This window comes from Camelus bactrianus, chromosome 18 (assembly GCF_048773025.1).
Source record: "Camelus bactrianus isolate YW-2024 breed Bactrian camel chromosome 18, ASM4877302v1, whole genome shotgun sequence".
Classification (NCBI taxonomy): Eukaryota; Metazoa; Chordata; class Mammalia; order Artiodactyla; family Camelidae; genus Camelus; species Camelus bactrianus.
Genome location: NC_133556.1, coordinates 8,224,667 through 8,329,637, shown reverse-complemented (window position 1 = coordinate 8,329,637; position 104,971 = coordinate 8,224,667). Strand labels below are relative to the sequence as shown.

The window sequence follows — 104,971 nt, the reverse complement described above, 5'->3', positions numbered from 1 at the left end:
GGTGGGGGAGGTAATTAGGTTTATTTATTTATATTTGGGGTGGGGAGAGGTAATGAGGTTTTAACGGAAGTATTGGGGATTGAACCCAGGATCTTGTGCATGCTAACTACCACTAAGCTATACCCTCCCCTCTGATTTTTGTGTATTTTGAAGGTGGGGCCCAATTTCATTTTTTTCAATGTAAGCATGCATTTGTCCCACCACTTAAGAAAACTGTTCTTTTCCTCCTGCTCTGTAGAACCACCTTTGTCATAATTCAAGTGTCTGCATATGGGTCTATTTGTGACTGTGTGTGCCTCTAGCTTTTTTGGTAGCACAGGTGACTGGTGGACATCCCTTAAGCCATTCTCCTTGAGGACTTATGGGAGGTTTTCTGTGGATTAGATGCCCAGGAGTGAGATTGCTCTGTTATCTGCATAGCTGTTTTTACTACACGCTGCCAGATCTCTCTCCTGAACAGCTGTGTTGTATAGTTAGTACACTTCCCCAGTGCTGGGGGGTTCCCGTTTTCCACATCTTCATCGACATTCAATGTTATCTAACTCCTGATTCCTAAATCCTGCCAGTCTAAGAGATGTAAAGTAGTAGCTCTGTTTATTTGTATCTCTCTGATTACTGATGAGGTTGATCATTTTTGTGTGTTCAGATTTCCTTTTTATCCATTTAGATTTCCTCTTCTCTGATTTCTTATATTTTCCTTATTCTTGTATTGGGTTTCCTGTCTTTAGTTTTCTGATTTGCATGATGCCTTTGATTAGCATTCTAGATACAGAAAACTCTAGTCACTTTTATATTTTATTTTCGGGGTTTTGTTTCAAAACTGTTCTCCATTCCATGGTCATAGAGAACTTCTTCATCTTCTATTAGCTTTTTAGTTTTTGACTTTGACATTTAGAGCTTTAATCCTTGTAGGTTTTTTGTTTTTATTTAAATGGTGAATATATGGATCTAATTTTAATTTTCCTTCATGCAGTGAGCCATTTCCTGTAATACGGTTCACTGCATAGTCTGTCCTTTCCCACTGGTTTGTGATGTTATCTCGATTGTATGCCATATTCATATGCTTTGTTGTTTTTGAGTTCTTTTTTTTTTTTGTGTTGTTTTATCTGTTTTAGATAGATTTATTTGCTCTCAGTTCTTAGTGTGTCTTAATGTTAAGTAGGATGGGTTTTCTCTCTTGCTGTAGGTTTTGGAAAGATAGTCTTTACCAAAATGAATAATTCCCTTCTCTCTTTTCTTTTTTTTTTGGGGGGTGGTGGTTTATAAATATTTATAAAAATTGAAAGTTTGTTCTTCTATCCCATGAGCATCCATTCAGCTGCCTCTCAGCTGGTAAGCAGCATGACTGCTGCTGTCATAACTGCCTGTGAAATCTTAGGGTAACTGAAGGTCTGCCTTTACTTAAAACTCCTTCCATGCCTTGTAGCAACCCATCTCTTCACACCTTTATACAAAGGGTTTCCAAAATCTGCATGCCAAGCAAGCCATCCACAGATAAAAACATACAACTGGTAGCAAAAAAGTTGGTCCGGGTACATCAGAAACTCAGTCTACCTGTTCAGCTTCCAGCTAATTCTGCTTAGTGCCTGTCTGCCCACGGATACTATGCAAAGCCTGTGCTGTAGGATCTGGGAAGAAAGTTTCACGTGAACAGGTGCAATCTCAGTGTTCTCTCAGTCACTATTTTGTGTGCCTCAGCCCTTCTCTTTTTACTTTTCTAAGACTTATTAAAATTACGAATAGATGTTGGGCTTTATCTAGCTGCTTTTCCTCCATTTACTTAAATGTTCATGTGACTTCTCTAATCTATAATCTATTAAAATGAAGAATTATATTAATGGAGTTTCTGATGTTGAACCATTCTTTCATTCTTAAGACAAATTCTACTTGCACGTGCCTTTTTTCCCCCATATAATATTACATTCATTTTGCAAATATTTCTTTTAAAACATTTCATCTGGTTCATAAGTAAAATTGGTCTATAATTTTCTTTTCTTAATGCTGTCTTGACCTTGTTTTGGTATTAAGATTACACCAGCCTCTTAAAATAAGTTAGGCAATTTCCCCTCTTTTGATTTCTAGAACAACTTGTTCAAAATGAGAAAATTTGATGGAACTTATATTTAGTACTTTCTGGGCCTTTGGGTGAAGGTGAGGAGTGTTGATTTTCATTACAGTGGCTTTAATGGTGATGTATTTACGTTTTCTCTCTCTCTTTTTTTTGTACTTATTTTGCTCTTTTATATATTTTACAGAAGTGTATCCATTCCAGGTAGGCCATTGGTTCTTTAATAGGGGACAGTGCTGGGTCTTCCTCTTTCCCCACCTCCCCAGGAGAGCTTGGAAATGAGGCAGGGCATTTTTTGGTTGGCCAGTGATGCTAAACGTTTGGCAATGCATGATTCAGTCCTGTGCAGTAAGAATTAATTGGCCTGTCCTGAATGCCAGCAGTACGTACGCCTGCTGAAGAACACTCATCAGAGTTTTCAGGTGTACTGCTATGTAGTTATTTATAATATTCTTTTGTACTTTAAAGTCTCTGTTACATTGGTAATTATTTTGCCTCTTTCACATTTGTTATTTGCATTTTTTCCATAGTATGATCCTAAAATCTTCATAAAAAAGTCATTTTGTAATTTTTGTTAATCTTTTCTTTTGTTTGCTTTGTTCTCTATTTCATTAGTTTCTGCCATTATTTCCTTTGTTTTATTGAGTTAACTCTGTTCTTTGTCCAGCTTTTTGTATTGAACACTTAGCTTTTTTTCCCTAATTTTTCTTTTCTTTTTAAATACATTTCTCTTCTTTGTTTCCCACAAATTTTGACATATCTGAATGTCAGAATGTTATTGATGATGTAAGTTTTCCATAAGTTTCTCTTTGGTTTCCTCTTTACCAAAGGTTATTTAATAGAATGATTTTTAGTTTCCACATAGATTTTTTTTTTGAGCTATCCTTTTAAAATTGGTGTTTAATTTCATTGAATTGGTAGGATATTAGTTCTTTGGGATTATTGGGACTTTTTGTGACTTGGTACATGATTGATTTTTGGACAGTTCAGTTATGATTAAAACACATATACTGTCTAAATAGGAAATTAAAACAGTTGAATTTATGTTATCCAAATCTTCTGTATCTTTGCTTGCTTTTGTATGTTTATATGTTTCTGAGAGGGGTATGTGAAATTGTTGGTTTGTTTGCTTCTTCATGGCTGTTGGGTCGGTTGTCACTTTTGTAGTCTGAAGCTCTGTTTTTGAAACATGTTTGGTTATTTCATGGTTGGGGTTTTTTTTTTTCAGTTTTCAGTTTTATTAGGTAGAATTGTTACAATTTGCGCATATACAGTGTATTGCATATAAATGCATATACACAATATACTGCACATTTAAAAAATTTTACATATATGTACTGCTCATTGTTTCTAAGAACGTTTAGAGCTTTAGCTTTTTAAACTTACATAGTTAATCAAAGGAATAAAGCCAACCACAAAGTAAGAATTTATTTCATGATTGTTATCTCTTCTTGACCTGTTCTTCCCTCTACCTGTGTGTAATATCCCTCTTTGTCCATTATGTCCAGCCCTTTTTCACCTCAAATTCTGTTCTACCTGATACTACAATTTCTGCTGTGTCATCTTTTGTATTTGTATTCTAGCATGTCTTACAGTTCTCTTTTGCCTCTCTTTTGCCTTTGACGGTTTCTGCTTATTGGGCATATTAGGTTAAACTTTAGCTGTGGGTGACAGAGAACTCCAAATAGCAATGGTTTAAGAAGGAAGTTTTATTCTTAGAGGAAAAGACTAAGCAGTCCAGGGCTGGTGTGGTACTACTTCTGCTCTAAGAGTCCTCAGGGACCCAGCATTTCTACTGGTTTTTTTTTGTTTTTTGTTTTTTTTTAGGGAGTAATGGTTCTATTCGTTTTACTTTATTTCTATTGTGGTAAAATACACGTAACAATTAACTTTACCATGTTAGCCATTTTTAAGTGTACAGGTCAGTAGTGTTGAGTACATTCACCTTGTTGTGTGATCCATCTCCAGAACTCTTCATCCTGCAAAGGTAAAACTCTATACCTGTTAAACAATTCTCCACACCTCTGTTCCGAGCTTGACCTGGTATTCCAGCCATCATTCATCATACTCAAGTGCGAAATTCTAGGTTCAAAATAATTTTCTTTCAACATTTTGAATTAGTTAATTGTGCTTCTGGTTTGCCGTTGAGAAATCTAATGTCAGTCTAATTCTTCATTCTTTGTCGGTGCTTCTCTTACACTCCTGGAAACTTAGAGTTTCTTCTCTTTGATCTCCTGGAACTTTTCTAAGAATATCCTGTAATGTTCACATCTAGCTTCATTTCTTAACTGTTTGTTTTATCTCTTTATTTTTTCTTCATATATTCTGACTTCTCAGCCTAGTTTTTAGTCATTAATTTTTTTTCTTCAGCTGTTACTTGTTTCTGCTAATAAACTCATTCACTTAATTTTTATTTTGAACAATTTTACTACTCATACCAAATTTCCTCAGTTGGTGGTTGTTTAAAACAACTTTCTAGTATCTATCTTTCTGAGGAGATTTACTATGTTTTAAATTTTTTTGTCCTATTGGTCTGCTTCTTCTGGTTTAGCTTGTTCTGTTTGTTGCCTTTCATGGTGCTTGTTTACCTCCAGTGTCTAATTAGTTTTTTTCTGTGTATTCATCTTTTATTTCTTTTGACTCTGAGCTGCTTTGGCTAGAAATGTGTAAACGAAGGGAGGATGTAGCCTAAACTCTGTGTTCCCTCCTCTAAATGAATTTAGGGGATTGGGTTAGCCTCCAGGTTCAGCCCTTCCCACCCACTCCCATCTTCCCCTGACTCCCAGGGAACTCCCTAGTACCAGTCTTCTGCTTGCTGCCTTTATCTGGAAGCAGCCATCATCGCCAAGCTCAAGGAGCTGGTGGGTGAAAGTTAGGGGGACTCTGGAGTCACCTTTTATTTTTCCTCTAACCCTGGTTCTGGTGATGCCATTACCCATGAGGGCCAAAGATCAGGCTGCTAGATCTCTCTGGTGTGTGCATATGAGGGGGAAGGACACTGCTAACCCCCTACCCCACCCGTTTCTCACGTATAAGCCATTGGCCCTTTCCTATTTCAAGTTCTCCCTGTTCAGGACTCCTCTCTGGAGGGCTTCTCACAGTGTTTGTGTTGGTTTCTGAGCTGGAACCTGAGGGCCATCAGTTTATCTATGTTCCAGTGGTCCATGGTAAAGTCCCATCTTCTAAGGTATTAGCGTAGACCTGTTAGGTTAGGAAAAAGTGAAAAATAGTGATCAAATTGGTAAAGAAAAACATGTGAAGGATACCAGGGAGTGGGACACTGCTGATGGGAGAGGAAATTGGCACAAACTTTTATACATACTTAAAAGCTTAATTAACTAGATGGTGGGAACCCTTTCACAATGTATACCTTTATCAGATCACCACAGTGTACAGTTTAAATATCTTATAATTTTATTTGTCAGTTATACCTCAGTAAAGTTGAGATCGGAGATGCTTTCACAATGTTTATGCCTTTGATCTAGAAATTTACTCTCTAGGAATTTATCCTCAGGAGATAACCATGATGCCTACACAGTACATCTTCAGTGTTGAGCATTACAGTACTGTTTGCAGTATTTTTAAGTTGCAAGCAAAATAAAGATCTTATTGTAGAGAATTCATTAAGTTATCATGCACCCATATGTTATAAAGCTTTGTAACTATTTTAAAAGGTAGTGTAGATTACTCAATGGCATAGGAAAATGTTTTTAATATGGTGAATGACGGAGGGGAAGCAAATTATAATACTGAATCATGATCCATTTTCATACAAATATAAGTATAGGTTGTCTCTGGTTGTACAGGTGATTTTCATTTCTTTCTCTGTATTTTCAGAATTTCCTATAGTGAATGCATATTATATAGGGGCACAGAATCATTGAAATAAAGATAAATGAGAGATCAGAAAAAAAATAATGATAAATTCAAAGGTTGGCATGAGTGTTGTGATGCTCGTACACCAAATATATTGCCATCCGCCTTGTAGAGAGTGGTGGGAGACAGTGTATTTCAAGAAAAATTGTATATTTATACTTTCTGATCTAGAAAGTATTTTTTGAGGATTTATCCAAATAAAGATAATCCAGGAAAAAGTGAAAGTTGAGCATAGTAGCAAGAAATAAACATAATCCTAAATAAGGTACAGCTGAATGTCCACTAGTTAAGTAGTGATTAAGTGGTTGTGGTACACAGGATGTTATGCAGCTAGTAAAAATCATGTTCATATAGCCCGTATAGTAAAACGATAAAGTGTAATTACATTAAAATTTTGCCTGAATATGAAAAAATGAAGGGAAGGACACATATAAATGTGTACAGTTGATTTACTTGCGAGATAGGTTTGAGAGTATTAACAAGAACTAAGTTGTATTACTAGAACAATGTATGTACAATAAATAGACATGTCTAAAAATTATGGATTAGTAAATTTGAGATTATCCAGATTTGAACTTTTGGCTGTTGGGATGCTCTTATTTGCAAATGCTTGGATTGACTATTTGCCTTCCTGTGGGCTTGTTTGTTGCAAGCTAGTGCTTACCTTCCCGCTGCAGTTCCCCCACACGTGTAGCTGCGTCCTGCTTGAAGGAGAGAATGTTACAGGCAGAGGTGGACATCAGGTGATCGTTTTGAATGGATGGGGTTGATTGGTCAGGAACAGAGACAGCAGGGGCCCTTGTCCTGTCCCTGCTTGCAGTATATGTCAAGTGACTCCTTCCTTTGTCCAGCTAGGGATCCTTTCTTTCACTTTTATTTTCCTGCTGTGCTACTAAAACAGGACTCTCTCAAATGAGTATTTTGTGTTTCTCACCCATCCACACAGGGAAGAATTGGATAGAGCGTTCTGATCAGGGCAGAAAAGCACTGCAGGGAGCTCTAGGGGAACCATACATACCGCCTCTCACTTGTGATTCATGATGTTAGCGCTGGAAGGGTCCGTTTTACTAATAGAGACACCGAGGCTTGGGGCCACCTTGTCCAGGATTCCACTGTTCTTTGGGTCCTGGGTTCTGAAACTGCTGTCGCTCCTCCTGTTCCTAATCCAGATCTCTGAGGTGTCTCAGCACCTTCTCTCTCTCTGTGAGTCTTGGCTCTGTCATATTCCTCTTTTTTTCCTTTTCTAGAAAGAAAAGTCAAAATCGAACAGTTCAGCAGCCCGGGAACCTAATGGCTTTCCCTCTGATGCCTCAGCCAATTCCTCTCTCCTTCTTGAATTCCAGGGTGAGTTGCATCCATATGTCTTCCTTGCAGGAAAATGAAAACTTGGATGACCCACTAATAAGAAGAAGAATAGTCTGTGTGTCATTTCAGTGCCTACTGTTTTTCTGGTATCTTGCTAGGCACTTTGCATAAGTCTTTTCATTTAAACCTCGCAATAACCCTGCAAGATAGACAATAGTATCCTCATTTTCCAGTTAAGGAAACTGAGGCTCAGAGAGATGAAGTCATGTATCTAAAGTCACATCACTCCTAAGTGACAGACTCCGTGTTAGGTCCTGGTTTTCTGAGTCAAAAGCTCTTTTCTTTAGACTGTGTATTTTATGAGACTGTCTGGGAGGAGGCTACCCACAGCCAGGTTGTCTGCCTGTCCACTGTTAGTGCAAGTTCTGCCCCCTAAACCAGTCTTCAGGAAACATCCCGCCTGAGTCAGCACTGCACTCATAATGGCAGTGGCATTACTGCCACTGTGTGGCAGTTACTGTTTATGAAGCACTTTCTCTTCAGTTTCTCGTATTTATCCTTGCATCAGCCTGTGATAGAAGCCAGGCAGTTAGCATCGGCCCTGTTTAAGGAAACTGATATTTGGAGAAGGAAAGTGTTTGTCTAAGTTCACAAGTGACAGAGCTTTATTCTTTTTATAATAAAATGCTGCTCCCATTTTAGTGTAGAAGGTAGCCGTCTCTGTGGGATAAAGGTTGGAAAGGGCTTATGATTTTCTCTTTGGAACTAGACTGGGAGCGTGCAGGTCTCCCTTCCTCACCTCTTCCCCAGCCCCCGCAAGGTCAGCGTGATACAGGAAGAGAATACAACGGGAAAGGTCTCTGGCTCTGTGCGAGGTGTTCAGTCATCATAAAGCTCTGGGAGACAGAGGAGGTTGCGTTTCCTCAGTTTGGCCACCATCTCATCCTTTTCATTCAGTGAACATTTAATGAGCTCCAACTTTGCGCCAGGTACTGTGTACTGTGCTGGAGATTGAAGGGCCGGTAAGCCACAAAGCCTGCCTGCCCAGAGTGTAATGGAAGGAGACTGGTGTGTTAAGTAGTAAATGCAGGTGTGCGCAGGATACAGCAGGAGCGTAAAAAAGAGGGTGGTCATTTCCACCCAGAGTAGGCTGGGGCACGGCTCTGGGAAGGAAGTTACGCCTGAGCTGAACGTTGGCATGTACAGGGGCTCTCCAGGAAGATGGAAAGAGCACGTCGTACCAGACACCAGCACACAAAGCCGCTCTTAGGTTCGGGTTCAGCTTGGCCGGAGCCGCAGGTGTGTATGGAATAGCAGCAGGCAGTGAGCCTGGAGTTTTTAGGTTGTGATAGGTGTGTCATCTCGTGCCTGCTCAGAGAAACATTAGAGTTTGAAATTTATCTTTTGGGCAGCAGGGATAGTGTTGAAGGGTTTAGAAAGATCACTCTGGCAGTGATGTGAGGTGCAGTGGTAAGACATGAGACCGGAGGAAGGGCAGTGAGGTGGCTGTTGCAGGAGGCCAGGCCTGAGATAATGAGGCCTGAACTATGGCTGTAGGAGAAGGAATGAACACACACAGGTAATACCAGAGCAGTAAGACGGATCAGATTTGGTGACTGGCTGCGGGAGGTGAGGGAGAGAGTAAGGAATTGTTGACTCCTACGTTTTGAACTTGGGAGGTGACTTTAAGCCTTCAGACAGCACTTCCCAGGTGGGATCCCTTGATCCTTGAGGCAGTCAGGTGGAGCCTGGGCAGCCGAGAGGGCCTGAGCTGACCGTCTCTAGACACTATCACCTTCCTTCAGACAGCCAAGGATGGCAGACAGATCTGATCACCTCTTTTCTGCACCTCTTGTGTTATGAGAAAGGTTGAGAGGCATAACTACGTCCCATCCTTCCTTGGACACTGAGAAAATACCAGGTCCCAGCTATAATTGATGGGTAATAAAGAAGTGATTAATAAGCATATCTTGACCTTCCTGAAATATAAATGGACTGTACCTGGTGCTTAAAATATATGCTGTAACATAGAAAATGGTTAAATTAATCAGCTTAGACTCTGTTGATAATTTGCAGTGCACAGAGGCCCCATGAGTGTCTGCCTTTGGTTCAGGGGCCATTTGCAGCCATGACCAATGTGAACCCGACTGTGTCCACACTGCCTGTGGAGACACCAGGCCTTTGGCTCTGTACTGAATTAGTGTTGAAGAGTACCACCCTCAGCTGTTGGCCTTTGTCATGTTTGGTTTTCAGATGAAAACAGCAACCAGAGTTCTGTGTCTGATGTCTATCAACTTAAGGTGGACAGCAGTACTAACTCGAGCCCCAGCCCCCAGCAGAGCGAGTCCCTGAGCCCAGCGCACACCTCTGACTTCCGCACAGATGACTCCCAGCCTCCCACTCTGGGCCAGGAGATCCTTGAGGGTGAGTCTCCGTTGACCCAAGGTGAGCACCTTGGAGGGGCATTGCCTCTTGCTCTTGGTGTTTCTCTTCTTTCGAGTAACAGGTTGGAGAAGCTGCCTCAGGGCCAGGCAGCTTTAAGCCATTTGTTAATCGTTGGGCCGTTTGGGGGAATGGTTGTATTTTCCCCTTTCACAGAATGAAGAAAAAAGCAACACAGCTGAGTGCCAGGCTCTGTGTAAGGCATTTTTCATATTTGATGCCTCATATATTCTCTCAAAAATCCTATGAAACAGCAGCTGTGACCTCCATTTTACAGATGAGGAAGTAGTCTTTGAAGGGTGAAGTTGCTTGGCCATGATCACACAGTTCGTAACTGGTGGAACCGGATGTTTCCAACTTCATTCCTTCTAACTTTAGAGTTCACGCTCTTTTTGCTATACCCTGTGAATTTCTTCTTACGATCTATAGTGATTCTGCAGCCAGTGTTGCGTCTTCCCCAAGGTTCCTCCACACACCTCCCAGGAAAGCTCTCCCAGCTTGAGGCAGATTCCACAAGAGTCTCTTGCCTTGGGAAACCCTGCAGTCACCCTGCCCTTGCTTTTGCAGAGCCATCTCTTCCTGCCTCGGAGGTTGCTGATGAACCTCCCACCCTCACGAAGGAAGAACCAGTTCCACTAGAGACACAGGTAAGGAGGCACTTGGGTTTCCCAATTTCTAAGAAAAAGTAAGGACTCTGTTGATGTGCATTGAATCTGTAGCATCTCGTGTGCTGTAGTGGGGTGGGGAGGCAGCAGGGGAAACTGGGCTTCCAGGTTATAAGGTAGGGGAGGAAGTTGGGTTATCTGTGAGATGGTTGCAGGTGGGCTTCTGGGCTGTAACTAGGGTGGTTGGGGAAGTCTGGTTCAGAGGGATGGTCCTGTAATTCATGATCTGGCTGCTTCTAGGTTGCTGAGGAAGAGGAAGACTCAGGTGCCCCACCCCTGAAACGCTTCTGTGTGGACCAGCCCGCCGTGCCGCAGGCAGCGTCAGAAAGCTAGCACCACCCTGGCGCCCTTGGCCTCCTGGCCCCACGCCTCTATTTATTGCATTCTGGTTCTGGCTGTGCTGTGTTGGTGGGGTAAGGGCAAGCTCTGGGGTCCAGAGCCTGCACATAGGTGCATTCCGAGCTGGAAGGCTGACATAGGGCTTGGGGTCGCAGCATCATCTTCCCATCCCTGGCACCTTGTCTGCTTGCTCCTGAGAAGAGGAGCACTCATGTCTTTTTTGCACCCCAAGTAGGCTGGAGCATCAGCCACCCCAAGGTTCATCTGTCACCTCCAGGTAGCAGTCTCTGCTCCAGAGCCTCTGGATGGAGCTGCTGGCGCTTCTGCAAGAGGAAAGAGTTGTAGAAGGCAACCTCTAGAGAAGAGGGTGCCTAGGGCTACTTGAACTTGAATGGAGACTGTAGATTCACGGACTTTCCTATAGGGCGAGGGGCCCTGTAGGCTGCTGTTGGAGAATGCCTGAGTGGACTTTGGAGGGAAAGGGAAGGGCTTTTCTCTGCACGAGGGCAGAAAAGTCCATATAGATTTCTTGCCGTCCTGACGCTTCTGCCCATTCCTGAGGTTATCCTGCCTCATGGGCTTTCTAGCTGCTGACAGTCCTTTGTCCCCCACCATAACCATGCCCTTCCCTCAACACACACACGCAGCTTTCCTGTTTTCACCTGGACATTTCATTCCAGCATCCCCTGCCCCCTACCACGGTCCCCAGCACCCCTGCCACAAACTGCCCTAGCAAGAATTTAAGGTTCTGACAACAGTACCCATCCCCACTGTACTCCTTCAGCTCAGACTTTCTAGAAAGTTCCCTTTTCTTTGAAATCTGCATGTTTCGTTGAACTTTGTGATTTTATTTTTTGTTTCAAAAAAGTTTAAGAAAATGGGCAACAGTGAGTGAAGACATATTTTAGCACTGAATAGAATATTTTTAAAATTAAACTATTTGAAATATGTCTTGTTGGTATCTGAGTGCTTCATTCTTGAATGTTGTGGGGACAGGGGCTGGGGTGGTGGTGGCTGAGTGCTTGTGTAGACACCCTGGGCTGGGTCCTGCCCATTGTCTCAACTTTCACAGCGTGACTGTCTGATGAAAATGATTTGAAGGCTCTCTGAAGTTGTCGTGTAGTTCAAATTATACTTCTGTCCCTGTGGACACTGCAGCCAGTGGCCGTGCTTCCGACAGCTTCAGGTCCTTAGGAGGCTGAGTTCTTTTGTTCTTTTTTTTTACTTTTTAAAAATTACAATAAAATACACATACCCTAAAATTTACCATTTTAGCTATTTTTAAGTGGCATTAAGTACATTCACAGTATTGTGCAGTCACCACCACTACCTAGGTCCAAGCGTTTTCATTACCTCGTATCCCTTAAGCAGTCGCTCCCCATTTGTACCCCAACACCAGGGTCCTGGCTATCACAAGTCTGCTTTCTGTCCATGAGTTCTTTTTTGCTCCTGATTCCAAAGGAAAACAATAGAGTCATGGTTGAAAAGAATTCTACCTTCTGTATAGTAAAGAATTTCATTTCTGTATTTCCTAAACAATTCCTCACAGTTCTCTTGGGGGCTCCAGGTATCATGGGTGAGACTAGAATCCCTGTCCATTCTGCTGCCCTGTTTTGTTATCTCTAGTTTGTTTTTTCTTAAAAATTTAACAGAGCGGCGACTAAAATATTGTCAAGTTAAATGTCACCAATACTAGAATTCCCTGTGGTACATAAAGCAAGTATTTCTTAATGTGTTTAAACAAAGGAAGTTTTTCCTTTTGGGGGGCAGGTAATTTGGTTTATTTATTTATTTATTTTAATGAAAGTACTGGGGATTGAACCCAGGACTTCATGCATGCTAAGCGTTCACTCCACCACTGAGCTATACCCTCCCCCTGATAATGTACTTTATAGTAGTTACCCTCCCATCCCAGGTCTAGGATCTAAGCTTGGGTCACATACTGCATTTAATTCTTATGTCTCTTTAATCTCATTTTATTTTATTTTATTTATTTTTAATTGAAGTATAGTCAGTTACAGTGTGTCAATTTCTGGTGTATAGCACAACATCCCAGTAATGCAGATACATACATATATTCATTTTCATATTTTTTATTAAAGATTACTATAAGATTGAATATAGTTCCCTGTGCTATACAGAAGAAACTTGGTGGTTTTTTTTTTTATCTATTTTTATATATAGTGGCTAACATTTGCAAATCTGGAACTCCCAAATTTATCCCCTTTCCTTGGTAACCATAAGATTGTTTACTATGTCTGCAAGTCTGTTTCTGTTTTGTAGATGAGTTCATAGTGTCCGTTTTTTTCTTTTTGTTTTAGATTCCGCATATGAGTGATACCATATGGTATTTTTCTTTCTCTTTCTGGCTTACTTAGAATCTAACAGTCTCTAGGTCCATCCATGTTGCTGCAAATGGCATTATTTTATTCTTTTTTATGGCCGAGTAGTATTCCATTGTATAAATATACCACAACTTCTTTATCCAGTCATCTGTTGATGGACCTTTAGGTTGCTTCCACAATGGCTATTGTATATTGTGTTGCTATTAGTCTCCTTTTAGGACTAATTTTTGGAAGGTGGGTTGATAGGATCTTTCATGTCACTGATATTTCTGAAGGGTCCAGGCAATTATTTATAGAATGTTCCACAATCTGAATTTGTCTATTTTCTTTCCTTCTTTCCTTACCCTCCCTCCCTTCCTCCCTCCCTCCCTTCCTTCCTTCCTTTCTTCCTTCCATCCATCCTTCCTTCCTTCCATCCATCCTTCCTTCCTTCCTCTTTCCTTCCTTCCATTTGTTGTTGTTCTTTTTGTTAGATTTGTTTATTTCTTTTAAGGGTTTCAGGTTAACATTTTTGGTTAGACTACTACAGAGGAGATGTGTACTTCTCAGTTGCCCGACGTCACACAGCACATGTCAGTTTGTCCTATTATCAGTTTTGCCAAGTTTGATCACTTGGCTAGAGATGGTGTCTGCCGGACTCTTCCACCTTTAGGATGCGTTTGCATAAGTCATCTGTGGGGCAGTGATGATTTTTGTTTGTTTGTTTGTTTGTTTTTTTGCTTTTTGTGGGGGGTGGTGATTTTAAACTGTTCCCCAAAAGTGTTTTGCTCAGTGATTTTCACATCCATTGATAATCTATTTCTGAATCAATTATAAAGCTCATTCTTCCTCTATTCATTCACTGGCAGCCTTCTGTAAATAACAGATCTCCCTTCTCTCTCCACTTCAGCTTCTTTTTTTCCTCTGAAGAAACTACGGGCTCATGGATTCCCTTTATATTCAGGGTGTTATCATCCAATAGTGTTATTTTTTTCTGTTTTTAATGTTCAAATTGTCCCAGATTCAGCCAGGTGGAATCCCTTCATGCTGGCTCATGGTCCTTTCAACATGTCCCCAATATTATCTGGGCAACTCCTTAGTTTCAGGCACAAGCTGTTCCTGACTCACCTTGAACTTCACCAGCCCCAGTCACTTTTCCAAAGAGCCCTGGATCCTTTTAGTGGGGAATGGGATTTAGAAACCTAGATAAATCTAGTTTTACCAAAGAGGAAGGAATTTGAGGGAAGTAGTAGAAGGATGGAAGGATAGATTGTGGAGGGCTTTGAAGGTCAGGCCAAAGTGTTTGGTTTTACTCTCGGCTTTAGGGAGCCAACCATTGGAAGCCAAGAACAAGGGAGTGACATGGTGAGCAAGAGGCCACGGGGAGGGAAGAGAGGGAGGCAGGGGACAAACTGGAAAGACATTGCCCACCTTATCAAGGTATGTCTGGAATTACTGAGAGGAGACATAGTCCTGTGAGTTTGAGGATAGAGCAGTGACAGGTACATAGGAAAAAAGGAAAAATACACTAACGCAAATGAGAAACAAAAAGGAATTGTGGTCAGTTCACCATGTGGATCACTTGTGAATAATACATAATAAGTTATACACTGAATATTGATTTAAATGATGGCAGTATATATATGCTTGTACATATGTGTGGTTTTTGTGGGGCATATAAGAGGGCTAAGTCCTCATCTTCCACTGACGAAAGTCAACAGCTAACACTGAAACTGAAAAACTGAAAAATAGAAATGTATATGTTATTTAGAAATAGGTAGGTAAATACCAGAGGAAACAGCATAAATTGAAAATGGATGCCTGAGGTAGGCAGGAAGTGGATGGGGGAGTGTGCCAAAGGACTGCTTTTTGTAGAGCTATTTTTTAAAACTATGTTTATATGATTCCTCGTTGGAACTATGTTCATTTTACCATGAAAAATACATTTTAATGTTTAAACCGTTTTAAAAGAAGAAAGTCATTATTGTAGTTTTGACTAGAAATAAGAAATAAATAATAATAAAAGCCTGAAGTAGGATGCTGTGGGGATGGCAGGAAGGAGACAGTTCAAGACTTTAGGCAGGCAGAACTGATGTCATCTGGTTGAGCCTATGGCTGTGGAGCTCAAGAGAGGTCAAGGCTGAGCCTGTGAAGTTGTGAGGGAGGTGGGCCATTAATAGAAACAAATACCCCGACAGAGCAGATGATGGAGCGAAGAGAGATAACAGATTGTGGATGTGGGATGTTTTGAGGTTGAGGGACCAACAGGGCAGGCAGGAAAAGAGCAGCCAAAAGCGGAAATGATCTAAGCAAGGGTTTAGGTCTGCATCAGGGAGAGATGGGTGCATGGCAGGGCACAGTTCCACACGACACAGACCACAGAAACAGACCCTGCTGACTGAGCTCACGTCATCAAATGACCCAGTGGGGATGTGTGTAGGGAGATGTGCTTCTCTAGAGGGTGTCATTCCTGCAGCAAAGCAGCCACAGCTGAGTTTGAGCAGCAGACGCACTGGTACAGATCCTTGGTCAGTACACATTTTATCTGCCTTTTATTATTGATTTGTTTGTTCAAATGTTGGGAAGATAAACACAGTGAGTAACGAATTTTACTAGTGAAAACGGATGTAGACTGGAACAATTGGGAAAAGGCATTAGGAAGAGAGTGTGGGATTCAGATGCACAGAGAAGGAAGAACATGTCTTACAGTGGGTAGGAATAAGCATAGTGAATTCTGGGAATCAGGAAGAAGTGGACCCCTTGGGGTTTGCTGGGAGTTAGGAGCTTGAAGACTGGACCGGAAGAGTAAATTCAGAAGGGTTTTTTATCAGCAACAGGAGTCAAAGTATCAGAGCAGGAAACTGACAGACTCTCCTCCCTCCTTTTTTTTTTGACATCTTCAGAAAATAGTGTTAAAAATCTTGTGTTAATTAGCGCCATTGTTTATAAATTGGAGCTACAGAAATGGAGGATAACCACCAAGCAATAGTCACATTAAAGTTTATTATTTTTTCTATTGTAAAATGAATATATAATCACTATAGAAAAACAAACTGAAAAATACACAGAAATATAATTAACAAAATAAAACCAACCATAATTCCACCCCTCCAAGGTAAGCACCATTCTTTATTTGGAGAGACCCTTATCAGCTCCTTATGGTGGGACTCCAGCTGTTGGGCTGCATTCACAAAGCTCCACCTCTAGCTTCCATTTCCTTCTACAGGATTTCCAACTGTGTTCTGGATGGCTCTCCAGGGTACCTCTGGTTCTTACAGCAGAAACTGAATCCATCCAGCTGAGTCTACTAAGGCTGGATTCCAGTCCACAGCTGCCCCATGCACTGACATGATTATGGTGTCCATGGTCATGTGCAATTCGATGCTTTTTTGGAAATAACAAAAATTTCCAAAAATGTGTTTCTTGATCTGGAGTTCTTATTCCATGTATAGTCTGCAGTTGGGTATCTCAGCCTGCAAATGTCAGTCCCATCAGTCACCTAGTCTGTGCCTCTCAAATCTGGCCACCTGTCTCCACTGACCTTATTAAACATTTGAGGCCCTTGCCTTCACTGCCACAGATTACTGCAGTTTTCTTTCTTTCTTTCTTAATGTTAAAATATTTTATTTATTTATTATTTTTGGGGGGGAAGGAGGAGGTAATTGGGCTTTTATTTATTTTTGATGGAGGTACTAGGGATTGAACCCAGGGCCCTGTGAATGCTAGGCATGCACTCTTACCACCTGCACCCCCCCACACCTGCAATTCCCTTCTTTTTTTTTTTTTTTTTTTTTTTTTGCAATTTCCTTCTAAGTGTTCACTCTAATTCCACCCTTATGCTGTGGCAGGGATGACCTCCTTTGCCACTTTCATCTCTTGATAACTTCTGCATCAAAATTCCTACGTTTTAGGCACATTGTCCTGAATTTACCAAGTCTGCTTGCTGCTCCCTCTGCCTAGAACATTTGTCCATTTCTTTGCCTAATGAAGTGCTACTTATCTCTTCACTATCAACTCAAATGCCACATCCTCTGAGAAGGTTTCTCCTAATCCTCTTAGAAGAAATAGCTGCTGAAAGAAGATGAGCTCCCTTCTCTGCTAGGTGATCAGATGAAGTTGCACAGAGGTGGGGTCTGACCTAGAACTTACCATTTACTGGGCTGTATCTCACTTCAAGATAAGAAAAGGAGAAAAGGGTCCAGTATTGGCATGCTGCCATTCAGGGACACCTAGCAGTCTAGCCCTGTCGCTGTGTTGGAAGACCAGAGGGTGGGAAGATATATTCTGTGGATGATGAAGATTTCTGAACCAAGGGAACCAATATAATAGGGATGGATGATTAATGAGTGTGTTTCTGGTTGTACTGGATAGCCAAAAAGATTTTGGACTATGTGGGTGTACTCTGCTTGGAGAAGAAGCTCGAATGTTCTCACTCTCCAGGCACTGTTACTGCCGTTTCCTTAATGCGCACTTTGAACAGCATTCATCACACGGAACTGTGATTATTTGCCTCTTATTTTTTAGGGGCTGTCTGTCTTATGTTTTCCCCCTATAGCACCCAACGCAAGGTGAGAGCTATTTTGTAAGTGCTAGTAAAGACTATCTGAATGAATGGATGTATCTTTAATAGACATGTCCCTTAATATATTTAATATATTTTTCCAATAAGATATAGCTTCTATATTACCCTTTGCAACAAGCCCCGAGAAACAAGCGTCATATTAATATCCAGATCTCAACCACACTCTCGTCCAGAAGAAGTTGACTTTGGGGTAAGCAAGGCAGGGGCTCAAGTCATCCCTTAGTAGAACCTTTGCTGGGGGCAAGGTCTTGAGGTTACTTCCCGCCAACCCCTCCTCCCATCCGCCCAACCGCGCATCCCCGGGCGTGGCCGAGAGCGGCTCCTTTAAGGAGGGGGCGGAGCACGAGTGGAAAGACAAAGCCCCTGGCCGTGCGCTTCCCCTCCCCCCTCCGGCGCACCACACGGACAGTGGTGCCCGGATGTCAGTGTCTGCTTCGGTGACAGATGGCGTAGTGTCTGTATATGTTAGAGGGCTTCTCTGGCCTGACCTCTTTGAATTCCTGGCCTTTCGGTCTCCCGCTGTCCCCCATTTTCAACTCCACCGCTGGAGGCCCGCACGTCTGTCACCGGCTCTTACATAACGTGACCTTTCACCTCTTCATACTGCCCTCTAGTGCGCTGCAACCCAACTAGGCGGCCCAGGAAGGGGGCGGGACCCAAACGCAGAGCGGCAGCTCCTCTGAGCCAATGGGCTGTGGGAGCTGACCAGCTCTCCGCCTATTGGAGCATTCGCCACCGGCGCCACAGGGGAGCAAGTTAGTGTGTGCGCTGGCCGGGCCAGGGGGAGGAGGGGAATCTCCCGCCATTTTTCAATAATTTCCTCCTGTGCAGCTGAAGACGAGTCGTGACTGCCGAACGCAGGGATCTGTACCGAAGGTTGGCCGGAGGCTTCGGGACGTTGTGGCGGTGTGCGTGGGAGTTCTGTGCCCTGGCGTCCCGTTCCATGGCTCTCGCGCGGCGGCGCCAGCAGTGAGGGAGCCGAGTTCGCGCCGCCCTCTCACCCCTCCCCTCCCCCACCCCACCCCCGGGAGCCAGGCGCTCGCTCCGGGCCGCGGGGCCTAGTGTTGCGCTGCGGGCTTCCCGAGGAGCCGCCGCCTTCCCCGCCGCCGCCGCGATGGCGCCGCTCCTGGGCCGCAAGCCCTTCCCGCTGGTCAAGCCGCTTCCCGGCGAGGAGCCGCTCTTCACCATCGCTCACACTCAGGAGGCCTTCCGCACCCGGGAGTATCCTTTTCCAGCCGCGCCGGCCAGGCCGCCGGTGGGGTGGGGCGGGGTGGGCCGCGCAGCCCTGCGCCTGTGGCAGCTGTCAGTGCGCCCGGCGCCGGCGGGCCTGCACCCTGAGCCCGCCGTTCCGGGGGATGGGCGGGCGGGCCGGCCCGGCTTCGGCCGCCCGGCAGCCCTACGCTCTGCATCCTTCCCTCGGCTCCGCACTTTGTCCCTGGGCCTCGCTGTGGATGAGCGATCCTCCATCCCACCCCCCGAGGGTTGGCTTTAGGCCCTAAGTACCTGGAGGAGTGGGGTTTCCTTTGCTGCTGCTTTTTTCTTTTCAAATTAAACCTTCCATTTAAGTTTTGGAAATTGTACTTGCGCGGCCTCGTGATCCGGGTCGTACAAGTCGCGACTGCGTTTTACCCCTATCTCTGCGGGAGATTTGTGTTTTGCTTCTTCCAAGTGGACTTGAGGCTGGTGATGAACTGACAGGATCGTGAGGCACAAAACCAAGAATGAATTACCAGACTTAGAGGAGAGGGAAGAAAAAAGTTACCTTGGAGGAGCGGATGCCTTCCTTCCCTGGGCATGCACAGGTTTGGAATTTTGACGATGTACAAGGAGATCGATATTTGTCTTTTAACAAAAATTTAAAAAATACCAAAGACATGCTTAAAGTTTTTGTTTTAGGAACACGAGGCAGATGTTTTAAATAAGAAGCATCCTCTCTTTTAATCATTGTTTAAGTTTTCTTGCGCAAGATTGTTCGTCTTTAGTTGAGAGTTGTACGACTCTTTATGGATGCCGAATGAATCCTTTTTTGAAGCTTAAATGTACAGGTTTCTGAATCAAGCTTTCTTTAGTGTACCGAAAGCTTTAAGAGTGAAGGCTGATGTATTACTTAGTTTTATCAGCCCTTTCCCTGTGGAAGGACTTGATTTCTTAGTTTCAGTTTGCTTGTTTCTGTATAGGAGGAAGTGTCCCTGTGAACCATATCATTTGATTTCATTTCTGTTTGATCCTTCCTTTAATGTAATGCTTTATGGGATAACCTCATAATTTGAGAGTAGTTTGTGGATGTTAGGTGTTTACACGCAGAGACTTGGAAAGTTAGTCCATGCTGTAGGAAGGCTCTTGAAGAAATAGAACTATAGCATCTCAGGGCTGAAATGGATCTTGGAGAAGGTCGTGTTCTCCTGTCAGGTATGCCAGGTAGGCGCAGGCAGTTGAGACTGACTTTGTTAAAGATCCCACACTCTGTAAATGGTGAGAGTCAGGAGTAGAATCCATTGCTCTTCGTATGTCATCCCTGTGAGTAAATCAAGAAAGGAACGTGGAATACTATTCCTTCGCTTTTATTAATGTTAGTCCACTGTTTGTGTCAGTTGTGGTATAAGATAAGGTGCATTTAATGGAGAGATAGGAGTGATAATCTGGTTCTTTTTCTTGTCCTGTTAGGACTTGGGGATTGTTTTGGAGACATACTCTGGTTCTACTAAATACAGCATTCTGAAAGTGCCCTACCTTTTTTGTTTGTTTGTTTTAAATAACATTACAGCACGTCAGTGGAGTAAAAAATTAATTGTGGGAATCTGCCATATCCTTCTCATGTCATTTTTTGAGCAGTTGATAATTACACTAATATTAGTGGCGTAAAAGGATCTGCGATAGGGAAGAGATAAATTCTAAGTCTGTAATTGGTACTGAACTATGTAAAAAAATGGCTATAGAGAGCTAATTTACAACTGGCAGCATAGGATTTTTCATATTATTTACTGGAATCATTGAAGTGTAGTGATATGTATGAGGAGTTTCTTTTAATGATGACAGTTGAAAACTGAAATGTATAACTTTTTGAGTAGTATATATTTAATAAAAATTCTTCATTTAAAAAATTTTCCATTACCAGTGTTTAGAACACCTTTAACAAAGGAGTTTTTAAATTGTGTTACATATTGGGGGATTTCTCCCTTGGGAGTTTCTACAAGTGGAAGCACTTTGAAGATGATTTTTAAACAGTTGTACTGTGTGATTGGCAGATTGGCTTATTTCTTTATTAGACCATTAGTAATTTCATAGAGGAGAGCCAGTATGTGGTTAGGTAGCTGCTGCATTATTTCTAGTTCTTAATTTAGTTACAGTTATGTTTTTAATAGGATTTCATACTTTAATTTTCTCCTAATACCTACCTTTTGATTGCATGTATATTCTAAAGCAAATTTGTATGGTATTTTATTGACTTAAAGCTGAGAGCACTGAAGGTATTATTGTACATCTTCATTAAACTTATGTTGGTAGTTGTGAATGATGCACACATTTAATGACTGGGTTGTATATTGATGATTATGTTTATTTTACTGTAGCATTGGTTCTGTGGTACATTGCTTCCTAGTCTGGTGCTACAGGCAAAACATTAAATCTTTGTTGGAAAAATTCTCTATCAGAATCACTTCTTTAAAAAAAATTTTTTTATGGAGGTACTGGGGATTGAATCCAAGACCTCCTGCATACTAAACGTGTACTCTACCACTGAGCTATACCCTCAAAATCACTTCTTGATGTGATTATTTGACAATAGAATTCTACATTGACTGTATTTAACTCAAGATGGATTTTTAAGGAGGAACTGGACCTACAAGCAAGCAGCCTACTGTAGATTGATTTTTTGTTGTTGTATTGCTTTAACTTTCCTAGTTTCTAAAGCCTAGAAACTATTTCATAACCTTTGTGGCATTAATATATGAGAACTTTTAGGTGGTGTGATAAGGAGGGGCTGTTAGAATATACAGTTATTCTGGCCTTAGGCCCGAGAAACTCGATTTACCTAGAAAAATAACGACAAGAGCATTTTAAGAGCTAGAGTTAAGTTGTAGTTGCAAGACAGGACTTTATTGGACAGTTGGAATACTGAACTCTTACATTGATTTTTATAATTTAATGTCTTTAAAGTAAAAAGTTATACCAAGTTAGAGTTATTTTTAACTTAATCACAGACTGGTCCAAAGAGAGAAAATAGGCTAGAAAGCAGACCTTGAGTTGGTGCTTTGTCATCTCACTTAGAACTCTTAGGGTTATAGTTATGCTTATTTAACCTCCATACTTTTCTGAGCCACTTCTTTTCAGGCTATCAAATACTTTATTGAAAGAAACAGTCCTTACAAGGCTAAAGAGAACAAAGGCAGCATGTTGTGGTAAGGCTCTTGAACTCTTGAAAAAGTAGATGCATGATGAGATAGTCTAGGATTTGAAAATATCTTATCATTTATAGCTTACACAACCTTTGGAGAATTGCTTTGACATTTTGTCTGCAATTATAAGTGCAGGTAGTCACTGGAACATAAAAACCTCAATTGGCATTTGCTCTGAGTGTTTATTTGAGAGTGAGTGACTTAATTTTGGTAACCTTAAATCTGAAATAGGATTTAGAGGCAGCTGACTCAATAGCTTTCTAATGGGCTTTTTTTTTCTCCTTTCATTTTCATTTTTAGCTTTTCTCTTAACATAAATCAAAGTAACAACCAGAATAGAGTTAAATTAACTTAAAAATACCTAATGTTAGGGGTTGTTTTAGGAATTTCAGTTTTAGACTTTTGAAATTAATCTAATTTGAATGACTAGCCAGTTAAAATTTTTGTGTTGCCAGAGGCCATTCATTCTTAGATGTAAACATTAGGTTTATAGTGCTGGCCAATAGAAATATGATGTGAGCCACATGTAATTAAAATTTTTCTAGTGATCACATTTGAAAAAAAGGAAAATGGGTGAAAAAAAGGAAAGGCACGTTTTTCTTATTCCAAGACTCAGTCTGAAGGAGCAGTTCCTGTCTGCAGTGTCCTTTTCTAGTGGCAGAAGGAGCTCGAGGAAACCATGATGGTTTTTTAAGCTTCTTCCTGGAGGTGGCATCTATCACATCTACTGGTCAAAGCAAATCATGTGGCCAAGCCCAGCATCCATGGGAATGGGATGTACATTCCTCTTCCCAGGAGGCATTGTAAGCCACATGGCAATGGGTTGAAGATACAGAATCCTCTTATGGAAAGAAAGTGGGTATTTGGAAAGATCAGAATAATTACCATGTTTTAGAGTTAAGGGAATGTTCCCTGGGGAAAGTTACTTATAAGTTGAGATCTAAAGGATGGTTAGAATTTAGCTAAATGAAAAATAGAGGACTGTGTTCCTTTGAGTTTGAGTTTGAAGTTTCTTGATTTTGAAAAATTGAGAGAAGTTTCATATGGTTGGAATGAAGAAGCGGGAATGGAGATGGAATGATGAGAGATACAGAAAAGGGCTGCATCATAGGTCCTTATGAGATAGGCTCAGGAGTTTGGACTTCGAATTAAATTTAGTGGAGGCTGTTGGAAAATTTGAACACTAAAGAAGCAGGCTTTTAGGTTAGGAAGATCACTGTGGCTGTAGTGTTGAGAATGGATCTGTAGCGTAGACCAGCAAGGCGGTGATTAAATAATCTAGACAATAGATAATGGTGATATGAGTAAATTTACTAGCCTTTGAGGTGGAGAGTACTGTAAATGGAATTTGAACTAAGTAGATTTGACAGGATTTGGTGATTGATTGGGGAGGAGTCAAAGGTAATGTTTTAGTTATCATTTGGTTAGTTGTGCCATTCTCTGATTTAGAGGATTCTGGAAGAGGATCATTTGTTTCTTTTGTTTTGTTTGGATATTCTTAAAATGAGTTGCTAAGAATATCCAAATAGAGATAGATGTATATGTTGCTGGTATATATATGGGCCTGGTTCAGAGAGAGGAGACTGAACTGGTGATTGAAGTTATTAGCATATTGGTAGTAATTGAAGTAATGGGAATGGATGAGGTTACCCAAAAAGAAAATGCTATACTGATAATGATTTTCAAAGGAGGGTGGGAAAGATATGTATCAGGGTAGAGGGGGCTTTTGTTGTTTGAAAACCATAATCAGTCAATAAATGTATGTTATTTAAATATATATTATTTGAAAAAAGCTTCCTCCTTTTTTCCTTTTTAAAATAATGTAAATTATAGAAAATAAACCCAACAAAAATCTTGATTGGAGTGATTTTCAGTACTTTTGTGGACAGAAGATTTTTTTCCCTGTGCGACATATTTGCATTTCAAGGAGCCTGAGGGCAAATGAGATTTTTAAGTAATCAGAAGAAATGGGTTTAAAAACTAGACTGAGAAAAAAAGATGTTAGGGTGAGAAGCATAAAGGACCAGAGAAGAAGAGGATTACCAGTGAGACCAATTAGAATGTTTCAAAATGTTATGACTGGGTGAGAAATGAGGATCAGAAACTGGGTTTAGATAATGGCTCTGTTATTGGAGAGAAGGGACTGAATTGAAAAATATATAAGTGATTATAGTTGGGGACTGGAGAGGTGAGGATGATTCCCCTTACCTCTGGTGTCTGACTTGGAGATTGGGAATATCTGTTAAGGAGCAAGTTTGGGAGGGAGTGGAGGGGTAGTAAGGGTTTAGTTTAAAAAAAGTTGAATTTGAGGTATCACAGAGGCATCCAGGTGATAGTCTTGTATGTTATTGGCCATATAGATCTTGATCTAAGGAGAATGGACTGGGCACATTATTCCACCTTTTTAAAATAACAACTAATAATAAAAGCTTAATGTTTTCTCTTAGGACATATTTGTTAATCTCACATTCTCTCTGATTGCACAGTGATTTCTTCACTATAGCTAAATAATGTATTAGGCTGTTATCAAGCTTTTTGAATGTTTAAATAAATCCACTTACACTGATTCTTTCTCTTTATTTTACCTCCTCTCAGTGCAAACAGACAAAATTGGAAGACAAACCCATTTTGTTGGTTAGTTAGTTATCATAATGTCCCTGTGGAAGCCTTGCTGTTTTCTTTTTTCTATAGGATTTTATAAATTTTCACTGATTGGATTTACATAGCTTTCTGTGGAAGTCTGATTCCTGGTTTTTACCGGTACTCTATTTTGTTAAATCAATTAAATATTAGCAACATCCTGGAGGAGAATAGACTTACTGCTTTGTTTTTGGCAGATCCACAGAATGATACAGCAAGAGAAGGTGCTTATACTGTTTGCAAAAACTATGATTTAGGATTACTTAAGGATTTATCTCTGTCATTTGTCTTTTAACTGATCATAACCCCAGAAAACCAAGAATCACCATATATTAAGAATACATTATTTGTTTAGTTGTGAGGTGATACTACAAAGGGAGCTGTTTAAATACTTTTATTTCAGCCACTATAAAAAGTGTCACTTGAAAAGTACAGAGATTGGCAGCTAATTTTCTAGTTAATTTTCTAGTTGTGGTGTCAGTTTATTTTCTTGCATTGCATCTTGTGCTGTGCATTAAAGTAAATTAGTTGCTTGTCATTTGAATTTGAATGTGGCTGTCTGATAATGAATTCCAATTGGGATGGTGTGGAAACCATATACATGATTTATATGATCTCTTCCTCCATCTCCCTCACAAAGATGAAACAGTGACTGGTAGGTAGATGACTTGTGAATGTAGTATTGCACACAACATAAATTCTGGATAAATAATACTATATCAGAATTATTTTTAGGACTTCACGGAATTTACTTTTTAAACCGTAGACGTCTAAATCAAGTGTTTCCAAGGTAGACTGGAAGGCTATTAGTAAATGGGTCATTAGCACATGCACAAGGTTATTCCGTACTGCTTGTGAGACTGGTGTAGTCATCGCATCTTACTGTGGAACTGATTCTTAAACTTGCTGACCATCTGAGTTTTTAACAGTTCCATATACCTCTCTTATTCCTTATGACTTGTGTTTTATTTTGCCTTTTTAATTTCTTACTAAGTTTTAGTACTGTGTGAATCTTGTGAAATGAAACTTAGGTGAATTAAAGAAAGCGCACTTGTACTAAAATATTAATATTTATTAAACAGGACAATTTTAATTATACTTTAGTCTTAATCATCTTGTTTGGATTTGCCAGTTGAAAACTCTGATTTCAATTTTATTTATGCTTTACATTATAGAAAGGATACTATAAATTTTTTCTATATATGATAAGTATTTTATGGATATTGATTACTTGTATTTGTTGCTTAAATATTATTTTCCTGAGCCACTGCTAATAGAGAGTATGAAGCCCGCTTGGAAAGATACAGTGAGCGCATTTGGACTTGTAAGAGTACTGGAAGCAGTCAGCTAACACACAAAGAGGCCTGGGAGGAGGAACAGGAAGTTGCTGAACTGTAAGTAGCAGAAGCACTGCCTATCTTCACATTATTAGAAAAAAGGGGAATATTAACCGTAAAACAATATTTGTATTTAAATTTATGGGGCATAAATTAGAATATATTACATTTGTATAATGTATTGGTGTCTTGTCTATTGTCATTTTGCAAGTAACAAAATGGGTTATATAGTTGTATGTACACTTATTTAGGTATTGATTAGCCTTTCGAGTGTTTTTACTATATACTTTTACCATGTAAATACTCTGGAAATGTGGCTCTAAATAAAGGAAGCTGAAATCTAGAAGTAATACAGAGGCAGCAAATTAGCAGGAAGTTTTCTTTATTTTGTGGTTATTTGAAGTTTAAGACAGTATTTACAACAGCTATCAAAAATAAATACACAGTTTGAAGACAGTTTAACTAAGTGGGATGGTTGCATGAGATGTCTTAAAAATCCTGTCTGTTCAAAGAGCCTCTGAGTATTCTCTCAAAGAAAACGCTTAGAATTTAGGCAGTAGAAGCATGCAAAAGATAAGTGGAAACTAGGAATGATAAAACAGTACTCTTTTTTTTAGCAGGTTTCTTAAAATTGAAATATAGTTGATGTACAATATTACATAAATTACAGTGATTCAGAGTTTTTAAGGTTAATACTTCATTTACATTTATTGTAAAAATTAGTACTCTTTTGGAAATTTGGAATAAAAACTTTTTCTGTGGACTTCTCATTGACTTCTTTTGATAGTAGGTAAGCGGAGAGCATACAGTTTAGTAATCTAATACCATTCTGCTCTTTTGTTAGCGTAACAGAGCACTAACTTCAGTTGAGACCTGGAGTCTAGTAATGGCTTGCTGACTAATAGTCAAGTCTGTTAACCTGGTGACTGTTTCTTCGCTTGGGTCACTGACATGGTTCTGTTTTGGATTAATGTTGTTTATGTCTATCCCATGTTTAGTGTACTATACTTGGTGGATTAACCTTTTCTGTGAAGTGCCAGTTAGTAAATATTTTAGGGTTTGTGGGTCATGTGGTCTCTGTCTCAACTGTTCAACTTTGAGGTTGTACAGTGAAAACAGCCATTGATAATGCATATACAAATGGGAGTGGCTAGGTTCCAGTAAAATTTTATTTACAAAAACTGGTAACAGGCTGGATTTGGCTCATGGGCTATTGCTGATCCATGCAGTGTCCTGTAAACTTCTTAAGGGCAGATCTCATATTTGACTTAATCTTTAATTGGTCACAGGGCTAGGCACAATCCTCTGTACTGTGTAAGTACTTACTGTTTGCTCTGCCAAATAGAGATAATGCTACCTTCTGTGGATTTCTTTTTGTGTGTGTGAAAATTCTCTGTGAATAAAAGATAATAACCATTAACCTACAACAAATAAAGAGTAGTAAGGAGGAGGTCAGTTATAGTTGCTTATAATATGACTGTGTACCTGGAAAACCCAGCAAGAATCAGGTGACAAACTGTTAGAAACAAATCAGAGAATTCAGTTTCAAAATGGAAATAAATTGCTTACCTACACAGAGAGGTTAAGTACAGTGGGAAATTCAGAGGTTAGAGAGGCTAACTTAAGAATTACTAGGGAAAACTCCATGAGACTTAGTGAAGAAAGTGACACTTGAAGGATACTTTGTGCCCAATTGTAGAAGATGAGATGTATTTAATTCAGCGAAAGGTGGGAGAATAGCAATACTTCTAGAAGTGCAGAGGTGCATATGGTGTTTTGATGATTGGGGTTGTGCTTTGAGAAGATTAATTAGGAAGCAGTGTTCAGGATGAGTTAGAGAGGGAAGAGGCAGGTGGGAAGTCTGTAGGCTAGGAGAGTGTTCAGATGGGGAATTGGGGCATTATTGGAGATAGAAAGAATGAGATGGAGTCTCATATTCATTTTTTTTTTTTTGAGTCTCATTCTGAAAAAGGGTTTTGGGCCATAGTTTTGGAGAACCACTGCAGAGTTTGTTCTTGAAAAGTCATCATACATATTAGCATAGTAAAGATTCTCAGAAGATGATAGTAAAGAAACTGCAACTTGGTTTAATCTTACGGGTTTTAAACTTATTTGACCTTAGAACCCATCACATCAGAGAGAAGTTCTGAAGAACACACTTGGAGAATGTTTTATGTGTATTTGATAGCTAACGGGGTGATGGGAGGAATTATTGAAAAAGACTGAGGTTTTATAATCTGTGTTCAAAGTAGAAGTACATTTTTCTGATTACAAAAGAAATGCATACATGTTATAAGAATGTAAATAATATGGAATTAGGAAAAGAATCTGAGTATCATTGTCCAGTCTCACTCCCTAGAAATAACTACAGACAATGAAGCTTTAAGCCTGAGAGACTGGGAGGCTTAATGGAAAGAGAGAGTGAATTTATAGGGACCAGGAAAGGCCTTATGGAATTAAGTCTGAGGGAATCTCAGAAGGACGATTAAGCTGGGAGGGAGGACAGTGGAGAGGAGAAAGGTAACAGCTTTAACAAAGACAGGAATACTTAGAAGGTGGGAATAGCAAATAACTTGGTAGGTTAATAAATTGTGAAGGGAGTATGATAAGAGATTTTTAAGCCTAGCAGTTAGAGGAACATTTGTCGTCATGAACAGCACTGAGAGTGATTGAGAATATTGTAATATGATGATAAACCTAATACTTGCATTTGTATGAATGTTCTCATGCCTGAGCCTCCCTTTCGCCCCATAACACAAATATTAAACTGTCTGGTCAGGATTGGATATCTAACAATTATCCATTTAGGTTGCTTCCCATTTTCTGCTACCATCAAGTATCCCGCAGTGAATATCTTTGTGTACATACGACAGTTTTCATAACTGTTGTCAAACTGCTTTCCAAAAGAGTTGAAACATAGACCTTTGGCAGTGTGTGTGTGCTGTTTTGCACTATTCACTTGCTCATGTTGGGTATAATAATTAAAGTTCTTCTTTGCTAGTTTAATAAGTGAAAAGTAGTACATTATTGTTTGACTTTGCACTGGGTTTGGAGTTCAAGTCATGGTTCCAACATGTTAACCATTCATGATTTTTCAAATCCATAAAATGAAAATTCTAGACCTCTCACAAGATATTGTAAGAACTAAATGAATGCATATGAAAGCATTTTATTGATTGAGACATAATAATCAAGTTATGGTCTCCTAAGCAAAAAATAGGCAAAGGATTTGAATAAGTAATTTATACCTGAAAAGGGAAGTCAGCTGCAAAAACAAGTTAATGGGAAAATGTTCAACCTTACAAATGATGTGCTTATTATTTTTATTTTATAGATGAGAAAATTAACATGGATAGGTCAATCTGACAAAGCTATTTAAGAGCTCTTTCTATTTCCTGTGTACCACATGGTTTTCAATCTTTGTATTCCCCAGTGCCTTGCATGTATTTGCTAAAGAACTTTTTGAATTGACCTGAATAACTCTGGTAGGCTTTTCTGCATTTTCTTGGTAACAATGACATGTTTGTTTAGTTTGAAGGAGGAGTTCCCTGCCTGGTATGAGAAGCTTGTTCTGGAAATGGTTCACCATAACACAGCCTCCTTAGAGAAGTTAGTAGATAGTGCTTGGTTGGAGATCATGACCAAATATGCTGTGGGAGAAGAGTGTGACTTTGAGGTGAGCTCCTATTTTTATTTCTTTATTTTTTAATGTGATTTGACTCACTGTATGTCAGGATTAGAGCTTCTAACATAGATTACAGAATGTATTTCTTCATGTGTAAAATTGTGTTACATTTGAAGTCCACTTTACTTAATATCAGATATTTTAAGGACCTAATTTTAGAACCATATTCATTATTGGGAATGTTGAATAGTATGATAATTGTTACACTGTGTACCAGTGCACTCTTGTTTTCCCTGTTTTATCCTTTTTTGATAACTCTATGCTATATATATTTTTTTCTTTTGTCATTTTTTTCATACCTTCTTTAAAAGACTTTCAAATGTGTTTAGTCTAAATCCATGGAATCCACAGGCAGAAGATTTCATTTCACTACAGTAGTGATCGAGTTGACTTTTCTTTTCCTATTTAAATTTGTTTAATTTTCCAGCCCAAATAGCTCAAGGACAACTATTACTAAACTAAATGGGTGAAGTATTTACCTCACACTAAAGGAATCCCTATATAATCCTTTAAAAGCGTAGAGTAAGACTCAGGAGGAAGGGAACTAACATTTGTTGAATTTCTGTATGTACTAGATACTGAGCTAGTTGCTTTACGTAATGTCTTAAAGAATCTGCACAGAAAGGCTGAGGTGGTAAACAGGCTCAGATGTTTAAAAGTTTGTTCAAGTTGATATAACATACTAGTTAGTACTAGTGATTTTAGGTGAATGTCACGAAATAGCTGACTAACAGTACCAGAACTTCTCAGAACTTTACCCTAAATAAAAACACTTAGAAGTTTTCTGCATATATATTCTTGGGCCCCATCCCCTGAGAGCTTGGTTGAGAAGGTCTAGGGTAGGGCCTAAAAGTTTGTAGTTCTAACAAGCTCCAGAGTGTGATGATACGAACACTCTGGGGACATTTTGAGTAGCATTGGCTTAAGCATTGAAAACATTTGATTATTTCATGTAGTAAGTCTTAGAGGCAGGCAATTCCAACTTTGGTATAGAGGCTTAATACTGTCAAGGACCTAGACTCTTATCGTTCTGCCTTTCTGCTCTGCTCTTCTTGGTGTGTTGGATTTTGTCCTTACCATGGCTTATATAACCACCCCTAGCTGCAAGGGGCCTGAGAAAGTGAATACTGCCCTTTTTTAAGGCCTCAAAAGAGACAGGCTTGCAAGAGAAAAGGAGGAGGGGAACAGCTTAGGTAACCCAACAATAGCCAGTAAGTCTATGTCTGTCTGGTTCCAAAGTCCTTGTTCTTTCCTTAATTTAGTTCTTTGACTCCCTGTGTCTCCTAGCTGCTTTTTTTATTTGTAATGTTTGGGAGATCATCATTGGGTGTTAATCACACACTTTATATCATTCAGTGTCCTGGCAGGAACAGATGGCATATTCAAATGGTGTAATTGAATTGAGTTTAGTAAAAGAACTGTAGACAACAGACAACAATCTGATCTAGGTCAAAGAAAACTAACAAGGAAAGCTTAAGTACCTCATGGCTATCAATAGTGGAGAGGCCTTTCTACTTCTAAAACCTAAGTAAACAAGGAGAGAGAGTAGATACTAGAACTAGAAAAGGGTAATATAGTTATGGAGAAGTACTTTGGTAGTAAGATAAAACCAACCTGCTAGGGAGACAGTCAGAGAAATGAATACTCCAGTGTCACTTTTCTTCCACTGTACAATTTTCTGCAGATGCTTCCTTTCCTGAGCTCACCAAAATCTAGAGGACAAAGGAGCCCTTTGATGTAGTTCATAAAGGTCAGCCTGGTTCAGCATAGAGCCAGGTAGAGAAGACTTGAGATGGATTTGGAGTGGCAGAAGGAAAATACTCTGTACACATCTGCAAGGTGGAAGAAAAAAAGTTTGAGGAAAGGGGAGAGAGAGATTAGGGAGATACGTATATCCATAAACATGAAAAGATGTTTATATTCATCAGTAATCCAGGAAATCAAATTGAAACCATAGTGAGATCATTTTATACATATCACATTAGCAAATAAGAAAAAGTAAAAATAATGCCAAGTTTTTAGAAGAATGTGGAGCTGCTCATTCACTGCTAACTGTTTTGGTAAACGCTTTGGCATTACTGAATACAGTTGAAAATGCCCTATTCTTTTTTTTTTTTTTTTTTTTTTTTTGGTGAAGTGTCTGTTCAAATCTTTGTCTGTTTTAAAATTTAATTTATTTTTAATTTTTAATTTTTTCATTGAAGTATAGTCAGTTTACAATGTGTCAGTTTCTGGTGCACAGCATAGCTCATTCATATATATACGTACATATATTTGTTTTCATATTCTTTTCATTATAGGTTATAATTTTGATTTAAATTGTTTTTTTTCTTGTTTTTGAGTTGTGAGACTTATTTATATATTCTGGATACTAATCTTTTATTAGATACACGCTTTTGCTTTTTCTTCCACTAAAGGGCTTGTGTTTTTATTCTCTTAATAGTGTCTTTTGAAGAGCAGAAGTTTTTAGTTTTGATGATGCCAAATAGAAGGCAAATACCTAACCATATCTATAATTATATCTAATATAAATGGTCTGAAAACTTCAGCTGAAATATAGAGATTGTCAGATTGGATAAAAAAGCAAGACCCAATTATATATATATGCCTATAATAAGGGTACAAATAAGAGTACTAGAAAACAATGAAAGAAAAGATACCGTCCTAACATTAGTCAAAAGAAATCTGGAATGGCTATATAAGTATCTGACAAAGTAGGGTTTTTTGTTTTTTGTTTTTTAGGACATGAATATTACCATGAATAAAGAAGCATTTCATAAGGACAAAAGAGTCAGTTTATTAAGAGGCTATAGCAGGCCTTAATGTTTAAGTGTTTACTAATGAGCAGTTCAAAATACAGGAAACAAAAATAAAACTATAAAAAGAAGTAGACAAATCAAAATTATAGTTGGAGATTTCAACACCCCCTGCCCCTTCTCAGTAACTGGTAGAAAAAATAGAAAATTAGCAATAATATAGAAAACCTGAATAACATTATCAACCAACTTGATCTAATTGTCACTTGTAAAACATTCCACCTAATAACTTCAGAATACTTTCCTTTCAAGTGCATAATTTACAAAGGTAAGACTGTACTCTGGGCCAAAAAAGTCAGTAAATTTAAAGGGGCTCAAATCATTCAAAGTATGTACTCTGACCAAAATGGAATTAAATTAGAAATCAGTAACAGATACCTGGAAACTCTGCAAATAATTGGAAACTAAATAACACACCTTTGACTTACTCATGGACTGAAGAAGAAATCAAAAGGGAAATTAGAAAATATTTTGAACTTAATCAAAATGAAAACAGTATGTTAAGGGGGCAGGGGCTATAGGTCAGTGGTAGAGCACATACCTAGCATGCACAAGGTCCTGGGTTCAATCCCCAGTACTTCCATCAAAAAAATAAATAAGTAAACCTAATGACCCCCCCCCCCAAAAGAAAACAAGTATGTTAGAATTTGCAAGATACTGCTTTATAATAGTGTTTAGGAGAAATATATAGCGCTGTATATCTACGTTAGGAAAAAAAAAGTCTCAAATCATTGACCTTGGCTTCTACCTTGAGAAATAAGAAAAAGATTCCAAAGGAAACAGAAGAAGGAAATTAGTAAAGATTGGAACAGAAATCAGTAAAATACAAAACAGGAAAACTGTAGAGAAAATCAGTGAAATCAAAAGCTGGTAATTTGAAAAGATCAATAAAATTGATAAACCTTTAGTCAAACTCAGGTAAAAAAGATGATAAATTAACAAATACGAAGAAATTAGGTGGTATCCCAACAGCCTGCAGATAATGGCAGGATAATAAGTGAATATAATGAACATGTTTATGCCAATAAATCTGACAACTTAAATGAAATGAACAAATTCCTTGAAAGACACGAACTATCAAAACCCACTGCAGAAGAAATAGGAATCTTTAATAGCCCTGTATCTATTAAATAAATTGAATTTGTACTTAAAGAAAACTTCATGCCCAGATGTCATCAATGGTCAATTCTACCAAACATTTAAGGAAGAAATAATACCAATTCTATATAAATGATTTCAGAAAATATAAGAGGAGGGAATTCTTCACGAATCATTTTATAAGGTTAGCATTACCCTGATACCAAAGCCATATAAGCATATTATAAGGAAAAAATCAGAGACTAAGAAAAAATAAAACTGTTCACAAAACTTTCTTGTAAACATAGATGTACAAATTCTAATGAAATTCAGCATTACATTAAAAGGATAAGACATCATAGCCAAGTAGGGTTTATACTAAGAATTCAAGGTTTTAAATTTGTAATTCTCTTTATTGATAAACAAGAAGAAAAACCATGATTATCTCAATTTATACACAAAAAGCGTTCGACAAAAACCAACCATTCTTTTTTTAGGGTGGATAATTAACTAGGTTTATTTATTTTTAGAGGAGGTACTGGGGATTGAACCCAGGGCCTCAGGCATGCTAAGCATGCACTCTACAACTTGAGCTATACCCTCCCCCACGAAATCCAACAATTCTTATTAAAAACCCTCAGAAAACTGCAAATAGAAATTTCTTCAACCTGATAAACAGTATTTACAGAATAACCTACAGCTAACATAGCTAATGGTAAGACTGTCTACTCTCCTACTCATATTTAACATTGAATGGTAGGTTCTAGCCAGAAAAAGGAATAAAAGGCATTCAAATTGGAAAGAAAGAAGTAAAATTGCAGACAACACAACTGTCTGTGTAGGAAATCTCATGGAACCTACTATAAAAGCTGCTAAAATTAATAAGTGAGTTTAGCAAGGTAGCAGCATCCCTTGGTATCCATGGGGGTATTGGTTCCAGGACCCTGTGGATACCAGAGTTCACAGATACTCAAGTCCCTTACATAAAAGGATGTAGTATTTGTATTTAACCTGTGCACGCCCCTGATATACGTTAAACCATCTATAGATTACTTATGGTACATAATACCCAATATAAATGCTATGTAAATAGTTGCTGTTGTGTGACAAATTCGAATTTTGCTTTTAGGAATTTTCTTTTTTTTTTTTTAATATTTTTGATCTGTGGTTGGTTGATTCCATGGACGTGGAACCCATGGAAATGAAGGGCTGACTGTATACAAAAACCAATTTGTATTTATATGTGTTAGCAACAAACAATTGGAAATTGAAATATAAAAAATCAATACCATTTACAGTAACATCATAAAGTATGAAATACTCTGGGAGTAAATCTGACAAAAGATATACAAGATCTATATACAAATTATGAAACATAATTAAAGAAGACTTTAAATGATAGAGAGGTAGACTTTGTTCATTGGTTGGAAGACTCAGTACTGTTAAGATGCCAGTTCTTCCCAAATTGATGTATAGATTCAACACAATTGCAATAAAATCCCTTTTTTGATAGGGATTGCCAAACTGATTGTAATGCAAAGAACTTAGCCAAAACAACCTCGGAAAAAAAGCAAAGTTAGTCCTAATACTATCTGATTTTGAGCCTTAAAAGTATTAAGATGATGTGAAATTGATATAAAGGTAGACTGGTGAAACAGAGTGGCATCCAGAATTAAACACAAACACACACACCCCACTGATTTTTGATAGAGGTGGAAGGATAAATTAAGTGAAGAATAGAGAGTCTTTTCAACAAATGGTTCTGGAATAATTAAATACCCATATATATAGTTGATTTTTTAAAAAATGGAAATTCTTGTAACTTTACCCTTTATATATCTCATTTATTTATGTATCTCAGTGTTGTGCAGTGGTTGCCCTTTGGCTTTAGTACATTGGTACATGAATTATGAACTAGATTGTGATCATTTTATTTATTTATTTTTAATGGAGGTACTGGGGATTAAACCCAGGACCTTGTGCATGCTAAGCATGGAGCTCTACCACTGAGTTATACCACCTGCTGTGATCATTTAATTTTTTTAAGATACCATATTTCATCTTAGAAGTCTGAGAAATTAGACTGGAAAAATCACCATACTTGGCTACTTTAGGGTTCAGTGATTTGACAGGTGAAGTGGAGTGTAGATTGGATTATATATTCTAAACATTATCTTAGGTTTCTAGTTCTTATTATTCTCTTTGATTCTCTCTCCTGTCTCCCTTACAGGTTGGGAAGGAAAAAATGCTCAAGGTGAGGATTGTGAAGATTCATCCTTTGGAGAAAGTGGATGAAGAGGCCACTGAGAAGAAATCTGATGGCGCTTGTGATTCTCCCTCAAGTGATAAAGAGAATTCTAGCCAAATCGCTCAGGACCATCAGAAGAAGGAGGCAATTGTAAAAGAGGATGAAGGAAGGAGAGAGAGTATTAGTATGTATGATACTAGCTTTCTTTAGTGAGTTATGCATGTCTGCTTATTCTATTATGCGCAAATCTTTTTGCTTTCTCTAGCAACTAAATTTGTAATTGAGGTTTGTTGATAGACATGCTTTTGTTCATTTATGATTCAGAAAACAACTAAAATACAAAGTGAATCAAGATGTAAGTCTCCCTACACAGTTAAGACCATTGGGAAGTCATTTCCTCTAGTTGCTTAGAAATCTATGTGCACATACCTAGCTACTCAAGATGGGAAAGAAAGTTTGTCTTCTTTTTCTCTTTATGTTGGAAATATGTATATATGTGTGGAAGGGGGATGATCCAGGTTGGGGAGGGGGGCGTAAATTCTAACCTCTGTTTCTCACAAATGGCAAGCCAGCGTGATGGTTTTGAGATACTTCCTTTTATCTATATTCTGTAACTCAAGGACCTCTCAGACGGGAGCTGCCAGAACTCTGAAACACTGTGATATCGAGAAGTGATTTCTAGGGACCTGGAGACCTAACGTAGTGTTTTTGAAATTTGAAGAACTGAGACATTGCCCATTGGGAAAATTATTCATCCTTTGAGGCCTTTTTTTTTTTTTTAAATGTGTGAATAAGGAATTTGATTGGGATAGATTTCTTCTGTCTCCACAAATACGAGTTTTCAAAGGATTTGTGTGTATTGATCCCCCGCCCCACGACTGTTAGAGGATCAGATAATTTTACCTTATTATTTAATTGTTAACAAAGTTTGAATGAGAACATTTCATTAGAATGTTACGCTGTGTGTCTTCCATTCTATTTTGTATCTCTCCAGATGTTTTGGATTATGTGCAGATGGTTTTTAAGGGATGTCCTTTTCTAGTCCCAAGGAAACTTCTGAGACTGTTGTAACTGGTCCACCCCAGTTGTTGATGTTTCAGTTTTGTTTCCCACTCTGCATATTGTGCATGCTGATGTCTATGTTTTTCAGTTTCTCTTTTCCTTCTTTTGAAACCGAAGTTTTCTAGCATGTGGTTGGCTACTTATAATTCCCATGACTTGAAGTTGATAAGTGTTTTGATTAGTTGTTGGCTGATGATATGTCTTCTAACACTTTTTCTAGAATCAGACCATTGGAATACCAATGAGGTGTTGCAGGTATTAGTTTTATGCCTTAAGCATTGTGTACTGGGAGTCCCTAGTTTTAGGCTTTGGCTTCATTTTTATGGTGTTATATGCCTTAGCTTAGGTTTTAATGTTGGAATATAATATTATTGCTAGTATGTGGAAAGAATGCTAGGTGGGCTAAAAAACTAACGTTATGATGTACTCATTGTTTCCAGGGGGACAACTGACCAGAATTTCATAGCAATATGACAGACAAATTCCAGTATACAGAATGTTTTCTCACAAGGTGACCCTCCTTTTCATGGTGGAGGAGGGGAATGTATTAGGCAGGAACTTCTCAGCTGTGTGTTCTTAACCTCCCTGTTAGAAATTTCTGTATTCTTTCTCCATCTTAGAAGGTAGCTGTCCTCCTTCTTGGTCAGGATACTTGTACTTTGAATTCTATTGCCTCCTACTTTCTCAAGGGTTGGGTTAACTTTTATTATTCTGCTCTACAGTGTTTCTAACCCTCTTCTCTAACGATTCTTCTCAACTTATAAACAAAGTCCCATTTTCTAAAAAACGAGAACATACCCTCCGTTGATCCTGTTGTTCTCTTTCTGTCTTATTCAAACCAAGATTCTTGAGATTGTTGTCTCCACTTTCTGACCATCAGTTTATTCCTTTTTTAAAAAATTTGTTGTTGTTGTTGAGGGTGGTGGAATTAGACTCCTGAAACTGTTCTAATAAGGTTATACGTGACCCCTAATTGTCAGACCCACTGATTTCTTCGTCTGTTTTACTTTTACACTATTGGTGGCTCTCATATCTTTTAATTTATTTGATACCACAGTCTCCTGTTTCTCCAACTACTTTTCTGTGGTTTTTTTTCACTCCTCCCACCCCACTATTCCTTCAGTTTTTTTTTTTTCATTTGTTCTGCTTTCTTTTTATTTTTCAACACATCATCTACTTGGTTTCTAAGGTAGAAAAGTTGGAAACCTTTAACATTCCCACATTTAATTGGTTACCAAGTTTATCTTCTTGACTCTTCCTTCTCCATTCCTGTTACATTAATTCAGATGTTTAGGATTGTATCTTTGTTCCTTATTTTCAGTCTCACCTTTTAATTTTATTCATTTTCTAGCTGCTGAAAGTGTTTTTTCTTTTTATTAATTACTCACAGTAGTGCTCTTTCCAAAATGTACATCTAGTTAGACCAAAAATCCTGTTTTCCTAGGGCCCATAAGACAAATTCCAGTCTATTTAAATGGTAAACAAGGTTCTTTATAATTTGGCCCTTACCTCTAGTCTGATTTTTTTTTTTTTTGTACTATAGATCATATTCACCTGTGTCTCATTATTTGCAGTCTCTGAACAAGTCATATTTTTTCTGGGCCTTCCCCAGCTATCTTCTAGACTAAATTAGACAGTGCTTCTCTCTTTTTGAATATTTTTCTCTCTTCTCTAGTATTTTTCTATGTCAACCTCTGTTATAGTATTTACCACATTATATTGTAATTATTGTTGACTCCTCCCATAGATTTAGCTACTTGAGGTAAGGACTTATGATTTATCTTTGTGCCCCACCACTCAGTGCCTGGTTGTAGAGTAGGTGTTTAGTAAGATTATTGTTAATGAATAAATGGATAGAATTAAAAGAACTTTTTAAATTTATTTTTTATTGATTTGATTAGATGACAGAGCACGTAGATCTCCACGAAAACTCCCTACTTCACTAAAGAAAGGAGAAAGGAAATGGGCTCCTCCAAAATTTCTGCCTCACAAATACGATGTGAAACTACAAAATGAAGATAAGGTTAGTAGGCACTTTATATTAAACTTTTTACACGTAGTGGATGTTGTTTAAGAAAGTATCAAAGGGCTAGTTTTCTCATAGAAAATGTTCTAAATTAAAGAAAAACATGAATATGTTCCTGTAAATTCTGAGTGGTTTTCTGGTCTTAATAATTAAGACTTTAAGTTAAATTGTATTTTCTTTTCTAGCAGGTGCTCATATTCCTGTATGTGAAAAGTCTTTTCATGAGAAAGAAGTGGGAGGGCAGCTGGGTGTGGAAGGCAGCTACACATTTGTCTTCATGTTTGTAACTTGTTTGTTTGTTTGTTTGTTTTTTTAATTTTTTTGGGGGGTGGGGGTAATTAGGCTTTATTTATTTATTTTTAGAGGAGGTACTGGGGATTTGAACCCAGGACCTCATGCATGCTAAGCATGCACTCCATGCTTAACTGTTTTTTAGAAGAAACAGCTAAGGCCTGAGAAATAATTTTATCAAAGTTCCTAATTTAGTAAATGAGATTGGAAAGGATTATAACGCAGCTCTTTTGCCTCTTTAGAGTGTTGTTTTCCCCTCATGTCAGAATGTTGACAAGTCTTACTTCATTTTGACTCATTTGTTTTATAGTTAGTGATCTGAAGACGTGACTGGATTGTTAGGATTTCTCTGTATTTGACAATTGGATGTTACAATTTTTCACCAAGTTTCTTACCTCCCATTCAGCGAGGTAGCTAGTTAAAACTTTATTGCTAACGAGTCTCAACCACTTCCCTAATTATTGTTTGTATTCTTGTTGATGAATGTAAAATTGTTTTGTTCATATGTAGTGAACAAATAGGAAATAGGAAAAGCATCAAAAAGAATAAATGAGAATAAGAAAGTAGAAAATACAAATAAGAGAAAAATATCTCTAATCCCATACTTAGAGGTGGTAATTGGTAAATATAGATGTGGTTAATGATGGTTAGATTTTAAGTGACTTTTTAAAATAGGAATATTCTATACTTACTGTTTTATAACTTGCTATTTTCATTTACTGTATGATAAGTATCTGTAATGTCATTAAATTTTCTTTTGAAACGGTATTCTTAGATTGTAGTATATATGAGAGTCACCAGAGGAGTTTTTTAAAAATTTGGATTCCTAGGCTTTACCAGCACAGATTCTTCTGATTCAGTAACTTTGGGGTGAGGCCCAAGCATCTGCATTTTAATAACACCTAGATGATTCTGATGAATCTGTCCTGATTGAGAAATTTTCCCCCTACGTCTGCATAGTGTCCACTATATAAATATATTTTAATTTGAGAAATGAATCCCTTATTGATGTACTTTTATGTAATTTTCCCTTCTGTTTCCTCCCCTTTTATAAGCAGTTGATGGCTCTGTTTATTTTTAAATTCTTAACAAGAGAAACTGTTGGTTCAATGGATATATACATTTTTAAGACTTTGATACATATTGACAGATTGCCTAGCGGTATCTTTAAATTAACATTCTATCCCTGAAAATTATTCTACTTTTTCTTCTATTTGGTTTATAGCTCTATTTTGTAGGTGGAATTTTGCTTTTTCTAGAGAGAATATAAATTTTTGTTCTCATTAGTTACTTGTTTTTTACCACAGTTGTGAGTTATTTTTATTTGTTAACCTAGATCATCAGTAATGTGCCAGCAGACAGCTTGATTCGTACAGAACGCCCACCAAATAAGGAGATACTTCGATACTTTATACGACATAACGCATTACGGGCTGGTACTGGTGAAAATGCACCTTGGGTGGTAGAAGATGAATTAGTGAAGAAATATTCTCTGCCTAGCAAGTTCAATGACTTTTTACTTGATCCATACAAGGTAAGGTCACTGTTAATTTTTACAGAGCAGGATAGAACACCATTAAATGAGTTTATTTTCTCTGATGGCTCCAATAGGATTAGACTTACAGTAGATTTTGAACTCTTTAACTTCAGGTAAGAATTCAAAAATTTTCATGTATAGCTGTTTCATATAGGTTGTGATATGGGGTTGGTAAGGGAGAGGCCACGTTGAATATCTCCTGTACTAATTTGATTTATTTTTACTGTGGTTGCATAATTAAAACAAAGAAACAAACTACATGCATGAGCTTTTTTGCTTCAGATCTTTCTTGGAATGAGGTATGGTGTAAATACAAAAAATTTTTGCAAATTGATTCTTAAAAATAAAAACTGATCTTGTATGTCAGATAAGATCAAATATACTGGCAGCCTTGAAAAGGACTTGAAATAAGTATTACTTTGTATGACAAATAAATAGAAAATCTAGCATTTCCCCCTGTAGAACTGGTGTTGATATCACTAACAGAATTATATTGAGAAATACTTGTATTTCTTCAAACATTGGAAAAGACCTCCAGCTATAGTTCAGCATTAGTGTGTTTTCTTATTCTACAGCAGCATGATCAAGCATTATCTTCCATTATGCTTTTTAAATTTTTATCATTTGTATAAAAAGGAAAATTTAGGAATTACTTGTCTTTTTCTAGATCAGGACTAAATTTTCCGTGGAACACTATAAACCTAAACTTTTTCTTAAATATTTTTATTTACTGAGGGGACATTTTAATTCATTGTTGTCTCACTGCAGTAGAGTTTTGGGACTGTGATACAGCTTTTGGGGGTTAGAACAGGAACTTACTATCCTTACTGTATGTAAGTCTTACATAAAATCACCTCTAAATGGATTTTAGAGTCTTGGATCATTTGAGTCCTTATATATTTTCCTTTTTTTAAATCTTACAGCTGTTTTTATTTTAGTTTAGTAACTCAAATATGTAAATAATATGAAAGAGTGAGTATTATTCATGGGTAAAAGGTCTTTGGGTTTTATTAGAACAAAAAAGCTGATCCTCATTTTTTTGTAGGAGCCAGAGACTGGAATTCCAGGACTTTATATCTTGAAAAGCAATTTCTGAAGAAATTGGCTATTCTGAAATTTTCTGAGGACTTCAAATATTAACTTAATGAAATTTGGCAATAATTGAGATTGAGACTAGGAAGAGCAAGCTTGTTTAGATTCAACTACTGTAAGAAGGCAGTGATTCTACAAATTTAGGGCATTCACTTATCTTTTTATTTACTTTGCATACCTTAAACAATAATTTCTTACTCCCCAGTACTATTTGACATTTCACTGAGTTTGTCTTTTAAGTTTTGCATATAAGTGATGTTTATTTTTCCTTTTTATAATACACTTTTCTTAAAGAACTTTTGGCATCGCAGCCAGGACATAATATAGTAAAGGCACAGATAAATACATCATAAAATAGTGCTTTGAATTGTTACCTGATCTAAAGGAAATTTAAAATGATGTGTTGAGAATTAAAGTTGATCTCCTGTGATCTGCCTGTCCCAAAGGCAGCGGGTTTATGCTTGCTTTGGCAGCACACACACTAAAATTGGAACCGAAGGCAATAGGTTAAATTTTTTATTCTTTGATTTTTGTAGAATTTAATGTTCTGCTAGGCTTCTGAGTACAACTATAGTAGAGAGAGATGAAGCCTGGAGAGAGGAAGCAGTTGTGAATAATAGTTTTAGGCAAGGACCAACAGGGAGAACTTAGGTGGGAGAGAGGAAAATTATTTAGAGATGCAGAATTTTGGAGTATTATCTGAGTAGGGCATAGTATGGTGATGGCGGTGAATTTGTGGTCTTGTAAGCTCTAGAATATAAATTACTTGAGATTAGAACTGTTATACTCATTTTATTCCTGTGATGTTTAGCATGTATATAATATGTACGTGGCTAGTTAGTTCATTTCTTAAAGGAGTTCTGTTCATTGAGGAGAAAAATGCAACTGACTGTTGGGTTTAGGGGTAAAAACTTTTTAGGCCTAATGGCTTGGAGGAATGATTTACAAGGAACTTGGATGATAAAATAACTGTCATCTAAGATGAAATCAGCCATCTTAGCTCCCTCTTGTAATACATTGCTGCTCTTATGTTTTGTTAGTCTGTCCATAATGTTTTGAATTCTTATTTTGGACTTGTGTATCCTAGTAGGGACGCTTTTGGATGGAGATATAACAAGGAAATTATACATTTGGAATCCTAAAGTAATTTTGATTGATTTAATACGGTTCTTAATACATTTAAAAAAACATTTTGAAATAATTTCATATAAAAAGCTGATGTATTTGTAAAGAATTTCTGTGCTCTTCAAGTAGATTCCTTGAATGTTAACATTTACCACATTTGTTTTAGTGTTTTGTCTCTATACACACACATTATTTTTTTTGAGCCATTGGGAGTAGGTTGTAAGACAGGATGCTCTCAAGAAATACTTGAATATGTATTTCCTAAAGGACAAAGATATTTTCTATCATAACTGTGGTACAGTTATTAAAATCAAGAAATCAACATCAAAACAATACTATTACCTGATTTATAGTTTTTTTTTTTAAAGTAAACGTAATCTCAAGGTTTTATCTTCATAATAAAATATGAAGCTTAGAGCTGGATCACTTGGCTCTTACTCTTATGTCTTCCCAGCTCAAAACGCTTGCATCTTTTAATAGCCAGCATTCTCTTAGATCTGCAGGTGGGCTCAGTGCATTCAAGCCTCAGCACAATATTTGTAATTTTACTGTTTTTCCGTAGCCGGCTTAGTCTATCCATTATAACCATTCTGCTCCCTATCATAACGTTGCTTTTCCTCGGTGTACAGAGCATGCTTGCCCATCTTGTATTTTGTCACTTTGTGGGGTTTCTGGCAGGTTTTAGGAACTTTAACCATGTTTATGAGAGCATTGTCAGCATGGAAAGAAGTTATCTACACTTTTTACTCCAGTTTTGCCAGTTGTCCCAATAACATTAGCTGAGCAAATTTTGTTTTGGTTTTAATAGGATCCAATGCAGTATCCATATATTACATTTACTTGTTAGTGGCACTTTAGTTTCCTCTAATCTGGAATGATTCCTCAGTTTTCTTTGTTTTTCAAAAACCTTGACATTTTTAAGACTACAAGTCAGCTATTTTGTATAATGCTCCTCAATTTGGGTTTATTTCCTCATGGTTAAGAATACCACAGATTTGATGTTGTATTCTTCTCAGTGAATCATATCAGAAGGCACGTGGTTTAATTTTGTCTCATACCAGTGATATTAATTACTATATATTTTTAAGGATATTTTTGTCTCCTAATAACTCATGTTTCAAGTAAGCATTTACAGTCCTAAGATTTTTCTTTGAATAAATTTTGGTGCTTGAAGTTTATGAGTTAGGGACTAGAGCAGAAGTACTTTAAAAAATAAATTATATTAATTTTCAAAGCACTTAAAATATTTTATAATAACACATTTCACAGATTTGCTGATAAAGGCATCTAGAGATGGAGACAAGCCTAGTATGTGAATGTTGCCTTGAAACATTGAATGAAAAGAGTGAAATATGAATCAGAATAGATTGCCAAAGATTTCTGATTTAGGGTTCTTGCTGCTTACTGTTAAATTTAACATCTGAATGAGCTGCTATAAATAAAGTTTCTTCATCTTAATCCTATTTATTAGATTTACTTTTTTCTGATGGTGGTTCCAGGTGACAGGGAACAAGGGTGGAATTATAAACATTACTTTTCTTATAGCCTCTCATGTTGCTGAGACATACATAAATATTTTTTTTCCTATTTAGCAGTTAGGAAAGGCCTTTGCCAAAAAATTGTAATACTGCTAATTCAGATGCCCATTCTTTTCTCCCTCCCTATGCACTACTCTAGTATATTACTTATGCTGAATGAGGGGCAGGGGAGACCCTTAGCACATAAGTGGTTTTATACTTTTTCAGATTCCCCCTGAGTCCAGCCATGCCGGCTCCCATTTGGCTGTGACTGCCCAGTATACCCTATGCTGAGATGATCCAGTTACTGAAGGACTGCTTACGCGGGGAGCTGGCCTGTTGGGAGGGGGTTGGGTGAGTTAATTTCTTTCATTTTTAAGAAGAAAAATTGTATGGTGTGGTTTGGCAAAAAACACACCTCATAAGTAAAAATGGGCTGCTGGACTGTCTCATGGCTAAGCCATCCCAGCTTGCATCATTTCTGCATAATACAGTGCTTCTAAGTGGAAGAAATTTATGCTAAATGTATGTTAAATTTGAGTGACTTTTCAAATTGAAAGAAATATAATCAGTAAATTAAGAAGTAGCCCAATTATAATGGACCTTATTACAAGATCTATTTAAAATTATAAAAATGAAACAGTCTCAACACATCTCCTTTTTAGTGATTAATTTTATTTTACTTTTTGGGGGTATTTTGGCTTGAGGGGGAGATAATTAGGTTTATTTATTGATTTACTTTTTAGAGGAGGTACTGGGGATTGAACCTAGGACCTCCTGGAGATTGAACATAGGACCTCATGCATGCTAAGCATGCCCTTTACCATTTGAGCTATACCCTACCCCCTAAATTTTATTTTAGAATGACTTTAAAAATAATCTGTTATCCTGAGCATTAGAAAAAGTAACAGTCTGTTATGTCTTTATACTCTGAAGATTTTCCAGGACCAGCTGAAATGGATGATTAACTTTTGGAAGACACGTATTTGTCTTTAATTCCTGCCAGGGTAGTTTTGAGTCTTAACTATATGATTTGTTGGGGGGGGGCGGTCTCTGAAATATTGTTCTCTTTGGAGTATTGGTACTGTTACTGTACATGAGAAGAATAGAATCTTACATAAGTTATTTTTGCTTATTCTCTTTAACATTTTGAAATATATTTCTGGGAACTAGAACTGGGAAATTCTGGCTCTGGGGAAAGTATCCTCTGAGTCACAGATAATGTTTATATTCTGTGAACTATGAAACCTCTTTGTCAGCCCATACTGAGGATGATAATCGGGGAACAAAACATCCAGTTGTGGTCAGGCAACAAAAACAACCACCTAGAGGAACAGTAACCTGCAATTGCTCATAATTCTTAAAAGGCAGATTGGCCTTTAAAGTTAGAGAGAGAACTTAGCCAGAAGAAGGATTTGTTTAGCATAGCCCACTCATTAATTGCAGACCATGTTTCTGCCTCTTGTGCTATGCTGCTTAGGTTCTGTGAGTTTGTTTCTCTGATGATTATATCCTTAATGTTTAAATCTTACTTGGCTTTGTAGTACAACTTATTAAATTTTATTACACCTGTTCGTTTACTCCTAACAAGAGCATAGGTGTTCTTCTGTATCATCTCTGGGATTTATTTCACCATAACCAGTTTCCCTATTGCCTTTTTAAAGGGGCTCCTAATTTCATGTTCGATAGTCCTTAGCTGTTTCCTTGCCTATAGTCTCATCTCACACTGGCCTGTCTTATTCACTGCCTCCAGACTGCTTTTTTTTTTGACTAGTTAGTCCTTTCTACTCAGAAACCTGAAGTTAAACTCAGCAATCTCTGAGTGCCTTCTGTGTGCTTAGCTGCTTTTGGTCAGAAGTCAAATATTATAGAGGTTATCTAGTCTTTCTCCTAATCACTTGAAACAATAATATTTGTTTAACTGTACTTTTTCATTGCTTGGTTATTATTTCATTTAGTTTGTGTTTTAGCTGCCAGACTTTTTTCTTTGTAATTATATTCTTCTAAAGCATCAAAATCAATAGCATTTTTGTTTTAATATTTATTTAAACAGAAACTATGGTATCATGACAGGTTGACTGGGTTCTAACCTATTAACTAATTATTAACTAATTCTGTGTGATGGAGATAAGGTGAAAGTTTTAAGAGACAGGAGAAGATGTGTATCTAAGAGTGAGATGGTAAATGGACTAAGGGAATATGTTGTGATTACTAAGTGGCATTCAGGATCCATTTGAGGTACCTGATGATGAATTTAAAGTAAGACCACATACTTTCATTGTATTTTAGTCATGTTTAAGCTGAACATGCAGGCCAGGAGTGACTAGATAACAGAGCAAGAGAGACAAGGGGACCATAGATTTATGCAAGATTGATTATAATGGTTGACTATGGAATTTAATCTGGGTAAAGAAGGACAGGGAAGTGAGATTGGTGGAAATGTGATAGAATTAATTGATTTAGGTCCTGCTGAGATTGAAGGATTACAGAGTTGGGTTACTAGAGGGAGTGGATTTGAAAGATGTGAGGGGATGATCAAAGAGAGAATTGCATAAAATTGAGAATTTACAGGGCTTACTGTTAATAATGGACTCATGGGAGTGCATTCTCTAGGTATGGGGGAAAGACGTAGAGGAGGTTGAGGAAACTGGAAACCAGGGTCAGGAGGGCTCCTTATTTGCGAGCAGTGTTCTTCTTGTTGTTAGTATACTTACTGATACTCTTAATAAGAAAATATGCTTCTGAATTTAGACAAAAATACTTAAATGATATACTTTATACTTAAGCATAGAATAGCCCCAGTTGTAACAAAGGTTTAAAGGATAAAAATCCAATCCTGTCTCAAGAGCAATGCTTTCAAAATTCCTCAGATGTTGCCATTAGGTAGATCGGGAATCATTAATCTCCAGACCCAGGGATGAACTCTAAAGTTGTGTGCGTAATTTTTATATGTTTCTGGGGAAGGAGTTCACAGATTTCTTTAAAGTATTTACGAACTATTAATATGTATACAAACAGGAAACTAGTTGCATAGCAAAAATGCCTAATATTGGAGTATAGTTTTTAATTCTAAGTATCAAGAGAATTTTGTGTTTATATGGCTAAAACATTAGCTAACATTCGTGTCTTTGTTTTTTCTGGGACATGTCTGTGAAGAGAAATGAATATTTAGCTTTTCCTGAATAGATGGGGAAGAAGACTTTTAAGATGCTTAATACTACTTTTTAAATTAGTTTTTTAAATTAATTTTGCTCCTGTTATTAAATTCTAGTACATGACTCTCAACCCTTCTACTAAGAGGAAGAATACTGGATCTCCAGATAGGAAGCCCTCAAAGAAATCCAAGACAGACAACTCTTCTCTCAGTTCTCCGCTAAATCCTAAGTTATGGTGTCATGTACACTTGAAGAAATCTTTGAATGGCTCACCACTCAAAGTGAAGAACTCAAAGAATTCCAGATCTCCAGAAGAGCATCTGGAAGAAGTGATGAAGATGATGTCACCCAACAAGCTACATGCTAACTTCCACATTCCTAAGAAAGGCCCACCTGGCAAGAAATCGGGAAAGCATACTGACAAGCCTTTGAAAGCAAAGGGCAGAAGCAAAGGTATCCTGAATGGACAGAAATCCACAGGGAATTCCAAATCTCCCAAAAAGGGCTTGAAGACTCCTAAAACCAAAATGAAGCAAATGACTTTGTTGGATATGGCCAAAGGCACTCAGAAGATGACCCGAGCCCCACGGAATTCTGGGGGGACACCTAGATCGTCTAGTAAACCTCATAAACATCTGCCCCCTGCTGCCCTCCACCTTATTGCCTACTACAAAGAAAACAAAGACAGGGAGGACAAGAAGAGCGCCCTGTCCTGTGTGATCTCCAAAACAGCTCGCCTCCTCTCTAGCGAAGACAGAGCTCGTCTCCCAGAAGAATTACGAAGTATTGTTCAAAAACGCTTTGAGCTTCTAGAGCACAAAAAGAGGTGGGCTTCTATGTCTGAAGAGCAGCGCAAGGAGTATTTGAAAAAGAAACGAGAGGAGCTTAAAGAAAAGTTGAAGGAGAAAGCCAAGGAGCGGCGAGAGAAAGAAATGCTTGAGAAACTAGAAAAACAGAAGCGATACGAGGACCAAGAGTTAACTGGCAAAAACCTTCCAGCATTTAGATTGGTGGATACCCCTGAAGGACTGCCCAACACACTCTTTGGGGATGTGGCCATGGTGGTGGAGTTCTTGAGCTGTTATTCTGGGCTACTCTTACCAGATGCTCAGTATCCTATTACTGCTGTGTCCCTTATGGAAGCCTTGAGTGCAGAAAAGGGTGGCTTTTTATACCTGAATAGAGTGTTGGTCATCCTCTTACAGACCTTACTACAAGATGAAATAGCAGAAGACTACGGTGAATTGGGAATGAAGCTGTCGGAAATCCCTCTGACTCTACATTCTGTTTCAGAGCTGGTGCGGCTCTGCTTGCGCAAATCTGACGTTCAGGAAGAGAGTGAGGGCTCGGACACAGATGACAATAAAGATTCAGCATCATTTGAGGACAATGAGGTACAAGATGAGTTCCTAGAAAAGCTAGAGACCTCTGAATTTTTTGAACTAACATCAGAAGAGAAACTACAGATCTTGACAGCACTCTGCCACCGGATTCTCATGACTTACTCAGTGCAAGACCACATGGAAACCAGGCAGCAGATGTCTGCAGAGTTATGGAAGGAACGGCTTGCTGTATTGAAGGAGGAAAATGATAAGAAGAGAGCAGAGAAACAGAAACGGAAAGAAATGGAAGCCAGAAATAAAGAAAATGGAAAAGATCCGGAGAATGGGTTAGGCAAAGCTGATAGGAAGAAAGAAGTTGTGAAGTTTGAGCCCCAAGTCGATATGGAAGCTGAAGACATGATTAGTGCTGTGAAGAGCAGACGGCTGCTTGCCATTCAGGCTAAGAAGGAGCGGGAAATTCAGGAGAGAGAAATGAAAGGTAAAATGTTGCATTGAGAGAAAAGGGGAAGACCGTTAGAAGATAGAAGGAAGGAAATTACTAAAGTAATGATAGTGTCTTCATTTGTCAGAACTGTTTAGTTATTTCCGTATGTAATAATCCAGACTCTTCTAGGTATGTAACATTCTAGTAGGAGTTTTCAACCTGGCATTCTACAGTTAATGATAGTTTGACTTGGATTAATGTGATGTTGTCATCTTTCCTGGCTCTAATAAAGGACCAAATCCACAAATAGGCATAGTGGAAGTACCATATGACTTGGGAATGGGCTGACCTGAGTTCATACCCTATCTCTAACTTAGCCATAGTTCTTTGAGTAAATTGCTTATCCAAGCCTCAGTTTCCTCATATGCTTAAGATTACAACAGTTGAATAACAAGGTATTTGAAGCCCTCAGCATAGATGCCAACTCAGATACTAATCTTTGCCTTATTAAGATACAAGAACATATAAATATTGGGCTTTGATAACACCATTGTCTGAACTTAAAAAAAAAAGCTTTATCAAGAAATAATCCACATACTGTACAATTCATCTGTGTATAATGTACACTTCAATGTTTTTTAAAAAATGTATTCACAGATATGTGCAGCCTATTTTAGAACATTTCCATCACCTCAAAAAGAAACCCCAGAGCAGCAGAGGGTATAACTCAGTGATAGAGTGCATGCCTAGCATGCATGAAGTCCTGATTTCAGCCCTCAGTACCTCCATTAAAAATAAACAAACAAACCAACCTAATGATCCCCCCCCAAAAAAAAGGAAAGAAAGAAACCCCAGGCCCTTTAGCTATTATCACCCCATCCGCCCACCCATCCTCCCCAGCCCTAAGCTGTCACCAGTTCACTTCTGTCTATATATTTGCCTGTTCTGATATATCACATCAGTGGAGTCATATAATAAGTATGTAGTCTTTGGTGACTGGCTTCTTTCACTTACCATGTTTTCAAGGTTCATGTTATAGCATATTGCAGTACTTCCTTTTTATGGCTGACTAATACTCCATTGTTTGGACATACAACATTTTGTTTATCCATTATTGGCTGATGGACTTTTGGTTTGTTTCATCTTTTTTGGATATTAAGAATGGTGCTGCTTTAAGCGTTGGTGTTGGTGTACAAGTTTTTGTGTGCACGTATATTTTCACTTCTTTTTGGTATATATACATAAGAATGGAATATCTGGGTCATATGGTAACTGTTTAATTGAGGAAAGTAATAAACTGTTTTTCACAGTGACTGCACAGTTTTAAATTCCTGCCAGTAGTGTATGAGAGTTCTGATTTCTCCACTTGTCTTCATCTTCGCAAACACTTGTTATCATATGACGCTTTGATTATAGCCATTCTAGTGAGTGAAGGAAGTCATGTCTAAGAATCTGTTGCCGGGGGAGGAGAGGGGAGGGAGGGTATAACTCAAGTGCAGAGTGCATGCTTCGCGTGTACTAGGTCCAGGGTTCAATCCTCAGTACCTCCATTAAAAATGAATAAATAAACCTAACTACTTCACTGAAACAAACAAAACAGAATCTCTTGCCCGATCCAAGGTCATGAAGATTTACTCCTGTGTATTCCTCCAAAAGTCTTCGGGTTTTAGCTCTTACATTTAGGTCTTTGATTCATTTTGAGTTAATTTGACTCATTGACTTATTTCTGGATATGTCTGTCTTTACACCAGTACCACAGTGTCTTGAATGGAATTGAGAATCCAGAAATAAGTCAATTATTAATATAGAGAAACAAATGACAAAGAATATTAATTTTTGCTGAGATCAGTATTTGAATTAGAGAGCTCAGGTCTTTTTTTTTTTTTTTTTTCTTTATTTTTGGTGGGGTGGAGGGATAATTAGATTTATTTATTTGTTTACTTAATGGAGGTACTGGGGATTGAACTCTGGACCTAATGCATGCTAAGACTGCACTCTACCACTGAGCTATATCCTCCCTCAGCTCAGGTCTTTTGGTTCAGTGCTGTAACCTAGAACTAAATTTGGTCTTTTTTGATAACTTGCCCGGATTGTTTTTTGTTGGTTTGTTTGTGGCTGCAGGAGGAGCTTTTCCTTTATTGTGACTTGGCCATTATTCTTTTTATCATTTACCTTTCTACTAATTTCTACTGTAATCACCATTGCAAACATACAGCTCCATTCAGGCTAGAGAACTATTTATTAAGATAACAGACACAAAATTTTTAAAAACGAGATTTGTCTTATTTTTTCAGTAACATCTTTAGACTGATGCATTTTCCAGATTCTTGCTACATTGTAGGTGTTCTTGCTATTGCTACATTGTAGGTGTTGTCATCAGTAGAGAATCAGTGGTAAAAATTCTGGGATAGTGAATAGCTTGTACTTACAATATCAAAATTTGTGACAGTTGTGGAAAAACTTAAAAGGCAAGGTTCCTGGGCTCTTTCCGTTGAGGGAAATTTCTATCTGGATAGAATAAACCTATATAACGAATGATAAGAGATAAACTGGTTAAAACTTTTTCCCCCATCATTAATAGTAGTAGGTTACTGAATAACTCAAAAAATAATATTCAGTAGGCAGTTATTGTTATCATCTGCAGATGCTTCCCTGCTCTTGCTTTCACAATTCTTTTTTGTAAATTTCTTAGGACTGAAATGTGTTTTATTTTGAAATAGCTGTTCTCGTTTTATTCATGCTGATCATTTTGAGGATCTTGTGACTGGTCCTGTCAGAAAATGTTTCAGTTAATTCCATTTAAGGACTGTTTTAAGGTTAGATTTGAAATTTTCAGTAAAAATAAAATTAACTTAATTATTAAAATTAATCAGTTAAATTTTGGAGAGAAAAGATTTTGCACTGAGTTGCTGGCTGAGACATCACCAAAATTCAAAGAACAGGAGGACCAGATAGGAATTGCTGCCTTACATATCATTTCTTATAACAGATTAGAATTAGAAGGAAACTTAGATTTGATGAAAATTTACTTTGTACCAGGCACTTTTCACTCTATATGTTACTTAAATTTGTAAGAATGAGATTTACTAGAAAAAAATTTAGTTGCTTCTTTCTGTCTTTAACAGTGAAACTAGAACGCGAAGCTGAAGAAGAACGAATACGAAAGCACAAGGCAGCTGCTGAGAAGGCTTTCCAGGAAGGGATTGCCAAGGCAAAGCTAGTCATGCGTAGGACTCCAATCGGTACAGATAGAAACCATAATAGGTAAGTTATTAAATTTAATTTTTGTCATCTTTTAGGGCTATTATATGGTGGTTACTAGTTAGTACTAAGACTAGACAAGCTTCCCTGTTTGTGGATGTTGGAAACAGAAGTGCTCATCACACACTAACTTAAATACTTACTGTGCCACATGCTAGAGTACGAAGTTAGGTAAGACATGACCCTGTTCTTGAAAATACCACAGATATGAAGCTTAAGTTACAGTGAAAGGAGAAATGTAATCCAAATAGAGGTCTTTAAAAATGGTAAGATATTTTAAATGCATACTTTGTGTAGAACCTAAAGTAGAGAAATATTGGAAGTTATAGAAATTACAGATATCATTAAATGAATCTCAAATTCCAAAAATTTTAGTGTTCTGTGCTTTACTTTAGACTTTGTATCTGCTGGATGTTCAGTGATACTCTCTAATCATCTTCCTCAACAGTGAAGTCATTCTGTGTTCATTATCATCTTATTAACTAACGTGTGGTTGTGATTTGTAGATACTGGCTCTTCTCAGATGAAGTTCCAGGTTTGTTCATTGAAAAAGGCTGGGTACATGACAGCATCGACTATCGATTTAACCATCACCGAAAAGACCATGCAGACTCTCCTGATGAGGATTACTGTCCTCGTAGTATGTATACCTTCGTTATTTTACCCTGCTCAAGTAGGGTCTGTATTAAGACTGTCTTTCCTCTGTCACTTTTTTCATTTGCTCAGTTTCTTTCACCTTCTTAGGTAGATTTATTTGAGTGGGGTGGGAAGATGTGAAAGGCATAGAAAAAGGAAGGAAACTAACATTTGATTACCAACTTTGTCCCAGGCATAATGTGAAAAAATAAAGAATTTGGATATTAAGATATTTGGGTATTCGATTTTATACAAGTAGTTTTCAAACTTTGTTCCTTGGAAATCTCTTTGTAGTTACTTCAAGGGCTGGAACATGGTAAGATGGACACGAAGGTCTTTTTCTTCCATTTAAAAAATTGATTTATTGAATATTTATGGAGCATCTCTTATGTGCCAGCCAGTTTTTCAAGTGCTATGATACAAGATAGCAAACAAGATATATAAAGTCTTGTTTTGGATCCTGAATGTCAGTTCACTAAAATTCTAGTGAGGAGAAACACAGCAGACACCAAACATAAATAAGTCATTGAGAAGAGTCATAAGGGGCACTGATAATGTTCTTTTTCTTGATTTGGGTTCTGGAACATGAGTATGTTCAGTGTGTAAAATAAATGAAAAATGTACATGTCTAAATATATATACATATATATAAATATATATTTAGAAAAAATGTATATGTGTGTGTGCGTGTATATATATATGTATGTATGTGTGTATGTATAGGGTTGTCCTGTGCTTTGTAGGTTATTTAGCAGCTTCCCTGACCTGTACCCACTAGATGCCATTAGTGACAACCAAATGTCTCCACCTATTGACAGATGTCCCCTAGGAGGCAAAATGGCTTTCTTTTGAGAACCACTGGGTTAGATGATCCATAAGCTTCCTTCCAGCTCTACTTTCTATAACCTAATGAAAATGGCTTCTCAGAGAGTAGACTTCTTTCATTTTAGACAAACTCATAATCCAAACTTCAAACTCACAAAACTGTTAAGGAAGTTAATATATAGACCAAAATTTCAAAGTTAAGGTATTTTCATGTTGAATTATACTATGTGTTAGATTGTAGCACTTAGTAGAAAGGCCTAGTTCTGATAGACTTTGTAAGTACCCAGGTGAGGGTAGTAAGGTTTGAGGGCAGTAAATGTGAAGTCATGATCTTCAGACTTGAAAGATGCCAATCAGATGAGGGACTATGGTTTTATAATGTGTTGCAAAAGCTTAATGGCTATCTTTAGAAACTGGGCTCCCGAGAGAAGATTGGTATCCCCGTCTGTTCACTTCTAGAGCATCTTGGTAGATGTTATAGCTTCATGTTTTCTAGTTCCAGCCTGGCAGCATCTCTTCAGAATTACCCTACTGTAAAGACTAAACAAGGTTATGTGTTAGTATTGCAGTGAAGATGCTGCAGGTTAGAGGGGAGAGAATGGGAGTAGGGGAGAGAGCCAGTTGTAGAATTAGGTAAGGCCTCAAATATTGGCTTAAGGTCTACCTATAGTAATGTCATGTATACTAGTATACCGGAGCTGGTTTACAAAAAAGTTAATCATATTTGGTATTTGGAGCTTCCAGGGGTAAGTTTGTAGTAGTTTATATATTTCAGTTGTGTGTACCTCACCACAGTTGCCTTTGTGCTGAAACATGTACAAGGAGCAGATTATTTATTTGCTCTAAGTTATTTAGTCATCTCTCTCCATTTTAACTTGTGATACTCTTAAACTTTGACCTGTACCACTGTTCAGCTGTATAGTGAGCAACTATCTCAGATAATGTGCTGTAAGATGTCAGATGTTTAAGAGAAATGAGCATCTATTATACACGTGGATATATTTAATAGGCAGCATCTATGTTATTAGTTGTTGAATTTGGCAGTGTGTACTGCCTAGGTTTGAAACTAGGAATTGAGTCTTTACTATGTTCAACCTCATGTATAAATTTTTCTTAGGTAAGAAAGCAAACCTAGGCAAAAATGTAAGCATGAACGCACAACATGGACCAGCAACAGAAATTGCTGTAGAGACCACCATACCCAAACAAGGACAGAACCTATGGTAATGTGAGCATTCATCTGGCTGCTCTTTTTCTTTTTCAATGTTAAGAAAATATTAGATATAGTGACACCTGTAGGTTAGTGATTATCCATTAAGATTATTTTATATGACTTTGATTTCTTGGATGTATAAGCTCATTGCTTTAAAAGCAGACTTGATTTTTTGCTAAGAGTGTATTTGTTTACTTTAAGGTTTAGAATTTTATTTTTTCCTTGTAACTTTCTATATTATATGATAGCATTGGAAATGCCTTTTAGTCTGCTTGGGAATAGAAATATTTAGGGTTTTCATTTTTATTAAAGACTAAAAATTTGTAAACATAACTATTAAATCTTCCTTTGTGTCTATTCTGCTTTTAGGCAGAGAGCTAGGTTTTTCCACTTTGTGATCGCATTAACTGCTTTAGCTGTGATCACCTTTGGTTTAATGACCTTTTATCTTTTATTTTTAGATATAATTTTACTCTTAGAAGGTATGGATAAGTGTGCCTATTAACTTTATAAAATTTGTCTCATATTACATTTTAGTAGGAAACATTGGCTTCAGTGTCCTAGGAAAGAGTTAGCATTAGGCCTCATAGAAACAGTAAATTGTTCTACTTATGAGCAAGGTTGGAATTCTGATTTCCCAACTACCACCATCAACCCTAGATCCTTTTCTTTTCTTTTCTTTCTTTTCTTTTCTTTTTTCTTTTCTTTTCTTTCTAATTAATGTATTGTCAGTTTACAATGTTGTGTCAATTTCTGGTGTACAGCATAGTAGTTCAGTCATACACATACATATATTAGGTCAGTTTCTTGGTGTTTCATTTTTCCCTCCCAGAGTTAACAGGTTTGTTTTTTTTTTTACCCCTACAGGTTTTTATGTGATAGTCAGAAGGAACTGGATGAGTTGCTAAATTGCCTTCACCCTCAGGGAATAAGAGAAAGTCAGCTTAAAGAGAGACTGGAGAAGAGGTAAGGATTTTCATCTAACTGCTCACACCTTCTCTTCAGCATTAGATATTATACATATCTTAAGAGCTTTTGTTTGTTTGTTTATCTGTAAAAGTTATTAAAATGAGAATTTAAAAAGCCTGTAACCCTCTTATGTTCTTGTTTGGTATTTTCTTGACATCTCATGCTTATTTGGAACAGTGTGCTTTAAACCACGTATGTACAGGTTAGCAGGATTATTCATCGACTGACACACCATGTATAGGGCTAAGAGCCTCCGTGCAGGTAGGCAGCCCTGCAAATGCAGTTCAACGTCGACTGGTATTCAGAAAGTATTCTGTCAGTATTCAAAATGAAAACAACCTAAATACTCATTAACTGATGGATAGATAAACAAAATGGAGTATATTCATAATTCAAAAGTACTAATGTATATTACAGCATGGGTGAACTTAGAAAACATTATGCTGAGTCAAAGAAGTCAGACATAAAAGGCCACTTGTATAATTTCATTTATATGCGACATCTCTGGTAGGCAAGTTTATAGTTAGAAAATAGATTAGTAGTTACCAGGGGATTGGGGATGGGGAGAACTGGGAGTGACTGCTAATAGGTATGGGTTTTTTTTTTTTTAACGATGCGGTGAAAATGTTTTGGAATTAGGTAGTTTTGATGGTTCTACAACGTGAAAACCACTGAAAATATATGCTTTAAAATGGTGAGTTTAATGTTATGTGGATTATAACTCAAAAAAACAAAACAAAACAAAACAAAACGAAAGTGTCTACAAAATTGGCATCAGTATCAATGCTGTCCAGATTTGCTAGTGTCCTTCCTGTTCTAGCCATTGTTTCTATCAAAGCCAGGACAGATTTTGGCTTAAGGCCACCTTAAATATCTGACTGCATGCTTGAATTTAAGTTTAATTGAAGAGAGAAAGAAAATACTGTTCAGTACATACTTTGCAATTTTGCCAGACTTTTGTGAGTGATAATGGGTACTTCATTGGTTTTAGTCCACTGCCTAATGTGTAAATGAATTAAAATTGTATTCAGAATTGTGCTGTCTTAATATAGATACGACGAGGCAGATTAAGAAAGGCAAGGGAAAATGTCAGTACACAGAACCACAAAGGAATACAGTTCTGGGATATTCCTTCTGTTTGGTTAAAGTATTTGATAGGCACATGTGTTGGATTGAAAGGACTTGTTCCTTCACTCATTGTGAACAGATCAAATCCTTTCATTGAAAAGTTAGCGATTTTCACAATTAAAAACAAAATTTACACATTTTTCTTGGTTTTGTTGGACATTGGGGGGAAAAAACCTTGTTTTGCTTGGTTTTGATCTTTGTAAAGACTATCAGGCAGTTTGTAGTCTTTGAGGCTTACTGCTCTTTACTCAGCATTATTTTACTGAAAAGCCATCTATGTTTTTTTATGACTGAATTTTGTTATATTCCTTCCTATATTACTGTTCCATGAATCTGTATGATATTTGTGAATCCACCCCAGTTTATTCTTGTGTTTTCTGGTTGATGATTATTTGAGTTCCTCTGAAGGTGGCCAAGGGAATAGGATAATGTGTCATGAGCCATTTGAGGTTTAATTTTATTAAACAAAAATATGTATACTCTTTTCAAGAAAAGATGTAAAATGAGTGATATAAATTAAAGGGTGTGTACCCAGTCATAGCTCAGTTAAAATAATTTTTACAGAGCATATCAGGCCAGTGAGAAACAAAGAAATGCTTTTTGTTATATCCAATAAAAATTGATCATACGCTTAGCTCAACAAGTTAAAAAAGTAGTAGAGTTTCAGAATATATTCTCTGATCAGATTGCAATAAAATTAGAACTACATTCTTCAACAATGACCAAACAGCTCTAAATTGATAGGAAGTTAAATATATTTCTAGATAACACTTAGATCAAAGAAGAAAATAAAAGGGAAATTATGTGGTATTTAGAAGGCAATGAAAGCAGGATCCTTCATAAGAAAACCAGGAGGACACAATGAAGTTGTATTCAGAGGAAAATAATATTAAAACCCCTTGTTATTAAGGATGAGAAGGGAACTTAGTATTCAACTTTGATGATCTTGAGCTTTAGTTTTTATTTTGATTTAAGAAGCCAAGAGTGTACTTCAATAAAAAAAAAAAAAAACCAAAAAGCCAATAGTGAAGCTTATGGCCCCTCCAAGGTAGAGAATCTTACTAGCGTTTCTATGACTGTAACCACAAAGGGTTAATCTTCATTGTGAGAGTGAAGGTCCTTGTGTAGGTTTCAGCTCAGATTCATGTTTTTTCTGTGTTGTGAAGAATTCCAGGCAGATGATTTAAAGTTGTCTTGGATTGGTAGCAATTCCTGGCAGCTAACTTAAGCAAATGCACATTCTCTCTAGAGCGGCATAACTTCAAACTAGACCTCAGAATGTCCACAGATAAAATTCCAAGAATTTCATGGTTAAAAAAGTAAAAAAAAAAAAAAAGAAAAGAAAGAAACAACGCAAAACACAAACCAAGTACCATGAATGAGAGTTAGGTAAAACAATACACTTCAGATACTAGAATTATCATATACGAACAAAGTAAGTGTGTTTATGAATCAAGAATAAGAAATTTGAAATTTTGTGCAAGAAACATGAGACTATTGAAAAAAAACAAGGAAAGACGAAAGGATCTAAATAAATCTTCTGGAAATAAAACATGTCATTCAAGTAAATTGAAATTTATAGACCATTTTTTAAAGTTCCTTTATTTCCCCTCCCCTTCATCCCAACTTTTCTAGGTACCAGGACATTATTCATTCTATTCATCTGGCCCGGAAGCCAAATTTGGGTCTAAAGTCTTGTGATGGCAACCAGGAGCTTTTAAACTTTCTTCGTAGTGATCTCATTGAAGTTGCAACAAGGTTACAAAAGGGAGGACTTGGTTATGTGGAAGAAACATCAGAATTTGAAGCTCGGGTGAGAACATAAAGAAAACACTGTTTGAATTCTGTTACTTAAGGAAACTCAATTTGAATTGTTCCCTGATAGTGTTCTTGATGTCCCTAGATGAGCCTGGAAATCATTTGTTTCTTGAAAGACATGTGAAACCCAAAACTCTTTTTGTCCATATGATCCTTTTCCTTAGTCATCATCTGCTGCCATCTAGAAAGAGCTAATCATTGGTTCAGAACCTTTGTTCAAAAAGAGATTTTCTATTAAGTTGAATGAAAACTAGTTTTGGAGTCTTATGTCATGTAACGTTTAACATATCCTGACGATGCCTGTGCTTCAAGGTATGAAACGTTTGTGGAGCCTGCTTTTGTTCATTCTTTACACCTGATTAGTTCAGTAAGAGTTATGCTTGTGTTGGGTGACACTCATGCTGTTAAATGAGTACATTTCAAGACCCATTTATAGTCCTGTCATTTAACTGCTCAGAAGGACCTTTAAGTAGTTTAGGTGAAATAGTTCAAGAGCTCTCATGTCCCACATTAGATAAGTTTGGATATCAAAGCTGGAGAAAAGATTGGAGAATACTAACCATCAATTATTACTGTAAAATATTTTTTATTGGTTTTAAATAATAAAGTCCACATAACTCTAAACAGATTAATATTTGTGGGTCTTCTCAAATTATTCATGTATTATAGCAGTGTGTTAATAGTTGTGTGATTTTTATGAGCAGTTGCACCCCCCCACCCCACCCCCCCACTTATAAATACTTTTCATTTCTTTTAGTCTTTGTATCACTTTAGGTTACATAATAATCCATGGAGTTGATATGATAAATTTTGTACTATCAGACTTTTGTATTTGTTTCTTTGCTGTTAGAATTAGCAAATTATATATGCATCTTACATATGTAACTTTTTTCTTCTTAATTAGTTTGGTTATGAATTGTTGGTACATTTCCTGAGAAAAAGGATCTGAACGTCTTTATTGTGCGTAATGATTTTTTTTTTAGGAATTATTCAACCCAAAGGATTTTGCAGTTTCAAATATTACATTTACTTTTTCTTTTTAATTTAGCAAATATTTATCAGTTGTTTGCTTTGTACAAAATCCAGGCCCACACCTTGCTTAACACTGGGTTATTCTCATTCTTTGTTTCTTTTTGTAGTTACAATATGGTATTTTCAAATTAGCATGTGTTGTGTGACCAAGAAGGTAGTTTCAATCTTCAGGAGCATGATTTGGATCAAAGTGATTAAGCTTCTGTTTCCTCATCCATAAAATAAAGTGAGGCTTAGATGAGATCAAGTATGTAAAATGTTATTACCTGGTTTATAGTTTGTAAGCCAGTGGGTTGCTAATTTTAATTTTCTTTCTCAGTTTTTCTTTGCCTAGAGATAGTCATTTGCACATAGTAGGCACTCAGTCACTGAGTGAATGATGGGTCTGCAACTTCCTTAAGCAGAACAAGTTTCAGCATCCCATGGATCCCTTCATCAGGGAAATCCAAGTAGCTGGCTACTGTTAAGTGTGTAAGCCATCCATTGAACTGAAGAACCCAGTCAGGTTAATATTATGTGACCCTTTTGGATCTAGGTTGATATGAATTTAATCGAGGATAATCTGGTTTCATCTTTCTCTTGGCCTTTCACTCAATCTGATTTTTAAATCATTTTCTGTAGGTGATCTCATTAGAGAAACTGAAGGATTTTGGGGAGTGTGTGATTGCCCTTCAGGCCAGTGTCATAAAGAAATTTCTCCAAGGCTTCATGGCTCCCAAGCAAAAGAGAAGAAAACTCCAGAGCGAAGATTCAGCAAAGACTGAAGAGGTGGATGAAGAGAAAAAAATGGCAGAGGAAGCAAAGGTACGGAGAACAAATGAAGATGTAGTTTTGTGACTGTGTGGAAGTGTGTGATCTGGTTTTAAAATAGTCTAACTATCCTTTTTAGCTACTGTAAACACTGTTCCTCAGCCAGGATTCCATCTTTATCACTTTCTGTAAATGTTGTACTTTTCAAACTCATCTGTGAAGCATAGCCCTGTCTGCAGAGCTGGATAATGGGTCAGAGTGTCCCCTCCCGCCACCCCCACCTCCTCCCCGAGCTGATTCCTTTCTTTAAACGATGGTGATGTTTTTAAATTTTTAAAAATTGTAAAATATATATAGTAAACAATATAGCCATTTTCACATGTATGAGTCTATGTCACTAAGTGTATTTACATTGTTCTGCAGCTGTTACCACCCTCAATCTCCAGAATTTTTTCATCTTCCCAAACTGAAGCTATGCCCGTTAAACACTAAACTACTCGTTTCATCCTCTCTTCAATCCCTGGCAACCATTGTTTTCTTTCTATCTCTGTGAATTTGACTACTCTGGGTACCTCATATAAACAGAATCATAGAGTATTTGTCCCTTTGTTGACTTAACTTAGCATAATGTCTTCAAAATCATCTATGTTGTAGCATGTGCTAGAATTTCCTTCCTTTTTAAGACTGAATAATACCCATTGTGTGTATATACCACAATTTGTTTGTTGGTCCATTGATGGACACTTGGGTCACTTCCACATTTTGTAATGCTGCCCTGGATATTGAGTGCTTGTTTGGAGGTTCTAACAGAGGAATGCAACTACTTGTGTTCCCTGACTGAAGAGTGGTCTTCCTCTATCAGAATGTTGTCCACTGTGACTGAGCTTGAAGCTTTGGGAGGGATGGGATGCACATGGGAGTGGTGAGGGAGGAAGAGGAGATCCACTTAGTCAGATCAGTGATCAACTCTGGCTATCAGCAAGATGACAGATATCATAGTCAGATTAGCCTTACATCCAGTAATGCTGCTGTGAACATGGGTCACAAATATCTGTTCTGGTCCCTACTTTGAATTCTTTTGGGTGTATACCCAGGAGTAAAACTGCTGGGTCACATAGTAATTCTGTTTAATTTTTTGAGGAACTGCCATAATGTATAGCAGCTGCATCATTTTACATTTCCGTCAGCAGTGCACACGGGTTCCACCTTCTCCACATCCTTGTAATGTTCTCTTCTTTTATAGTAGCCATCCTAGTGAGTATGAAGTGATATCTCATGTTTTAGATTTATATTTCCCTAAGATTAGTGATGTTGAACATCTTTTCATATGCTTATTGGCTACTTGTCTTATCTTCTTTGGGGAGATATCTTTTTGAGTCCTTTGGCTACTCTTTTTTTGTTGTTTGGTTTTTGGTTTTTTTTGTGGGGGGTAGGGAGATGTGTGAGTTCCTTATATGTTCTGGATATTAATCCTTTATCAGATATTTGTTTCTCAAATGCAGCTTCCCATTCTGTGAGCTGCTTTTTCATTCTGTTAATAGTGTCTTTTGATGCACAAAAGTTTTAAATTTTGATGAAGTTCAGTTTATCTATTTTTTCTGTTGTTGCCTCTGCCTTTGGTGTCATATCCAAGGAATAATTGACAAAATCAATGTTATGAAGCTTTCCCCCTGTAGTATCTTCTATAAACTTTATAGTTTTAGCTTTTACGTTTAGATCTTTGATCTATTTTGAGTTAATTTTTGTGTATAGGATAAGGTAAGGGCCCAACTTTTTTGTATGTGTATGTCCAATTTTCTTTTTTTTTAACATTTTTTATTGATTTATAATCATTTTACAATGTTGTGTTAAATTCCAATTTTCTCTCTTTTTAATTAAAAGTAGCTCATTGTAAGTAAAACAGATGTGAGAGGTAGTGAGAATACGAAACAATTCTTAGTTTCACTCCCCAAGGATATCACTCTTTAATAGTTTGATGTATTTTCTATATACATACAAAAATAATTTTGTTGGATTTTGAATGGAACCTTCTGCATAATATTCTACAGTATTTCACTTATCAGCATATATTGGGCATCTGTCCCCTCTCCCTGTCAGTCCATGTAGATCTGCCTGATACTATTTATTTTTTTAACATCTTACTTCCTTACTGATGAACATTATATTGTCTCTCTTTTTTTTTTTTTCTTTATTAGAATAATTAGCAGCTCCATTTTTTTCCTGTTTTGAGGATTAGATTTCTGCTTAAGATTACTTTTGAAGAAAAGAATTTGAAAACACTGCACTAAGGGAGCAGTTCCAGCAATTACCCAGTGGAATACTTTCCCTTGTTTTTGACTTCTCTCTCCTCCCCTCCTTCCCTCCCTTCATTCCTTTCTTTCACAAACATCTGGTAAAGGCTTGCCTGTGCCAGTCATTGTGCAGAGTCTGTAGGTTTTGGTGATAAGTAGAAGGCAGAAGTCCTTGCCCTCAAGGAACTCAGTCTGAGTGTGAGAGATGGTTATAGTACTGTGACACGTATGGCAAGTGAGGGATGCCTGGGGCAGCTTAGACTTTCCCAGAGGAGAGAACACATCAGCTAGATTTTGAAGAGCAAGTAGGAATTAATCATGTTGTGGATGGGAGGCATAGGGTTTGTTAGATTGAGCTGAAATTGGCCTTCTCATCATTGACACCTGGTCCTTGTTTTGCCTTTTGAGTTTATACAGAATGAGTAAAGCTCCTTAGATATTTGTGCACAGTTGCCATGTTCCCCCTAAGTTTCTTCCTGAGGCCAAAGGTGATATGTGATACAAGAAAGATCATTTTGGGTAAGAGGTAAGCAGAGCAGAAAACTAAACTAAAACTCAGTTCAATAATGGTTTAACTATTAATTCATGGCATAGATTCAGAGACTTCACACATGTGTCATTACCTTACTGGAATAAAGCATCCAGGTAACTTTCTAGATGAAGTCTAAGATGTTAGATAGTAAATAGTCCCCTTTGCTAAATCTCTTTTCATTAGGCATAATTTTCAGCCTTGCACAGTACTTCATGGGTTTTGTTTTTAACCTCGTGCTATACCGAAGCGTCTCCTTGATGTGACTGTTCCTTGCCATTTCTCTACCAGTAACATTTTCTTATTGACAACTAGTAGCTGTAGAATTCTCATTAAGTTCTTTTTTAGTACTCAACCCCATAGTGAAGTAACCTCTTGTTAGCTTGTCATATGAGACGATTCTTAGCTTGACTGGGGAGGAAAATATGAGCACTTTGCAGGTTTAACCTTGGGGCCCAGACACATAGTACACAAATGGAAAACATGGAAGAGTTTCTTGGAAAATCAATTAGGTTGCGTACTAAGTAGTTCAGCAATGTTCTCCATTAAAATGGCATTATGCCCTGCAGTTCCCCATCAAAGGTCAACTTTGCCACAGCTCTGAAATTTTCCACTGTCCTTTGCTTTGAAGGTTTCCACTTAGCATGGGCCAGGGTTTTTTCAGCTGGCAGTAGGTTGTTGCATGAGCTAATATCAGTCTCTAATCTGTGCTTTAGTTTCCTTATTTATAAACATAGATTATCTGTCAAATCCCTTTTTGTAAGTCAGTTATTTCTTATATTTAATGTTGCATTAAATGAGAAAGACGTATAATTTGGCAAAATCCTAGGTTCTGTTAGGTTCTGTGTTTACTTTGAATGCATTTGTCCTAACAACCCGATTATCTATTTTTCCATTTTAAATGTTCTTTTATGAAAGAATATGGTCTGAAGTCTCATTATATCCTTACCAAGATATATTGCCTTTTTACTGTTAGGTAAAGGGATTGATTCATGGTGACTTGCACCTAAGCCAGCTTCTCCTTAATTTTGTTATATCCACTTCTACCACTTGTAGGGCCCAACTTTCTTTAAATGTGCCAAAGAATTTGAATTTTTCATCAAAATAGTGTGTCTAGCTTCCCAGCAGTACTGTAAGACATCTACTTGAGGCTGCCAGTGTTGAATGTCAGAATTTTATCTTGTTGCTACTTTATCCATTTTTAAAACAGTCTTGAATATGGTGGGGTTGTTGTTGTTTTTAACATGCTGGACTGTTTGGAATTTTGTGCAATGGGAGGAGACTAAGGTGTTCTTTTAAATCTTGACGGCATATTGTTTTTGCCCTCAAAATTAGAGGCTGATTGGTGACTAGGCTGGTCTTGATGGGTAACTCAGTAGGTAAAACAGGATGCTAATGATTATCCAGTATGTTTAATGCTAAGAGCATTGGATTGGGGATCTGGAGACTTGAAGGGAGGCCTGGCCCTAAATTGCTTTTTGAGACCTTGAGGAAACCTTTTCAGGAAAAATAAGAAATGAACGTTATACAAATGTGCACAAACATTCATAACACTATTACAGAATAGCCAAAAAGTGGAAACAATCCAGTGCATGGATTAAAAAAATGGATATTACTCAGCAGTTAAAGTGAAATGAAGTACTGTTCCGTGCTACATTGTGGATGAATCTAGGAAGCAGCTGTGCTCAGTAGAAGCAGCCAGTCACAAAAGGCCGTATGTTATATGAAATATCAGAATAGGCAGATCTATAAACCAGAAGTAGATTGTGGTTGCCTAGGGCTGGGGAAGTGGTGAGTTAGGGTAGGGAATGTGGGGAATGACTTCTAATAGGTACAAGGTTTCTTTTTTGGGTAATGAAAGTTTCTAAAATTAGGATTATATTGGTAGTCGCACAACTCTGCAAATAGATGAAAAACCATTGACTGAACACTTTACAAGGGAAATTTGTTGTATGTAAATTATTTCTCAATAAATCTGTTTTAAAAATGAAGTCAAGTGAGTTTATTTTCAAGATCTCTTCAGTTTTTTATTTTAATGAGGCTACATGTGCTGAGTGCTCAAATTTTATAACTCATAGAAAATTAAGTAGAAAGCAGTGCTGTATACTGATGACTTTTTTGAATACGTGTATGCATCTGATTGTCCACTAGAGGACAGCAGAGCCTGTTTTAGCCATTCCCTGCGTGTTCTCAGTAACACTCTTCTAGGAACTGAACCTAAAATTCTCAAATTTATATTCCATTGAAGAGATTTTGGTTGTTATTACAGTAAGACAATCTGTGTTACCATGTGTCAGCTCTCCATTACATCAGGGGAGAAGACCAGTGAGGCAGCTGTGATGCGGACCTCACATCCTGCTGAGGAGCTCTAAGAGGGAAGGAAGAAAATTGTGTTATATTTTGAAGGCAGATGTTGAAATATCTGCACTAGAGGTTGGAGTAAGGAATGAGTCAGTTTCCACTAGAACTTAAGTGGCTTTTTAAATCGATTTTTGGGGGTGTTTATATTACTTACCATGTTATTCGTAAATTTATACACACAAGGCTTTCAAAGGTTCTCTGTTTCTGTAGGAAAGAGAAAGGACAGCCTTTGTTCCCTTCCCTCAACCCTCACACCCTAGCTTCAGTAGTTCAACTGTCTTTGTCCCTTGGCAGCTCTCTTCTAAAGCCTGTGGCCTTCCAGGATAATGGGCCTTTCCTATGGGAGGAAGTCAGTTACTTAAAATAGACCTTTTTGCCTAAGACAGGGCAGTGAAATCCAGCAGGGGTGTTGTCAGTTAGCTAGAGCTAGCCAAGTTGTAAAAGTAGCCGGCATTGCTGACCTAAACTTGAGTTCCGTCATGACCGAGTTAAGCATGTGACCTGCACAAGATGGATGATAGTAAGACAACCCAGTCTCGGCTTCCGGTGGGTTGCCTAGGCTTTACCTTGTCCAACTCAGTTGTCGACATGGATGCTCACCTAATTGTTTAGGCAAAAAGTGCTTTGAAAACACCCCCCCCCCCAATCTGCCTTTTGACTAGTAAAACAGCGAAACAAATAAATGAATTGTCTTAAAAAGGCATTTTTCTTCCTCCTCAGAATGCATATTTTATAGAGAGAGGGTTGGAAATTCCCAGTTATATTTTTCCTCCATCCTGTTTTGCTTTACTAATTCTAAATTAATTTGCATTTTCTGATAATGGGAGGAGGCAGTGCAAGTTATGCTGCTAGTAACTGCCCAGAATGAAATGAGGCCAACCCCCCTGGAACTTTACATTTGTCACTTAAGTTAAAAGCTGGTGATAAAGTCAAGAGGAGTATTTTGTGTCAGTACTTAATACTTTTAAGAATTGTAGAATGCTTTATAGGTACTGTTTACCATTTCTAGGCCCTATAGTCTGGGATCATGGTATATATTTGTGCAGTAACTGACAATCTTGTTGACCAAAATTTTATTAGCTACATGACATTGTTGCATGCTAGCATTTACACAGTTCAGGTGGTCCTGCTTTTAAATGATACTGAATCTTTAGGTGGGTTTCACTAGAAGAGATCTGTCTCCAGTCATTCTCCACCCCCACCCTGCCCTTGAATTCTTTGTGTGACCTTTGGCGAGTTTTTTCCACCCTTCAGAGCCTTGATTTCTTCTGTAAGATAAATAGGTTAGACTGGAGGAGTTCTAAGAGGTAAATGTACTAAGGATTCCTTCTTATCTTTACCTATTCCTTGTCCTCTATCAGTGTATACTTTCTGTCAGTATTATATGAATTACCCACATTTCATGACTTGAGGTCATGATAGTAATGCTGGCCTTGTTTGGTCTCTCTAGGTCGCATCTGCTCTGGAAAAATGGAAGACAGCAATCCGTGAAGCTCAGACTTTTTCCAGAATGCATGTTCTGCTTGGGATGCTTGATGCCTGTATCAAATGGGACATGTCAGCAGAAAATGCTAGATGCAAAGTTTGTCGAAAGAAAGGTATATTTAAATCAGAGTTGCTTATCTGAGTGTATCAGGCCCTAGGACTACCATTTCCAAGATCTTTTGTCTCCTGAAGAACTCTGTGTACACAGCTTTTAAATGTGGTGGAACAGATTTTACCTGCTCTTAAAGGTCTATAAAATTCTAGTGTTTTAAATCACATGCCAGCAAATCAAAGTGTGCCCTTTGTTTCTCAATTTTGAGTAGAACGTGAGCAGTTGATCTGTCCAGTCCTTAAATTTTCTACAGGGGACAAAATTAGTTAACCTAAACTTTTACATCTATTTCATTATCTCTGAATTTTAGTCACCATGAAGTAAGATGGGTGCTACCGGTAGAGGGCAGTATTTGTACATTGTGAAGAATACTTGGGTTTGGACCTTCTAGCATTGACTCCTACAGAGCAAAGCATTTGGAACTGTTTAATACTGAGAGTTTTCAGAGCCCCGTTATATGTAAAAGGAACTTGATGGCTAAAAGCCCCTCAGTGATTGACTTCTCAGTGGCTAAAGTTATCTTGTGACTTAGGTTAGGATTTAATTTCCAGGGATGAAAAGACCTACGTAAAATCATTGAGTTGCTCTAAAAACTGATGTAGAATAAAGGTTGGATTAGGGGTAATCATTTAAATTGATTTGGTTTATTTTCAAAGGTGGGGAAACCGAATGGTTTAAGAGAACCATATCAGATATGAGTTTGGAAGCATTTGAAGGGTCAGGAAGGAGGAGGAAGGGCAGAAAATGTAACACTTCATGGGGGATTCATTTCTTAGTGGGAGAGGAGCAGCAGAATTTCCTGCTAGCACTTGATTTTTGCTACCTCCTAGTAAATGTTAACTGTCTTCTAGCCCTGGGTAGATTTTTGGTATATAAGTTAGAAGACCTGAACCCTGAATTACCTATAGTCTAGTTTGTGCTACATCTCTTTTCAGAAGATGACTGCATTTTAAAAAATGAGGTGGCGCTGCACTAGAATGCTTGTTCCTCCACAGTGTTCAGGCTGTGCAGCTCTTTCAGGGCTGTGGCTGTGCTCCTGACAGTGCTGTGTAAGTTTCTCTTCTTGCAGGTGAGGATGACAAGCTGATCTTGTGTGACGAGTGTAATAAAGCCTTCCACCTGTTTTGTCTGAGGCCTGCCCTCTATGAAGTACCAGATGGTGAGTGGCAGTGCCCAGCCTGCCAGCCTGCTACTGCCAGGCGCAACTCCCGTGGCAGGTGAGAATTTCTTCTTTTAAAAACAAATACATTAATTAAATAGCCGTTATACTTAAGCTTCAGCTACTCAAACTGAATAATGCTGAGGAGCTATAAGTTCATCTTTTGAGTATAGAACCCAGTTGTTTAAGGTATTACAGTGGGAGCTCAGAGGGCTCTGATTTTATTTTAGCTTAATGTTGACATTTCTAGTTTTCATTACCAGCAGTGTTTTGTATCTTCTTGACCATACCTTATCAAATAACAACAAATATCTCTCTGTCATCTGCTTCCACTTTGCCCATTTCTTAATTTGTGATGACTTCTGCAACTAACTACTGCTAAAAATCCTGAAACTCACTACCTTCCTTACCCATACCTACTGTTTTCCTTCCTTATCATGATTAGAACTTTGATATCAGCTTGGACATCTTCCTCTCCCTCATCTCCATATTTGTTCATTTGCCAGATGTTATCAATTCCATGTCTAGATGTCTTATGAATCAGTCTCCTGCTGTCATTCAGCCCTCTTACTTCTCTCTTCTAGGCTCCTTCAGTGGCTTGTCAACTCCTTATCTCATACCATCCCCCTCTCCTATCCATCTAGCTTTTGTGGTGATACCAGAATGGTTTATTTAAGACAAAGATCTGCTTTTGTCAGTGTTCTGTTAAAAAACTTCGGTCTTCCCATTGTCTCTAGAATAAAGTCCAAACTCCCTAAGCCTAACTTTTAAGACTCATATACAATACTAGCGTGAGTTTTTATGAGCCCTCATTCCCATGTTTGTGTTTGTTATAGACTGTTCATTGTGCATCCTTGCCTCTTGTGCTTTCTCCCGGCTGGGAACGTTCCCTGTCCCTAGAACTCCCACCTGAGCAAACTGTCCACAGCCTACCTAAAATTTCACTGCTTTTTAAAAACGTCCTTACATCCTTAGGGTTAATTGTTTCTTCTCTATGTTCCAACTCAGATTTCTCTAAAACAGTATTTTTTTTTTCTAAAACAATATTTTGATACATCTTGCCTTTGTAGTTAGTTTTATACACGCTGTCTTCCCATAAGATTGTTAGTGCCCAGAGAGTAGAGGTGATGCTTTGTTTTTCACCCTAATCCCAGTAAGGTGAAACACAGGGCCTTGTAAAGAGGAGACACCTACTGTTTGCCAAGCTAATACCATTGTTTTCCACATTGAAATATGAGGTTATAAAAGAGCAACTTATGGGCACTCTGGCTTGGTCTGTCTCTGAAAGGGCAGAGCTGTTTGATCCTGAGCCTACCTAACAGCATTACTCGGTTATTTCTCACTCCACTCCAGCTACACTTAGAGAGATGAAGCATGCTGCTCTGAAATGGTGGGGCTTTGGACCAGCTGTTCTGAGCTGGGATTACCAGTGCTTTGATGTTATGGTCATTTGCAAGCTGTTTCAGCTCCTGGAAGGGGGCCATGAAGGTGGAGTAACACCTGTCTGGGCTGTTTATCCTTTCAGTCCACCCCAGAGTTGGGGACAGCCTTTAATACCTGAAATGTTACATTATCTGGCTGGTTTTTGTGAGACAAAAGGAATAGAGTTCTGTATTATTTTGTGTGTTGAGGGGTGAGGTTGCATTTTGGTTTTGGTTTTTGTTGCCATTGGTATCTTACCCAAAGCGTTTGGGGCCTATTGGAGGAGGCATGCTGTTGACACTCAGGTTTTCATTCTGCTTCCTGTGTCCTGGCCTAGATTCAGGTTCCCTCCCTGAATCATCAGATCCGTGAAGTCTGGAAAGGAAAAAGTTGCCAAGATCTAGGTGGAACTTTACCTTTCTTAGGGCTGTTTCGGCCTAGATCCATGTTCTCTACAAGTATTCCCCTCCCCCCCCATACAGGAATTACACTGAAGAGTCTGCCTCTGAGGACAGCGAAGGTGATGAGAGCGATGAAGAGGAAGAAGAAGAGGAGGAGGAGGAGGAGGAGGACTATGAGGTGGCTGGTTTGCGATGTAAGTATTCCCTTGACTTTCACAGTTGGCATCACAGTCTTCTGAACTGACTTGGAAAGACTGGGTCAGCAGCAGACACCTGATGTTGCCATCCTGCCGTCTTCCTTTTCTCATGCTGTGGCTGTGGGGTGACTCTGCTGCCATGTTTTAAATGGGTTTTCAAGATGCCAGTTAACTACCTTCCTAGTAGGAGGTTGGGTGGCTTGGTTTCAACATCAAACTATGGCAGATCCACTTGGTCTAAGGTCTAGTGGAATTCGAGGCCCCAGGTATGTTAATGGCAAGTCTGCTGGTTTTGAAGCCCTCAGTGTGGGGTAACAAAGATCTAGGCCCATTGCCATCTCTAACAGTTCTTGTGGCTTCTGGTGCAGTGTTGCTTTTACAGAAGTTATTTTTTCTCTGGTTACAGTGATTTTCTCTTCCCTGTAGTGTGCAGGCTGTAGATTTGCTAGTTTGAAAAGACTTTTTTCCACGGTTTAGGTGGTGGTATCGGGAAAGTTCGGCTGTTTCTCACTAGACAGCAGCAGGGAAAAAAGGCCTCCTCATTTATGCTCGCCTTGTAGACATAATCTCTCATGTTCCTTTTTCTTGAAGTTTTGAGAGTCGTGTCATTTTAATGGTTAAATGTTAAGTCCTGCAGTCTAGCCTTTTAACAGCCTCCCTTTTTGCAAAATGCACCCTTCTTTGTAGGTTAATAGAAAAGAAACCACAGTTGAAGATTTTGGTGAGCTTTTGAAGAGAAGTACAGTTCCCAAGATCATAGCTCTGACCAGTTGTGTTTGGTATAAGGAGAGAGAGGGTGTTTGGCACGCCCAGGCCCACTGCACTGGCGCTCCCCAGACGAGAGGGCTTTGGGCTTGTACTCCTGCTCCCATCTTCCCTGATCCCACAGATTTTAATTTGGGGCACCTACATTTCTCTCATTCCCGTAGGGCTCCCTTTGTTCACATGCCATAATTTTTTTATAGGTATCCAGGGTAAGGAGACAAGTAACCTGTTAACTCAGGACCACTGAGTACTGCCAGAGAGTTGTGATTTGGATGCATGGTTGTCTGGGAACAGATTCTGTATATAGTGGCGTACCGATTTTGTTTATTTCCCAAGTAATGGTTGCTTTCCACTTTCAAGTTACTGCTCTCTTTCCAAGGAATTGTTTTCCTCTCCAGGTTTCTGGGGCCTTGTCTACCAAAAGGATCTAGGAAGTATTTGGTACTTCAGAGCCTTTTGTCTACTCTGCCTTTTAGTCCACCAGTGACGTGGTTCCCTAGTACAACTCAAGGCCCTGGACTGCTGGCTGCCCCTAGCAGCCTGCCTTTCATCCTTGGCACCCCATCTTCTTACTCTCTCTTCCTAGCCTGGTCTTGAACTTAGAGAACCTAAAATAGTCAGTGAAGGGGCATTCATGGTCCAGAAGTAGACTATAACAACATTGGTTATTGATTCTCTGTATCATTGCTTCTGCATACCCCCATCTCTGTCCAAATGCCCATCCCCCCTTTCTGGGGGAAAATTTGCTTAGGGGAGAAGCTTTGAGCTAATCCTTGTGGAGCATTGAGGACGTATTGAGAAATACTGGTTTGTCTGACGCTGAGCACCTGTAGTAAACCTGAGATACAGACAGTCTTGGGTGCCTTGTAGTCTTTATTCTCTCTTGGGGGATTCTGGGCTCCTGTGGAAGTGGCCTGGCCTACTGTCTGTGGTTTTCAGAAATACAAGAAAGCAGGACTGGGGCTAGCCTTAAATTAGATTCAGTGAGGAAGAGTACACATAAGTATCAGCTTTTCTCTGAAAAGATTGTTGTGGTGAGTGTAGGATAACTGGGGATTATGAAACAGGATCTATTCCACACTCAAATTCCATCTCACACGTAAGTACATACATTCTCAGGCTGAGCTTGGGCTGTGGGAATCCCAGCAGACACATCAGCAGATGGCCTTTCCTCCCGAGTGAGTCAGTTTACAATTGACTCCTCATTCCTGGGAGTAACTGGACAGGGTGGGGACAGAGGGTGGGCGTACTGAAGGAACTGGCCTTCTGAAGAGACTCTTAAAAGGTCTCTGGCAGATGATGAAAGGTAGCCATTCTTCCTCTGCTACTGCAGCCTAGTGTCCTGTGAGGTAGGCAAGTGCACCCCTGACCAAAGGAAGCCATCGCTTTGCTTGTCCAGAGTATCGCCCTTTTCGTGGGCATGCTCCCTTCAGCCTCAGTTCTGCTCTGAATGCATATTTTTTTGTTTCAGTGAGACCTCGAAAAACTATCCGGAGTAAGCAGGGTGTCATCCCCCCTGCAGCAAGGCCAGGCCGACGACCAGGTAAGAAGCCGCATCCTGCCAGGAGGTCCCGGCCCAAGGCACCACCTGTGGAAGATGCCGAGGTTGATGAGCTGGTGAGAATTACTTCCCATCCGCCCTCCAGCATTTGTCCCGTACCCCCCACTCCAGTCCTGGGTACTCATCAGGCGACAGGTGGAGCCTCCCCCTGCTCCCTCCTCCCTGACTTTGGAGGCTGATGGGGCAGATGGGTGGGCCTGGAGGCAAACGAGGCGGCAGGCCCTCCAGGAACGGCTATGTCCGGCATCCCTGCTGCAGCCTGCAAGCGTCTCCTCTCGTTAACAGTCAGCCTACGACTTGTTAAGGATTTTAAAATAGTCTCCATGTGTCTCCCGTGGCTCAGAGGGGCTGGGTCTCTGTTGTGGGAATGTCAGCAATGTTGGAGCCTCACTTACTCTTGGGTCTTTCGCCGACAGTTGTCACGGGAGGGACGTTACCCTCCCCTCTGCTCCTCAGCCAATGTAATTTTAGTGGTTTTGATTTAGATTTCACTTGAGCTTTGAAGAACGAAAAGAGGCTCTTGAAAACTTGGTTGTTCTGACAGATCAAGTTGGAGCGGGAGTGGGCTGGGGTCATAAAGTAAGCCATTAGAGAGCCCCGAGGGCATTCAGAGCATCTCCTGCTTGCCTGGCCCTGACCCCTCAACTCTGCTCCTCCTGCTGTGAGTTACAGCCTGTTACTGCCCCCTGGAAGGAAGGCCCTGCTCCTTTCTCTTTAGCCACTTAGCTCCCACAGGCCTGCGGGCAGGACCCCAAGAAGGAAATTGTACCTCTTGCTTTTTTTTCCCTCAGACATCCCAGCCCCACAAAATTGGCTGCTGGTGGTCCCCATAACCCGCCTGGCTTTCTGCAGTTGCTTGTTTATACTCATCCATGGTGTTACCATAATCCCAGGTCCATCTGCTCTGAGAGAGCTAGTGTCCTGTTGACAGTGGCCCTGTCTAGCTGACCTCTAGCAGGACCACTGTAGTTCAGCAGCTGCAGCCTGCCTCTGCTGCTTTGATCACTGTCCACCAGGGAGGAGGCAGGTGGGCTGATGCCCCCTGGCTGAGAACACTTCCTGACTGGAAGTCAGATGATTTTGACCATCTCTCATCCAAGAAAATGGTTGAACTTTTTCTTTTTTTTAAAGCAGATATACATGCCCTGTCCATTCTTTTTCTCTTGGACCTGCAATAACATGTCTTCTTTCTTTGGGGCCAGGTGCTTCAGACCAAGCGGAGCTCCCGGAGGCAGAGCCTGGAGTTGCAGAAGTGTGAAGAGATCCTCCACAAGATAGTGAAGTACCGCTTCAGCTGGCCCTTCAGGTGGGCTTCGTGGCCGCAGGCACAGAGGAGCAGGGCTAACCTTGCAGCTGGCGGAGGGCGTACCAAGCTGAACCCCTAGGAACTACCCCGATCCCTTCCCTCAGGACACATCTCAGTGGCAGGGAAATTAGCTTCCCAAACTGTCAGAGACAGCTCTGAGTACAAGGTGAACACATCTACTCTGCCTGCTGGTTGGCTGATCTCAGCAGGATGGGCATTCTGGGGCTGGTGGTTTGGTAACAGTGTCTGTCCATTGGATTCAGGGGTGTGCTAATCTCTCCATTTGGTTCTTCTCCAAGGGAGCCTGTGACCAGAGACGAAGCTGAGGACTACTATGATGTGATCTCCCATCCCATGGACTTCCAGACAATGCAGAACAAGTGTTCCTGTGGGAGCTACCGCTCTGTGCAGGAGTTTCTTACTGACATGAAGCAAGTGTTTACCAACGCTGAGCTTTACAACTGCCGAGGCAGCCATGTGCTAAACTGCATGGTGAAGACAGAACAGTGTCTGGTGGCTCTGTTGCATAAACACCTTCCTGGCCACCCATATGTCCGTAGGAAACGCAAGAAGTTTCCTGATCGGCTTGCTGAAGATGAAGGGGACAGTGAGCCAGAGCCCATTGGACAGTCCAGGGGACGAAGACAGAAGAAGTAGAGAGGCAGGGCTGGTAAGGGAGCTGAGGCTGGGGGAATCAAGGGAGAGAGCGAGGGAGGGTGGGAGGGAGATGAGAGAGGAAGCTGGAGAATGCGGAAGGGAGGAGGTCCCTGGGAGCCCAGGAATGCCTTCATCCCAGGCTCGGGCCCTGTTTCCCAAACTCTCCATGGGCCTTAATCGAGCAGAGCACTTTGGAGAGCCTCATACTGGGTTGGTGGTCTTTGCCCAGAAATACTGTGGGGGTAGATGGCCTTAAACCCCCTTTCTGAGAGTTTTCTGGAAGAGTCCAAGGGTATGGCTTTTCTTGTAAACCCAGTTCCTTTTCTTTCTTTTTTCCTAAGGTCCCTCCCACTTTGGCCACCACAACAGTGCCAAGCCCTCTGGTCTCCAGGGGAGGGATTACTGTATTACGTAGAAGGATGAAGGGTAATCAGGCCAACTGGGAAGGTGGTGTCGATTTTTGTAATCTATATTTATACACAGTCTTGTTTCTTTAAGCCCGTGCTCTGTCTCTCCCTCCCTCTCAGGTGACGGTATCAGTGAGTGCCATACAGAATTCTGTATTCACCAGCATCATGAAACAGTTGTGGTCTGTTGAGTTGATCTTGGCAGAGTAAAGGGACATGTCCTGCAGCCATTCCTGAATACCCTTCCCCTTCTTTCTGACAGCTCCCTCCCTGCTCCCGCCCCCACCTCACCCCCTCAAAAAAACCTAAGGCACTTCACTCAGAGACTGGAGCCCTGCTTGTAACCGTGCATATAACCTTTACTTTGATGGGTCTGGCCAGAGGGGTGTTGGAGCCTAGCCCACCCACATACCAGACAAGCTCTTACGGGAGCAGAAGAAAAGCAGGAAGAATTTAAATGTTTAACTTTTTTTTTAAATTGACTTTTCTAGTTATTAATGGTTGCTTGTTTCAGCAGTGATATTGTATAAAGAACATCTTGTAAAAATATTTGTCATCTTGCTTTGGCACATGTACAGTACAATTTATATGATAACGTGTTTGCTTTACTTTACTGCATCTCAGCCCATCCTCTCTCCTTTAGAGAAGTTGGGTTGGAGCTCATCAGGGCAGGCAGTGGAACCTGGTCAGGACGGTCCCTCTGCCTGCCCTGGTGGCCGTTTCCACCGCCCCTACCTGCAGCCGCCTCTGCCATGCTGTTCTGGCCTCAGAGTTCCAGAATCTCAGTGCTCCGTTTTGGGGGGAGGGATGGGGAACGGATGGGGAACGGAGGGCAGGAGGAGGGGTGCAGCGGCCCCACCCCACAGCGAGTCTAGTTAGTAGTTATGTTTAGGGAAAACTTTGTAGTCTTTCCTGTTTATGGCAGATTTTGATAAAAAAGCAAAACAGGGTTTAATTTTCTTTTCTATAAACTTTGAATTTGGAAATTTGGAGCACCTAAGCTCTTCTGTACCTTATTTAAGGGAAAAGAAATCCAAGGGGATTGCAGCTCACAGAACCTGAGAATAAAGCCTCTTAAAGTGAAACTTCCAAGCTGTGGTCCCTGTCTCCCCATCCTCCTTGCCTCCTTGGGATTTGCTCCAGGGGCTGCTGGATAGGTTTACCGTCCTGGCTCCCGCAGGCTTGGGGTTAGCACTGACGTTACCATTTCACAGTCCCATCTGCCAGCACCTTCCCTGCCTTTTACCCTAGAGCCAGTCTGTTCTTGTTAACAGTGAGAATTCCGTGTTCCCACTTCAGTGATACCTGAGTTGTTTGTTGTTTTTTTAAACTGTTTTATGGAGGAAGGGCCCCATTAAAGGGTAAACTTGTAATAAATTGGAATTTCAAATAAACATTATGTACTTGTGTTTATAAAGAAGAAACAATTCTGGTGAATTTTTCTTTGTGCTCTTGGAGGTGGTAGCAGACAGGGCAGCCCCAAGCACTGTTTTCCCATGGACTCTTGGAACCAGTTCTTCAGGCTCAAGAGGACCTCTGGCTTAGTCTTTTTAAGCGCAGGTCAGATCCATCTACTGCATTTCTTTGCTTCCAGGAGAAATTTCTGGTGCCCTGGGTAACTGAAGCCAAGACCTTCAAGCCTCTCCTGGCCTTGTCTCTGTCTCAGCCCCCCTCCCCAGATTTCATTAGAAACTTCTAGGAATTAGGAGGAAGTATTTTTTAAGGCTTCACTATGGGAATTTGTGTAGTCCTTTAGGACTTAATTTTGGGGTAACTCCTGACATTTTAAAACACTTCTTTTCAAGGAAAATTTCAAACATACAAAACAAATTCCCATGTACTGAGCTTCAACAATCCTACCGCATAGCCAGTCTTGTTTATTCATGCCTTCATTTATTTTTTATGCTGGGAGTTTATTTTATAAAGTCAGAGTGGTTGATGGGAGTAGGTCACTGCAGGGCGACAGCCCGCCTGTGGAATCCCAGGATTCTGCCGAGCCGCCGCATGATCCCATTTACTGAGAAGTGAAACCGCCTGCTTCTGACCAGCTGCACCGGGGACAGCACAAGGCAAAATGGGAGGAAATTTGAGGAGAAACCTAAGCCCTGGGTGCGGGTTCTGCCACTGACTGGCTTTGTGGCCTTGGAGAGCATGGGCTTCCAGCCAGGCCTGCACCGAGCCCTGGGGATTTTCAGCCCTGCTGGGGAGGAAGCGGTTTGCCCCAAGGTCAGATTGAATTTGACCAGCCTTCCAGCTCTGGAAAGGGAGTTGGGTTACCCCTGAGCATTTTCCCCACAAGCACAGCTGGACTAGGGGCTGCCAGCCCACACCTGTGAAGTCCTGTCCTGGGGTGGGTTTCTTAACGTGACACTAGGATAGTACCTGTGGGGCACTGTCACCTCATCTAGGGTCTGTATCCTGGTCTTTCTTGATTGTCCCAGCGCGTGCCTCCCTAGCAGGGTGTGACCTTGGGGGAAGCACCTGATTTGGGTTGACTGCTGCAGATGGAGCCGAGAACTTTTTTCCTGAGGATAAGGGTCTGAATCATTACTCTGGTACAATCTCCCTCATCCTACCTACTCCTCTTTTTCCCCAAACCCTGTTCCTGGGGAGGGGGCACAGTCCAGGGTGGCAGTGAGGTGGTGTTTGGATTCCAAGGCAGCTACTCATGGGCAGTGCTGCTTCCACTAGGGAACCACGTCTCCAACTTGCCTGAGACCCAGGGTCCCCTCAGCAGGATGCTGAGTGAGATACTCAAACCAGGTAGGAAGAGAAGGTTGCTGTTCCATTACCACTTCTGCTGTAACCCTGTCCAGGGCCTCCGGGCCTTTTCACTGCCCTGGAGCATCCTCCTTTGGGGTGGAACTAAGCAGGGGGTGAGGGCAGCTACTGACCACCTGGGGCCTCTCCTCAGTCTGACTCCAGTGAACTTTGAATTGTTACCTTGGAACTGATGCTGACTGAGGTCAGGGCTCAGAAGTTCCCTTAAGAACAAGCTCAGGCTTGGCCCTCACAGACAGGCCCAGCGGGCGTGGACATGCACATGTGCTGCTCTGAGGAGCCATGTGCTGGGCTGCCACGGCCACCAAGGGATGGCGTGGGGGTACACCCTGCACAGGCCAGCAGGTGTTGGTTTCTGAGGCATTTCTGTTGGGCTCTGGAATTTCCTTTTTGAGGGTTGGGGGAGAGGTTTCTGTGGACAAAACCACCCTTCCAACTCACCCCACGCCCTGCCAGAATCCATGGTGTGGGAGTCACAGGAGCTCTGGAGGCCATAGTCTCCCTTGCTGTGTGATCCTGAGCCAGTCAAGCCCTTCAAACGCTTCTCTTGTCCGTGAAGTGGGGAGAGGAGGATCATATGGAGGGCCACTGTAAAACGTCTTCAGTACTGTTCCCATCTTCCTTTTCCTCCAGAGTGGGACTTCTCCATAGTATCTTCCAGCACTGAGATCCCTCCCTCTCTAATTTCCCGGCCTGTGTGAACCATCCCTGCCCCCATCCCAGTTGTCCTAGAAGCCAATCTTGTCTCCACTGAGTGGGACATCGGGACATAGCCAAGTGCCACCCTCTGCCCCCTCCACTGACTGGCAAGGAATAGGGTGAACCAGTGCTGCTCCTGATACTCGCCCTCCCCTCCACCCTTGGCCCATGCACATCACTTGCCTTTCTCTTCCCCTTCTCTGGAATCCTCTCATGACTCTGGCTGCCCCTGCCTTGAGCAGCAGGCCCTGAGCAGCTTCAGCTTGACTCCTACAAATCTGCAGCCACTGCCCCTCCCACTCCCAACTTGAGCCCCTGTCACCTTCTATATACTCCTTCTGTTCCTCAGTCAGGGACCCTCACGGGGGTTTCAAGGTGTTATGGTCACTTGGCTTTGCTGGTCAAAGGTGGTGTGGGGACTTCCTGTGTTCTCTATGAGAAGGGCAGGATTTAGATTGGGGGTGACATTCTGTGTGCAAGAAAAACATAAGCAAAGGTGTGAAGATCACAAAATTCCCCTTGGGAATCAGTACTGTTAATTGTGGTGAGGGACAGCCCCTTCCCCTCAACCACTGAGGGAGCTGACACCACCTGTTTGATCTCCATTTGGTTTCTTGGCCCTGTGAGATTGGTGGTTGGTGCAGGGTTAAGGGCTCTGGGTTTGTGGGGCAGGGCTCAGCCCTACTCTTGATACTGAAGTAGTTGACCTTGGGCCTCCCCTTGGCTGGCAGTGGGGCTGGACCCTTGGGTCCTCCTGGCAGTGACAATGTAACATGCACCCACGGACAGTCACCAAGATGCTCACAGTGGCCAAAGTAGAGGCCAAGATGGGGACCCCCAAGGTCTGACCCCATGCTGATGGAGACAGGGTCTCCAGGATGGCCACACACAGCTCACAATGGACAGAGGTGGCGCAGGTCCCAGCAGCCCTGCACTTCCCTGGCACCAGATACACACAGTACCTTTTCCTAATCTGGTACACGAATATGCAAGCTGCCTCAGGGGAGCCCTGCCCCTGCCCCATTTCTCACAGCTGCACTCAGCACCTCAAACCTTTCCACAGCCCTTTAGGGGCTGGGGGCCCGATTCCCACTATCCTCCATATCTCTATGCCTGTGTATACTACCAAGATGCTGGCTAATAGTCCAGCCCCTTCACCCAGAGGACGAGGGGGTGAGTGGGTGCTCTGACCAAGGAGTGAAGGGGCTACATCAGTAATCTTCAAAAGCAATGAGGACAGTCAGAGTCCAGCCTCAGCCCTCAGGCCCCAGGGAGGGGACGGCAAAATAGATCCACAGCAAGACAGTGGGAGCAGGTCCATCTGGAGGACCTTTGAGACAGGCTGATGCCCTCATTTTTTACATATATGAGGAAAGCGGGGTCTTACAGCTCCCATACAGGCTAGTTTCCCCAGGGCCAAAGGTGGGAGTGTCATCCCAGGAGATTCCCTGAGTATCCCAGCAAGCAGTCCAGTCTCACCTTGGGCAGCGGAAACCCAGGGCTCAGAAAGGCAAGCAGGTTGCCAAACGGAGCAGATAGGCCAGAGGGGAAAACTCACTCCAGGAGAATCTGGGACTCCTGCAAAACACAGCTGTTTCACAGCAGGATGTCCTCCTGATTGCTGGAGAGCCAGGGGATGAACCCAGCACCCACCCCCAGCTCTGCTCACAAGGGAGACTCCTGCAGGGCCCTTCCCCTCCTACCTTTCCCGTCTCAGCCCAGAGAGGACTCAGCGGTGCCACACGGGGGTTTATTCCAGTCACAGCTTCCAGAGAAACTCAACAATAAATTACATCATTAAATAAACTCCCTGCTGCACCACGCCCCCTTGTACCTCTCCTCTCCACATTACCTCTGCCCCAGTACCCTGTGGGGACCCAGCCAGGCCCAACCCCTGCACTAGGTTACAGGGGAGTGAGCCTCACTGGGTCCTGACAAGTGAGGGTTGAAGAAGAGTCTACCCGCCCTGGACCTGGGCCCCCCTGCATTCACTTGCCTGACCTTGACAGCTGGGCAGCTGCTAGTCAGCTGTCTCCTCCGGAGGGGGGCTAGGAGGGGGCAACAGCCGCCCCAGGCAGGCCTGTGTCCCTAGAGGTGTGTGGGGTTCTCCAGAGTAGGGTCCGTCTTAGTCATGTGCAAGACGACGGTGGGGGCCTTATACTGGCAGTGAGTGCCACGGCCATAGCCCCCTGAGGCCCGGCAGGCCTTTGCCCGGGCCCGGCCAGCTGCCATCTTGCGGTGGCACAGGCTCTGCCAAGTCTGGAAAGTCTTGGAGCTCCATACCCAGACGCCGCTGGTGATGCCCACCACCAGCGACATGAAGATTTTGAGCATAAAGACAGCCACCGTGGGCACGGAGCCCCCTTGCAGTGAGCAGTCCCTCCGGCCACCGGGCGTGGTGGCCGCCAAGCACGGCTGCTCTGTGGCCCTCAGGCGCCAGAAGTCCATGTTGAGGCGTTCATAGACGTAGCACACAATGACGCAGGTGGCGGGAACGGTGTAGAGAATGGAGAAGACTCCAATCTTGACCATGAGCTTCTCCAGCTTCTCCGTGTTGGTGCCGCCTGTCTTCATGATCTTGCGGATGTGGAAGAGGGCCACGAAGCCGGTCAGGAGGAAACTGGTGCCCAGCACCAGGTAGCAGGAGAGGGGCACCAGCACAAAGCCGGTAAGCGCAGCCGCATCCATGCTGGCCACGTAGCAAAGCCCGGTCAGCTCATCCCCCGCCACCTTGCGCAGTGTCAGGATAACGATGGTCTTGAGGGCTGGCAAGCCCCAGGCCGCCATGTGGAAGTAGCTGCCATGGGCCTCGATGGCCTCATGGCCCCATTTCTTGCCGGCGGCCAGGAACCAGGTGAGGGTCAGCACCACCCACCACAGCGAGCTGGCCATGCCGAAGTAGTAGAGCAGCAGGAAGACGAGGGTGCAGCCCGTATTCTCCAGTCCCTCCTGTATCACGTACAGCGCACCCGCCTCCTGGTCGCAGGCCACGCTCTGGGCCCCAGCCACCGCGCGGATGAGGAACGCTAGCGAGTAGACGTTGTAGCACATGGAGAGGAAAATGATGGGGCGCTCGGGGTACTGGAAGCGGTGAGGCTCCAGCAGGAAGGTGAGCACGGTGAAGGCAGTGGAGAAGAAGCACAGCGCCGACCACACGGCCATCCAGACGAGCGCGAAGTCCTTGTCGCGCCGCGACCAGAACACCTCGACGCCCGACCCGCAGCGCGGCGCGCACGAGCGGCTCTTCTCCACGTACTGGAACTTCTCCGGGTTCTCGCAGGTGCCGCCACCGCCCAAGCCCGGGGCGGCGTCGCCGGGGGGCCGCGCGGGCCGCGGCGCCACGGGCAACATGCCCAGGCCCTTGTGGGGCTCCGCAGGGCCCACCGTGGCATTCTCGGGCGCCTCCATGCAGAGCGCGTGTGGGTCGTTGCGCGTGGGCAGCCGGGCGCAGTCCAGCGAGTCCGGCCAGCCGAAGTTGAACTGTTCCATGATGGGCGCGCAGCGCAGCCGCGCCTGCTCGCACATGGGCCGGCAGGCGGGGATGGGCGTCGAGACCTGGTCCGTGCACATGGGCGCGTAGAGCGAGCATAGGAAGAAGCGCAGGTGGCTGTGGCAGCCGTACTGCACGAGCGGCGCGAACTCGGCCAGCTCGGCGGCTGCCTCGCCCTGAGACGTGTGGCCCAGCAGGTTGGGCATGCGGGTCAGGTTGTAGCCGATGCCACGGCACATGGGGATCTCCATCATCTGGCAAGGCGCCGGCCCGCGCCCGCGCTCCGGGTCGAAACGGCCGATTTCCAGCGCCGCGCCGCCCGCCGCCAGCAGCTGCCACAGCAGCAGCGCCCGGCGGAGCGGCAGCACGGCCATCCCGGGCGGCCCCGGCCGAGAGCGGGAGGGCGGCCCCGCCTCACTCGGGCCGCGCCGTCCGGCGCCCTCGCACCCGCCCGCCACGTCGCGGGGCGCGGGCCATAGCCGAGCGGGCCGCGAGTGTCCGGGCGCGGCCAGACGCCCTGGGCAGCGCGCGGGGAAGCCGCCCGAGGGAGAGGAGGCGCCAAGCCGGCGGAGAAGCCACCGCCGCCGCCACTGGAGCGCCGGCGGAGCCAGAGCGGGCGCCGCCTCCCGGGGCCGCCGCTACAAGCCTGGGGGCGGGGCGCCAGGTGGCACGCCCAGGGGCGGGACCTCCACGCTCCGAACACACCCCGGGCCAGGTTTTTAAAGGCGCCGCGTCTCGCTGCTTCGCCGGGGCATCCACGCGGGCGCACCACCGCGGGTCTAGGTGTAGGTTCGACCTCGCCTGCCCCCTCACAGTTGGTTCTTCCCCTTTTGTTGCTGCCCAACTTCTCCCTGAAACCGTACAGTCAGCCAGAAGATTTCCCTGCCCCTATACCGGGTCACCTCATTTACCCAGACGAGAACATTTCTAAGGCTTCCCGGCGTCGGACGCCTCGGCTTTTTACTCGCTGATAGTACAAATGCAGCCTCTGCCTCTACGCTCTGAGCATCAGTTTCCTTTTCTGTAAAACTGGCAGATAATCCTGTAAAAATGAACAACTTATTTGTTGCTCACGTGCTGCTTACCCGTCACACCTAACACTTGACCTCACTGTCTCTTCCTCCGCAATCCAAGAACGTTATGCTCTTTCCCAGGTGGGCTTCGGGAGAGCTGTCACCCGATCAGCGGGAGGCTCTGCTGTCTAGGGTGCCCCCTTGACACCTCTGGGACCTCGTAAGACTGCTTCCCGCAGAGCTAGAGGGCTCGGTTTTAACACCCTCAGTCTCCTATTGCCCTCTCCCTTCCTGTCCTCTGAGCATCCTTAGTACAGGGTATTCCCGGTTAATTCCTCTCTGCACAAGACGCCTTCTGCTCTCTGGTGCTGCCCCAACCGCCAGAATCTGAACTGCCTGAACCACCACCACCCACGCCCCACTAAGAGACCCACGGAATATTTTAGTTCATCTCACACCCTCCTCACCTAAACCTGATAGTTACCAGGATGATACCAGATCATTACTCCCCCTGCTTCCATGCTCAGCACCTAACCGTGGGGAGGAGGGAGTTCTGTCCTTTCCGTTGTACAGATGGAAACGCCAAGGCAGTCCTAGGGATGTGGCTCAGCCTGCGGGTGACAGCTGACAAGTGAGTGAGGTCTGACTGCAATCCCTCAGCTGCCCACACCATTCCACCCCTCCCATCCACTTCCAGGTTGGGAAGGTATTTCTGAGGGGCTGGGGTTGCTGGGGGCTGCCTGGAGTCCCAAAGCCCCTTAGCCCTCCTGCCTTTGTCCAGCCAGGTTCCCACGTGGTTCCCAGGTAGTTCTGTGGGTGAAACCTAAGTGCCACCCAGCAGGCCACCCAAGGGGCCCTGCTCTGGTCTGGGACTCCCTTAGAGACTGCCTCCCTCCTCCCAGCCCACCCCTGTCTGCCCTCACCCCTTGGCCTAGATGTACCTGGAGACTTAGATTTCAAGTGAGTGCTCAGCATAGGTCCAGCCCTAGCAGCTGCTCAGGGATGCTTCTTGGATGAAGGACTGAGGGAGTGGCCTGCACTGCAGGGGGCTATGAAACTGGTGGAGGACCTATGGTGAGCCAAGCAGACCCTGGACCAGGCATTTTACACAGTGACCTTTTTAACTCTCAAACAGCCCTGCAAGGAATTCTGTGCCCATTTTACAGATGAGAAATTGAGGCTCAGAAAACAAGCTTTTTGTCTAAGATTACACAGCTCACAAAGGTCAGGGTTGGCATTCAGGGCTCTTCTACTGCACAAGGCTGCCTGTCACCACCAGAGCAAGGGCACCTGCCAGCTGACCCTGCTCGGCCAACACCACCCTGTTGTAGAGCCGCATGTGGTAGGGGTTCACCAAGAAGTCACGGCAGCAGCTGTAATTAATGCTCACCTCCTCTTAGAGCTGCACTGGAGCAGGGATGGGAGAAGGAAAAGGAGATGCTCTGTTGCAGGCGTGCACACTTCCTCTCGCTCTCCAAGAGGACCCGGGAGGTTGGGTCTCTGTGGAGGTGCAGCCAGCCCTGTGTTCAGCACAAAGTACATCCCTGGCCCGCCATGAGAGGTGCAGCTGCAGGCTCCAGAACTTCCCATGGAGGTAGCGCAGAAATAGGGTAACTTTGAAAAAAGGACCTGATGAAAGGCCAGCGGCAGCTCCCCATTGCCCAGGGTGAAGGTCATGCTCTTGGGATTGGCAGCAGAAGCCCTTCCAGGCATAGCACCCCCACTTCCTTCCCTACCACGCCCAACTCCTCAGAAACCCATGCCTGTGATGGGTTTCCAGTCCAGAAGGCCCTTCCCTTCTGCTCTGTTGGGGGCAACAGCCTCCAGCCTCCCTCCTAGGGGCAGCCCCCAGCTCCCCTGGATGGGGCTGGAGGCTCTGCTTTGTGAGCCCAGAGTCCTTCCCACCCACTGTCCCTCACTTGTGCACTCGCATAGTGTTAGCATCCATCCATGCCCTCCCTCTGCCCCAATGCCAGCAGCTGCTCAAGGACCATGAGGATATTTTATTTCTCTCTGCATCTTGCCCCAAGAAGGCATAGGTGCATGGATGACAGTGGAACACAGCCGGAGCCCTGACATCACAGAGTCTGTATGAGGTGGGGGCTCTGGAGCTGCCCCCTCTCACTCCCTGGATGGGAATGGTGGAGACTTCCCACTGCTGGGGCTGTCCTGGGAGCAAGGATTTTTGTGCCCCAGCTCCTTACCAGGATGGAGCAGAGTCCGGGGGCCCTTCCTCTGGCAGCCGTACTGGGGAGGACGCCCCAGGAGCCCTGAGATGCCAGGCCTGTCACCATGGCAACAGCTGCTCCTGGGAAGCCAGAGGTGGGGGTGTGTGGAACAGCCCCTCCCCCATGCAGATGCTGCCTGGGAGAGAAGAGGCCTCTTGGGCCGCCTGCCCACCCACCCTGCTTTGTCACTTGATCCGTCTTTACAAAGGCGGAACAATACCCCAGGCGCTCACTGAAAAGGAGACTATGAGGAGGACCCTGAAGCGGGGACCGGGAGGAGGGAGATTACCATCAATGCCCACCCCCATTCCTGCTCCACTGGGCAGAGGGGGCCAGAGATAGGATGAAGCGGGAACAGAACCCCTCCCAGCTCCAACCAGGGAGATGCCTCCCTTCTGGGGGCCCTTGGCTGTGGGCCAGTGAGTTGCCCTGCACATGTGGGAAGGGACACCCTCCTGATCTGTGCCCCCTCATCCTAGCCTTCCCACACTCCCAGAGGCCCTTCTTACCACATCGTCCCTGACCACAGCCACCACTCACCCCCACCAGACGCATATTGCCCCTTCCCCAACTTGGCCCTGATATTGTCTCCAGGAAGACCCTGCCTCTGCCCCCACCCGATGGCCCTGGTACCCGCCTCTGTGCCCTGCAGCCACCCTACCTGTGCCTGTCTCCTCACAAATCTGGGAGTTTCCAGAAGTCAGTGGCTGGGCCATGCTCCTGGGTGTCTTGGTGCCTGGCTTGCAGTAAGGTCCCATAAATATTTGTTGAATGAAAAGAATGTCATAATGAGGAGCTGGCCGTAGAACCTTCTGGAAGAGGCTGAATGCAAGTGGGGCCTGAGGTTGGGGGAGGTATATTGATTGGACCCTAGGGGACAGAGGTGTCTGTGTGAGTAAGCAGGAACCAAGACTGTCCTTCACCTCCTCCAGGTGCCCAGGACACCCCTCCAGAGGGCTATCGGTGATGATGGAGGACCCAGCAGGTACAACACTGACAGGGGTGGTGGGCACCAGCACGTGTATGTGCTGTGTGTGTGGGTCTGGGGATGAGTTAAGTATGTCTGTACACATGAGGACATCCAGGGGCCGTGTGTGCACACATTCGCCCACACACGGGGCAGGGCTGGGTTGGGCAGGGCTCAGGGAATGGGCCCACCTCCCCACAGCTCAAGTCCTGGTTCTGATTCAGTGTCCTTTTATGGGGATGTCAAGGGCTGGACTAGATTGTTCCATTCTTACTAAAGAAGAATTTTAAAACTTTCTTATTAGGGCTTTTAGAATTTTAATAACTAACTCAACATTAGAAATGAGTAGAGAAATAAAATAATTGTTTCTCTCTTCCCTTGCAACCCTGGCCCTCAGGTAATCAGTATCAAGATTTCGGGCATCTCTTGTGACCAACAAGGGCTTAATTTTCAGAATATACAAACAGCCCATACAGCTCAATATCAAACAACCCAATCAAAAAATGGGCAGAAGACGTAAATAGACATTTCCCCAAAGAAGACATCCAGATGTCCGACAGGTACATGAAAAGATGCTCAACATCACTAATTATTAGAGAAATGCAAATCAAAACTACAATGAGTTATCACCTCACACCAATCAGAATGGCCATCATTAAAAAGTCCACAAACGATAAATGCTTGAGAGGGTGTGGAGAAAAGGGAACCCTCCTACACTGTTGGTGGGAATGTAAACTGGTGCAGCCACTATGGAGAACAGTATAGAGGTTCCTTAAAAAACTAAAAATAGAGTTACCATATCATCGAGCAATCCTACTCCTGGGCATGTATCTGGAGAAAACTCTAATTTGAAAAGGTACACACACTGCAATGTTCATAGTAGCACTATATACAATAGCCAAGACATGAAAACAACCTAAATGTCCATCGACAGATGATTGGACAAAGAAGTTGTGGTATATACATAAGATGGAATATTACTTAGACATGAAAAAGAATAAAATAATACCATTTGCAGCAACATGGGTGAACCTAGAGATTATCATATGAAGTGAAGTAAGTCAGATAAAAACAAATACATGATATCACTTTTATGTGGAATCCAAACAAAAATGATACAAATGAACTTATTTACAAACCACAAATATATTCACAGAGGTACAAAACAGACTTTTGGTTACCAAAGGAGAAAAGGAGGGGGAGGGATATATTACAGGAGTTTGGGATTAGCAGATACCAACTACTATATATAAAACAGGTAACAGGGACCTACTGTATAGCACAGGGAACTATATTCAATAGCTCGTAATAACCTATAATGGAAAAGAAGCTGCAAAACAATATATACATATATGTATAATTGAATTACTTTACTATACACCTGAAACTAACACAACATTGTAAATCAACTATACTTCAAAAAAAAAAAAAAACGAGTTCAGACATCTCTTTTGACACTTTTTTTAGACTTTACAAACATAAATACATGTACTGCAGTTTTTTCTGATCTTTTCTTTTACTAAAACGGAATTAATATTGTACATTTTACACCTCATTTTTCTCATCTAAGAATCTATCCTGGATAAATGGGTGGGCATATCATAAAAAAATAAGTGTAGGAAAATATTAATGTTAGCACCTCATGGTGGGCATTCAGGTGCTCACTATAAATTGTGTTTAAATTTTCTGGATATTTTTACATTTTCACAATAAAATATTTGCAAAAAAATCTATCATGAATGTCTTTCCAGGTCAACACAGAGGATCCAACCCATCATTTTTAACACTCATTCTGATTTCCACAGTGTCGGTTTATTATAAAGGATTCTGCCAATCCCCTACGAATAGACATTTAGGTTGTTTCTGTTACGATCTCTATATGGGTACATGTATCTATGTTCAGGGTCTGCAAACGGTAGCCCACAGTCCAAACTGGCCCACTGCCTGTTTTTGTAAATAAAGTTTTATTGAAACACAGATATACTCATTGGTTTAGTAGAATCTATGGTTGCTTTCCAGCTACACTGGTAGAATTGAGTAGTTATGATAGAGACCATATGACCCACAAAAGCTGAAAACATTTACTATTTGGCCCTTTATAGAAAACGTTTTCTGACCTCAAGTGTACTTGTGCTTTTATTTCCATGGCATAGAGTCTGAGAACTTGCTGAGTCAGTGGATATGTGATTGATGGGGGTACACAATTGATGTGCCATGAACTTGCACATGTTTAAAGTGTACCATTTGAAGAGTTTTGACATAAGGATACACCTGTGAAATCAACACCACAATTGATCCAGATAATGAGTATCTTCTGGTTAAAATGCAACTCTCTTACTATGAAGCAGCACATTAAAATGTCAGTAACTGGTATAGATATTAACTGGTCAGTATCGTGTGAAATGAGTTTACTAATAACGACCATTTTTGGGGGATTCACACCTCGTGTTATCCTCATAACACCTTATGAGGCGTCTATTACTTATTTCAATTTTTAGACGCGGAAACAGGCTTGGAGCGAGTGGAGGAAACTTGCCTCAGGCAAGCCGAGCGTCAGGATATTTTTTTAAGATAATATATTCTTCACTACTCCCCTCAAAGGTTTTTGTCCCCTCCCTCCCTTTCCAAGTGACTATTGAAGTTCTGTCACTATACATTAGTCTGCACTTGGTCTACATAAGTGGCAGGTGAATGTGATGCTGTGGGACTTGGGGCAGCAAACTGAGTGCCGCCTCTGAGCCCCTGCAGCACACGGCATGGCCTGGGCTGGGCACTGGGACACGAGGGGACAAGCTGGGGCACCTGTCTGCTCGTGGTCAGCTGGATTCACAGATAGAACAGTGACCACTCTGGGGTCAGCTGATGTCTGTGACTAGAGAGAGAAACTGGGGTGGGTGTCAGAGAAGGTGACACATGACCAGGGTGGCACAGCCCGGTGGGAGTCAGGTAAGAGGAGAGGGAAGGGAGTTCTACACAGAGGGAACAGCCTTGGCAAAAGCTTTGGAGAGAAGACAGAAGGAGCCTCCCACAGCACACAGGGGAGGCTGGAAAGCTGGGATGGACCCTCTGGCCTAGGGGAGCCATGCGTGGGAAGGTTTAAGGGAGGGAGGACTTTACATGGTCTGTGCAAAGCGCTGTCGGGGACAAAGGACAAGCAAGGGCTCTGCTGGGGGCGGGTGGGGACCAGAAGAGGTGACAAGTGTGTGAGGCCTGGAGACGGGTTGGGGGGGCGTTTTAGGGCTCTGGGGGGCTGCTGGGAAGGGGCATGGCGTCTGCATGCACGAGGGCCCAGGGCATCCCACCTCCGGGGGGCCCCTGTCCTGTGTACCCCCCGGGCGCTGCCGGGGTGCTGCGGCCACACTGTGGCCAGGACGGGCCAGAGGCGCCGGCCGCTGCTGAAAGCTACTTTTGTGCGGCCGCTCCAGCTCCTGTTTCGTTGACGTTGGAACCTGCTGCTTATTTATCCAACTCGAAGGGAAATTCAGCAGCGGCCGAGGGGAAAAAAATAACCTCAGCTGCCGAGCTAGGAGGAAAGAGGCCCCAGCCTGGCCTCCGCCTGGCCCCCGACACCCTGCCCAGCCCAGCCGGGGGCCTCGGATGGAGCCTGGGCTCTCCCAGCAGCTGTGAGCTTCACTCTGCCCCTGAGAGGTGGGCCTGGGACCCCCACCCTCTCCGAGGCTGCTGGCCGGGGGGAGGGGCCCCCTGTGGCTTCTCCCAGGGAGTCACTTGCCTCAGGACATGCGGGTCCTCAACACGGCCCCAGCTCAAGTGCCCCCTCCCCCACTGGGGAAGCTCCAGGGTAGCTGTCCCTAGTATGTCCTGGAACCCTTCTCCTGGCCCCCCCCACCCTGCCTCCACCTCCCCACAGCCAACCCTGGCCCTGGCTCCAGGCCACACCACCTCTCAAGATGTGAAAGCAGAGCCCAAATGGGCCTGTCAGATGTGGAGGCACGACCTTTAGCCACTCCAGACCCTGTCGTTCTGCAGCCAGGGGTGGACATGTGGAGGAAAAGGTGTGGACACTGCCACCAGGCTCCACCCCAGTCCAGGGAGGGCCTCCCAGCTCTCCTGGGTGCAGCCTGCCTCCCTTTCCCTTGGTCCAACAGTTCCCGGGCCCTGCGAGGCCCTTTCACACCCACGACCTTGTTTGCCCCCATTTTACAGATGAGGAAACTGAGCCTTGGGAGCCTGGAAGGTGGAGCTGGACCCCAGGCCTCCTGATGCTGGGCCTGCAGCCTGTCTCCCTTCTTTCTGGTCATACCAGCAGACAGGCCCACCTGCTCCCCTGGCCGGGTCAGTGGTCTTTCTCCACAAAGGGCTGCACCAGGAGCTCCCGTGGGCAGGGGGCGTGTCCCTCTCAGTCGTGGCCTCTCCTGGTCTTTGCCCTGATCCTGGCTTTTGTGTGCGGTGGGGAGAAGCAAGGGGAGTTATTCTATACGAAGGACAGAAGCTCCCCTTCACCAACCCCTGCCAACAGGTCTTTCTCTGTTGCTGGTGTTACCATTTCCACAGGCGCCCACACAGAAAAAACCTCAAGCGTATCTTTGTGGCATTCAGGCCCTGGGAGGCGATGACACGGCTACCTGGATTCAAATCATACCCTGCAGCTGTCATCTTTGCTAATCTGCCCAACCTCTCTGGGCCGCAGTCTTCCCGGCAGTTAAAGGAAAGCTCTGGTGGTGCCATGTTCCTGGGCTGGGTGACCTGCACGGTGCGGGGTGGGGGCTCCGCACATGAGCCCGAGTCACAGCTACCGCTGTCCACACCCGAACCTCCTCTCATCCCACTCACACATCCTTCACTCAGCTCTCAGGACTCTGGGGTGCGCTATTGTCTCAGGCTGTCACCTGAAGCCTGGTTGTCATCAGGGCATTTTGCTTTTCACCATGTCTTCAGGGACTTTTGCTTTCCTGGGTCCTTTCCTCCATTAAAACAGAACTTAAAAAATTCTATTTTATAACTACACTAGTATAAAGACGAGTGTATTAATCTTATCTATAAAAATCCTTTGACCTAAAATTTATTTTTTCCTGATTTTAAGAGATAGCCTCTCGGTGGGACCCTTAGAAGTGCCATGGGCCCTGGTGCAGGGACTTGGGGCCTGAAGCGTGAGGCCTGTTACGCGGCTGGTGGACGTAGCTCCTAGGCTAATCTCTGATATTCTCTTCTGTCTAATGTCCACCCCTTTATCTTTTTAGTTACTTTCTGGGGAATTTCCTCATCTTTACCTTCCAACTTTGTACTATTGTTATTTCTCCTTCTTCTTTTTACTTTCAACATTTTTTAAATTGCAAAAGCCTTTTGTTCTCTATTTTCTTCTGCTTTACATCATCCTGTTCTTGTTTCATCATAAAATTTTTAAAAAGTGTATCAAAAAAGAATCTGTAGAGCCACGAAACACATGAACAACAGCTACAGGCACCACCATGGTGAGTCTTTCAGTCAGAAGTTGGAGTACAAAGAACCAGGCTGGGAGGGAGGGTGTAGCTCAAGTGGTAGGGCTCACGCTTAGCATGCGTGAGGTCCTGGGTTCAATCCCCAGTACCTCCTCTAAGAATAAACCTAACTATCTACGCCCACTAAAAAAAAAAAAGAAATAAACAAACCAGGCCCAAGAAGACCTAAATAGACATTTCTCCAATGAAGACACACAAATGGCCAAGAGGCACATGAAAAGATGCTCAACATCGCTAATTATCAGAGAACTGCAAAGCAAAACTACAATGAGGTATCACTTCACACCAGTCAGAATGGCCATCATTAAAAAGTGCACAAATGACAAATGCTGGAGAGCGTGTGGAGGAAAGGGAACCCTCCTACACTGTTGGTGGGAATGTATATATATCTGGAGGAGACTCTAATTCAAAAAGATACATGCACCCCAATATTCACAGCAGCACCATTTACAATAGCCAACATGGAAGCAACCAAAATGTCCATTGATAGATGATTGGATAAAGAAGTTGTGGTTTATATATACAATGGAATACTACTCAGCCATAAAAAGAATAAAATAATACCATTTGCAGGAACATGGATGGACTTAGAGATTATTATACTAAGTGAAGTAAATCAGACAGAGAAAGACAAGTATCGAATGATATCACTTATATGTGGAATCTAAAAAATAAAAGACACAAATGAACTTACTTACAAGCCAGAAATAGACTCACAGACATAGGAAACAAACTTATGGTTACAAAAAAGGGAAGGGTGAAGAGGGATAAATTCAGAGTTTGGGATTAGCAGATACAAACCACTACATATAAAACAGATAAACAACAAGGTCCTACTGTATAGCACAGGGAACTATATTCAATAGTTTGTAATAACCTATTATGAAGAAGAATATGAAAAAGAATATATGTATAAGTGAATCACTTTGCTGTACACCAGAAACTAACACAACATTGTAAATTGACTGTTAAGTCAATTAAAAAAAAAAGAAAGAAGCCAGGTCCAACAGCATACATACGGTTCATTTATATAAAGTTTGGGAATGGGCAAAAGTAAACTAGACTGGTATTTATGGTAGGAGTCAAGGAAATGCAAAGAGGTGAGCGTGGCAATCTTGGGGTGGGATGTGGCAGTCAGGGCGGGGGTAGGGGTGGGGTAAGCTTGGGAGGGGAAGGTGGTGGCTTCTGGGGGCTGGCGGTGTTCAACTTTTTAACTAGGTGGGGTCACCCAGGTGTCCATTTGATAACAAGTTTTAATGCGAACACTTATGTTTTGTGCACTTGTCTGTGTGTTATAGTTTAGTATTTAAAAAGGAAAAGGCACATGAAATATACGAGGCGAAGAGGGACTGTCCCCACCCCTCTTCCCCCGTAACAGTGTGGGTCTCACCTCTTTTGCTTCCGGACACCGGTCTATGCACTCACGTCCCTATGTACACACATACACGGGTGAGCAGTTTTCTTGTGTTTCCCTCAGATGGTACATGTATCGTCCTGTAACTTTCTTTTACTTGGTGGGTCTTAGACCCATTTGAAGCTCAACAGGCCTTCTTCTCTATAGCGGTGGCACAGCATTTCCCACGCTATTGATAGGTCAGAGCTGGACTGAATTAGTAATAGTACTTCCTGCAGGGGGTGTCGTAGGAGTAAATGAGACACTGGGGGCAAAGTGCTTAGACCAGGGCCTGGGGTGGACCAGGCTGGCCGCGAGTGGCTCCCCTACCATACCACGGGGTTAATGGTCAGCAAGGAAAGTGGCTCCAGCCCGCGCCTGACCCAGGGCAGGGCACGACAGTGGCTGTAACAGCAGTAAATATGCAGGAGCCACTCGTGTTCATCACTGTTAAGTGTGCACTTTGCCTCACTACCCGGAAGGGCAGGCTCCTGTCTTTTTCTTTATTTTGATGATTTTCTTGGCTCTCCTTCCTCATTTTCTCTTCTGGATGAACTCTGTTATCTAGTTTCAGAAATAATCTTACTGGATTTAGAGACTGATTTACTGAAGTTACAGATTGATCTGGGGGGAATTGACATCTTTACAATATCAAGCCTACCCATCTGGAGACACACACACACACACACACACACACACACACACACACACAGAGTGATGCTGGCTGTGAGGACAGCAGGGCTGGGACGGAGAATGATGTCCTGAGTGGGGGTGGGTGGGCTGTCCTGGAAGGACACAGAACCTCTGGCCAGGTGCCTGCTTGTAGAGGTGAATCCTTGTCCCAGGTCTTCAACCCAACTGTGAGGTCCATCGGTCTCTCTTCCAGCTGGAAGGACATGCCCACCCCGAGGCCGCCCTGAGTGCTGGGGGGGCACTCCATTTCACCTCTGAGCACCTCGCGTCCCTCCCCCGGCCCCGACCTAGTCATTGGTGTTCAGGGGCCTGAAGGACAGGTGGGGCCGAGGTCAAAAAGCCTGTGAGCCTCTTTACTCTGAAAGTAGTAGGAAGTCTCGGAAGACCTTTAGAGACAGGAATGATGTAATTAGATCTGCATTTCTCAAACAGCTCTCTGGGAGCGGGAGCAGGAGCGGGGCTTGGAGGAGGCTGTTCGGGCGGCAGGAATAAAGAAGAAGGGAGTGAGCATCCACCAGCCGCGTACTGAATGAATGAAAGATCAGCCCGTATGGATACCAGCCTGTCGGGAAGGAAGAGTCTGGGGTTGGGGAGGGGTCGGCCCTCCCCAAGTGCCCCCATGCAGCATCAGGTCACACGCCAGCCTGAGCCTCCCCAGCCAGGGCCGGGCTCTGACTGCAGGACTTTCCAGCCTTCCAGCTCCGGGCCGGGAAGGGAGGTCTGAGGTCGGGCAAGCTTCCTGGCAGGAGCTGGGACAGGGGAGGAGGAGCTGAGGAGCTGAGGAGCTGAGGAGCTGAGGGCAGGACGTTCCCTCCACTGAGGGGTGGCATCTGCCCACGAAAAGAAGGGGGCACCAGGGCCAGGTGCCTTCCAGATCTCTTCCCTCCACCCTGGGCTGGCAGGTCGTGCCAGGTGGGCCTGAGACTGTGACGAGGGGCCACCCCCTGCCCAGCATCCCCGCTTCACCCACTCACTGGTGGGGTGGGGACTCGGCAGCCCCTCGTCCCACCCCTGCACAGAAGCCCTTTCATGGGCAGGCTGGCTCGGAGTGCTGGCAGCCCCTCAGCCCCACGCCTCCTTCCTGCCGGGCCCCCACGCGGGTCCCCCTCTCCGGGCTCCCGCACAAGCCCAGGGTGGGGAACGGCCGGGCACGGAGCACAATGTGGCTCCTTGTTTCCCAGCCCAGCCGAGCCTCCTGAAATTGGCCCATTTCCTGCCTGGGCTGCGGGGCCTTTTCCAATGTAAATAAACAAATACGGAGAAGTCAGGGCTTGGGTGGATAGCGGGGTGTTGGGGTTTCTTTTCCCCCATCCCAACCCCAGGGCCACAGTCAGCGTGTGGCCACAGGGGCTGGATGGGGAGGCTTCGTCTGCTGACTCCTGTGCCCTAGTCCTTTCCCTCAGCCAGGGCTGCCCCAGGGAAGAAGCCCAGGAGCCAGGGCCCCCTGTCAGGGACTCCTGGGCTGGGGAGACAGCAGCTGACGGTGGAAGGGGCTCTGGGGTGGAGGGCAGTTCCTCAGGCTCCAGTCCCAGCTGTGCCACCTCGTAGGGCTGTGGCCTGGGGGAAGGAAATGCGCCACCAGCTGCAGAAAGGGCCCAGGAGGGGCTGCCTGCCTGGAGGGCTGCCTGGAGTGGGCCTCAGTCCCACGGGTGGGGGGATGGGCACACATGTCAAGCAAGAGAGTGAGTACTCAGAGTTATTTGGGGGAGGATGATGCAGGGGGGTCCTCCTCTGTGGGGCTGCATAGGGTGATGGGCAGGGGGCTGCAGGCGGGTGTTGGGGGGAGTCCTGTATGTCTGCTCTGATATTTTGTGAAGTCCCTTTAAATGGCTCTTAGTTTCTCAGATTAAAACACAGCCTGTGTCTCGGAGAACCACGCTTGCCACATGCCTCTTCTCTGTCAAAGAGGATGGCCTGGATACAGGGAAGGAGCACGGGCGAAGGGTCCGGCTTCCTGCTTGCCCAGGGCCTGCGCTGGCGCCCACTGGTGTCTGTGAGCTGTCCCTGCGGCTTTTAACCCAGGGGCTCCTCCCACAGGCCCCACCATGAGGGCCCCAGAGGGTTCCCCATCCAGGGCTTCCCTGACCTGACCACGCTGGCCACTGTGTCTGCTTTGACGTGGCCGAGTCTTGTGGTGGCAGGACGAGAGAGCCCTGCCCAGGGTGCTGCCTCCATTCATCTCTCACAACTACCCCTTCAGGCAGAAGCCCAGTGGGGATGACCAAACTGGGAGAGCCAATCCAGTCACTTCGTCTCCGAGGATTCTAAGGGTCCAGGAAGCGGAAGGTCCCTGCCTCTTCTTGACAGGATCATTTTCCTCACAATAAACTCTATGGAAAGTGAGTTTGCCAGGCCTGGACCTCTGTAAGTTACTGGTGTTAAGCTTAGTTTTTCTCAAAATGGCAAAAATCATACATTTCAACATCAGAGGGGCCCTGTGCCTCTTTCTCTTTGCCTCCTGGTCCCCCCCAGGCTGACCAGACAAAGGACACGACTCAGAAATGCACAAGGGTAAAGCACACGAATGACAAAGCGTCTCCCTGACACCCCACCTGCAAGACTCCTCACAGCTCTGGAGGGAGCTGGGTGGGAGATGCGACACCTGCTCTGCTCCTTCTCCCTCTCCTTGCCCCAAAGTACGTCCAGAAGCCCCTGATGATCATGCAGGGCAGAGCTGGAAAATCAGTTCATGAGATTATAGGGAGTCAGCAGTAGCCATTCCCTTCCCTCCAACTCCCCTCCATGGGAGGAATGTGCCCCAACCCCATTTAGCTTGGGTTTGGCCATGTGACTTGCTTTGGTCAAGATGTAAGCAGATGTGAGATGAACAGAAGTTTGAAAAGTGATTTCTTCCTGGGCTCCTGCCTTAGCCCTGGTCTGCCCTGGCCAGATGACCAGTCCTGGGAAGCTGAGACACATGAAGAGTCCTGGACCCAACTGGGCTTACAGCCAAGCCCAACTGCCCAGCAGGAGCATAAACAAGAAATACACATTTGTCATTTTAAGCTTCTCGGTTTTTGAGTGGTTTGTTACACAGTATTATCATGGCAATAGCTGACTGGTACTGTTAGATGAACTCTGAGTCCCCGTGTAGCTCTTGGCCTCTAAGAGGGGACCAATCCTGGCCAGGTATGAACATCCACTTGTCTGGATTTGATGCTGCACTGAACAGTCCCTGCCTCTCATGAGCAATGGAGCTGAGCCCCAGGAGCTCATGGAGAAGCAGTCCTGCCTTCCTCCCAGGCAAAGCAGAGTCGGGGTCCTCTGATCTGTGCTGCCCTTGTGCCCCTGCAGATGAGGGACCAGGGTTCCTCAGAGGAAGAGGATGATGTCAGACAGGGGCTGTCTGCTCTGAATATCTCTCTTGTTGACCCAGTCTGGCCTTCATTTCACACACATCAATCTAGAGCGCAGGCATCTGTGCATCCATTTCCAGAAAAAAACTTGAGAGTCAGAGAAGTTGAGGGACTTGGCCAAGACCACGCACCTGGTAAGCAGAACAGCTCAGGCCACACTCCTGAAGCTGGGATCTTCCCAAGACAGGGTGCTCTGGCCTCTCTGCAGCTGAAGGGAGTGGGGCAGGGACCAGTCCTGGGCCCAGCTAGACCTCTGGGGACAGTCTGTGGGTGCCCTCTCCATCTAGCCTGCTACCTTCCGGGAGGGGACTCTGGGCAGATGGGTATGTCTTATGAGAGAGATTTTCTTAGGCCCACCTCCCTCCTGCTCGCTCCCCTCTCCCCTTCCTATGATCCAGCCCCAGCCCTTGAGGGAAGAATGAACCCCAAATTTGAAGCCTGTCTCCTTCTCTTCCCCTCATCAAAGCCAGCTCCTGGACAATCGTCACTCCTGAAAGCATCTGAAACACTCACTCACACCGAGGCCCTGATGACTGAGGAGAGTTGGGCCACCACAAGGGGACAGCTGCCTTAAGGGAAGGATGCCCTCAAGCAGGCCACATGTCGACACAGCCCAGTGAGGTGGGGAGGGAGGTGGGAGAGAGGCCACGCAGGACAGGGCCTGAGCGTCCACTCCAAGTAAGCAAGAGTATGGGGCCAGGTGTATTTATAACACAGCCCTGAAGGGGACCAGGCCTCCCATAAATCACACTGTTTCCTTGACAGGAGTAAAAATAGCCCTATGGCATCCTGCACATGCTTGTGCATGGAACAGAGCTGGCCCCGCCAAGCTCTCTGCCCCAAGCCCCACCCTCTGGTCATCAGGACCGTTTCCACCTCCGCCTCCCCCAACCTGGGCACCAGGCCTGCGGCCCGCCCCTCATCTCCACAGAGGGGGTGCTCCCCTAGATGGAGGGGCTGCTCAGCTGGCCCCCGAAGCTCCGTTTACTAGGCCAAGACTGCTGACTCTCTGGCTGGCTTAGAGCAGCCATGGAGGAAACAACACACATCCTGGGCCGAGTCAAAGTGGGGAAAGGGGCAGAGCCGGGCATTGGGTAAGGAATAAGGGCTGGAGACAGGGGGCTGGAGGACTTAGGCTGAGGACCCTGAACAAGCATCCTAGATCACCATAAGGCCTTCCACTATCTGACACAACCAAAACCAGGGATAGAGTTGGGGAGAGACCCCTCAGCCAGTGTTCTCCAAAGGGCAGTCTGAGGTCTGCATCAGGCCAATTGGTGGAGCTCCTTACAGTAGAGATTCCAGGGGGTGGGCTCTCGGGGTGGGGCCACCTGCATTTTAAACCAGACCACGTGGTTCTGAGGCCCACTGTCCCTGCCTTAAGCCCAGGCCTTCCCACTCTGATGCCCACCCTCTCCCAAGAATGGAGCCCTGGATGGGAGGAGGCAGGACACGGGGGAGGTGAGCCACTTTTCTGGCTGTCTCTGAGTTAGCCAAAGTGATCTATTTGAGGCATGAACACACCTTACCAGTATTTATCTCAGCCTCTCTCTGGGAAATCCACTCCCCCTGGGCTGGGGGTAGTTTGAGGCTGCCTTCCTGGGGATGCGGCCTGGGCTCAGGTCTGGGAGGGTCCAAATGCGGGAAGGCCAGCTGGCCGTGTGCTATTTGTAACCCTATTCATCCTTTGCACACGAACTCTCCCAGCAGGTTATTAGGGAGCAGAAGCTGGGATTTGAACTAGGGTCTCTCTCACCACAATCCATGGTCCAGGTCACAGTGGGGCTCTGCAAATTCTTTACGGTGTCCAAGCTCAGTATTGTCACAGAGCTGCCTTCAGTGTCTTTCTCCTGTGATGTTCAAGATGCAGGCATTCGGCATCTTGACCAGGCCAGGAGGAGGCAAGTCGGGGTGGCCAGGTGCCCTCCGCTACCCTCGCTGTGCAATGCCCCTCTGGAGCCCCGCCCCTGCCCAGCAGGACCTGGCTGTGCCCTGGGTGCTGAGGGGAGAGGCTGTCACTCTGGCAGAGACGGCAGGCACTTAATTCATCTATTTAGACTGGGGCAGTGGTTCCAGCCACACCACGCCCTAGGAGACCTCAGAGGAGTCACTCCTCTCTGAGCCTCCTTTGTGCAAAGAATACTTGATGCGCACATATCCACCAGACAGTCTCCACTTACTGGCTCCAAACTGGGAATTCTCTCATTCATTAGACAAGTGTTTATGGAGTACCTCTTATAAGAAAGGCACTCCTCCAGGGCTGGGGGTACAGCAGGGGACAAGACAGGCCAAGACCCCAGGGAACATCACAGTGCCACAGTGCCAGGGTTAAGAGCGGAAACTCTAGAGCTATCTGGGTTCAAATCCTGGCTCTGACTCTCAACGGGCCATGTGACCTTGGACAAAATGCTTAACCGCTCTGTGCTGTGGTTCCCTCATCTGTAAAGTGAGGGTAATTATGGTACCTGCTTTGCTCTTGGGAGGATTAAGTGAGTCAATGGCACACAGCACTGAGTGTTGGCTGTTGTCACTGTTAGTGCCTGACCCGAGGTCCTCACAGGGCGCACTGGGAGGATTATAACAGGACAGCAGGCATCAAAGCATGAAGTACCATAATTTATCCTACGGCAGTCCCAGCGCTCTCCCTCTCGTGAGCTCCACGGGCCGGCCCTTGGCTCCCTGTCTTGGACCACAGCCTCCTAAACAATGGATAACCCCCTGAGGCCCTTTGCACCCAGAAAACGGCATGGAAAAAGCAAAAGAAACATGGATCGTCCTTGCCTTTGACTTGGCCCTGGGCGCTACCGGTCCACCCCCGAGTCCAGCCCGGATGAGAACAGAGGGGAACTGTAGCCCCCAAGCCTAGCACCTCTGTGCGGGGAGAGGCTCTGGGCTGCCCTCAGAGCTGTAGGGGCCAGCAGGCCGAGTCAGAAAAGCAGGCAAGGTGATGGCGCTGAGTTAACCATCCTGCCTGGAGGACTATCTTTCCTCAGCAAGTGGCCTGAGCTCTTAGTGAATCAATAAGCAATAAAAAGAGACAGCTGAAGATGCTGGAAAGTCTAGTCATCTGTGTTATTTCAGTAAAAGGCCAAATAGTATTAAAATTTAAACACCTGAGGATATCCTTATATTGAGAAAAAACTTGGGACATATTAATAATAATACTAAGGCTGTTTGGATGCTTTAAGGATGTTAATGCAATAATCCTTGCCGCTCTCTAACAGGGTAACCACTACGGTACTATTATTTATCCCTGGGTGTCAGAAAGGATGGCTGAGCAGTGGTTCTCAAAGTACGTCTCCCAGATGAGGAGCACCACCTTTACTGAGGAACTTAGACTTGTGAATTCTCTGGCACCCACCCAGCTCTGCTGAATTAGAAACTCAGGGCGTGAGGCCCAGCACCCCAAGCTTTAACAAGCTCTCTGGGTGATTCTAACACACCTCCGAACTGGAGAACCACTAAGCTAGATTTGCTGTGGTAACAAAAACTCCCTACTCTCAGTGGCTTAAAACAGTAAAGGAACATTTCTCCCTCTGGTTGCTGCCCACTGGGGGTGGGGGTGGGGAGACCTCTGCTCATCACTACACTCACGCACCTTTTGGAAATGGTCCGAAAGGCTTGTAACAAATGAAGAAACATTTATTCAAGAAACTCTATGAAAACTTGGTAAGAACAGAGTCTGTGGTATTTGAACAAGACCCTCCCTGGCCCCAGCCCCAGCTCAGTGGAATGGAAATCCCACTCCCCACTGGTGGAGCCCAGGACAGAAAAGTCCCTTCTCTTTAGCTCCCAGTCAGGGGGCTATCTTCCCAGAAGGGACACGACATTACCGTTTCTCTGTCCCCAGCTACCTGTTGCTGAGGCACTTATTTGGTCACATGTGGCTGAGAGGTGGGGGCTTCCTTCCTCTGCCCATCCCCCACTCAACCAGGGGCATGACACCCAAGAATGCTGAGCCCCAGTCCCCTTGTCCTGGCGTTGCAAGGCAGAGGCTCCATCCTGGCAGAGGCAAGCCAAGGTGACCTGAGGCTACTGCGCTTCTCCTCCACTGAGCACTCAGCTCCTAAACAAGGGTGTCATTCAGAGAGAAGCATACCCTTGTCCCTAGTCCCAGCTCCAGAGTCATGGCACAGAGATTTTGCCCAGAGGAAGAGGCAGGCTGCAGAACAGAAGGCTCCCACTCTCCTCCCAAATAGTTTTGACTTCCTCCTCCCAAAGGAATCGACTTCATTTGCAACAAAGTGTGGAGAAGTTCCAGCCTAGAGGTGCTTTCAAAAACAGTGGCGGTTGTGGTGAAAGGCAATTGGGAGGAGATTGGTAGATTCACTGGAGATATGGGCTAAAATGTAGGCTAGCTAGTTTGTCAGAGAACCAGGGAAAGAGACAACCATAAGGAGCCCTGCTGTGGGCCAAACCAAATCTCAAACACTGAGCCCAGGAGCTATCCCTGCAAAGGAGTCTGAATTTGACTGGATTAGTCTGGGAACCACTTATGCCACAGGGCACTGTTGAAAACAGTAGTGCAACTAACCAGCAATTAGTGGAGCTAACAGGTGGATATGGTCAGGAAAAGAGACAAAGAGAGCCCTGCCGAAACCTGTCATTCCAGGGTGACTGTGGGCACACCCAAGGCTGCACTCCCTGAGGAGCAACATCAGAGGATACACACTAAAGGGAGAGGGTAGAATAGATTTTACTAAATAATCCATCCAGTCACTAAACAAACAAATAAGCAAATAACATTAACAACCCCTAGGGCAGGGGGACCATACTGAGTTGCTACAATACATTGTCTGGAATGTCCAGTTTCCAACCAAAAACTTGAGACATGCAAAGAAATGGGAAAGTACACCAGGAAAAAGGCAAGTAACAGAAACCGCTGATGAGAATGACCAGATGTTGGACTTAACATATAAAACTCTTAAAGTAGCCATTATAAATGTGTTCAAAGAACTAAAGGAAACCATGATAAAAGAAAAAGGAAGATATGAAGACAAAGTTGCAACAAATAGACAGTACCAGTATAGAGACAGAAATTATAAAAAGAACCAAATGGAAATTCTGGAGTTGAAATGTACAATAACTAAAATGAAAAATTCACCATAGAGGCACAGTAGTAGATTTGAACTGTAAGAAGAATGAAAGACAGACTGATAGAGATTACACAGTCAGAAGAAAAGAGATAAAAAAGAATGAAGAAAAATGAATAGAGTCAGAGAAATGTGGGACGTCATTAAACACAGCAACATGTGTGTTGTGGGAATACCAGAAGGAAAGGAGAGAGAGAAAGGGGCAGAAATAAATATTCGAAGAAATAATGGCTGAAATGTTCACAAATTTATTGAAAAACATTAATCTACAGATCCAGGAAGCTCAACAAACTCCAAGTAGGATAAACAAGGAGATCCACAAACAGACACATGATAGTATAAATGCTAGCAGCCAAATACAAGAGAAAACTCTTCAAAACAGCAAGAGGGAAACAGTACTAACAAGTACTAACTTGGGAAGTACTAACAAGGGGAGCTCAACAAGATTAACTGGCATCTCATTAGAAATAATGGGGGTCATGAGGTGCTGAAATAACATATTCAAAATATTCAAAAAGCTGTCAATCAAGAAGTTTATATTCAGCAAAACTTCTTCCCAAAATCAAGGCAAAATAAAAACATTCAAAAATAAACAAAAAATTGAGTTACTCTGTTGCTAGCAGACTTGCCTTATAAGAAGTACTAAAGTATTTCAGGCTGAAAGTAAGTGACTGAAATTCACACGAAAATGAAGACCAGTGAAGGTAATTGTGTAACTATAAAAGACATTATAAATGAATATTTCTTCTCTTAGCTTATTTTAAAAGAAATACTATAAAACAATATGTACATAATATAATATTATTTGGCCTATAAAATAGAGAAATGCAATATTTTTGCCAGTAACAGCACCAAGGAGATGGGTGGGAGCAAAACTGTATTGGGCTAAGACAATGACCCAAGATAGAAATTCAAATTCACAGAACAAATGTTAAGGCATATTGGAAGACTTAATACTATTAAATTACTCTAGAGATTCAATGCAATCCTTATAAAAGTTTCAACTGCCTTCTTTTTCAGAAATGAACAAGCTGTTCCTAAAGTTATATGGAAATTCAAGGGACCCAGTGTAGCCAAAACAGTCTTCAAAAAGAACAAAACTGGAGAACTCACACTTCCTTCCTGATTATGAAATTTACTACAAAGCAAAGTAATCAAGGATAGACATATAGATTAGTGTAGTAGAACTGAGAGTCCGGAAATGAATTCATGTGTCTACTGTCAACTTGTTTTTGACAAGGATTCCACGACCATTCAATAGGGAAAGAGCATTGTTTTCAACAAATGGTGTTGGGACAACTGGACAGCCACGTGCCAAAAACTGAAGTGGGATCCTTACCTCACACTATACACATAAATTAACTCAAAATGGATCAAAGATCTGAGAGCTGCAACTATAAACCTCTTAGAAGAAAACACAGGGCTACATCTTCATGACTTTGATTAGGCGGTAGTTTCTCAGATATGACATCCAAAGCATGAGCAACAACAACAAAAAAGAAAATTGTACTTCATCAAAACTGAAAAATTTGTGCTTCAGAGGTCACTATCAAATAAGTGAAACAACAATTCACAGAGTGGGAGAAAATTTCTGCAAATCATGTATCTGAAAAGGGAGATGTATTTACAATATATAAAGAACTCTTACAATTCAACAATAAAAAGACAACCCAATTAAAAAATGGGCAACCGATCTCAATAGACACTTCTCAAAAGATATACAAATGGACAATAAGCACATGAAAAGGTGGTCAGCATCATTAGTCATGAGGCAAATGCAAATCAAAACCACAACTAGATACTACTTCACACCACCAGGATGGCTATAATAAAAAAATCAGACAATAATGTCTTGATGAGGATGTGGAGAAATCAGAACCCTCATGCACTGTTTGTGGGAGTATAAAATGGTACAGTCACTTTGGAAGGCAACCTGGCAGTCCTTTAAACATTCAGTTACCATATGACCCAGCAATTCCACTCCTAGGTATAGACCCAAGACAAATGAACATATATCCACAGAAATATTTGTATATGAATACTTACAGGAGCCTTAATCATAATAGCCAAAGATGGAAACAAACCAAATATCCATCAGCTGATGAATGGATAAACAAAATTTGATAGATCCATACAGCAGATTAGTC

General features: G+C 42.3%; 3 protein-coding genes across 6 annotated transcripts in view; 2 read left to right on the top strand and 1 right to left on the bottom strand.

Annotated features, from left to right (window-relative positions):
* The window catches only part of BCL7B (BAF chromatin remodeling complex subunit BCL7B), a 16,763-nt gene extending 5,118 nt beyond the window's left edge, over positions 1 to 11,645 (top strand). The window contains exons 3-6 of one of the 2 annotated variants that reach the window (XM_074345921.1): positions 7,192 to 7,288; positions 9,503 to 9,673; positions 10,259 to 10,338; positions 10,597 to 11,645. In XM_074345921.1, the coding sequence (XP_074202022.1) occupies positions 7,192 to 7,288; positions 9,503 to 9,673; positions 10,259 to 10,338; positions 10,597 to 10,689 (441 nt within the window). In that variant the 3' untranslated portion in view covers positions 10,690 to 11,645. Of the gene's footprint in view, positions 1 to 7,191; positions 7,289 to 9,502; positions 9,695 to 10,258; positions 10,339 to 10,596 lie in introns of both variants that reach the window. The other variant, XM_074345920.1, reaches the window with a different exon arrangement.
* Positions 11,646 to 17,942: 6,297 nt separating this feature from the next.
* On the top strand, positions 17,943 to 77,082 carry BAZ1B (bromodomain adjacent to zinc finger domain 1B). 3 transcript variants are annotated; one of them, XM_074345911.1, is made up of 20 exons: positions 17,943 to 18,822; positions 25,913 to 26,029; positions 29,504 to 29,648; positions 35,781 to 35,982; positions 38,762 to 38,883; positions 40,514 to 40,711; positions 47,720 to 49,424; positions 52,496 to 52,634; positions 53,138 to 53,271; positions 55,210 to 55,315; positions 56,173 to 56,271; positions 59,038 to 59,215; positions 60,874 to 61,056; positions 67,634 to 67,781; positions 68,835 to 68,997; positions 70,844 to 70,956; positions 73,196 to 73,341; positions 74,488 to 74,591; positions 74,891 to 75,261; positions 75,776 to 77,082. In XM_074345911.1, the coding sequence occupies exons 1-19, from the start codon at positions 18,716 to 18,718 to the stop codon at positions 75,246 to 75,248; spliced, it is 4,467 nt and encodes a 1,488-aa protein (XP_074202012.1). In that variant the 5' UTR covers positions 17,943 to 18,715; the 3' UTR covers positions 75,249 to 75,261; positions 75,776 to 77,082. The 3 variants fall into 3 exon arrangements, with proteins under 3 accessions (XP_074202012.1, XP_074202011.1, XP_074202013.1); XM_074345910.1 differs by having other exon boundaries at positions 75,590 to 77,082; XM_074345912.1 differs by having other exon boundaries at positions 18,231 to 18,822; positions 68,850 to 68,997; positions 75,590 to 77,082.
* Positions 77,083 to 80,871: 3,789 nt separating this feature from the next.
* FZD9 (frizzled class receptor 9) lies at positions 80,872 to 83,239 on the bottom strand. Its single transcript, XM_074345913.1, has one exon. The coding sequence runs from the start codon at positions 82,997 to 82,999 to the stop codon at positions 81,224 to 81,226; it is 1,776 nt and encodes a 591-aa protein (XP_074202014.1). The 5' UTR covers positions 83,000 to 83,239; the 3' UTR covers positions 80,872 to 81,223.
* Positions 83,240 to 104,971: the final 21,732 nt, after the last annotated feature.

What these genes read in the sequence shown, in the direction of transcription:
- FZD9 (XM_074345913.1), bottom strand. Translation starts at nt 82,999, where the DNA reads ATGGCCGTGCTGCCGCTCCGCCGGGCGCTGCTGCTGTGGCAGCTGCTG.
- BAZ1B (XM_074345911.1), top strand. Translation starts at nt 18,716, where the DNA reads ATGGCGCCGCTCCTGGGCCGCAAGCCCTTCCCGCTGGTCAAGCCGCTT. An exon ending in TTTTACTTGATCCATACAAG is followed by an intron (nt 40,712 to 47,719) that starts GTAAGGTCACTG and finishes ATTAAATTCTAG; the next exon opens with TACATGACTCTCAACCCTTC. An exon ending in AAATGGCAGAGGAAGCAAAG is followed by an intron (nt 61,057 to 67,633) that starts GTACGGAGAACA and finishes TGGTCTCTCTAG; the next exon opens with GTCGCATCTGCTCTGGAAAA.